Consider the following 122,616-nt stretch of genomic DNA (forward strand, 5'->3'; position numbering starts at 1 on the left):
GAATATAATTAACATAATTTAATTTCTGCGTACACTGATTTAAGGCATATGACCATAAAGTTTATAATGCTAATATTTTGTCAATACAATACGCTGTCCCGTGCCACGATGATATTATACATGTATACAAGAAACAGGATGCTACCTGACCAAAATGACACCAAATTTAAATTTGATAAATAAATTAATTAAATAAAGTTTAAATAAACTAATTTACTGAAACACCCAGTCATTTTGTCAAAATAAGTCATAATAAATATATTGTATTATTTTGGTTATTACTGTAATGCAACTACAGAGCTTATTTCACTTTTATTTTCGATTTTTTAAAAACATACATCAGTATTTTCAAAGGAAAATGCCACGAAAACTTTAAAAAGAAAAAAAAAATTTAAAAGAACATTTGTCAGACGGAACGCACCTAAAAATCATGCTAAACTCTGTTAAATAATTATATAATCATGTATTCCTACTCCGATACGGCTCTATCTTATCGTAAAACTTAGCACGTTTTTGTCAATATACAGAAAGCGCTGAAACTCTGTTTTTAAACTAATTTAGAAGCAAGAAAGAAATAACTTATTTTATAATAAAATATATGTCTAGAATGTGCATGGCGGGAACTTCCCAAATATATCAGGGATGGAAATTTAACTTTAATATTTCCATCAAAAATAATCAGTAAAAACAGGGTTATCGTGTAATTCTGCTAAATATATATAGGGAGTATATTGAATTTGAGAGACTTTTTTCAAACGAATTTAGAAGCAACCAAATATTGACTTATTTTGAAGAAAAATATACTATCGTAAAGGTACTGAATTGTTTTTTAAGGAAATATCAGGGATGGTATAATAGAATAAATAGAAATGTGTAATTTATGACATTTTCTATGGTAAATGTATCATTTTCCTATATAAATCAATGTAAGTTTAGGAATAGGATTTATCAGTTGCGCTGTCTGGTGGCTTATCAGAATATGTGCCGTAGATGCACTGATAAGATCGCCAAAGAGGAGAATAGTTCCACATGAAATATAAGAAAATAAATGTTGTTTTTTCCCCCCTAATGTCTATTTAATCACGTAACTATTTAGCTTCAGCTTTAAGAATAATATAAGATTCGTTCACTATTTATAGTGCAGGTGGGAATATCCGGCTTGGGGGTAACTGTTCAACCTCCGCGCAGGAATATTGTCGGCGCAGTAACACTGCGGTGGAGTTTGGTAAATATTTAGACGTTGACGAGGCTCTGCTGTGTTACCGCGTAAACAGTTACCCAGGAGTCTTCTATCTTTCACTTTACCTAACTTGTATAAAAAAAACTTAAGACTTTTAACAAGTAATATAAAGTACATAGAAAATTCTGATTATCTCTGATTTGAGTGCAATTATAAGGGTATATGGTCATGAATGTAACTTAATCCAGATATTTAGATTTACAAATCTTCCTGTATGTAATTAAGTTTACGACAGTTTAATTCTTTCATCTTTTTAGATTTAAACACTCAAAAAGGTAGGTCATGTATGAAACTTAATATTTTACTAGATTTACAAATTTACCAATATTTAATTAATTTACAAGAACTGTATAGTATTTTTGAAACGACATTTTAGGTATAGGTTAGTATTTATTAGTAAGCATAAATTTTGTTATCAAATTAAATTGGTCTGGCATGGCGCAGACTATAGTCAAAGTGTCAAGCACTATTTTACTAAACATGTATTATTATTTTACTGCTTTCTCTGTTTGTTAAACAAATAAAACTTGCACAAATTCTAAATGGCCATTTTTTGGGCCATGCTATTAAAACATAACTGACACTTTTACTCATATTTTTTCAAATAGATCTAAATGATGAGCACCCTTCTATGAGAAAACCAACATAGTGTGTTTGCGACCAGCTTGGATCCAGATCAGCAGTATGGTCAGAATCCATGCTGTTCGCTTTCAAAGCATATCGGAATTAAAAGAAACTGTTGCGCAGACTGGTCTGGATCTATGCTGGTCGCAAACGCAATATGTTGGTTTTCTCATGGCGCGGCTCAATTGTTAACAGTAGTAACATGTACCACAACTATTTGTTTGTCTGGGTTTAGTTATGCTTTATAGTTTCAAAACCTGAACTTTGTCAGTGTTCATGAATTATAAAGTTTATTTTTATAATTGCAAAAAAAGATATATGTTAGTAAATTTATTGAGAGTAGGAAACCATTTGCACCTAAGCTTTCATATTAATGGTTTTATCCAAAAAATACTTTTAAGTAACACATGTATGATAGAAAAAGAAGGGGAAAGATAACGAGATGATGGCATTAAACATCATGGTAGGAACGAATCAAAAATAAAAATAAAATTTAATTTAAATGATTATAAAGTCTGCATTACTTTAGTAGTATTTGTTTAATATATATCCATTAATGACAGTTTAGACAACTTTAAATTCTTTTCCTCACTTTTATTAACGTAATATTTAGATATTAAAAACATAAGAAACATGGAAAAATTAAAGTAGCAGTGACTTAAAACATTAGTTTGTACTCTATATTTTGACTTATGTGGTTAAAATATACCCGGGGAAAATTAACAAATGTTAAATTGAAAACCAAAGTACTTCATAAATAAATATAAGGTTTAATTTTTTTTGTATCTGTTTTCTTAAGCATATGTATGCATGTTAACACAGGTAAAAGAGTTTTATTGTTCTTTACACTTTTTAAACATTCGATCCCTACATGCAGTAGTCAACAAATATATAACCACTAAAATATACGTTCATCAGATCATAGTTTTTCTCTAAATCTGTTTAATTCTAAGGTCAGAAAGAGGTTGCACCCTGGTCATCGTTCTTTTAACGCTTTTAATACACGCACACTAAGCGAGAACAGTTGGCGATTTTTATTATTAAAGACAAAAATATCGACATATGTTTTGTTACACGAAACACAACTCGAAAATAAAATCAAGCATGGCAGTTAGAACAGGGTTCTGAAATACACTTTAGTGGGTACGTGGGGGGTGGAGGGGGGGGGGGGGAGGATTCCTTCTTCGATTGAGTTATAAGTACAACGGAAAAAGAAAAGGGGAGGGCGCTCACTTTAACCATTATCTACTTAGTAACACAGATTACAGTAAATAAATATTTATGGGCCACACAGAGACGAAACCTCTTCATTAAACTTTCTGATTATTTAAACAAAAACTTTATACTAAGAAGTGATTGGAACTTACCTTTAAATCAGGGGAAAACTCTAATGAATTTTGCAGACGAGTGTTAAAATCAATAATTGATGACACATGGAGAAATTTTAATTCAAACGAGAAAATATTTACATCTAAGCATTAAAATCAGAGAACAGTACTATTTTTTCATATCTAAATTATAACATTTTATTTATAGCATACAAAAAGAAATAAACTAGAGCTGCTTTTGAGAAAAGCGCGTGTCTCCCACAACTGCTTAATTTTAATCATCTGAATAGTTATGTATCCGAGTCAACCATGCAACAATGACTTAGAGTGCGGATACTGGCATCAACCATGTACCAATGACCTAGAGTGCGGATACTGGCATCAACCATGCACCAATGACTTAAAATGCGGATACTGGAATCTGTGTACAGAGCGATTTTCGGTAATTCAAGGGCCATAATTCTGAAGTGCCTGGGCCGATTTGGCTACTAGTCGAACTTGGCCGAGGATTTACTAGTAATGTCAAACACATCTTGTACAAGTTTGATGAAGATCGGATTAGAAATGCTCTACTTGAGTGCGGACAATGTTTGTCACCGACAGACAAACTCACGGACACACAGACAGGAGTAAATCAATATGTTTCCCACCAAAAATGGTCTGACATCAGGCCACTCAAATGTTAGAATTTTATTAAAGGTTTAGAAAGTAATGGGATGCGAAAGGATATTTAAAACCAATAACACCGTATATCAATACCGGAAGATAAACGATCCGAACATAGATCTACAAATATTGTTGAACAAATAAAAGAAACATAAGAAACGAGACATTCAAATACTGCATCAGCCAATGGAAAGCAGAAAATAAAAGAATACAAGAGCTGAAACGTACGGTATGAAATAAACAAATTAATGACATATTTTACAGAAAGTAAGGACGAAAATAATTTACAAGAATTAACCATAATTTAAACTCAGAGCAAATCTATGAAAGTCATATAAATGGAAACATCACAATATTTTTACGCCGGCGGAAATAGCCTGCCAGTCCTATGAAACAAGTTGTACGCTCTAATGTTGAGTATCGTGAGCTCTTCTTAGATGTACTTTTTTCTCATGTAGGTATTTGTAAGGGAGGTTGTGGTCAGGATAGGGCAACGAAGGAGGCAAGGCAGTGATACATTCAGACATCTCATTTATTCACATAAAAAGCATCATAACAAACATCGCCAATATAGTCATACATACAAGGGACTATAATTACATAATTTTTTTATCGCCCTTTAAGAGCAAAAAAGGTGTCTTAACCTTCTCTAATTATCAGCACACGGTACCTTTTAGCTTTAAGTGGGCGATATAAGTTATATCCAGAAACCACTCTAGTTATGGGAACTGCCTACTTCTTTAATGTAACTTGCATGTTTATATCTAGGATCTTTAACACTATTTATAGTGGACAACTGTTTCTGTAAGATATCCAGGTAGCGTCTCTGAAGTGGACAATAGAATTGACAAGATCCTAGAAAATCTGGGCTATTTATAAGAAAATGTCAACAAGAAACGTGAAAAAACAAGTCTATCCATATGACGTCACAACGTGTCCACCTAATCGAACCCACAGTCTCCCACACACGAAGCCGGCACTCTACCATTAGGCTACAGAGGCGGTTTATGAAAAATGGAAAACGCCTCGGAACAGATGGAACAAGAGTTGTCACAGGAGTGACTGACAATACCCCACAATATGGCCCTGTCACAGAACTAAGCCAATGTCGAAGCCAAACTTGCTTGAACTTTGACCTACTGACCTAAAAATCAATAGGGTCATTCTGCTGGTCATGATCAACTTCCCTATGAAGTTTCATGACCCTCGGCAAAGAGTTCTCAAGTTATTGTACGGAAAAAGTTTAAATGTTCAGGGTGACTTTGACCTTTTGAACTCGAAATCAATAGGGGCCATTTGTTGGTCATGAGCAACCTCCCTATTAAGTTTTGTGATCCTAGGCCCAAGTATCTGAAGTTAATGTTCCAGATCACTGTGACCTTGACTTCTGACCAACTGACCCCACATGCATGCATGTAGACTGTATGTATACAGTATTATGAAAAAAAAAACAAAGTCCCATAACTATGCAGAATATTTGTCTAAAAGATTATCTCAAACTTGGCCTGTATTTTATGATGTTACACCTGTGTACCAAAATTTATAATACTAGGCCTAAGCGTTCTCAAGTTATCATCCGGAAACCATTTAATTGTTCAGGGTCACTGTGATTTTGACCTTTAACCTAATGACCTCAAAGTCAGACCTGTATTTTCTGATGTTACACATGTGTACCAAAAATTATTAAAATCTGTCACGCCTTTCATGAATTATTGTCCGGAAACCATGAAAACCACCTGGCCGACAAGCTCACTCCTATATAACCCCCAAAAAACCTTCATTTTGTGGGGGTACAAAATATGTAGAATTGTATAAAATATTTTGTATTTAAGATGACCTTTTAAAAATCATTAAACCAATGTGTAAATATATGTAAACTTTGGAGAAAAATTGTACGAAATATTTTGTAACAAAATTAAAGATGATCCTTTAAAAATCATTAAATCAATGTGTAAATATATGTAAACTTTGGAGAAAATGTAATTTTACAAGAAAAATAAAATATGCAAAATATCATAACACTCATGGAATGCTTAATTGTGACAGCATATCAAAGTATCAATAATACATTCATTCACAAACTTGTTCCAAAGAAGTATAAAATACATTCATTTTCATAGCTCTTTGTTTCTTCTATTGTGGAGAAAAAAAATAAAACATGGACATAACAGTTTATACTTCAACGATGAGTTGTTTGTTAAACAATGGATTTATATCAGATTTTCTTTTTCAAAACTGAAAGGGGAGTTAAACGAGGATGCCCTCTATTGCCCTACATATTTATTTTAACGATTGAACTTTTGCCACAACAAATTCGACACAATGAAAATATCAAAGGGCAAAAACGATGTATGAACAAACTTTTGTCACGCAACAATACTTTAGATGGAAATGAACAGAATTTCAACAATACAATACACATTTTTGAAAATTTCAGAATGATGTCTGACCTTATATACTATAAATGAAGAAAAATGAACAGTTCTCAAAATTGGACCTCTAAGAAATTAACATGATCTTATTTATTCAAGGAAAACGGATATGAAATGGGACCCTGAACAAGCATATTCCATTCAAATCCAAAACCAGGGTTCCCACGAGCACAAAGCAGAGAAAATAAAATTCCCGGACTTTTCTCTGACCAAAGTCCAATCTTCCCTGACCAAAACGCTTCATGTTCACAGAAACTTAGCTGATCATACCTCAATAAATGTTGGCCTCAATCCTCCCTATCAGCTAAATTTTACCACCTTTCTTATTATAATGTTAACAAAGGTGTAAAGAAAGTTTGTTGCAGTTAAAGAAACTGCTGTATTGTTTTAGTGAGATGTAACAGACAATAAGAAAGGTCCATACTATGCACTGAAATACTATACCTATGATCATTTTTCGGTTTATTACTGGATAAGTTCAGACAAATGTATGGCATTCTGTGAAAATTTGCCCTCATTCATACATCATTAAACAAGAGGACCATGATGGTCCTGAATCGCTCACCTCTTCCCAAATGACCCAGTTTTGAGTATGACGTCGTTTTTTCTATTATTTGAAATAGTGACCTAGTTTCTGAGCTCATGTGACCCAGTTTTGAACTTGACCTAGATATTATCAAGATAAAAATTCTGACCACTTTTCATAAAGATCCATTGAAAAATATGGTCTCTAGAAATGTCACAAGGTTTTTCTATTATTTGACCTATTGACCTAGTTTTCGAAGGTACGTGACCCTGTTTTGAACTTTACCTAGATATCATCAAGGTGAACATTCTCACTAATTTTCATGAACATCTCATGAAAAATATGGCCTTTAGAGAAGTCACAAGGTGTTTCTATTTTTAGACCTACTGGCCTAGTTTTTGACCCAGTTTCGAAACAGACCTAGATATCATCAAGGTGAACATTCAGATCAATTTTCATGAAGATCCATTGAAAAATATGGCCTCTAGAGAGGGCAAAAGATTTTAATAATTTTAGACCTCATGACCTAGTTTTTGACCGCAGTTGACCCAGTTTCAAACTTGATCTAGATATCATCAAGATGAACATTCAGACCAACTTTCATACAGATCCCATGAAAAGTATGGCCTCTAAAGAGGTCACAAGGTTTTTTTATTATTTGACCTACTGTCCCAGTTTTTTAAGGCACGCGACCCAGTTTCAAACTTGACCTAGATATCATCAAGGTGAACATTCTGACCAATTTTTATGGAGATCCATTCTAAAGTATGGCCTCTAGAGAGGTCACAAGGTTTTTCTATTTTTAGACCTACTGACCTAGTTTTTGACTGCAGTTGACCCTGTTTCGAACTTGACCTAGATATCATCAAGATGAACATTCAGACCAATTTTCATACAGATCCCATGAAAAATATGGCCTTTAGAGAGGTCACAAGGTTTTTCTATTATTTGACTTACTGACCTAGTTTTTGATGGCACGTGACCCATTTTCGAACTTGATCTAGATATCATCAAGATGAACATTCAGACCAACTTTCATACAGATCCCATGAAAAATATGGCCTCTAGAGAGGTCACAAGGTTTTTCTATTATTTGACCTACTGACCTAGTTTCTGAAGGCACGTGACCCAGTTTCAAACTTGACCTAGATATCATCAAGGTGAACATTCTGACCAATTTCATGAAGATCTCATGAAATATATGGCCTCTAGAGAGGTCACAAGGTTTTTCTATTTTTAGACCTACTGACCTAGTTTTTGACCGCACGTGATCCAGTTTCGAACTTGACCTAGATATCATCAAGATGAACATTCAGACCAACTTTCATACAGATCCCATGAAAAATATGGCCTTTAGAGAGGTCACAAGGTTTTTCTATTATTTGACCTACTGACCTAGTTTTAGAGGCACGTGACCCAGTTTCAAACTTGACCTAGATATCATCAAGGTGAACGTTCTGACCAATTTTCATGAAGATCTTGTGAAATATATGGCCTCTAGAGAGGTCACAAGGTTTTTCTATTTTTAGACCTACTGACCTTGTTTTTGATGGCACGTAACCCAGTTTCGAACTTGACCTAGATATCATCAAGGTGAACATTCTGACCAATTTTCATGAAGATCTCATGAAATATATGGCCTCTAGAGAGGTCACAAGGTTTTTCTATTTTTAGACTTTCTGACCTAGTTTTTGATGGCACGTGACCCAGTTTCGAACTTGACCTAGATATCATCAAGATGAACATTCTGACCAACTTTCATAAAGATCCCATGAAAAATGTGACTTCTAGAGTGGTCACAAGCAAAGTTTAAATTTACGGATGCACGCACAGACGGACGGCGGACACCGCGCGATCACAAAAGCTCACCTTGTCACAGGTGAGCTAAAAATCATAGAAAATTTTTCACTAAACTGCAATATGTAAATATATCATTTAATATGATTAAAAACTAGACATGTCTTAGTTTTCCACTATTTCTAAGCAGACAGAACGATTATAAGCTTGCTTAAAGAATTATATTCTATAGTCTTAACTTTTCAGTTAAATTTCTACACAAGATAGGTAGACTATAATTTTCGATATGTAATACAGAATATATTATAGTGGTAACTGAAATATTTGTAAAATGCCAGATTTAGACCAAAATTTAAGAAACTGCCATAGCCTTTTATTACTGTGAAATCATTTAAATTCGCTGACATGAAATTTCGCGCAAACGTGAAAAAGGACTGTTTCGCGTGGGCATTAATTCGCGCATTTTCAATTTTAGTAATGAAAAATATAATTAAACAAGAGGACCATGATGGTCCTGAATCGCTCACCTCTTCCCGCATGATCCAGTTTTGAGTATGACGTCGTTTTTTTCTATTATTTGACATAGTGACCTAGTTTTTGAGCTCATGTGACCCAGTTTTGAACTTGACCTAGATATTATCAAGATAAAAATTCTGACCAATTTTCATGAAGATCCATTGAAAAATATGGTCTCTAGAGAGGTCACAAGGTTTTTCTATTATTTGACCTATTGACCTAGTTTTTTAAGCCACGTGACCCAGTTTCAAACTTGACCTAGATATCATCAAGATAAACATTCAGACCAACTTTCATACAGATCCCATGAAAAATATGGCCTTTAGAGAGGTCAAAACGTTTTTTCATTATTTGACCTACTGACCTACTTTTTGATGGCACGTGACCCACTTTCGAACTTGACCTAGATATCATCAAGATGAACATTCTGTCCAATTTTTATGGAGATCCATTGACAAGTATGGCCTCTAGAGAGGTCAAAAGGCTTTTCTATTTTTAGACCTACTGACCTAGTTTTTGACCGCACATGACCCTGTTTCGAACTTGATCTAGATATCATCAAGATGAACATTCAGACCAACTTTCATGAAGATCCATTGAAAAATATGGCCTTTAGAGAGGTCACAAGGTTTTTCTATTATTTGACCTACTGACCTAGTTTTTGAAGGCACGTGACCCACTTTCGAACTTGATCTAGATATCATCAAGATTAACATTCAGACCAACTTTCATACAGATCCCATGGAAAATATGGTCTCTAGAGAGGTCACAAGGTTTTTCTATTATTTGACCTACTGACCTAGTTTTTGACGGCACGTGACCCACTTTCGAACTTGACCTAGATATCATCAAGGTGAACATTCTGACCAATTTTCATGAAGATTTTATGAAATATATGGCCTCTAGAGAGGTCATAAGGTTTTTCTATTTCAAGACCTACTGACCTAGTTTTTGATGGCACGTGACCCAGTTTCGAATTTGTCCTAGATATCATCAAGATGAACATTCAGACCAACTTTCATACAGATCCCATGAAAAATATGGCCTTTAGAGAGGTCACAAGGTTTTTCTATTATTTGACCTACTGACCTAGTTTTTGACGGCACGTGACCCAGTTTTGAACTTGACCTAGATATCATCAAGGTGAACGTTCTGACCAATTTTCATGAAGATCTTGTGAAATATATGGCCTCTAGAAAGGTCACAAGGTTTTTCTATTTTTAGACCTACTGACCTAGTTTTTGACCGCACGTGACCTAGTTTCGAACTTGACCTAGATATCATCAAGATAAACATTCAGACCAACTTTCATACAGTTCCCATGAAAAATATGGCCTTTAGAGAGGTCACAAGGTTTTTCTATTATTTGACCTACTGACCTAGTTTTTGATGGCACGTGACCCAGTTTCGAACTTGACCTAGATATCATCAAGGTGAACGTTCTGACCAATTTTCATGAAGATCTTATAAATATATGGCCTCTAGAGAAGTCACAATGTTTTTCTATTTTTAGAACTACTGACCTAGTTTTTGAAGGCACGTGACCCAGTTTCGAACTTGACCTAGATATCATCAAGGTGAACATTCTGACCAATTTTCATGAAGATCCATTGAAAATTATGGCCTCTAGAGAGGTCACAAGGTTTTTCTATTTTTAGACCTACTGACCTAGTTTTTGATGGCACGTGACCCAGTTTCGAACTTGACTTAGAATTTACCAAGATGAACATTCTGACCCATTTTCATAAAGATCCCATGAAAAATGTGACCTCTAGAGATGTCACAATGAATAGTTTACGGATTGACGCACGGATGACGGATGCTGCGCGATCACAAAAGCTCACCTTGTCACTTCGTGACAGGTGAGCTAAAAAAAATAGTAATAGCGCGATCTTAAATTCGCGCATCGGTCCTAGCGTGAAATACGCGAAAATTCGTCCTAAGCGAATAAAAATGATTTCACATTCTTTATGCTTTTTACAAACTTATTCCTCAATCCTCGACCTCTAATTCCAAATTCCCTGACTTTTGTCAAATTTCCCTGACCAATTACAAAATTACCTGACTCTTCCCTGACCATGGGAACCCTGATTTAAACTAACAAACGATATCAATTATGAAAGTAAATTTAAAGACTAGTGGGAAAGTTAAACACAACATTAGTATTATTATTATTATTCTTTCGTATACATATTCTGATGGTACAAATTATACATACTGTAAGGTCAATATGGGATGGCTCCCCGACCCATACTGACCAGCTGACGGGGAGAATAAATGGGGTTACCCTATGTTTGCGGTCAGAAATGGAAAGGAAATTTATCTGATAGCACAGTCTATTTTTAACAAGTCATTGTTTTGATCATATAAAAGTACTTAAAGTAAGATACAAACGGCGAGTTAGCTGTTTTGTTCAAGATTTATAGATATAAGCAACACGGTCATGGCATTACATTAAAATCACTTCAAGTACAGTTGGAATATAATAGTCTGACAAATATGTTATGGCACAACACTTTTTTGTTTGGCACTTTGACAATAATGTGCATTAATGCACCTTTAAGTTGAGTTTAAAGTCACACCGACAGAATGCGGGGTCATATGGCGACTTTACCTGCTTTTCATGTTGGAGGAAGACCCTTGTGCTCCACCGGGTATTGTTTCAGACGTGGGTGGGCACCTGGGTAGAATTATCAATTCTAGACACAAAACAAATTCTGAACCCTCAGTGGTAAGGAGCAAGTGATCTGAAGTTAGTGACCTTAACCTTTATCATGCTGGACACAACTGATTCTTCTTTTGCGACCAGTATAGATCATGATCAGCAAGCACATCTGTGCAGTCTGATCATAATCTGCACTGTTCGCTATTCATCCAGTATCTTTTGGGTAATCACCCCTTTTAACAGTTAATGGTACTGTCCAAACTGGAAGATGAACAAGTTCATTATAGAAATTTAGCAGGTTAACCACTCCGCCACAGAGACCCCTGTGTATTAATGTAATTAAATCCTATCATTCCCTACTTAAAATATTTCAATTCATGGGAGTAATCTTTATCTATCCAGATTTTAGTTCATTGGCAATGTAAATTAATCGTTAATCCTTATCTAATCCTTCAGATTTCAATTGGTCGATTATTTTAGATGTCAGTTTATTTGTAATCATTATCTATTCAGATGTCAATTCACTGGTAATCATTATATATTCAGATGTCAATTCATGGTAATCATTATCTATTCAGATGTCAATTCATTGGTAATCATTATCTGCTGGAAAGTCAATCAGCACAGAACACTATTCAGGATATCAGCACGATCCTATAACATTTCATTCAGAGTTAATATGACTACTCTACCATATGTTAACATGCCTAAGGAAAATGTCCAAAATATTCATCTAAAAATATATTAGAAGTATAGAGGCACGGAAATGTAAGCTTCACCCAAAACTTCAAAAGGCCACAAAATGATTTTTTTACTCTACAAAATGTATAAGTGTATACTTCATTAACATATTATCAAGATAGAGGGTCGGGACCTCTGTGGCCGAGTATTATTATCATTATTATAATCATTATACCACATATATATAGCACTCTTTTCATGCACAGGTTCAAAAGTGCTGTGCTTTACATAATAAATTGCAAACAATACAAATAAATGGGCATTCAACACAAACAAAACATGCATTCCAAATTAACAAAAATCATGAAATTTAAACATATAGATAAAAGAAGACAAAAAAACACACATATTAAAAGTATTAGTGACCCTAGGATAAAATACTGTTCTACGTTGTTTCATGAAAAGAAAAAAATGTATCGGTCAGTTAACGAAATGTTGTACAAAGAAGTGGGTTTTTAGCAGGCTTTTGAAAGCAACTAGCGTGTGAACTTCCCTGATCTTGATGGGAAGCTAGCAATACCTTTCAACCCTAACTCCTTAGACATTTCGACCTCATTCTGTGATATACAAAGTAGGTTAAAAGATGTTAATTTAGTTAAAAAGTGGTGTATTTATTTATCCCTTCTGGAGATAATTATTCAAGATGTTTCATGAAGATCCACATAGAAATTCTTGAGAAGTCACTTAAATTTTTTTTCTTCTCAATTTTAGCACTAGCAACCCCTACTGAGGGCCTCATTTGAACAAAGATGGGAGGTGACCTTAATATAATCACTACAAGGACATTATGATGAAAAGCCCTAAGTCGTTCATGAAAAGAAGTTATTTAAAGAAATTTCTATCTTTGGACCTTACGGCCGTTATAAAGGGACCAAATTCCCCATTTTGAATACATATGGGAGAGGACCTTAGGGCTTTTCATATTTCTAGCTGCCTCTAAAAAGGGAATAGATGAGCCATAAAGTGAACTTGAGAAGGGACCTTGCCAGGATGCTATAGACCAAGTTTGGTGTAATCCTGACAAAAGACAATGGACGGTGGACGCTGAACCTTTCACAAATACTTATAGAGCACCCTGAACCTGCAGTTCATGTGAGCCAAAACAGATACAAATCTGACGATTTTAACAAGGAAAATTTCATAAACAGTCATACTCAACCCTTAAAGTGGAATTATATGCATTTTTCAAGTAAAAGTCAAGCTTAAATAGATGTGCACGTAAAAAGGATGGAGGAAATTATAGCTTTTAACCCAACATACCAAACTGTTACCAGTACAAAATAATAAGTTTCCAAATATGACTTTTCTTATTTTGACTGGGGCAGTCTTTTTAAAAATCGTCAAAATGCAAGCAGGAGTTGCTTCCCTTCTACTTCAGAAATTTCAATTTTCAGTTAAGGGAGATCATTGCGCAGAAGATTGAAAAAGATATCTATTATTTTATCCGTCCGATTTCTTTATTTTTAAAGCATCAACTTCAAATACTAATGCGGCATTATCGTTAATTTAACACATCTAAATGCACAGCAACCGAAAATTGCTTTTATAGAACACTCACCCAAAACACACTATATGCAGTATTAGATGCGCATAATGCCACTTTAAGGTAAATAACATTATTAAATCATTTTAACTGAATATAACAAGTATGTACAAAACATTTTTGATTTATGATTTGGGCTTTAGCCTGGACAAAGTGACAGACGAGTTAAAATCAATTCTATATCACAATTCTTACGACTTTTAGCTGTAACAAATCAAAGAGCATAGCATTTTTATAAGGAATCATACAAACTGCCTGTGGCGAGATTCGAACCCAGGTAGCTCAAGTGCTAGTCCAATGCTCAAACCACTGAGTCAGAGTAGACTCCCTGAAGCAATTGTTAGATTGGCTTTAAATGTACAGGCTATGCGTAAGCGAACATGATTTTATTATGATTCTGTCAACTTTTTTTAAAAACTGTTACTTTCAATATGCTTTCCATAAAAACAGCACTAATTTCTATATCAAACTGTTCCATCAACTTCTATATGTTTTAATTTTTTCATCAATTTTCTGTCCACAGACAAGACAAGTAACAGCATTTTCAGCACAATTTTCACATAATCTATGGTGTGTGCAGGGTAGAAACAGAATATTTGAATCATTTTCCTCACATTCCATACACTTCAACATTGCTTTAAGCTGGCGGTTTTCTTCTTCTTCGGGACCTTAAATAAAGATACTTATTTTTTTCACTTTGTCAAATGTGTATTTTCTATACTCAGATATATAATAACTTCATATCCAAAGATTTTACTGAAGTTACTGAAGAAAGAAATTTATATGCATCAGAAAAATAAATTCAATCCTTACAAATAGAAATACATGTAGAACTGTACATCAGTCGCTCATGGTATAATCAGACATGGGGGTATTCATGGTATATTCTAACACGATCCGATTCATTTTCCTATTAAACAAAGAAGGCTGGAGACAGTGATTTATTAAACAACAATTCACTGTTCTGACGTCACAACTATTACGTCATAGCGTCAAGCGGCGTAACGGCGCGCTGGAAAAGAACCCGATTGAAAACAGGCAAATATTTAATGCATGCCGACAAGGTGTACTTTAAAGTCCTTGATAACGTGTTAGAATCGAAATAATATATCTCATTTAGTGATTTGCTCTTGAATAAATCACTGTTTGTCGTTCAGATGCGTAGCATTATATCACTCGGGCTACGCCCTCGTGATATAATTCCTTCGCATCTGAACTCCAAACAGTGATTTATTCTGCGACAAATCACCGATGAGATATATTATTTCTTAAATCAGACATGGGGGTATTCATGGTATAATCAGACATGGGGGTATTATCGGACATGGGTGAATTATCGGACATGGGGGTATTACCGGACATGGGGGTATTATCGGACATGGGGGTATTATTGGACATGGGGGTATTACCGGACATGGGGGTATTATCGGACATGGGGGTATTATTGGACAAAAGAATAGCAATTATGATGTTTGGATTCTTCCTTTTTGATTGTCCTGTTACACTGGACCATCTAACACCTCACCTTGAGTCTTTGGTTCAGGTTAGCTTAAAGGTATTCAGCAAGATGAATTCCTTACACCATGTGTAACTAATGACATTCTTCATTTTTCTAAATTATTAGAAGTAGGGCAGTTTATATATCAGGACTGATGAACAAAACATGCATTCTAACACGATCCGATTCATTTTCCTATTAAACAAAGAAGGCTGGAGACAGTGATTTATTAAACAACAATTCACTGCTCTGACGTCACAACTATTACGTCATAGCGTCAAGCGGCGTAACGGCGCGCTGGAAAAGAACCCGATTGAAAACGGGCAAATATTTAATGCATGCCGACAAGGTGTACTTTAAAGTCCTTGATAACGTGTTAGAATCGAAATAATATATCTCATTTAGTGATTTGCTCTTGAATAAATCACTGTTTGTCGTTCAGATGCGTAGCATTATATCACTCGGGCTACGCCCTCGTGATATAATTCCTTCGCATCTGAACTCCAAGCAGTGATTTATTCAGCGACAAATCACCGATGAGATATATTATTTCTTAATTAGTCATCCATTCTTTAAGTGTAAAGCCAATGCTTTTAATCGATACTTGTGCATACTTCCAATTATTTATTTCAACTTAAAGAGGATTTTACACATGAATGAATAAAGATAAAAATCTCACTAGGACAGGCAGCTTGCGCAGAATTTGCTTCTTCTCTATCTGGAGCATATTGATGTCTTGCTGATCTGTGACTATAGCCAAACTTTTCAATTGCACCTGTGCAAGAGAAAATTGAACAAGGTAACTACCTTTCTTGACAGAGTGAAAGGGCATACTTTAGGGATAACGTATATTTTTTTCATGTTATAACATCTGCAAAATCTGGAAGGATTTGGTAGGGTCTGAACCAGTTACGGTAAGGGCACTTACGTATCTCAAGGGATTTTGTAGATGCTATTTACAGATACAAACATAACGAGATCGCTCGCTTGAGAAGAATTGTGACCATCTGACTTTAGATCAATTAAGCAATTCATTATAAGTTATTTAAACTTTAATTTCTAGCTTTTTTGTGCCTCACCCCCCTACCCCAAATATTTTCTTTTTTTCGGGGGGAGGGCACTTAAAAAGTTGCTCTTGTCCATCTGTCTGTCCATCTAAACTTGTGTCATCCATAGTTTAACAAGAGCTCTGCCAAGCGTGCCAATATAAGGGTTACCAGTATACCAGAGGAGAATCAAAGCAAAATGTAAAGAAAAAGCAAAATTTAGAGATCTTTTTTTGATGGGAAATGTGTGTGCAAAGGTGGTGACAGGATATTAAAGAGCAAGAAATTAAACTAGAATATGCTTTTGTAGGAAAGCGCAAATCTCCCCCAGTGCATAGTAGTAATAGGTAAGAAGTCAATAGGGGACAGGGGCAAAAGTCCAAGAGACACTGATGCTTTGTTACAATACGGATCATCTACTTGGCATGTCCAATCATCCAAAGAAGTTTCTACATTCTGGGCCTAGTGGTTCTCAAGTTATGGATTGGAAACGGTTTTCCATGTCCTGGCTCCTATGACCTTGACCTTTGATTGAGTGATCCCCAAATCAAAAGAGGTCATCTACTCTGCATGTCTTATCACCCTATGAAGTTTCGATATTCAGGGCCAAGTGGTTCTCAGGTTATTGATCGGAAAGTGTTTTCCATGTTCAGGACCCAATGACCTTGACCTTTGATGGATTGACCCCAAAACAATAGGCGTCATCTCCTCTGTAAGTCCTATCAACCTAATAACTAAGATTCTGGGTCAAATGATTCTCAAGTTATTGACCAGAAACAGTTTTCCAATTTCTGGCCCGTGACCTTGAACTTTGATCAAGTGACCCAAAATTCAATAGGATCATCTACTTTACATTTCCAATCATCCTATGAAGTTTCAAAATTTTGGGTCAATAGGTTGTCATGTTATTGATCAGTAACAGTTTTCCAGGTTCAGGCCCCTGTGACCTTGACCTTTGATGGAGTGACCTCGAAAACTATAGGGGTCATCTACTCTGTATGTCCTATGGGGTCTTTTACTCTGTATATCATCCTACTAAGTTTGAAGGTTCTGGGTCAGATGATTCTCAAGTTATTGATCAGAAATGAATTTCCATGTTCAGGTCCCTGTGACCTTGAACTTTAACAGAGTGGCCATGAAAAGCCAACAGAGTTCATTTACTGTGCAACTCCAATCATCCTATGAAGTTTCAACATTCTGGGTCGAGTGGTTCTCAAGTTATTGAACGGAAATGGTTTTCTATTTTTCCATGTTCAGGCTCCTATGACCTTGACCATTAACATAGTGACCCCTAAATCAATAGGGGTCATCTACTCTGCATGTCCAATCAAGTTCATCCTATGAAGTTTCAACATTCTAGGTAAAGTGGTTCTCAAGTTATTGATTGGAAATGGTTTTCAATTTTCAGGCCCCTGTGACCTTAATCTTTGATAGAGTGGCCCCAAAAACAATAGGGGTCGTCTACTCCATGAGCCCTTCCACCCTATGATGTTTGAAGGTTCTTGGTCAAATGATTCTCCGGTTATTGATTGGAAATGAAATGTGACAGACTGCCCAACAGGGCAAAAACGTGTTTCTCCCAGTGGGGAGTGGGAGACATAATGATTTTTTTTTGGTGTTGGGAGGAGGGGGGATGGGGGAATAATGTAGGATGTAGCAGTCTGCACACTTCCTGCCTATATCGAAAGTTTCAAGTCTATACCTTTAATATCTTTTAAGTTATGCTCTGGACACGAAATATGATGGGTAGATTCGACATTGACTTTTGACCTACCACCTTGGTTCATGCATTGTCTCTACCTACATCCCAATTTCGAAGTCATGACCTTGAATAGTTATGCTCCGGACAATAAATATGATGGACAGATTTCATCTTTGAGCTCAAATTGTGACCTGATCTTAAACCTACAGATCCAGTTCATGTTCTCTGCACATCATCTAATCACTACTGACCTACACACCAAGTTCAATTTTGTTGTTGGGTTTAACGTTGCACTGACACAACTGGTCATATGGCGACTTTCCAACTTAGATGGTGGAGGAAGACCTAAGGTGCCCCTCCGTGCATTATTTAATCAGGGGCGAGCACTTGAGTAGAACAACCGACATTCTGTAAGCCAGCTGGACTGCTTTCTCACATGAATAATTCAACGTCCCCAATACCGCTTGATCCCATATCAGTGAAGGGTACGTGAATGGTAGTCAGCGGCCACAGAGGCCCCCTTTGTTGGGGGTCATATAGAGATTTTCCAGCTTTGGGATCGTATCATCACCATCTACCTTCATGCCAAGTTTCAATTCAATACCTTTAATGTTATGATGGATGGATGTACAGACGCAAATGCCATCACATAATACGTCAGTATTTTTCAAAACAGGCATATAATAAGAGTGCCAGATTGTCACAAAATACGTTTGTCATCGAACTTGCCCTACTTCAAGGGCCAAAATCCAAGAGTGCTTAGGGCAATTTGGCTGGTAATCAAACTTGGCCGAGATAATATATGCCCACAAACATTATCTGCAAATTTGGGGAAGACTGGATGAAAACTGTTCGACTTAGAGAGCAGACAAGGCTAAATTCGGAGTTTTTTTTAAGTAATTCAAGGGCCATAATCCAAGAGGGCCTGGGGCGATTTGGCTGGTTATCGAACTTGGCCGAGATATTGTGCCCACAAACATTGTCACAAAGTTTGGTGAAGATTGGATGAAAACTATTTGACTTAGAAGGCGGACACGGCTAAATTTGCAGATTTCGAGTAATTCAATGGCCATAATCCAAGAGTGCCTGGGAGATGTTGCTGGTTATCGAACTTGGACAAGATATTATGCCTAAAAACACTGTCACCAAGTTTGGTAAAGATAAGATGAAGACTTAGAGAGCGGACATGCTTTTGGATGCTGACCGCCCACTGCCCGCCCACCCACCACGAGTGTTCACATAATACGCCCTGCTCTTTCAGAGACAAGGGTAAAATAAGCATTTGACTCAAGAATCATCAAACCTGACAGAAATGTTATTCACACCGGAAATGGTTAACAATGTTCAGGCCCCTGTGACCTTGACCTTTGAAGGAGAGACCCCAAAAACAATAGGGTCATCTACTCCGAAAGCCCAGACACCCTATGAAGTTTAACGGTTCTAGGTCAAATGGTTCTTGAGTTATTGATCGGAAATGAAGTGTGACGAACGGACAGAGCAGGGTGAAACATACTTATCCAATACTTGGTATAGACTGTGAATGTAAAGTCTGCATCCATGATTTTGTAAATATAGCAAAAACATTAACAGTAACAAAGGAAGTTAAATTTTTCAAAATTAATGCTGACTAACCACAGAGCCGAGAGTATCGGAGCCTGTTTGCTAGGCGCTTGGTACAGACAAACTGTTCCAATTCTTAATGCCTATGCCCCCATTCACGTTCAGTAGGTTAGAAAGCATGCAGACTAGTAATCGACAATTATCTAAAATTTTAACAAAACCCTACTATTAATCTTGTAAGAATCGTATACATTAACTTAAAGCACTCCTACGCTGCTAATGTAAAAGTATTCTAAACATCAGGACCACTAACTTGTGTAAAAGTCTTTAAGTGTGTTTGTATAACATAATGGTATAAGTATGGACGGACGACAGACGAAGGTGTGACAGGTGAGCTAAAAATGACAAACTAGACTTTTCTTACTATATTATAGGTAAACATGTTTACAATAAACAGGTATTTAATGATAATGGCTCTGGAAGAATATAATATCACCTTGCCAAGGCCATTATTACTCAAAGGCACCACTCTCCAATTTATTAACCTATACTTACATGCCTGGCAGTCAAGAGTAAAAATACCTCCTTCAGGTGGTGTGTCTGGTGGGAGGACCCGTCCTACATCTTGCCTCTGTGCTAAAATAAAATAAAATAAGATAACATGATTATTCAAAAGACGGCAAGATATAGTAGTTCTTACAACAGTCTTGTTTCACCTCTTGGTTAGGCGTAAAAAAAAAAATTGTTTGTTTCCGGTATCCCGAACTACCCTAAATTTTTGGCCCGACTCTAAATGTTTTTATGACCTTGGAGTATATTATTTTCAACTTTTTAACAAAAAGTTGAAAAACTGCACTTTTTATGCTTTAAACATGGCCAGTGTTGTTAGAAATCAACTTACTGATGCTCTGAAGGCATAACCCCCTTATTTGTATTCATTTTTTGACACAAAAATAATTTCCGAAAAGTCTCCCTTAATAAATAAACAATAAAAAAAAAATATTTTTTTTTTCCGACCTACCTACCCTAATTTTTTTGAGCATGTTACCGGAAACTAAATCAACCTATAGTATGAGCCGTTGTTTCTGTTTATCAATTTACAATAAAAAATATACAGTCGGCTTGCTAATGCTGGGGCCAAGTTGAAGAGAATAATTCCTACTGTAATAAGTCCTGGCAATGGCCTGAAGCCTAAACTACTTTGCGATTCAAAAATGATAAAGCCTTCAAATATGAACCAATGGTGCTTAAAAATAGCACAATAGCACAGCCAACAAGGGAAATAGTAACAAAACTAACACAAAAGCTGTCACAGGAGACAACACATCGACTATCGATGCTGGATAGTGAAACTGACTACATCTGAGGAAGCTGGAGCTGTCACTGGAGTGTTTAATGACTAAAATGCGGATAAAGACAATCGGTATAGAAGGAACATAATTCATGCAAAACTTTTGCAAAAGTAATGCACCATGTGTCACATCATGTGGCCAATAATTTGGAACAACCATTTTAAGTTTTAACCAAATCTATTTAGTAATACTGGAGATACAGCAAAAGTGCATCACAACTCAAATCAGAATTTCTATTAGTACAAGAGATCACAGAGTGATCTTGGCGCCCACCAATGTGCCATTTTTCAGTGTTCTAAATTTCTAGACTTACTGACTAGCTCAAGGTAAAATTTCATTTCCGTACACAACACTGTGCATGTGGTCCAAATTCGAAAGCTGTAGCTTGAGAAATGTGAAAGTAGGTCACTAGATCAATTTCAAGGACAATGTTCTTTGTACATAAAACTTTGCATGTGCATCAAGTTTGAAGGCTGTAGTCTGAGAAATTTGAAAGTAGGTCACTAGGTCAATCTTAAGGTCAAAGTTTATTTCGGTACACAAAACTATGCAAGTGGTCCAAAATTGAAGGCTGTAGCTTGAGAAATGTGAAAGTAGGTCACTAGGTCTAAATCAAGGTTAAATTACACTTCAGAACACAAATCTATGCATGTGGTCCAAATTTAAAGCCTGTACCTTCAAAAATGTGAAAGTAGGTCACTAGGTCAATGTCAAGGTCAAAGTTTGTTTCGGTACACAATCCTATGCATGTGGTCTAAATTTGAAGCCTGTAGCTACAGAAATGTGAAAGTAGGTCACTAGGTCAAACTTAAGGTCAAAGTTCATTTCGGTACACAAAACTATGCAAGTGGTCCAAATTTGAAGGCTGTAGCTCGAGAAATGTGAAAGTAGGTCACTAGGTCAATGTAAAGGTCAAAAATTGTTTCGGTACACAAAACTATGCAAGTGGTCCAAATTTGAAGGCTGTAGCTTGAGAAATGTGAAAGTAGGTCACTAGGTCAAAATCAAGGTCAAATTTCATTTCGGAACACGAAACTATGCATGTGGTCCAAATTTGAAGCCTGTACCTTCAAAAATGTGAAAGTAGGTCACTAGGTCAATGTCAAGGTCAAAGTTTTTTTTCAGTGCACAAAACTATGCATGTGGTCCAAATTTGAAGGCTGTAGCTACAGAAATGTGAAAGTAGGTCACTAGGTCAAAATCAAGGTCAACTCATGTCAAGGTTCATCTTGCCACTCAAAACCATACATGTGGTCCAAATTTGAATGTTGTAGGTTATTGACAAGAAGATTTTAAAAGCTTTTCCCTATATAAGTCTATATGAACCATGTGACCCCCAGGACGGGGCCATATTTGACCCTAGGGGGATATTTGAACAAACTTGGTAGAGAACCACTAGATGATGCTACATTACAAATGCCAAAGCCCTAGGCTTTGTGGTTTGGACAAGAAGATTTTAAAAGTTTTTCCCTATATAAGTCTATGTAAACCATGTGACCCCCGGGGCGGGGCCATATTTGACCCTAGGGGGATAATTTGAACAATCTTAGTAGAAGACCACTAGATGATGTCACATACAAAATATCAAAGCCCTATTTATTGATTTATTTATTTGGGTTTTACGGCGCACCAACACAGTATAGGTTATATGGCGCCAAACAGGACTACAAATTTTGGTTCAACATCTCATTTACATCGAAATAAAAACATGAGGTATGGAATCAAAATTTGCATACCTGCTGGAATCACAGAGTTACTGCAAAACCAAGTGTTAAGACCCTATCAGTCGCCTCTTACGATCATGCAAGGGTAAGGCAGTGGTTCCAATTCTTTTCATACAGAGATCGTCCCAGAACCACATGGGGCATCAAAGCCCTAGGCCCTGTGGTTTTGAATAAGAGGTTTTTCAAAGTTTTTCCCTATATAAGTCTATATAAACCATGTGACCCCCGGGACGGGGCCATATTAGACCCCAGGGAAAGAATTTGAATCATCTTGGTAGAGGACCACTAGATGATGCTTCATACCAAATATCAAAGCCCTAGGCTCTGTGGGTTTGGACAAGAAGATTTTCAAAGTTTTTCCCTATATAAATCTATGCAAATTATAGAAATAAACAAAGGGCCATAACTCACTAAACAATTGTTGAACCAGTCTGATTTTCAGGGGGATATAACTAGGGTACCAATACATCATTCTGACAAAGTTTGGTCAAAATCCCCCCAGTAGTTTCTGAGGAGATGCGATAACAAGAAATTGTTAATGGACGGACGGAATGACGGACGGACCACGGACGCAGAGTGATTTGAATAGCCCACCAACATAATGATGGTGGGCTAAAAATGAGGGCTTAACTCAAATTTTATTGGTGCCAGCATTATCAAACTTGCGTTGTCTGATGTGAGTGACGATGTGGAACAACAATTTTAAAGGCGCTCGCTACAGTTTTTCCGGACAGGTCGATATTTACCCCAACACCGTGCCAATTTGGTTGTGTTTCTAATCGATGTAGCTCACTACAGAGTTGGAGCGGTTTTCTGCGCATGCCCGGAAGTGATTATTTAATGTTGCGTACAGCAAAAATTCGCAAATTATAGTATGTTCGCATGCATTTAATGTAAAATATGTATAATATACTGACTAAATGTTAGGGTAAGTATCACTATGGTTACAAAATATATACATTTAAAGTACATTTAGTTCATATTGCTTCAATCCGACATATACTGGAGTCTGTAATTTATACCAGCGCTCAAACTCTGCATTGAGTCACAGCTGTTTCTAATCCCGTACCGTACCCATACCGTACATCCGTATTCGTAAACTATAGGTTTTGTTCGGAAAAAGGCGGAAACTTGCATCGTTCTATGACATCAAAATGCTTCAGAAACATCTTAAAATCCGCTTATTAAGAAATCTGTCGTTTGATACTAGTCATTTGATATATTTAATTCATTTGCTCAAACACTGAAAGCGTATTTCGTACCAACCTGCATTGTATATATGCCCGCCACACCCCACCTCGTTGTAATTTGATTTAAGCGAAATCTGATATGGTGACCTATCAATTTTCTTTTTGTTTTAGATTAGGTAGACATTACCAAAGGTATGTGCAGAGTTTGATTGAATTCTATTATGTGAAACTCAATAAAATAGCAAAAGTACCAACTTAAAACTGACAAAAATATGCAAAAATAGCCCTTGGGTCTGCTGAACAAGTATTCCTTTCTTTACAAAATCATTTTCTTTTGATTTCTCTGAGCATGTTTCAAATAGATAAATTGTTTTCCGTTATAAAAATGCTTAGATATCAAATTTATGCTGTTTATTGTACTTTACTGAAATATATTTTAGGATTATAGAAATTTTGAAAAATGTTAAAAATAGCACCATATCTAGTGGCAAATTAAATTGATACAAAGCTGGTGACCTAGTATTTTTATTTCATTTTTCAATACATCATAACATGATCTTTTAATACAAAACATTTCATCAAAATCTATTATTGAGAAAAAAAATTACGAAACTGTAGCGAGCATCTTTAAGTTGATTAAATCCATTAAGTAACAGTAGAGATATAAAAAACATTAAAATTAAACTAATTCTAAGTAAAAAGGGGATACAACACATAAAACATTTGTGCTAGAGTGACTGACCTTAAGCCATATGATAGGATGATGATCTGGAAAAACAAATTTAAGTTTTAATCAAATTTATTAAGTAATGACAAAGATATAGTGAAAGTGCACAAACATTAACCTGGAATTCTAAGTAAAAAGGGGAGTATAATTCATGAAATATTGGTGGAAGAGTTATAGCCCTTGTATAATATGATGTGGATGATGATGTGGTTCAACTAATCTAAATGGTAATAATTTGGTCCATTTGGTAATAACAGAGATAAAATGAAAGTGCATCAAAAGATAATAGGTAAGGGTAGATTTCTTGGAAGCACGGAGCACTAAAAACACAGCTTCAGAGCCATGCATTTGCAAAGTAGGCCCACAATAAAAAGAAGCTGTAACAGTAACGGAAAAATATCACAGACGGGTTGCTTCAAAAATCTACCAAGTACATATAAATTTATGCCAAATATAGAGGGGGAGGAAGTAGAAAAGGGGTGGGGGGTGTAAAACTTTAACCTGAAATTGTTAGTACAAAAGGGGGATAACTCATAAAACACAGGTGTCACAGTTATGGCCTTTGTGTCAAATGACGTAGTTGGTGATGATGAACAATTATTTTAAGTCTGAATCAAATCCCTTGTGAGATAAACGAGATACAGTAAAAATGCATCAAAATTAACATAAAATTCTATGTAAAAAGGGGGCATTATTCATGAAAATTGGTGCCAGAGTTATGGACCGTGTGTCATATGATGTGGGTGATGATGTGGAACAACTAGTTTAAGTTTGAATCAATTCCGTTTAGTAATAACTGAGATAAAGTGAAAGTGCACCAAAACTTTAACCTGAAATTCTAAGTAAAAAGGGGGAATAATTCATGAAATATTGGTGCAAGAGCCCTTGTGCCATATGATGTGGGTGATGGTGAGAAACAACTATTTTAAGTTTGAAGCAAATCCATCAAGTAATAACAAAGATAACGTGCATCAAAACTTTAACCAAAGTGCGGACGCGTAAGGACCCAATGCTCTAGCTGAAGACTGAGCACCAATAAAAAAGAAACACAATTATAACCCCGACAAAAGAAGCCAGCTGCAGGATGTCAAAAGACGTAATCCACAATAATGTGTACATGACATGTTTACATTTCAAAATGCTTTACTGGTAAATGTGTGCAGTACTAACACAAATATATGAATTATAAACTTTATCTTTTAGATCCTTTGGTTTTTAATAACATGCATTGACTAATTGTAATTGCAGGTCAGAGATTAGAAGAATGAAGCTCCCTCCAGTTACAGGTCATAATGTGATTTCCAGCTTCTGACTGAGTAGAAAGACCCGAAGTGCACTACTGCACATTATTTAAATCACCGGCGGTCACCTGAGTAGAACCATCAGCCTTCTGTAAGACAGCTGGTTTCCTTACATGAAGAATTCTACACTCAAAGTGAGGCTAAAACCAAAACTGGTGAGAGGCAAGTGAATTGATGTCAGTGACCTTAACCACTCGGCCGGTTAATGGAGTCATGTGTGCCGAATAGCAGTAAATCAAATGGTGAAATCTGCATGGAATAAGAGCAGGTAAGAAATCCTTCCAATATCGGAGCTACTTTATAATACAAATTGAACAAGGCAGTCTGAAAGACAGCTATATCCCCTACCGCTGTTATGAATAGTGAAAGGGTTGATGGTACCGGGTGGAAGCATTGACATTGTTAATACAATTCTATAGTCCATGTATGTCAACATCAATGAATTTGAAAATTCTTCAAGGGGTTAAGGGATAAAAAGCGGACACAAAATGGAAGGCTCAAACCTTTGACCTCGAGTGGTGACCTTGACCTTGAGCCGGCATAGCTGACTCATGAGTTCTGCACATTGTCTTGATGGGGTGATCATTTGACCTAAGTATCATGAAAATCCTTCAAGGGGTTTCGGAGATACTGAGTTAAAACCTTTGACCTTGAGTTGTGACCTTGACTTTGAGCCAACATGGCTGACTCGTGAGTTCTTCACATCGTCTTGATGTGGTGATCATTTGACCAAAGTATCATGAAAATCCTTCAAGGGGTTTAGGAGACACAGAGCGGACATTAAATGGAAGGCTCAAACCTTTGACCGTAAGTTGTGACCTTGACCTTGAGCCGACATGGCTGAACCCCGAGTTCTGCGCATTGTCTTGATAAGGTGATCATTTGACCCGAGTATAATGAAAATCCTTCATGGGGTTTAGAAGATATAGAGCGGACACAAAATGGAAGACTTAAATCTTTGACCTCAAGTTGTGACCTTGATCTTTAGCAGACATGGCTGACTCATGAGTTCTGTACATCGTCTTGATGAGGTGATCATTTGACCAAAGTTTCAATAATATCCTCCAAGAAGTTTAAGAGACACACATCAGACACAAAATGGAAGGCTCAAACTTTTGACTTTGAGTTGTGACCTTGACCTTGAGTACTGCACATCATCTTGATGAGGTGATCATTTGACCAGAGTATCATGAAAATCCTTCAAGGGGTTTAGGAGATACAGAGCGGACACAAAAAGTTACGGACAGACGGAAGGACGGATGGAGACCATTCCTGTAATTCCCCACCTCTCATGGGGAGGGATTAATGTAGTACCTACACAGAGCAAAGAGAATGGATAATACTACCACACAGTAATTGTCATTTGTCTTGAAAAGGGGCTGTTTCCTCAAACATTCATGAGGAACAGGTTGAAAAGTGTTTTTAGTGCATCGTTTCTTTAGAAAAGGATTTCTTACCTGTTTCTTGTTTCATGTTTGAGGTCAAGTTTAAAAGTATGCAACAACTAAATCCATAATAATTAAAACCTTCATCATAATTTTAATCTTGGAAACCTGTGTTTTCCCTTGTACCTTCAGCAAGTGTGTTCCTCGGAAACTGTCCTGGCTGAGGAATTGTACCCACAGGATTCTGTAACAAAAGAGTGGCAAACTGTCAAAATATACATCCATCAGAGCAAATTAATTCTGACTAAAAATATACTCTACTTGTAGAGCAGAAAAACTGTCTATTTCTCAATTTCACCTAATTCAAGGGTCATTAACTCCAAAGCGATATTTATTGAACTTGGCCTTGATAACATGCCTTTTAGCATTTTCACTAATTATGTGAACAATGGATTAGAACTGCTTAGTTTATCAAGTCGTCAGTTTTCGCAATTTTATTTGGTTTAAGGGCCATAACTCAAGAGTGACTGGGAGTCTCCAACTGGTTATATAATTTGTCCGAGATATTATGCCAATAAACTTTGTCATCAAGTTTAGTGAACAATCGGTAAGAGCTACTCAAGTTAAGAGTGCAGACACTGTCAACTAGCACAATTTTTTGTAATTCAAGGGATTTAACTCTAGAGCTACTGGGACATTCCTGCTCGTTATCAGACTTGGCTGAAATATGCCCACAGAATTGTGATCAAGTCTGGAACATTGGATAAGAACTGCTCAAGTTAGAGGGTGGACAGTTAATTTTTTTAACTTTTGCAATTTTGAGTAATTCAAGGGCGTAACTCCAGAGAGACTTAGAGGATCCAGTTTGTTATCAAACTTGGCTGAGATATCGTGTTCATAAACATTGTGACCAAGTTTGGTGATTATTGTATAAAAATTACTCTCAAGTTAGGGTGGATGCTGTAATTTTTTTTTACAATTTTTAGTAATTCCAAGGGCAATTACTCTTAAAGCTTCTGGGACAATTCATCTGTGTATCAAACTTGTCCGAGATATTATGGCCATTAACACTGTGACCACATTTGGTGGAAATTGTATAAGAACAGCTCGTTAGAGACAGGACAACATTAGTGGATGCTACCTGCCGTGGCATGTGATCACAGAATACTTCCCTTGCAAGACACGTATAATCTAAACTTGACCAAAATAAGTTTCTACAATCAAGAATAGTTTTAAACAGGCGTTAAAGCATTCTTAGAAGTAATAAAATATTCAGACTGACCTCTTCTTCCATAGCTTGTGCTGCAGCTTGTTGTACCATATTGATGTATTCCTGCCCCTTAACCTGCCTCACATACGTACAGTATGGGAACCTGCGTGCATGTTCTATCCATGGGTTGGCTTCTACATCCCATCGCTGCAGCCCTCCATCACAGGTGAAACAGCGACATAGGTCATTGAATCCTGCATGAGATTAAACGCATACTTGAAGATCAACTCTAACTAGCTCTACAAGAATGCAAATTTTAATTAAGTAGTGTATTAAAAGTCTCCATAGCATTTGAATCTTTTCGCTGGCTAAGTGAAGTAACACAACATACTGTGCGAGAAATTTTCATTTATGAAGAGCATGAAATTGTTAAACCAAGACAGTTTGAATAGACACTTGAAGGGACAGTCTGTAGATGTCTATTGGCTATGGTTGGTCACAGGTTCCAGCTCAGCCGGGATCAAAACTGATTTTTTTTACATTGCATTTTTACTCGATCTCTATTTTGAGCAACATGTTTACATGTAAAACTTAGCTAAAACATGTAAAACACATATATGCCCACCCCCATGATGGCCTGTCAGAAGCCAGTGGGTATGTAACTTTGTATGCTGTGACTTTAACTTTTAGCCAAAATGACCTCAAACAAATCAGGAGTCATTTACTGACTACAGGCAACTTTCCTACAAAGGTTGACAGTCAAAGTGGTTTGTAATTATTAAAAGGAAACTGTTTTCAGCCAAGAGGGTCACTGTGACTTTGACCTACTGATCCCCAAAACAATAGTGGTAATCTACTATCCAAAAGCCTATCAGGTTTGATGGTTCTAGAACAAATTGTTCTTTAGATATTGAACAGAAATCATTTTCAGTCTAGAGGTAATGGTGACATTGACTTTTGACCTACTGACCCCAAATTCAATACGGGCCAACTACTGACCACAGAGAATCATTCTATTAAGTTTGACCACTCTAAGAATAATCATTCCCTAGTTATTGACACAAAACCAACCGATTTACTTCCCAACTGACAATGAGCAGAACAATATACCCCTTTGTTCTTAGAAGGGAAGACAGAACATGCCATTACTGTGACAAAACAAGTGAATGAAGTAATGCCATGCAATACAAAGTCCCCTACTGGAAGGCACTTTCTCTATTGTTATTTATAGTAACAACAAATGGAAGTTAATCCTATAAAAAAAATCAAAAAAAATCTATATAATGTAAGTCCACATATAACTCTTAAACCAGGTAGAGATAAGTCAAAATACACTTAAAAATTGGATATAACATGCATGTTGTACCACAGAAAAGTGGCCTCGAATTTTCCCTACAGCCAGTAATAAAAAAACTTACAATATAAGCTATTTATAGAAAAACAAAGGGAAGTAATTCTAAAAACAAGGGTGCCTCATGATGGTGAACATTTGTACCAAGTTACATCAAAATCCCTCCATGCATGAAGAAGAAATGCTCCAGTCCTTCTTGTATCTGACCTTTGGCCTCTAAGTGTGACCTTGACCTTAGACCTAGGGACCTGGTTCTTGCGCAAGACGATTCCTCTCATGGTGATGAACATTTGTGCCAAGTTACATCAAAATCCCTCCACGCATGAAGAAGAAATGCTCCAGACAAAGTCATTCTTGTATCTGACCTTTGGCCTCTAAGTGTGACCTTGACCTTAGACCTAGGGACCTGGTTCTTGTGCATGACACTCCGTCTCATAGTGGTGAACATTTGTGCCAAGTAATATTAAAATCCCTTTAAGGATTGTTTAGTTACAGATAGGGCTGTCATCGATAGAAACGATATCGATGTATCAACGATATTTTTTGGTCGATTGATTAATGATTCCCATTTTCAAAAATTGATATTTTACAGAGAAAAAAAAGGTCTAGTTTAACTCTCAGACCATCTAAAACAACTTTTTCTGACTGCATAAATGTACCATAAGTATCGGAAGTTGTCAAAAAGGTCATGTCTAAACTTGTACCGTAGCAGTCTTTTCCCACTAGCCGGCACTACCTGTATGGGTAGAAGTAACAAGGGCTCAACTTCAGAATCTATTTGCAAAAAGTTTAGTTGTCCTGTTTGTCCTGTCTTGAAAGGTCGCTCCGTTGTTTGTGCATATAAAAACATATATATATAGTGTATATACTGTTTCTATGCCAATCTCGGCTTTTTACTTGTTCGCGTATAGCTGATCAAACTCAGTAAAAGGTACAGAATTTAGCTAGTGCCCGTAACAATAACAATCAAAGATGGCCGAAGAGGAAGCCGTCGCCGGCTAGAATAGTGGAAAAAGAGTCAGAAGACAGAAAGAAAAGCTTTGTTTGGCTTCCTAGAAACACAGAATGTTGTTTAAATATGCCCTTCAGTACAAATTTGAGGGCCCATCGAAAACTTGGGCAGTAGTTAAAAAAAACGCGGTGCCAGCACTGAATTTAAGTGCAGGGTAAAAATTAGACAGGGTATGAAACAAGCTAACAAATAAATAAAAACATGTAAATAGATAAATAAATTAATTTAATAAATAAATATATATCTGTGGAAGAGAAATGCAGAATGTTTGCTGTTTGAAACCCGACTCCAGTGCCTAGTATTATAAGTTCACAAAGCTGTAAGTAGAACAAATGCAAAAGAGGAGTGATGGCAAAATACAGATGAAAGATTTTATTAATTTTCATTTATTTCATAAATACAAATACAACACAATCAAACAGTAATATGAAAAGAAGACAATAAAACTAAACCGACAACATTAACAAGAAGGTATAAAGCATGCACATGAACAAATAGGTTGTTAATCTAACTTAATTATCGATATATCGATGTATCGTCGATATTTGTCTTCCGATATATCGGTATCGTTGATATGCATAAGACCCAATGAATGACAGCCCTAGTTACAGACTGGACAGGAAAAAAAGCCCTTTTGGCCTTTGTCTTACAAGTGTGACCTTGACCTTTCATGTATTGGCCCGCGTTTTGCGCATGACACATTATCTCATCCAGTGGAGTATTTGTGTCAACTGATATTTAAATCCTGTTTTGCATGACAAAGTTATAGACTGGACATGAAAAAATTCCAATTGACCTTTGTTCTCCAAGTGTGACCTTGACCTTTAAGCTAGGGTTCTGGGTGTTGCACATGACATGTCAACTCATTATGGGGAACATTTATGCCAAGTAATATTGTAATCCCTCGTTGGATGACCGCATCGGGAAAAAACCCTGTTGACCTTTGACCTCCAATTGTAACCTTGACCTTTGAGACAGGGGTCCGGGTTTTGTGCATGGCACGTCGTCTCATCATGGGGAATATTTGTGCTAAGTAATATCAAAATCCCTCCATGAATGACAGAGTTATGGACCGGACACGAAACAGACCCTGTTCATGCCATGTAAACATTTAACTGCCAAGTATGACCTTGACCTTTGTGCTAGGGGTCTGAAAGCTGTGCATGACACATTGTCTTATTATAAGGTATATTTGTGCCAAGTAATATTAAAATCCCTTCATGGATGGCAGAGTTATGGACCGGACAGGAAAAAAGCCCCATTTACATTTGACCTCCAATTGTGACCTTGACCTTTGAGCCAGGGGTCATCTCATCATGGGGAACATTTATGCCAAGTAATATTGAAATCCCTTCATGAATGACTGAGTCACGGATATGGACCGGACACGAAATTGCGGACGGACAGATGGACGGACGGAATGACAGAATGATGGACGAAAAAGTGCATTTCTATAGTCCCCGAAACTGGTTTTCAACCAGTAGGGGACTAATAAAAGCTAGAGTTATATAACTTGTGCTGTGATTCATCGCATGATGTGGATGACATGTGAAGGTTGGAAGTATTTGGCCCAGTATGTTAAAGAGAAGCTTGCTTACATGAAAGACGTTTGTGAGGCAGCAGCAAAAACCTCTGATACATAATGATTTATTTGAATAATATTCACCTGACGAGCAGAAAATCTAGATGCATGGAAAAGGTATTGGGACCGGCAGACAAGACAAACTGACCACAAACTCAGGGATGTGATTGCCCACTGACAAACACGAGGAAATAAGATAATACCTTTCAACAATATTACAATTTTTGCACTTGTCTTGCCAAATAACAACTTTTTTAAAAATGTTTTTGCTCAAAAAGGAGAAATCAGCTGAAAAGAGGAAAAATTGCATACCTGAAGCTATATTATAGTCACTGAAACTTGTTTATTCATGGTTAATTACAGAAAAGAATATGAAGAACCTGCTTGAGCAGGAAGCATGCAATATAAACACATGACGACCATGTAGGTCTTTTTACACACATACTGCGAATTACCTGTATAGAAAAGTCCAGCATCAACCAAAGCCTGAGGTCTCTGTAATGAGGATGCAGGCCATTTGTCAAAGGAACGTAATCTGGCTTCAGGCTCAGAGTACTCTGGGTTTCTTATTCTTCCAAATCTAGGACCCAGGTTTCCTAAATATATAAGATTTAAGCAAAAAAATATGTTAATCATTTCAAAGCTTCATTTTCAAAGATAGTACAAAATTTTTACATATTTGCAGTATTAGCTTCGTGCTCCAGTGAGCTAAATATATAGCAACAGATAATCTCTCTCTAGTGATAGTATGGGCATCCTCTAGAATGCAAATAAAATACTATCCCTACACATGTAATGAGTGCCTGCAGAGCACCTGATGAAATTAAATAGAATGGCTACAAGATCACATTCTCATTCATAAAAAGTTCTGTTCAGTTTCAAAAAAATGAACATGCATAACATTGTAATGAGGAGCAATTTCGAAGTTTTCTGTTCTAGATATCAAATTTAAGGAGGTAGGTTACCTTGTTACAAGGGTAAATTCAAATTAGTTGAACCGCAGCATTTTTTTGTATTTCATGCAATATGAAGTTTTAAAAGTTACAATCTCAATTTCGTTTGTCTCTGTCCCTTCAAGCTCAATTTTTATCCAGGTTTGAAGAACATGACCCTCCAAAGGTATTGAAGGAAAATATGGATATTTAACACTTTTCAGTGTATTTTAGTTTCATTGATATCTGTAGAAGTCTGCATAATTGATAATTTTACTTATATGCACGTTAGCTTTCCAATATAAGCTTAAAATGTATATGTTGCGGGGCTCTTGTTTCCATGGTAACGCATTTTCTCTCATTTTTAAACAACTATGTATAAAATAGTGGTTTTCGACTGCTTCAGTGCCATTCTGTTAATGACCAACATGAAATATTTGGGTGATATTATTAGCAAAATACCAAGCACTTTACAGGGTACCCTATTTTTCTTAAAGTTTAAAGTAACCATGGCAACAGAGATGTTTAAAATAGCTTATAACTTGCTTTTTGTCGTAATTTCTTATAAAAAGTATTGAATAAGATTATCTTTCTAGTTGATGTAGCCTTAAAACATATTATTTCTAATGTAAGTTATTTTTTCGTGTTATCTGCATTTATTCAAACAAATTTCACAGCTTAGAATACTTACAGCAGAACCCCTCGTCTAGAATTTTTTATGGAAAAATTGTTCAGCATTCTGCTATTATTCTCATGGATATTGTTGAAATGAAAATAAAAAGCCGAAGCTGTGTTTCTTAAATAGACCAGTGTCAACGCTTTTAAATTTTACATTTAGATACATAGGTCATGGGCTTCGTTTCCATGGTAACATCAATTCAATTCAAGAAACCACAATTTTCTACTGAAATCTGAACAATTTTAGATCTTAGTTTTAGTACATAAGTAACAAATTATCAACGGAACCTGAAAAATAGGTATTACAAATCAAACTGCTAGATTTTTTATTTGAATATGGCCGTAACAAGTAACCTTTCACCCAACTATATTCCAAATAACATTGCTTATCATCATCCATTTTCTTACATTCCGCATAACATTTCAATATAACTACATAAAAGAAGCAAAATACTGATTATTATTCAGAGCAAAAGACTCATAAACAAGAGGGCCATGAAGGCCCTGTATCGCTCACCTGACCTATTGACCTAAAGATCACCAAGATCAACATTCCGACCAAGTTTCATTAAGATATGGTCATAAATGTAGCCTCTAAAGTGTTAACTAGCTTTTCCTTTGATTTGACCCGGTGACCTACTTTTTGACCCCACCTGACCCAGATTTGAACATGACCTATAGATCATTAAGATTAACATTCTGACCAAGTTTCATTAAGATATGGTCATAAATGTGGCCACTATAGTGTTTACAAGCTTTTCCTTTGATTTGATCTGGTGACCTAGTTTTTGATCCCACCTGACCCAGATTTGAACTTGACCTATGGATCATCAAGAATAACATTCTGACCAAGTTTCATTAAGATAGGGTCAAAAATGTGGCCTCTAGAGTGTTAACTAGCTTTTCCTTTGATTTAACCTGGTGACCTAGTTTTTGACCCTACATGACCCAGATTCAAACTGGAACTTGAGATCATCAAGATTAACATTCTGACAAGTTTCATGAAGATATAGTCATAAATGTGACCTTTACAGTGTTAACAAGCTTTTCCTTTGATTTGACCTGGTGATGTACTTTTTGATCCCAGATGACCAAATATCGAACTTTTCCAAGATTTTATTGAGGGTAACATTCTGACCAAGTTTCATTAAAATCAGGCCAAAATTTTGACCTCTAGAGTGTTAACAAGCTTTTCCTTTGATCTGACCTGGTGACCTAGTTTTTGACCCTAGATGACCCAATATGGAAATAGTCCAAGATTTTATTGAGGGTAACATTCTGACCAAGTTTCATTAAGATTGGGCCAAAATTGTGACCTCTAGAGTGTTAACAAGCTTTTCCTTTGATTTGACCTGCTGACCTAGTTTTTGACCCCAGATGATCCAATATCGAACTCATCCAAGATTTTATTGAGGGTAACATTCCGACCAAGTTTCATTAAGATTAGGTCAAAATTGTGACCTCTAGTAGAGTGTTAGCAGTCAAATTGTTGACAACGGACGAAAGGACGACGGACACAGCTCACCTTGATGCTTCGTGCTCAGGTGAGCTTAAAATATTTCAGCAAATAATGGTTATTTGAAAATAGTTAAAACAAGCAAATTCGATGAATTGGTATCCCCCGCCGAAAGGGTTTGTGGTGAGGAATGGCAAAAAGATATATCCGGCAAAAAGTTAAGGATGTTAATAAGAAGCAAATAATTTCATTAGTCAAAATCAATTTAACAGAAAACAAATGTTTAATTAAAGAGTACACAATAAATGTATGATACTTTGATCCGGACTAAAGAATTTATTTTGAATGGGATATGCTTACTGTAATAAGCTTAGCTTTTAAAATTAAATGCAGTTAATTGAAATGTGAGCTTGAAGTTTAACTGGAATGAAATATTGTCTTTGAGTGGTTTGGCACCAGGTGTTGCTGTTTTACATGTACATTTGAACTTAAAAGATCAGATGTCCTTAAGAGAACACAGGTAAGATATCTTGAACATGGCTGAGGGCAAGGTTTGTGCAGTCACAACTTAACATGTTGAAGGTTTGAACATTTAAAAAAAAAAAAAAAAGGATGGAAATATATATATCTATATATAGATATATGTATATATTTATTTTTTTAGGGGGTGGGGGTGCAGGAGAACGGGAGAGGAAACAAAATTCACATGCTGATTATAAATATTGCTTGAAAATTAAAATGAAAAAAAAAAAAAAAGAAAAAAAAAAAAAAAATAACGGTAAAGGTAGAAGTGGAGGGAGGGGGGGGGGGGGTGGGGGGGGGGGGGGGGGAGGGGGATGGGGTGGGGGGGAGAGGTGGGGGTGGGGGGAGGGGGGGGGGGGGGGGGGCGGGCGAGGATGCATGATCAGTGGTGGGCATGACTGGGTGGAGAAGTGAGGTGGGGGAATAGTACAACTTGGAAGGTTTGAAAAAATCTAAAATAAATGAAAAAAAAATAAAAAAAATTTGGGGGGGGGGGGGGGGGGGGGGGGGGGGGGGGGCGTGGGGTTGGAGGGGGTGTGACCAAGGAAAGTGGTGACCAGGTGTGGGTGCGCAACTTCACATGTTTATAATAAAGTTCACAGAAAAGAATGAAAGAAATTTAATGAAATTCTGCCAAATGGTAAGTTTGTTATGTACAATTATGTGGATTTTAGACAATTAAAGGGCAATAACTCTGAGTTACAAAAAGAAATCCGTACAAAATTGTCTGTGCACAACCACATTATAGTGCTCTAAATTCTGTTTAAAGTTTCATAGTTCTAGGTCAAATATATCAAAGTTATGATGCAGAAATTGGCATATCTATAGATCTATAGTACCCTATATAGTTAACACTAGAAACTGTCTAAGGGCCATAACCCTGGTGTTACTTGGGCAATCTGTCTGAAACTTGACGGGCCCCATAATCTCATAGTGGGAACATGTATATGAAGTTTGTTTGAAAAAAATCTAAAATAAGGAATGAATTTTTTTTTTTTTTTGGGGGGTGGGGTGGGGGGTGTCGGGGGATAGGGGGGGAGGTGTGTGATCAAGGTAAGGGGGCGACCAGGTGTGGGTACACAACTTCACATGTTTACAATAAATGTTCATGGAAAAGAATGAAAGAAATTTAATGAAATTCTACAAAATGGTAAGTTTGTTATGTACAAATATGTGGATTTTTATACAATTAAAGGGCAATAACTCTTAATTTACAAATAAATCCAAATGAAATTGTGTGTACACAACCACATTACAGTGATCTTAATTCTGTTTAAGTTTCATAGTTCTAGGTCAAATATATCAAAAGTTATGATGCAGAAATTGCCATATTTATAGTACCCTATATAGTTAACACTAGAAACTTCTAAGGGCCATAACTCTGGTGTTACTTGGGCAATCTGACTGAAACTTGACGGGCCGCAAGAACTCATTGTGGTGAACATGTATATGAAGTTTTAAATAAATATTCCCAACCATTTCCTAGATATGGCTCCGGACGGACGGACGGAAAGACGGACGGAAGGACGGACAACGCCAAAACTATATCCCTCCGACTTTCGTCGGGGGATAATAAAAAAAATGCACAGAATTACGTACTTTCAAAAGCTATTAATTTTGCGCGGTAACTGACACGTAACGTCATGACATCAATGACGTCATTTTAAGGCAACATTGTTTTGAAGCATTTTTGCGGCAATTTATTCATTATTTCTGCAATATTACACCATAAAGCATTAGATCTAAGACAGGTTCATGATTTGTTTTCGGAAGAATGAATATACAAACACATTTAGTTTGTCGTAAACGTCGTCGTAAATCGTCACGTTAGCTTCCGGTTGGACATGCGCACATACAAATATGAAAGTAACCTACCTCCTTAAGCAGCATGCCTCCAGATTTGGCTAAAATATAATCTTTCTTTCAAACTGAAGTGACAAACGCTTTTCAATTTTCATCGTAAAAAGTAGTAACAAGAGGACTATGATGGTCCTGAATCCCTCACCTCTTCCCACATGATCCAGTTTTGAGTATGACGTCGTTTTTTCTATTATTTGACATAGTGACCTAGTTTTTGAGCTCATGTGACCCAGTTTTGAACTTGACCTAGATATTATCAAGATAAAAATTCTGACCAATTTTCATGAAGATCCATTGAAAAATATGGTCTCTAGAGAGGTCACAAGGTTTTTCTACTATTTGACCTATTGACCTAGTTTTTTAAGGCACGTGACCCAGTTTCAAACTTGACCTAGATATCATCAAGGTGAACATTCTGACCAATTTTCATGAAGATCCATTCAAGGGTATGGCCTCTAGAGAGGTCACAAGGTTTTTCTATTTCAAGACCTACTGACCTAGTTTTTGATCGCAGTTGACCCAGTTTCAAACTTGACCTAGATATCATCAAGATAAACATTCAGACCAACTTTCATACAGATCCCATGAAAAATATGGCCTCTAGAGAGGTCACAACGTTTTTTCATTATTTGACCTACTGATCTACTTTTTGATGGCACGTGACCCACTTTCGAACTTGACCTAGATATCATCAAGATAAACATTCAGACCAACTTTTATGGAGATCCATTCACAAGTATGGCCTCTAGAGAGGTCACAAGGTTTTTTCTATTTTTAGACCTACTGACCTAGTTTTTGACCGCACATGACCCTGTTTTGAACTTGACCTAGATATCATCAAGATGAACATTCAGACCAACTTTCATGAAGCCCGCCCGCTTAGCTCAGTAGGTAAGAGCGTTGGTCTACGGATCGCGGGGTCGCGAGTTCGATCCTCGGGCGGGGCGTATGTTCTCCGTGACTATTTGATAAACGACATTGTGTCTGAAATCATTAGTCCTCCACCTCTGATAATTCATGTGGGGAAGTTGGCAGTTACTTGCGGAGAACAGGTTTGTACTGGTACAGAACCCAGGAACACTGGTTAGGTTAACTGCACGCCGTTACATGACTGAAATACTGTTGAAAAACGGCGTTAAACCCAAAACAAACAAAAACTTTCATGAAGATCCATTGAAAAATATGGCCTTTAGAGAGGTCACAAGGTTTTTCTATTATTTGACCTACTGACCTAGTTTTTGACCGCACATGACCCACTTTCGAACTTGACTTAAATATCATCAAGGTGAACATTCTGACCAATTTTCATGAAGATTTCATGAAATATATGGCCTCTAGAGAGATCACAAGGTTTTTTTATTTTTAGACCTACTGACCTAGTTTTTGACCGCACGTGACCCAGTTTGAACTTGGCCTAGATATCATCAAGATGAACATTCAGACCAACTTTCATACAGATCCCATAAAAAATATGGCCTTTAGAGAGGTCACAAGGTTTTTCTATTATTTGACCTACTGACCTAGTTTTTGATGGCACGTGACCCAGTTTCGAACCTGACCTAGGTATCATCAAGGTGAACGTTCTGACCAATTTTCATGAAGATCTTGTGAAATATATGGCCTCTAGAAAGGTCACAAGGTTTTTCTATTTTTAGACCTACTGACCTAGTTTTTGAACGCACGTGACCCAGTTTCGAACTTGACCTAGATATCATCAAGGTGAACATTCTGACCAATTTTCATGAAGATCTTGTGAAATATATGGCCTCTAGAGAGGTCACAAGGTTTTTCTATTTTTAGACCTCCTGACCTAGTTTTTGACGGCACATGACCCAGTTTCGAACTTGACCTAGATATCATCAAGATGAACATTCTGACCAATTTTCATGAAGATTTCATTAAATATATGGCCTCTAGAGAGGTCACAAGGTTTTTCTATTATTTGACCTACTGACCTAGTTTTTGACCGCACGTGATCCAGTTTCGAACTTGACCTAGATATCATCAAGGTGAACATTCTGACCAATTTTCATGAAGATCCATTGAAAATTATGGCCTCTAGAGAGGTCACAAGGTTTTTCTATTTTTACACCTGACCTAGTTTTTGATGGCACGTGACCCAGTTTCGAACTTGACCTAGATATCATCAAGGTGAACATTCTGACCAACTTTCATAAAGATCCCATGAAAAATGTGACCTCTAGAGTGGTCACAAGCAAAAGTTTACAGACGCACGCACGCACGGACGGACGACGGACACCGCGCAATCACAAAAGCTCACCTTGTCACTTTGTGACAGGTGAGCTAAAAACAGCAAATTCTCAAGTGTTTCCGTAACATAAAGTTTGTCATTAAGTTTTAAAGCCTTCTTAAGAAATATAGCATTTATTTCAAGATATCTTCAAAAAAAATTATTTTTTTGTTGTCGAATGATCTAGAGGCATGCTGCTTTAACATTTCAAATTGAAACTCAACTTGTAGCAAAATTATTGCCCATTTTTTTTCTTCTTTATAGATTTTTATAATACCTGCAATTGCTGTAGCTGCATTGTGTGTGGTACAAGTCAGTCTGCTGGCTGTAAGACTTTGCTGAAATTTAAGAGAAGCATATTCAGTTTTTGCTGGTTTTTTTTGCCTCTTTGTTTGACAAATACCCCCTTAAAATACTTGATAGAACAATAAATAGTCCACATCAAGGTCAAAACTCCAGAATAAATAATGGGGACATGAATGTTGTAATAAATTGAGCATGTTCACTTCAAGTTGATGAAGTATACCATGTTCCATTTCAAATGGATGGAGACTGTAGGATGAGTTGAGTACACAATGTTCTCATTAAGGTGTAATATTTCAAAGTTAACAAGAGCTTTCACAGGAGACAGCGTGCTCGACTATTTCGATGCTGGATAGTGAAACTGGGCACATCTGAGGAAACTAGAGCTGTCACTGGAGTGTTTAATGACTCCAATTGTGGATGAAGATATTGCACAATATCCTGAGTCTATGTCAAAAATATCAACTTAAAGTAATAAGAGAGGTAAAGATAAAATGTATCAAAACACTATATAAGTATATCCTAAGCAAAAAGGGGCATAATTCATTAAATATTGGTGCAAGAGTTATGCAGCTTGTGTCATATAGTGTGGGTGATGATGTTGAACAACTATTTTAAGTTTGAATCAAATCCATTCAGTAATAACAGAGACAGAGTGAAAGTGCATCAAAACTTTAACCTAAAATTCTAAGTAAAAAGGGGGAATAATTAATGAAAAATTGGTGCCAGAGTTATGCACCTTGCATCATATGGTGTGGGTGATGATGTTGAACAACTATTTTAAGTCTGAATCAAATTCATTCAGTAATAACAGAGACAGAGTGAAAGTGCATCAAAACTTTAACCTAAAATTCTAAGTAAAAAGGGGAAAAAAATCATGAAAAAATGGTGCCAGAGTTATGCACCTTGTGTCATATGATGTGGGTGATGATGTTGAACAACTATTTTAAGTCTGAATCAAATTCATTCAGTAATAACAGAGATAGAGTGAAAGTGCATCAAAACTTTAACCTGAAAATCTAAATGAAAAGGGGGGATAATTCATGAAATATTGGTGCCAGAGTTATGGCCCTTATGTCAGATGATGTGGATGATGATGAGGAATAAGTATTTCAAGTTTGAATCAAATCCATCAAGTAATTACAGAGATAGGCTGAAAAAAGAGAAAGTGCACCAAAACTTTAACCAAGGTGGGGACGCGGAAAGACGCAGACGCCGACGCCGGGGCAAGTAGGATAGCTCTCCTTATACTTTGTATAGTCGAGCTAAAAATGGACCATAACTCCAGAACAAATGATAAGACACAAAAGTGTAATTAGCACTAAGATTCTCAAGAACAATGTCAAGTGTGCAGGGTCACATCATGATAAAGACTCAAGCATGGTTTCATGAATTTACATCAAATACTTTTTGAGCTGTGCACATAATTAGGTAAAAATGTGCATTTTTTACAATTTCAGGAGCCATAACTTCAAAAATAGGGGGTGGAGCCAGCCAAAAATATAAGAGATGTGCAAGTTTATTTCATGATAAAGCAAGTTTTCAACCATTTATATTAAATGCTTTTTGAGCTAGGTGTGACTCAAGGTGAAAATATGCATTTTTGACTATTTCAGGGGCCATAACTCTGAAAATAGGGGGCAGACACAAATGAAAAATATGAGGTGCACAAGTTTATATCATGATTAAGACCTATGCAAGGTTTCATGAATCTATATCAAATACTTTTTAAGCTAGGCCTGTCACAAGGTGAAAATGTGCATTTTTGGCTATTTCAGGGGCGATAACTGTGAAAATAGGGGGCAGGATTAGACGAAAAATAGGAAGTGCGCAAGTTCATATCATGATAAAGACTCATGCAAGGTTTTATCAATTTATATGACATACTTTTTGAGTTAGGCTCGTCCCAAGGTGAAAATGTGCCGGAAATTTGCCGGTTTGTCGGTTTTGGACCGATTTTTGACTTTTCAGACCGATTCATGAAGTGAAAAAACGAAAAAAATCGGTCCCGTAAAAATGGAGAAAAAGTATAAATTTCAGTCTGATATCTCAATACACAATCACCTGCCAAGCAGGAAATTGTTGGTCGCACCCTCATGCCTGGGCAATTTTATCCCTGCAAGTATTTTCTCGGAAAAACATCGAAATTTAAACAAAGTAACTATCACATATAACACTGAATGACTGTTTACACTGTATGGTAACGCATGGTGACCGGTAAATCATTTTTAATACATGACATACTTATTTCTTTACTCTTTCACGTTTTACAAATATGGTATATTGGTAATACAGTGGGTGGGGTAGCGCCGATGTCGTGATTTTCGTTTCGGACCGATTGAGTTCTCAAAATTTCCGGAGCCCTGGTGATCATTTGACCCAAGTTTTATAAAATTCCTTCAAGGGGTTTAGGAGATATAGAGCGGACACTAAATGGCAGGCTCAAACCTTTGACCTTGAGTTGTGACCTTGACCTTGAACCGACAAGGCTGACTCATGGGTTCTGCAAATTGTCTTGATGAGGTGATCATTTGACCCAAGTTTCATGAAAATCCTTAAAGGGGTTTAGGAGATATGGACCGGACACGATTTTGTTACTGACGGAAGGACGGACGCAGACCATTCCTATAGTCCCTCCCCCATGGCGGGGGATTAAAAATAGGAGGTGCGCAAGTTCACATCATGATTAGGACTCATGCATGGTTTCATGAATCTGTATCAAATACTTTTTGAGCTAGGGGTGTCACAAGGTGAAAATGTGCATTTTTGACTATTTCAGGGGCCGTAACTCTAAAAATTGGGGGCGGACCCAAACGAAAAATAGGAGGTGCGCAAGTTCACATCATGATTAAGACTCATGCAAGGTTTTATGAATCTATATCAAATACTTTTTGAGCTAGGCGTGTCACAAGGTGAAAATGTGCATTTTTGACTATTTCAGGGGCCATAACTCTAAAAATAGGGGGCGGAGCCAGATGAAAAATAATAGGTGCACAAGTTCACATCATGATTAAGATTCATGCAAGGTTTCATCAATTTATATCAAATACTTTTTGAGCTAGGCGCGTCACGAACTTCGGACGGACGCATGGACAAGACCAAATCTATATGCCCTCCACCACTCATGGGGGGCACAAAAAAGAATGGTCTGAACAATCTTGCAAGAGGACCATTTGTGTGAAATTATATTAAAACTGGGCCTGCAGTTTCATACAGTCAAGCAGATTTCAGTTTCCAGTATTTACATAAGGAAAGGTGACCACGCCCCATGGCAGTCATGCGTTTTGATGAAATGGGATCACTTGAGAGAGGGTTACATAAGGAACATTTGAGTGAAGTTATTTAAAAATCCAGCCACCGGTTTAGGAGATGTTGTTTGAAGATTTTTCTATTTTTGGCTCTGGCGGCCAAAATGTGCAACCAAGCAGAACTGTTTGAACAACTTTGGAAGATGATCACCAAAAGAAAATCCAGACCAAGTTTCATCAACTTCCACCAAATGGTTTCAGAGGATATGTTGTTTAAAGAAAAGTGTGAACAGACAGATGACGGACGGACTGACGCAACACATTGAGTGATCACAATAGTTCACCCAGAGCACTTCCTGTTCGGGTGAGCTAAAAAATAATAACCCAACACAAAAGTCCCAAAAATATGCACAGGTCCACTTCATGTTAGTGTGACAGACTGACAGCTCGAAGTGGAAAACAGGTCTTCAACACCAGAGACATAAAAACAAAGTGAGTGCCAAATTGTCACAAAATACACCCTAAACTAGAAAATGCTTTTGTAAAAAAGCGCATGTCTCCCCCAGTACAAAGTCCTATAGGCAAGAAGTCAATAAGGGTCAGGAGCGAAAGTCAAAGAGACACTGATGGTTGGCTGCAATAGGGATCATCTACTTGGCATGTCCAGTCATCCCGCTAAATTTCAACACTCTTGGCCTAGTGGTTCTCAAGTCACTGTTCAGGCTCCTGTGACCTTGACCTTTGATCAAGTGACCTCAAAATAAATAGGGGTCATCTACTCTGCATGTCCAATCATCCTATTAAGTTTCAACATTGTAGGTCAAGTGGTTCTCAAGTTATTTCCAAAAAATGATTTAACATGAACAGGCCACTGTGACCTTGACCTTTAATAGACTGACCCCAAAATCAATAGGGGTCATCTACTCTGCATGTTCAATCATCCTATGAAGTTTCAACATTCTGGGTCAAGTGGTTCTGAAGTTATTGATCGCAACTGGTTATCAATGTTCAGGCCCCTGTGACCTTGACCTTTAATGGAGTGACCCCAAAAACAATAGGGGTCATTTACTCTGCATGTACAATCATCCTATGAAGTTTCAACATTCTGGGTCGAGAGGTTCTCATGTTACTGATTGGAAATGGTTTTCCATGTTCAGGCCCCTGTGGCCTTGACCTTTAACAAAGTGACCCTAAAATCGTTAGGGGTCATCTACTCTGCATGACCAATCATCCTATGAAGTTTCATCATTCTGGGTCAAGTGGTTCTCAAGTTACTGACCGGAAATGGTTTTCAATGTTCAGGCTCCTGTGACTATGACCTTTCACAGAGTGACCCCAAAATCGTTAGGGGTCATCTACTCTGCATGAACAATCATCCTATTAAGTTTCAACATTCTGGGTCAAGTGGTTCTCAAGTTACTGACCGGAAATGGTTTTCAATGTTCAGGCCCCTGTGACCTTGACCTTTAATGGAGTGACCCCAAAATCGATAGGGGTCATCTACTTTGCATGTACAATCATCCTATGAAGTTTCAACATTCTGGGTCAAGTGGTTCTCTAGTTATTGATCGGAAATGGTTTTCCATGTTCAGGCCCCTATGACCTTGACCTTTGATGGAGTGACCCCAAAATCAATAGGGGTCATCTTCTCTTTATGACCAATCATCTTATGAAGTTTCAACATTCTGGGTCAAGTGGTTCTCTAGTTATTGATCGGAAATGGTTTTCAATGTTCAGGCCCCTGTGACCTTGACCTTTGACGGAGTGACCCCAAAAACAATAGGGGTCGTCTACTCCAGCAGCCCTACAACCCTATGAAGTTTGAAGGTTCTAGGTCAAATGGTTCTCCAGTTATTGCTCGGAAATGAAGTGTGACGTACGGACGGACAGGGCAAAAACAATATGTCTCCTGGGGGAGACATAATTACACCTTTACAGTAAAATTATCTTCAACTTTTAAGATACTCTACTCATTAAGCAGAGTACATGTACTTGTCAATTTCTGAATTTTGAATAATTCAAGGGCCATAACTCCAGACTGCAACTAAGACTATCTTGCTGGTTATTGAACTTGGCCAATAAACTTTCCAAGTCTGCTGAAATTTGATAAGAAGTGTTGAAGTCATTCATTAAAGACTGTTAATTTTTGCAACTTTTACTAATTCAAGGGCAACAACTCTACAAACTTTGTATAAGTTTAGTTTTAGTTCTGATACAAAATATTCTAGTTATTAACATGATTAAAGGTCCATTACTAAGGGAAAGTGAGTTGGCAATTTTTTTCATAGCCAGTGCATAGACTTCTGCAAGACACTAAATAATGAAGATTGGCAGGTCAAAATTTACAGAAGGTCTTTGGAACTCAAAGAAATGTATGTGCATTATGTTGAAATTTCAATGAATCGACAGAATGACCCCCCAGGTCATTTTAACTTTCTTCATACTTCACAGAAAAATAATTGTACATATACTGCGATTTATTTCGAATTTCTACATACCAACTTTCATTTTCCAATAAAATGAAATACTTTCTATGCTTTTTAAAAGAAATTACAATGTTCACTTTCCTTAGTATTGGACCTTTAAGCAGACATCATTTTTTCTGTCCGTCTGCCAGGCCATAACGGGCAAAAACGTATACATTCCAGTTTTCAAATGGGCATATAAAAACAACAAGATTGGTCTGGTAAATGGACGTCTTCAATAAAACCATGTTTTTTGATGAAACAGAACAGTTTTTATTATCTGTGTTAATAGTTACTCCAGGAAAAAATTAAAATTGGGCCAGCAAAATTTAATATGTAACATGCATGTTGCACTACAGAAAAGTGGTCTTGATTTTTCCCTACTTCCAGTAATAAAAAAGTTACAATATAAGTAAGCTATTCATAGTAAAAACAAATGGAAGTAATTCTAGGTTCTTGTGCATTACACTCCGTCTCATGATGGTGAACAATTGTGCCAAGTTACATCAAAATCCCTCTATGCATGAAAAAGAAATTATCCTGACAAAGTCATTCTTGTATCTGACCTTTAACCTCTAAGTGTGACCTTGACCTTAGACCTAGTTCTTGTGCATGACTATCTGTCTCATTGTGGTAAACATTTGTGCCAAGTTACATCAAAATCGCTCCATGCATGAAGAAGAAATGCTCCAGACAAAGTTGTCATTCTTGTATCTGTGACATTGACCTTAGACCTAGGGACCTGGGTCTTATGCATGACACTCTGTCTCATGATGCTGAACAACTGCGCCGAGTTACATCAAAATCCCTCCATGCATAAAGAAGGGATGCTCGAAACAGTCATTACTGAATTTGAACTTTGACCTCAAGTGTGACATTGGACTTTGAGATAGGGACCTGAGGTTTGCATAGGACAGTCTGTCTCGCTGAGGTTAACATTCATGCCAAATATAAACAAGATTGCTCCATGCATGTCAAAGTTATGGTCCGAAAAAACGAATCTGGATGCACGCACGCATGCACTGACACATGCACATACATCGAACAGCCATTTGGATGACAATGTCTTTGCTTCCACAAGCGGGCTTGACAAAAAAAACACTGCTAAAATATAAATACAAAATGTATAGGGAAAAATTACTAAGCACTCCTGCAGCCATGTTTTTTTGACAAATCAGAATAACTTTAACAATCTTCATACAGGGTCCCCTAAGGAACATCTGTGTAAAATTATTTTTCTAAATTTGGTCAGCTATTTTTTAAAGTTAGGAAGAGTGACGACACCCTCTAGTGGACATGGTTATTTTTTGACAAATTGAATTTGAACAATCTTGGTAGATGGTCACAAAAGGACCATTTGTGTGAAATTATTCTAAAATCGGGCCAACAGATTCATATAAGAATTTTTTTTAAAGTTTCAACTGTAGGGAAAAGTGACCATGCCCTCTGGTGGCCCGTATTTTGATGAACTGTAATAATTAGAAAAATCTTGGTAAAGGATCACAAAAGGACTATTTGTTTGAAATTATTTTAATGTCAGGCCTGCAGCTTCAAATAAATTTTTACAGCTTCCATTATATACATATAAGGAAAAGTGACCATGCCTCCCTGGCGGCATTGTTTTTTGACGAAACTGAATAATTTGTAAAATCTTGGGAGCATGTTACATATGGAACATTTGTGCGAAATTATTTCAAAATCAGTCTGAAATATTTCCTTTGCCAGAAAAGCAGAAGTTACCATATAATTCATTAATTTAAAACAAGCAAGATTAATATCCAGACATTCTTTAATTTCAAAGCTGAGGAAAGTGCTCAAAGTATCAACCTACAGGTAAATACCAAAACTTTTTTTCCTTCATACTTTTCTCTTTGTGCTTGGGGCCTCCGTGGCCAAGTGGTTTAGGTCGCTGACTTAGAATCACTTGCCCCTCATCGATGTGGGTTCGAGCCATCAAAGCTGGAAAGTCGTCATATGACCTATAATTGTGTCGGTGCAACGTTAAAACCAACAAAAATATCTCTTTGTGCTTACTATATATGCATCGAGTAAATCTTGTCCAAGAAGATCCTTCAGAAATTGACAATCTGGTGAGTGCTTTATATGTTCAAAGAGGGGCTCATCTGGAGCTGACCAGTTCTTCAAACCAATTCCACATTGGAAACATCTTACCAGGTCATGTCTCCCTAAAATATAAAATCATCATATACACCAACTTTTCTGTTATTAAAGCATGTTTAAGAATAATGATTGAAAGGAAGTATTTTTTAGTAGTTTTTATTTAATATATCAATTTAATTTTTACCTATTTTTGTAACTTAACATACTCATGGGGTCCCTTGATCCAAGTGGTAGAGATTTCTGACACAGCCGTTGTATACAGTGTACAGCTCCCATGTTTACAGATTTTTGTAAACATTTATACTACCTTTCAAACTCAAAACGATACCAATCATTATTTATGACAAACAGCAGACTTCTGGAAAGTCGTCGGTCTGTCGGACATGACCGCAAAATTTTGACGTGGTCTGCCATTTTTTTTTACCCAGATGCAGTCTAACTGACCCGCATTAATTGTGTCCAGAGAACCACAACATCTCAGACAAAAAGGCGTCTTTAAAAAAAATACTGCTGCAGAATCCAGAGTTTATTGAAAATACACGCCTGCCGCAAGTACAGAAAGCAAAAACAAGTACGAAATGAAATGATAAATGGCAAAGATTCATGCCTAGCTTGTAAAACTGCATGTTAAACTAGTAGTTTAAAGAGGTTTTTTTTTTTTTTGGTCAATTTTTGGTCTGGTGGATTGTTTTTCAGTCCGGCAGAGTTTTTGATATCGCCGAACATTCGGTCTAATGTCCGGCCATATTTCCCAACTTTCCAGAAGTCTGACAGTCTTTGATTTATACCAGAAAGTATTTACTTTACCAATTCTCCCAAAGAATCACCTTACTTTCAGTAAAATTATGAAATCAAGTGTGGGGATCATTCCTTGGGCCAATGGTATCTGGACATCTGTATGTCATATCCATACATGTGCATAGGGAAAAAAGGCTTCTCCCTCACTTCCCAGCACCCTCCACTCTCCCTCACCCCAAAAAAAACACATAATCCTTTTTGAAACATTAACATGTAACTTTAAACAGAACAATGTATGCAAACCTGTATAAAAGAATCCATAAGCTGCCATTCTAGATGGATCGTGCCCAGTTGTGGAAGGCCAGTTTGAGAAGGACCTCTGTCGTGAAGGTTGATCAGCATACTGTCCGTGTCTTGGTGGTGCCCGGGGTTGGTTGAATCTGCTCTCAAGTAACCCTCCACGATGTCTATTTAATAAACTCCTCTCTTCATCTGCAGTTGCCAGGTTTGTGGTTGGGATACAAGAATCTTGAGTAATGTTCTGAAATATTGAGCCTGCTGATGTCTGGATCTGTCCAGATACTAGGTCATTACTAATTTCGGGATCAGGCAGGTTCAAGACTTGGAAATTGTCATTCGATTCCTGTGTTGGAGGCAGCACTGCGGCAGGTTGTTGGGTTTCATCATCAGACTGATTTGAAATTTCTTCAGCATCCTCAATTCCAACATCTTGCCGATTATGAGATGCCCTACTTTCCCTTCCTCTTCCAGCAGGGTATACATGGACAATTACTTCGAAGTGCATTTCTGAGAGGGGTAGGTCAGTTAAATCTCTCAACTGCATGACAGTCTCTTGACTACATATTAAGGTCCTTTTTCTCAATGATTGCTTTAAGAACAAAAGTTCATCAAGGTAGTACCTTTGCTTGAGACCATCATCAGAATTGTATGACAATCCCTTTTTCTTGTACAGTTTTACAGCCTTTTGGTCATTCAGCCTTTTCTTTATATTTGCAACTTTTTTGTTACTTCTACTTGTAGACTTTTTCACATTTTTCTTACTCATTTTCTCTCTCTTCTTTAAACCTTTCCCTGGCGTTATTTTCTGTTTTACAACTTTTCTGGACAAATTACCTTTAGGTGTAGATTTTTCCTTTCTTTCTGCTTTCTTACTTGTATCTACAGGTAATTCACCCATTTGTAGAAATGTAATTTTTACAATTCTATATTTCTTTTGGTCTTTTAATAATTTTCTCTTTGTTATTCCTAAGCTCTCTTGAGATTGTGTAGAAAGATCTCTAAATTTAACCCCTAAATTGAAGCCAGTCTGCTCTTTCAGTTCAGGGTCAAGATCCAAACATGGTAATGTTGTAGCTTCATCTGTCTTCACATTTCTGCCAAAATATACCGGTACATTACAGACTTGTTCAACTTCTTGTTCTCCTAATTTTTTTTCTTTTGGTGCCTCCACTACCAATTTATATTGCTTTCTTGCAGGTTTACATCTCGAAGCATATCCATATTTGATTTTTTTGCCCATTGTTCCAAACAATCTGAGGGCTGGATCTTCTGAGATATTAAGCAGGCTTTTACTAGTTAACAAAGAAATTGTAAAAGGTTTGTGGCAATTCATGTTATCATTAATACATATTTTGTTTATTTCACATTTCAAACCATCCTTGGTATTTACATACTTGGTAACTTCAGACTTCAAGCAATTCGGGCTCAACTTAAGCAAATCTGTATACTCTATTCTTCTTCCTCTGCCTTCTGGGAACATTCTGAAAAATTCCCCTTTATTTTTACAAACCAATATATCTCTACCATCCTGTACTATGAAGTGTTCATATAATTCAGGATCACTGTTCAATTCTTTTCCTTCAAATAAATTGGAAGTTGAACTCTCTCCTAGAAACTTGAAGAAAGCTTTGTCATCTTTATAATGGACAAACATCTTTTCTCTTGTTTTCTTTGACAATCTCTTTATTCTCTGCAGTGATGTAAGTCTTGCAGTATTCTTTGGAATATCTACTGTAAACCACTGAACACCATCCTCCTGTTTATTTTGACTAATCATTTCAATATTCCTTTTGTGCAACAGCAAGCAATCACAATCTAAAATGAGAAAAGGAAAATGACAATCATATAACGTAAGCACGGGAACAAAGAGGACTTATTTCACAACAAGAGCACCACTGTGCAGAGCATAATAATCCTGTAGTAAAAAGCCTATAAGTTTGAGAATCATAGCCTATTAGGTCAGAGCATTCTGAATTTATTAGCTCAAACTAAATTATAAACAGATTCCTGAGATGGATGGATGACCATCACCATCACATGAAACGTCCATCTCATGAGTCATCACTTCGCATAACAAGAAACTTCATCATTGGTGAATGTTCTTTTTTAACTAATGGTCACTGTGATCTTAACTACATACCGCCTGACGAGAAAATCATTATTATTTAGGGGGAATTCACTCACCATAAGCATTATGCCCAACAAGTTTGAGGGTCCTAGGTCAAAATATAGAGCCAAGAACATTGTTGTACTTATAGCTACTTTGACCTTGACCTTAAAATCAATAGGATCATCTACTGCTGCTGTAACTTATATAAAGACCAAGATAATAAATTATAATGTTTCGCGCAGAGCCCAAGAAATGTTATTCTTGTTCTTGACTTAAAGACCAGTTGCACTTAATAATTGTATCAATATTTAAGGTAGTGGACCCGTGACAACATTCAGCTATTTCCATGCAATTATGTATCCTCTGTGTGTGATTTTGGCATCCTTTGACCATGGAAACTGTTCATAAACTTTGTAGTGCAACTTTATTATTGACTAAGGGTGTAACGATATATCGTTGGATGGTATGGTGTACGATACGATGCATGTCCCTGTATGGTACAACACGGTACAGCTTGGGGTATCAGGCCTTTTTCTGTCTATTTTGGGGAAAAGTACCTTGGAAAATTGGGTTTTTTCGCATCGTAAAATTGGCCGAATTTGGACAATTATTCATCCATAAATTCATCATTTTGGGAAATATTTCTCCTAGTGAAATTGAATTATTTACCTTTAAAAGTTGCCAATAAATGCATAATAGAATGTACACAATAATGTTCTGTTATAATTATTTATTGCTGCAAACCCAAATATGAATGATATTTCTAAACATGTACATAGTCATCATGGCATGAATTGCTAACCATTCTTTCAACAGAGTATCAATCTTACTCTAAGATCTGTTTTAATCATCACTAGTCTAGATCTACAATGAAAGTTTTCTAGCCTTGGAATCACGGAAAGTGTTACACATCCATTCTAAATCGGGAGATTCAGCATCGATTTGGTTTATTTCAGTAGACTTACTAGTATCTTTAGACCAAAGAACATTGAGTGTTTTCGAGCCTTTGGCATCAGTTTTCCGTATATTATTTCTATAATACTTCCAACTGTGAGACATTTTAATGCCTATAATGACTCTCTACGGTAGTAAATAAACGTTCTGAATTCCATTTCTGTTTCCAATGACCAAGCTAAAACCCGGCATGTGCCGTATCGAACCGGTTGCTGTGATACATGATTTTCATGACAGCTAGTTCAGCTGTCTACTGGGATTTTTTTTGGAAATTGGGGAAAAATACCCATATTTGGCATTGTGGGAATGGGTCCGAGATTATTATTATTATACCAGATTTATATAGCGCCCTTTTCATGATCAATTTCACGTTCAAAGGCGCTTTACATAGTTCAAATGCAGCCACACAGGGCGCATAATTCATCCTCTACTAGTACAGACACAGAGTGATCTGACCAGAGGGACAGAGTGAGACAAAGCCCCCACGACAGAGAGATCAGAAATCAGATACAGGCTTGTCCGGCTAACTTAGCCTAGCTCGTTGCGAATAGACAGCCTGGTTCTTTAATGTGCCCAGTGTGTAACACTGATACATGCAAGGATTGCCTGGGTTCCTGACCAGTACACCTCTAGTTGGGTGGGAAACACTGAAAAGCGTTTCTGAAAATTCCCGAGTAGCTGCCGGGGATCGAACCCCCAACCTCAGGATTGGAAGGCCAGTGTGCAAACCACTGTGCTATCCGTCCACCAGATTAGCAGAAGAAAGCCTGCATATTCCCATTCTCTGATTTAAGGGAAGTAAAAATCAACAATCATGGTATCAGCCGAATTAAAATCACCACCTGCGACACATAAATAAACAAGAGATCACAGAGTGATCTTGGCGCCCACCAATGTGCCATTTTTGAGTGTTCCAAATTTCAAGACTTATTGACTACCTCAAGGTCAAATTTCATTTCCGTACACAACACTGTGCATGTGGTCCAAATTCGAAAGCTGTAGCTTGAGAAATGTGAAAGTAGGTCACTAGGTCAATATCAAGGTCAAAGTTTGTTTCGGTACACAATCCTATGCATGTGGTCTAAATTTGAAGCCTGTAGCTACAGAAATGTGAAAGTAGGTCACTAGGTCAATCTTAAGGTCAAAGTTCATTTCGGTACACAAAACTATGCAAGTGGTCCAAATTTGAAGGCTGTAGCTTGAGAAATGTAAAAGTAGGTCACTAGGTCAAAATCAAGGTCAAATTCTATTTCGAAATACAAAACTATGCATGTGGTCCAAATTTGAAGCCTGTACCTTCAAAAATGTGAAAGAAGGTCACTAGGTCAATGTAAAGGTCAAAGTTCATTTCGGTACACAAAACTATGCATGTGGTCCAAATTTGAAGGCTATAGCTTGAGAAATGTAAAAGTAGGTCACTAGGTCAAAATAAAGGTCAAATTTTATTTCGGAATACAAAACTATGCATGTGGTCCAAATTTGAAGACTGTACCTGAAAAATGTGAAAGTAGGTCACTAGGTCAATGTAAAGGTCAAAGTTCATTTCGGTACACAAAACTATGCAAGTGGTCCAAATTTAAAGGCTGTAGCTTGAGAAATGTAAAAGTAGGTCACTAGGTCAAAATCATGATCAAATTTTATTTCGGAATACAAAACTATGCAAGTGGTCCAAATCTGAAGCCTGTACCTTAAAAATGTGGAAGTAGGTCACTAGGTCAATGTGAAGGTCAAAGTTTTTTTCGGTACACAAAACTATGCATGTGGTCCAAATTTGAAGGCTGTAGCTTGAGAAATGTGAAAGTAGGTCACTAGGTCAAAATCAATGTCAAATTCCATTTTGAAACACGGAACTATGCATATGGTCCAAATTTGACGCCTGTACCTTCAAAAATGTGGAAGTAGGTCACTAGGTCAAAATCAAGGTCAAAGTTTTTTCCAGTGCACAAAACTATGCATGTGGTCCAAATTTGAAGGCTGTAGCTACAGAAATGTGAAAGTAGGTCACTAGGTCAAAATCAAGGTCAACTCATGTCAAGGTTCATCTTGCCACTCAAATATATACATGTGGTCCAAATTTGAATGTTGTAGTTATTGACAAGAACATTTTAAAAGCTTTTCCCTATATAAGTCTATATGAACCATATGACCCCCGGGGCGGGGCCATTTTAGACCCTAGGGCGATAATTTGAACAAACTTGGTAGAGAACCACTAGATGATGCTACATTACAAGTATCAAAGCCTTAGGCTTTGTGGTTTGGACAAGAAGATTTTCAAAGTTTTTCCTTATGTAAGTCTATGTAAACCATATGACCCCAAGGGCGGGGCAATATTTGACCCTAGGGGTATAATATGAACAGTCTTAGTTGAAGACCACTAGATGATGTCACATACAAAATATCAAAGCCCTAGGCCCTGTGGTTTTGGACAAGGGGTTATTCAAAGTTTTTCCCTATATAAGTCATTATAAACTATGTGACCCCCAGGGCGGGGCCATATTTGACCCCAGAGAAATAATTTGAATCATCTTGGTAGAGGACCACTAGATGATGCTTCAAACCAAATATCAAAACCCTAGGCTCTGTGGTTTTGGATTAGAAGGTTTTCAAAATTTTTCCCTATATAAATCTATGTAAAATATAGAAACAAGAGCTGTCACTAATGGTGACAAATGCCCCCGCAGCACCTTGACCTTTGACCTGGTGACCCCAAAGTCAGTAGGGGTGGTGTACTCAATAAGTACTATCAGCATGTGAAGTTTGAAGGTCCTGGGTGAAGTGGTTCGCATGTAAAGTGCCTTCATGCAAAAAGTTAATGTTGGCCCCTGTGACCTTGACCTTTGACCTGGTGACCCCAACGTCAGTAGGAGTGGTGTACTCATAAAGTACTATCAGCAAGTAAAGTTTGAAGGTCCTGGGTGAAGTGGTTCGCGAGTAAAGTGCCTTCATGCAAAAAGTTAACGTTGGCCCCTGTGACCTTGACCTTTGACCTGGTGACCCCAAAGTCAGTAGGGGTGGTGTACTCAATAAGTACTATCAGCCTGTAAAGTTTGAAGGTCCTGGGTGCAGTGGTTCACAAGTAAAGTGCCTTCAGGCAAAAAGTTAACGTTGGCCCTTGTGACCTTGACCTTTGACCTGGTAACCCCAAAGTCAGTAGGGGTGGTGTATTCAATAGGTACTATTAGCACGTGAAATTTGAAGGTCCTGGGTGCAGTGGTTAGCGAGTAAAGTGCCTTCATGCAAAAAGTTAACGTTGGCCCCTGTGACCTTGACCTTTGACCTGGTGACCCCAAAGACAGTAGGGGTGGTGTACTCAATAAGTACTATCAGCATGTGAAGTTTGAAGGTCCTGGGTGCAGTGGTTCATAAGTAAAAGACCTTCAAGCAAAAAGTTAACGTTGGCCCCTGTGACCTTGACCTTTGACCTGGTGACCCCAAAGACAGTAGGGGTGGTGTACTCAATAAGTACTATCAGCATGTGAAGTTTGAAGGTCCTGGGTGCAGTGGTTCGCGAGTAAAGTGCCTTCATGCAAAAAGTTCACGCTGTGACGAACGAACGAACGGACGGACGGACAGTTGAAAACTAATATGCCTCCCTTCGGGGGCATAATAAACAAAGGGCCATTACTCACTCATAAATTGTTGAACCAGTCTGATTTTCAGGGGGACACAACTAGGGTACCAATACATCATTCTGACAAAGTTTGGTCAAAATCCCCCCAGTAGTTTCTGAGGAGATGTGATAACGAGAAATTGTTAACGGACGGACGGACTGACGAACGGACAGAACCACGGACGCAGAGTGATTTTAATAGCCCACCATCTGATGATGGTAGGCTAAAAATATGGTATCATTTTGGATTTAAGACTGTAGGAAAGGATGGCATTAAGACAACAGTTAAAAATTTAACAACCTGCCAACGTTGTTATGCTGAAAAATGCAAAACAGGGTTATGGAACCTGCACAGTGCTTATCAGCTCCTGACAGTGGACATGTGTGTGAAGTTTCAATCCATTCCCATTAGTGGGTACTAAGATACCAGCTTACATATAAGAATTTAACCAAAATCTGCTATGTTGAAAAAGGGGCATAATTTTGAAAAATGCAAAGCAGAGTTATTGAACCTGTTTAGTGCATGTCAGATCATGACAGTGAACAAGTGTGTGAAGTTTCAATCCATTCCCATTAGTGGTAACTGAGATACCAGCTAACATACAAAACCTTACGCTTTAGGAGTTTTTGTAATGATAAAGTTTATATTACTCTACAAAACAAGCGTCAGTATACTGATATAAATGTCGTAGTCCAAACTGGAATCTAGGCAGATCCGAAATCTGCCTAGACCAAACTAGAATTCCAGTTTGGTTTAGATTGATTCCAGATCTGCCTAGACCAAACTAGAATTCTAGTTTGGCTAGACCAATTCCAGATTTGCCTAGGCCAAACTTGAATCTTCTTGAAGATTATTATCCATAAGTTCACTGAATTTTTCTTTTTGTTTTGACATTTTGTAGCCAATAAGACTCTCAAACTTGTATTACATCATAAATTGAACATAAAATTTATGCAATATGTGAGCTTGAAAGTATACGTGGGCAATATATATGATTACATCTTTGTTTATTTTCAGCGCCTTAATTGGTAATTATTTATTTTACTTAACCAATTAAGGCATTTATATTTATCTTTTGTTCTTACCGGTATTCTTCAATGCTTTAATGCAAAAAATATAAACCACAAGAGTGCCAGAATCACTCTATGCATGAAGAAGAACAAAGTTTTCATTCTTGTATCCTTTGACCTCTAAGTGTGACCTTGACCTTAGACCTAGGGACCTGGTTCTTGCGCATGACACTCCGTCTCATGATGATGAACAATTGTGCCAATTTTCATCAAAATCCCTCCATGTAGGAAGAAGATATGCTTCGGACAAAGTCATTCTTGAATTTGACCTTTGACCTCTAACTGTGACCTTGACCTTAGACCTAGTTTTTGCGCATGACACTCCGTCTCATGATGGTGAACAACTGTGCCAAGTTTCATCAAAATCCCTCCATGCATGTAGAAGATATGCTCCGGACAAAGTCTGTGGACGCCGCCCGCCACCCGCCAGGGGCGTTCCCATAATACATCCCGTTTTTCAAACGGGCGTATAAAATGTTACAATATAAGCTATTCATAGTAACAACAAAGGGAAGTAATTCTAAAGAAGGGAACTGCGCATGACACTTCGTCTCATGATGGTGTATAATTGTGCCAAGTTACATCAAAATCCCTCCATGCATGACGAGGAAATGCTTCCGACAAAGTCATTCTTGTATCTGACCTCTTGCCTCAAAGTGTGACCTTGACCTTAGATATAGGGACCTGGTTCTTGCACATGACACTCCGCCTCGTGGTGGTGAACATTTGTGCCAAGTTATATCAAAGTCCCTCTATGCATGAAGAAGAAATGCTCCGGATAAGGTTTTCATTCTTGTATCCTTTGACCTCTAAGTGTGACCTTGATCTTAGACCTAGGGACCTAGTTCTTGCGCAGGACACTCCGCCTCGTGGTGGTGAACATTTGTGCCAAGTTATATCAAAATCCCTCCATGCGTGAAGAAGATATGCTCCGGACAAAGTTTTCTTTCTTGTATCCTTTGACCTCTAAGTGTGACCTTGACCTTAGATCTAGGGACCTGGTTCTTGCGCATGACACTCCATCTCATGATGATGAACAATTGTGCCAACTTTCATGAAAATCCCTCCATGCATGAAGAAGATATCCTGCGGACAGTCATTCTTGAATTTGACCTTTGACCTCCAAGTGTGACCTTGACCTTAGACCTAGGGACCTGGTTTTTGCGCAGGACACTCCGTCTCATGATGGTGAACAACTGTGCCAAGTTTCATCAAAATCCCTCCATGCATGTAGAAGGTATGCTCCGGACAAAGTCTGTGGACGCCGCCCGCCCGCCAGGGGCGTTCCCATAATACGTCCCGTTTTTCAAACAGGCGTATAAAAATATCGATTTTCATCTATTACAAATAATTTTTTTAAGTTCATAACAAATATCCCAGTTTGGCCTAGGCAGATCCGGAATCAGTCTAGACCAAACTGGAATTCTAGTTTGGCCTACACCAAACTAGAATTCTAGTTTGGTCTAGGCAGATTCCGGATCTGCCTAGATTCCAGTTTGGACTACGACATAAACATTGAATTACGGAAAAAGGACAGCCTAAAGGAGCCCCACTTCTGGACAGTAAAACGCCTTTAAAAACTCACCATTTTCAAAGAACTGTTACACATTTGCAATAGCATGCGAGTGTTGAAATTTCACATAACTAGGTGGAACACAGTTTTCAGCAATAGTTTCTTTTTTATTTCTTTACTAATGGCATTCATTTTCAAAGGGGGACAACTTTTTCAGAATATTTTAAGAACAGGACAGTATGGCAGAACATGTAATGGTCAGGTAAAATATTGGTAACGATGTTGTTTGTTTATAAAATATTTCTGTGTTTTGGTGATATACTCCTAAACCTTAACCAAAAATTTCTAAGTCGAAAAAGGGGCATAATTTTGTAAAAAAGCACAATAGAATTATGGAACCTGTGCAATGTAAGTCAGTGTTTATTACAGTGAATAAGTGTGTGAAGTTTCAGTCCATTCCTGTAAATAATAACTTGTGGTTACTGAGATACTAGCTTACACACAAAAACTTAACCAAATCAGGACGCCGACGCCTACGCACAAGCGAGTCCAATAGCCTTACTATTCTATTAATAGTTGAGCTGAAAAAGTAGAGTTATTGAACTTTTACATTGTAAGTCATATCAGGACAGTGAACAAGTGTGTAAAGATCAATCCTTTCCAATAAGTGGATACTGAGATACCAGCTTACATACAAAAACTTAACCAACAAGAGTGCCAGAATGTCACAATATAATGCCCGTCACAGCAAATTTCTTTACTCTAGCACCTGTATTTGCAAATGGAATTTTAATTTTGAGATTCTTTAGTAATCACTGTAAGTCTTTTGTTTTTCTAAGTCCACAAAAAAACTCCTTACCAGGTAGAGATACCTTAAAATACACCTAAAATTGGAAAGTAACATCTATGTTGTACTACATACCACAGAAAAGTGGTCTTGGATTTTCCCTATGGTCAATTATAAAAAAGTTACAATATAAGTTATTTATAGTAACAACTACGGGAAGTTAACCTTAAACAAGAGTGCCAGAATGTCAAAATATATGCCCGTCACAGCAAATTTCTTTACACTAGCACCTGTATTTGCAAATGAAATTTTAATTTTCTAGTTGTTTAAAATGTTGTTTGTTTTTTTTTAGAAATTATTGTAATTCTTTTATTTTTTTAAGTCCACAAAAAAAATCCTTACCAGGTAGAGATACCTTAAAATACACCCAAAATTTGAAAGTAACACCAATGTTGTACCACAGAAAAGTGGTCTTGGTTTTTCCCTACGGTCAATTATAAAATAGTTACAATGTAAGTTATTTATAGTAACAACTAAAGGTAGTTAACCTTTAAAGAAAGAAAAAAAAAAAAAAAAAAAAAAACAAATTACAAGTCCATACAAAAATCCTTACCAGGAGATAGCTCAAAATACACCTCAGAATTGGATGTAACATGCATGTTGTACTACAGAAAAGTGGTCTCGATTTTTCCCTACGACTTGTAATGAAAAAGTTAAAATATAAGCTATTTATAGTAGCAGCAAAGGGAAGTAATTCAAAAGAAGGGACCAGTGCATGACACTCCGTCTCATGATGGTGTACAATTGTGCATCAAAATCCCTCCATGCATGAAGAAGAAATGCTCCGGACAAAGTCATTCTTGTATCTGACCTTTGGCCTCTATGTGTGACCTTGACCTTAGACCTAGGGACCTGGTTTTTACACATGACACTCCGTCTCATGCTTGTGAACAGTTGTGCCAAGTTATATCAAAATCCCTCAACGCATGAAGAAGAAATGCTCCGGACAAAGTTTTCATTCTTGTATCCTTGACCTCTAAGTGTGACCCTGACCTTGCCCCTAGGGACCTGGTTCTTGCGCATGACACTCTGTCTCATGATGGTGAACAATTGTGCCAAGCTACATCAAAGTCCTTTCATGCATGAAGAAGATATGCTCCGGACAAAGTTTTCATTCTTGTATCCTTTGACCTCTACGTGTGACCTTGACCTTAGACCTAGGGACCTGGTTCTTGCGCATGACACTCCGTCTCATTATGGTGAACAACTGTGCCAAGCTACATCAAAATCCTTCCATGCATGAAGAAGATATGCTCCGGACAAAGTCATTCTTGAATTTTTCATTCTTGTATCCTTTGGCCTCTAAGTGTGACTTTGACCTTAGACCTAGGGACCTGGTTTTTGCGCACGGCACTCCGTCTCATGATGATGAATAATTGTGCCAACTTTCATCAAAATCCCTCCATGCATGAAGAAGATATGCTCCGGACAAAGTCATTCTTGAATTTGACCTTTGACCTCTAAGTGTGACCTTGACCTTAGACCTAGGGACCTGGTTCTTGCGCGTGATACTCTGTCTCATGATGGTGAACAACTGTGCCAAGTTTCATCAAAATCCCTCCATGCATGTAGAAGATATGCTCCGGACAAGGTCTGTGGACGCCGCCCGCCCGCCAGGGGCGTTCCCATAATACGTTCCGTTTTTCAAACGGGCATATAAAAACAAAAAATCCAAAATAAATTGTAAGTCCACACACAAATGTTTACAAGGTAGAGATTGGTCAAAATACACCTCAAAATTGGATGTAGCATGCATGTTGTACTACAGAAAGTGGTCTTGATTTTTCCCTACAACTAGTAATGGAAAAGTTACAATATAAGCTATTTATAGTAACAACAAAGGGAAGTAATTCTAAAGAAGGGAACTGCGCTGACACTTCTTCTCGTGATGGTGTATAATTGTGCCAAGTTACATTAAAATCCCTCTATGCATGAAGAAGAAATGCTTTGGACCAAGTCATTATTGTATCTGACCTCTTGCCTCGAAGTGTGACCTTGACCTTAGACCTTGGGCCCTGGTTCTTGCACATGACACTCCGTCTCATGGTGGTGAACATTGTGCCAAGTTATATCAAAATCCCTCTATGCATGAAGAAGAAATGCTCTGGACAAAGTTTTCATTCTTGTATCCTTTGACCTCTAAGTGTGACCTTGACCTTAGACCTAGGGACCTGGTTCTTGCGCATGACACTCCACCTCATGATGGTGAACATTTGTGCCAACTTTCAGCAAAATCCCTCCATGAATGAAGAAGATATGCTCCGGACAATGTCATTCTTGAATTTGACCTTTGACCTCCAAGTGTGACCTTGACCTTAGACCTAGGGACCTGGTCTTGCGCATGACACTCCGTCTCATGATGGTGAACAACTGTGCGAAGTTTCATGAAAATCCCTCCATGCATGTAGAAGATGTGCTCCGGACAAAGTCTGTGGACGCCGCCCGCCCACCAGCCCGCAAGGGGCGTTCCCATAATACGTCTCGTTTTTCAAACGGACATATAAAAACTGCTAAGTTTAAAAAGGGGCATAATTTTGAAAAAATGTAAAGTAGAGTTATGGGACCTGCACAGTGCATGTCAGATCATGACAGTGAACAAGTGTGTGAAGTTTCAATTCCCAGTAGTGAGTACTGAGATACAATATCAATTAGTCTAAATAATGAGACCTCGGGTAGACCGATTTTACATTCTGATATTTTATGTTGTCTACCTTTTTAACTGCCACAGTTTGAAAGTTTCTCAAGATATCTTGGTAATATATACATCATTGCATACATGTCAAGTTTCCCGGATTGTCCGGGAGTCTCATGGATTTTTTGTCCATTTCCCGGACATACGGAAATCAATCATTTCTCCCGGAAATCCAGAATTCCAAGCTAATGGTTTCCTGTATCAAACTTAATCCCTTATTACACACTGTGCCTGACGTAATTTATCACTCTACTGATATTATGGGCGCATTCGTCATACAAACCTGTGTAACTCTGACTAGATCACTCGAGTCCACCTGAGTGACACAAGTAACAATTGTAGTTTGAACGCTTTATCCTGTAACTGAACGTTACCTATATGCTAATAGTTTAAAGGTTTCTGAGCTGTAACAATAATAAAGAATGGTTGCTACTTTTGACACACAATGACTTCATTTTCCAAAATAAACAGCTAATAAGACGAGACAGTATCAATCGTATCAGAAATTATGTTGAATCAGTGGACAATAGGTTTTATGTTTGCGACATAGTGCTGTTAGTTGATTACATTGCCGCTGCGTGTATCTTACATTATGTTTGCATTTTCAATGACAATGAATTAAATGATTTTTGTGAAGAACCTAATATAGATACGTTTGATAACCATAATGAGGACAGACAGTCTGGTATCGTTGTTAGAAATGAAGTGGTACAACTTCTGTCAGAGTGAAAAATCAGACTGAATTATTATCAATCGACATTTCAGATTCTGGGATCAAGTAACATTTGGAAAAAAAATGTTCAGCCCATAATGTTATAGACTAGAAATTTCTATTTTATGTTAATTTATACTTTAAATTATTTCCGAAGCAAGAGCTACAACTTATATTAATCCTCTTATGTCTACACATGACTCTACTACCCCGAACCATTTCAAATTAAATGGGTGTTTGGTATAATTAGTTCTTTTTTTTTTCATTGTTGTGACTGAAATTCATTTAAGGAAACAGCGGAGACCCTGATCACATGATCTGTTTTGCGGTGTTCAATCTGCACTGTTTGCCAAGACCCATTTATAGGACACTGGGCATAATAATCACTCTGGATGGTAACCATTGCCACGCAGGTGTGAGAGAAACAATTTTCCATATTTGAGCTGAATGCCAGGGACAGCTGCTGATACATTTACCATTTTTCAACTACTTTTGTATATCTTGACAGGTGATCGAATCCACAAACTTTAGCCAGGGACGTTGATATCACTTAGCCATGTCCATTGAAGAAATGTTACGAAAATGAATAAGCTCAACTGTGCTGTCTCTATTCCCCCATGCTAATGAATTTCTTTCTTTTTTGAATGAAAATGTCAATTAGTTTAAAATGACATAACTGAATTCACCATGCTCACAAATAGCACATAACAAACAGTATGCTTTTTTTCAAACTTTGTATGTAGCACAGCCATGAAATGTGCCAAATGCTTGTTTGACTTTTAAAGACCAAGTACCATGCAGTTCTTGATGTTGTTCAATTGGGTTCAACACCATTTCCAACAATCTTATTGCCATATATGACTGACAGTCACTAATGGTAACAAATGTTCACTCTTCCTGGCAAGCTTAGCACCCTAAGTGGCTTACCAGTACACTTTCAAAAGGAACTGACAACTCTACATTCGTATGAACTGAGGTAGACTGCAAATGGCCATGGAAGGAATTTATTCGCTAACCGTATCAAACCCGTGACCTTTGGAACGGCAGTATAGTGCATCAACTACTGAGCTAACTAGAAAACAGTACCATATGTGTCTGTGGAAAGAAGGTTTGTCGGCAAGTGGGGAGGTTGAATGTCTTACTTATAACTTCAACATGTGTGGCTTCTTTTGTGGATTATTTGTCCTTATCACTCATTATGTGTCCTTGAGCCTAGATGTTTTTTCTCATAGTTGTCCCTTGTGAACCTAGAGAGAAAACTTACAAGCTTTAAGAATCAGATCGAGAACCTCCAAATATGCTTGACATGGATGTTGCTGTAAGAAGCAGATTTCTCAACCTTTGTGCTATTCAGCAGTATGTACAGATGGGGGCATGAATGCCAAAAAAGACATTTCGAAGTTACTCTACATTTAGAAGATGGTAAAAGGTTTTAAAACAAGAGGCCCATAAAGGCCCTGTATCGCTCACCTGACCTATTGAACTAAAGATTATCAAGATTAACATTCTGACCAAGTTTCATGAAGATACAGTCATTAATGTGGCCTCTAGAGTGTTAACAAGCTTTTCTTTTGATTTGACCTGGTGACCTAGTTTTTGACCCCACCTCAACCAGAATTAAACTTGACCTAAAGATCATCAACATTAACATTCTGACCAAGTTTCATTAAGATATGATCATAAATGTGGCTTATACAGTATTAACTAGCTTTAACTAGTGTTAACAACCTTTCCTTTGACTTGACCTAGTGTCCTACTTTTTGATCCCAGATGACCCAATATCGAACTCATCTAAGACTTTATTGAGGGTAACATTCTGACCAAGTTTCAATAAGATTGGACCAAAACTGTGACTTCTAGAGTGTTAACAAGCTTTTCCTTTGGTTTGACCTGGTGACCTTGTTTTTGACCCCGGATGACCTAATATCAAACTCGTCCAAGATTTTATTGAGGGTAACATTCTGACTAAGTTTCATTAAGATTGGGCCAAAATTGTGACCTCTAGCCTGTTAACAAGCTTTTCCTTTTATTTGACCTGGTGACCTAGTTTTTGACCCCAGATGACCCAATATCAAACATTTTGACCAAGTTGCATTAAGATTGGACTAAAAATGTGACCTCTAGAGTGTTAACAATCAAACTGCTGACGACGGACTGACAGACGGACCACGGACACAGGGCGATCACAAAAGCTCACCTTGAGCACTTCAAACAATAACAGCATGCTCCACTATTCAAAGGCAATTGTCAATATGAATGAATTTCGGTTCTTGAACTGCAATAATGATTCAAGGATTATTTGACTTGATTCTATGATCTCGCTTTAAAACACAATAGATATAAGAAGTTTTCAACCCAGTACCGCCCTTAGTTTTGACAAGAGCCACTTGATGGTAAAATTTTAACCGTCATTTTCTTACTACAAAAAGGGACATAACTTTGCCAAAATTAAAGTAAGTGAACTTGATGCTTTTACCTTGCTTTACAGGCATACAGACACTAAATAGCCTGAGCACCTATGAAAAAATGGTAGTCGCATAATGGCGGATTCAAATAGTTCTCAGTTCTTTTTGCTGTAAGAAGGATTTTTCCTTGAAATCATTGTTATATATTGGTTGAAATCATATTGCATGCCTATACTTGACATACTGGTAGCATTTGCATGTTGAAACAAGAGCCGGGCATATTATAACTGAAGGCTAAAGTTCCTGGCAAGTTAGTGTCTGAAAGTATTAATTTTGGGGAAAGCTTTGAAGAACCGTTTAGTTGTGGTTCGCATCAGGGGTTTTAAAGATGTGGAAGAAAGAATAAGTCAGTGGTGAGGTGGTTTACTGCTAAATTTTATTAATTTTCATGAACAGTACAGCTATGATGTTTTTCTATATGGCTACTGTAAAAAGAAGGAATGGAAAGCTAACAGGGAACAAGAGTGCCAGAATGTCACAATACACGTCCGTCACAGCAAATTTCTTTACTCTAGCCGCTGTATTTGCAAATGGAATATTAATCTTGTGGTTGTTTAGTAATCGGGTGAAACACAATATAGGGAGCATTTAGAATATCGCATTGTTATACATGGTTTTCAAAAATTTCCTAACCCTTTATTGCAATTTAACATTTACACTTCATAACACTAAATATGAAGAAGTTCCGTGCCAAATTTTATTGATCTAGCTCAAATAGTTTTCAAGCAGTGGCAAAAAACGCATCTAGAAAAAGTCATTTTTGAAGCGTTATGTTGTTGTACTTAGAAATTTCCATATTTTCCAAATAAAATATTGGTATGATATTATATATTTCCATGTAAGTGTGTGTTATCAGCATAAAGACAATTTTTTAAGGATTATTTTGGTGTTTGATTTATTATGATCGGATGAAAATTGTTGAAGCTGTCGAGAAAAATGTGAAATGGGTAAGATGTTATGCAGTTTTTCACCGAAATTCCTTCCTTTTGTTATAATGATTAATTGCAATGTTAACATTATTTTTTCTTTAATATTTTGGTCCAGAATCATTTCTCTGTTGTAATAGTACTTAAAGAAAAAAAATCAAAATCATGTATTTCTGAAATTTATTTGTATGAATTTTTAAAATTGAAAATCAGGTTTTTATGAAAAGATGTAGAGTCCGTAACCAATTGTATTTTATAGATTTGTAAGATATTATGAGAGTCTTTATTGATTTTTTCTTATCATATTTAACTGTTGACATTAAATTTTTATGCTATTTCCTTTATTGTTAACTACATTTTTGCTCTAGCACCACTAATATGGTTACGGACACTACAAAAACCCTGTAGTGTCCGTAACCTGTCTTTCAACGTTGTAAATAAACATTTTAAAATTTTTTATTTATAGCTGTTCTTATGAAAGTAATAACTGATTTCACAAGTTAATTAATCAACTTTATTTTTCATCAACTTGTTGATGTTGCAACCACATTGGAAAACCCTTATTGCGGCGTCTTTATATACAGCATCATTTTCTGTTGCTGCAGCATGAAATTGAAAGATGTCATAGCAAACATTGAAGCGATGAGAGATAAAGGGTCACTACTTTTTTCAATTTGGAAGGTTCACTGATGACAAATTTAATAAAGTCTATTAATAATTTCACTACAAAAGGTAAATTTTGTCTATTTAATAATGCTACTTGAAACTGTAGTGTCCGTAACCAGAGCTGAAAAAATTAAAACTTGCATCTTTTTACAGAAAAAAGAAAAATTATCATTTCAAATTTTATTAATATTGAGAAAAAACAAATATATGTATTTGTTGAGAAATATTTTAAGATATAAAAATATAGATACAGTTCAAAAGTGCTAAAAATCATGTTTATCATCTAAATCGCACAGATTTATATTAATAATGTAAAAGATGTGATAATGATAATTAACAGTTATTCACTTAGACAAATTCCTTCAGGAGCATCATTGTTAAGATAATTCAAATTCATGTAGCTTACAATAATGTTTCTTTTCAAAATGTTTCAGAGGGGCGGTGTTATCTGGTTACGGACACTACAGAAATTAAAACAATGTAAAAAAACATCCAGTATTACTGAAATTTTTGTTTGGATTATTATACATCTTACAGTTCAAGTGAATAAATCTTTACAGTATTTATGATTAAAAGTAATATCTAAAAACTTGCAAATGAAAGAAAAATCTCTTCAAGAAGTACTAAGTACAAACCATGTGATGACAGGTACATGTATATTCATTTAGACGAGATATTATATTTATGTGATGGGCATATAGTGTTGCTGCTCTATGTATGTACGTCCGTCAGTCCGTTCAAAATATTGTGTGTCCAACTCCTCCCACCATTAGATTGCTCTGCTTCAAACTTTCATAGATGAACAACCTTGATGTGTAGATAACCATAAAAGAAGGAATTTCTCAGTGACTATTTTAACCACAGTTATGATACTATATTTTTATATAGAAATATATCTAGAAAAATCTTTTGTGTCCAACTCCTCCCACACTATTAGCCTGATTCAAACTTTTCATAGATGAACAAGCTCAAGATGTGTATATTACATTAAAGCGATAAATTTTTTCTGTGACTATTTTACTACAGTTATGGCCCTTTGATAGTTTCTGTTTAATCATAAGGAATATAGAGAAACATTTTTATGTGTCCAACTCCTCCAACACTAGTAGCCTGATTTGTTTCAGATTTTCACGGATGAATAAGCTTGATGTTCAGATGACCGTAAAGGGAGAAATTCTTTCTGTGACTGTTTTTACTCCAGTTATGGCCCTTTTTTTTGCTATAGGAATATAGTATGATAGGGGAAAATCCTGTCAACGATTCCCAAACTTTTAGCCTGATTTGCTTCAGACTTTAACAGATGAACAAGCTTTATGTGCAGATGAAGGGAAGGAATCTTCTCTGTGTATATTTTTACTGGCAGCAGTTATGATCATTTTTGCTTTATAGAGAATGGGCAATGGCATGTGTACGTGTGCACATCTGTGTCGTATGGTTATAATATCTAAATTTATATTGCAATTCAATTGCTTTATAATAAAGTAAAAGTATGTCTGATTTCATTGTGCATTTTTGATTCAGATATAGTTTTGATCTGATGAGGCAGCTGCAGTGCTGAAACTTTAAAGGCACAAACATGCTGAATAGGTTAGAAGAGGTTAAATGGCAAGAAAGGCAGAAACTCAATCCAGACCAATGTGAAAATTAAAAGAAAAATGAGAGAGAAAGAAAGATTGTAGAAAGAGACAAGAAGTAGGGAAGAATAACTCAAAACTAGATTAGTTAAGAAAGCAGAACTAATATCAAAATCACATGACGAAGGAAAAAAGAGTAAAAAGAAATTTATGTGTCTGCACAAACAGGATCTGTCATAGGAGATAAGAGACAATATTGTTGCATTTATAGATGAATCTACTATGACTGATAATAGGGCTACATTTTCAACACCAAGACATCTGAAAATTTGAAACAAAAAGTTACAAAAAGATTATAGATATGTGTACTTTCGTTAGATAATTCATATTGTAGTGTCCGTAACCATGAACTTAATTTCTTTTTTCTGGTTACTGACATTCTTGAGTAAATAAGTGTAAGTGTTGTGTGATATGAATACAAAGTATTGATAGTAATGTATCACTTAGAGAACTTTATATTGCTTGTTAAGTTATAAGATTTCATGAAAAACAGGAAGTTTTCAGATTTTGTTGTTCTGTTTTCTTTTTCATTGACCTTAGACCTAGGGACCTAGTTCTTGCGCAGGACACTCCGCCTCGTGGTGGTGAACAAGCCAAGATATATCAAAATCCCTCCATGCATGAAGAAGATATGCTCCGGACAAATTTTTTTAAGAAAATATGATAAAGGGGAATAACTCAAAAAATAAGCAAGGTAGAGTTATTGTTCTTGCACACTGCACTTCCTCCCAATGTGTTCTATCAGTGTATGAAGTTTGAAGAAAATCCCTCCAGTACTTTTAGAGTTATGCTCCGGACAAATTTTTTTAAGAAAATAAGATAAAGGGGAATAACTCAAAAAAATAGGCAAGGTAGAGTTATTGTTCTTGCACAATGCACTTCCTCCCAATGTGTTCTATCAGTGTATGAAGTTTGAAGGAAATCCCTCCAGTACTTTTGGAGTTATGCTCCAGACAAAGATCGTTGCGGACGGATGGACGGAGAGCATTTCTAATATCCCCTTCGCCTTTGGCGGGGGGATAAAAAAGACTCCAAACTGATTTAACATGTGAAATTCATTCATACACCCCTACCCTAAATTGTGATTGTCATTTCAGTGTAAAAATTACGGTGTGTCCATTTGACCAGAAATATTTTTCTTGCATCAAACATGACCCCTACTTTTCTTTGGATATTTTTACAGTATAAATGTTGCTCTACAAGAAAATGTAAGTTAAAGAAATTTAAAATGGGTCTAGGTGTGTATTGCAGCATTGTGAAAACTTGTCATTTTATATAGAATATATAGTGCTGGCTATTTAGTGTGTTATAACCTACAACCCTGAAGACATGCGAGAAATTTTAACCCAATGTCCCCATTAGTATTGGAGATAGCAACTTGCATGCAAACACAACAATATCTATGCACAAGAAAGAGGGCATAACTTGTCCAAAATTAAGGTTATGGGAATTGATGCTTTGACCTTTCTTTACATCACTGGAGACATGTATGGAAGTTTCAATCCAATATCTGCATTAGTTTCCGAGATAATAACTTGCATGCAAAACTTTAACCAGCTTTTTCTAAGTTCAAACAGTGGGGCATAACTTGGCCAAAGTTAAAGTAAGAGTTATGGAAGTTGATGCCATGTCCTTTACAACATGGAAGACATGTATGAAGTTTCAACCCAGTATCTGCATTAGTTTAAAAAATTTGCATGCAAAACTTTAACTCTAGAAAGGGGACGTAAGAGTTATGAGGTTTGTGATATGTTGATATGACCTTATTTTACAGACCTGAAGAAATGTGTGAAGTTTTAACCAAAAATCTGCATTAGTTTGGATATACAGTGAAACACCGCTCGCTCGAGCATCAATGACTCGAGCACCCGGGCTCGCTCGAGCAATTCATGTGGTCCCGGCCGATTTCCTTCTATTTTCTACGTAAAATTACCATGGCTGGGTCAAGCATCGATAACTCGATCGCTCGAGCATGACACCTGGTCCCTGTGTATTAATTTGCTCTTTGTTGCTTATGGCAAACTCGAGCAGAGGTGTCAAAATTTTTCACACCTTCGGCGGTCAGAATGTATCGGTTAATTTAAAATTTTCGCACGTCGTGAGAATTGCATGGTCTATTCCCCGACTATCTTAAATGTTTTTTCTCGGTATATTTGATCTGATAATGAGCTTAATTATTGATGAAAGGTGGAAGAAAAATTTTACTGATCAAAATTGTTATTAATTATTACTTTTTTCTGCGGGATCGAGAAGATAATTTTGAGATCTTAATATTTTAATCAACAGTTGTTTGCATGCAAATAAAGGAAATAAGATAGCCTTGAAATCATAAAATTGAGACGATAAAATGAGATCTTAATTTGGAGAAGAAAATTGCGAATTCGATTACACAGTATTTCAAAAAAAAAATGTCTTAGCTGTTTCTTCACATGTGCCATTTACGATCTATCATAAATAACGTTAACTTTGTAATACCTTTTTTTGAAAATGTCACGAGTGTGTTATTATTACGCATCACCCTTTTCTCTGCAAATGGTCTCGATGACAACTGGTAAAACAAACTTCAACTTTCTTCGTATGTTGTTCAATGTTTGGGTCGCTCGAAACCATGGATAACTCGAGCATTTTGCTCATCCCCTTGCGACCTCGAGCGAGCGGTGTTTCACTGTACTAACTTGCATGTAAAATGTCCAAAAGGGGCATAATTTTGTCAAAATACATATTAGAGTAATGGGACTTGATCATCTGCGGTTAGATAATGACCTTAAAAAGTAAAAATAGGTTTCAAAGCAATAAGTTTATAAATGAGACCCATAATTTACATAAGATTCTATCAAGGAACTTAATTATTTTGGTAGGTCTGATGAGTGGAAAGACTTGTTTGAAGTTTCAATTCAATATCATCTGTGGTTTCTGAGATAAAGCCTTGATAGTAATTGCACCCCAAATTTTAACAGTCTACAAACGACGCCATATTTAAAGTGTTAATGCATTCGGATACGATCACCTGCCTTTCCCAGCTTCAGGAGGTGGGTAGAATTCGGGTGACACAACTACTATCGCCCGGGTTACACGAGTTATACTTGAGTAATACCCAGGGTGACTCGGGTTAGCTCGAGTATGTATGCCGAACGCGCCCATCGATAAGAGTTTAACAAGGTCACGCACTGATGACATTCTGCAAACAGGTGTGTACTGTGCTATTTTTAGATTGTGTTAATTGGCGAGTGGTGATACTGACATAATATGATGATACTGCCAATTTCAGAATAGCTCGTCGTTTCAGTGTTTGCATCATACACTTGTAGTCACTGACTGATATCGATTTTCTTATCGTGAGTGGCTAATTTTGTAACCTTCATTTACATAAACTCCGCCCAAGTCGCAGGTCAAGTTATGTGGGTTTTTCCCATTAATTTGTCTTAACAACACATAAATTGTCAGTCATACAATGTATTTATGGTTTTAAAACTTGATGATATTACAATTTAAGTCGTATCTCAGAATCAGTTTCAAATCAAACATTTTTTACAATCTGTGACTGATTACAATTATGTAAAACTGTCCCGATACGTGTCGCATTATCTAAAAGTACTTAATTTTTCTGTCACCGATGATAAAAATCATTAATCCATTATAGCCTCACTACAAAATGCAAATTAAGTCAGCGCATAAAGTTTATACATGTAAAATTACACGTGTTTTTATCACTTGGTCAGAGATCTAAGTTTACAATAGTAAATCATAGCCCGATTGGCATCACTTTTCATGTCAAAAAAGTAAAATATTTAATTTAAACATAAACTCCCTGTTTAGATACGTTACTCAAACTATATATAATTAAGTTTCTTAATTTCGTTTAGACAGTCGAACAGCGGCGCCCCTCTGCAGTGCCTTCCTGGCCGTCACGTGACTTTCTAGGGGTTTAGAGTTTTAAGACCTTTCAGCCCAGTTTATGTTTTACGTGCTAGCGCTCCGCATGAATTTTGATAGTAAAAAATTACACTACCTACCCTCTTTTAATTACCTTACCTGTAAGTTTTGTGCTGCTCTTAGACGATACTTTTTATTGATCATCACATGTATATTATATTTTATATCGGAGGGTAACATGTATTTTATAATTATTATTATTATTATACCAGACTTATATAGCGCCCTTTTCATGATAAACACGTTCAAAGGCGCTTTACAGCAACTGCAGCCACACAGGGCGCGAAATCATCCTCTACTAGTACAGACACAGAGCGATCTGACCAGAGGGACAGAGTGAGACAAAGCCCCCACAGAGAGATCAGAAATCAGATACAGGCTTGTCCGGCTAACTTAGCCTAGCTCGTTGCGAATAGACAGCCTGGTTCTTTAACGTGCCCAGTGTATAGCACTGATACACGCAAGGATTGCCTGGGTTCCTGACCAGTACACCTCTAGCTGGGTGGGAAACACTGAAGAGCGTTTCTGAAAATTCCCGAGTAGCTGCCGGGGATCGAACCCCGACCTCAGGATTGGAAGGCCAGTGTGCAAACCACTGAGCTATCCGTCCACCAAATGTTGTGTAAATTGAAGTAATTTGCTTTATATACTCTTCCCATGCTTGGTTATGTATTATTACTTAATTAATGATCACTGTCTTGTGCTTCATGCTTTTGGTTATGATATAATTATTTGTTTAATAATTATACATCTGTTTGCGCATTATTGTTTATGAATTCACATACATTGTATATGTATTTGGCACGCTGCGCATATTAGTTAGAGCTGTAGTTAGTTTTAGGTAATAATAAAGCTCTCAGTACCCCCTTCACTTTGTCGTTGTTTGTTTGTTTAAAAAGGTAATAAACAGTTCTGTGAGTTTGAGATTCTACCAAATATTGGCTTGAATTAACTGAAATATAGCCGTGGTACATGGGAAGAACCTCTGCAAGAAATGTCCAAATTTCTCAGATAAAGAGATATGATCGGTAGCAAGGCTGGAACCCATGCCCTCCCCACCCACCCAATTGACCAAATCAGAGGTTACGGTGATTTCAAGTTAGCGACTAACCACTTGACTACAGGGATAGTCACATGATGGATGGATACTACAATTCCTAGTTTAGAAATCACACGGGCACATTATTGCAATAAAGCAGAAGTCAGCATTGACTTAGGGTAACGAGTTAGACTAACAGCTTATTTTTACATCTATTTTTTCCGTTTGACTAAAATGTTCATGACATCACATACTACTTGGTTTCTGTATGCAGTAATAATTTGACGGATTTCTATGAAAAATGTATAATTTTTGATACAGAAGACTTTTCCAACGAAATTTCAATCGATGACAATCCTTTGTTTTAATATTTTACACATCACGCGTATATATATACAGAACTTATGTGTCTCAAAAGTGGACTCGTTTGAGAGAAAATATCGGTAAAAGTATTTTATCTTTTCATTTAAAACTGTGATAGTAGAATTTGAATTGTAAAAGGCGATCTTGCATAGACTTTATTCACCGTTAGATTGCCTGTCACAAATACTAGAATTTAACGACCGTACCATTTGACAATAGGCCTGGTGCACAGTAAAGTGCCCAATTCAGCAAAAAATCATGTACATAGCCCCATCTTTCAAACAGTACATGATAGAACTATGAAATAAAGTTTATAAGTAAGGTATGATACAGATGTAGATGTGGAGGTGAACATTTATCATGAAAATTTAGAAATAAAGTAGTGCGACAAGTTTAATTAGGCAAAAATTAGCCATTTTTGCATGTAACGGGTTAGCATCTAAAATTTCATCATTTTTGTAAGCTGTCTCACAGAAATTCTGTTCTTTTTTACATCTTCACTATTAAATTTTGTGAAAGAAAAATATCTTTGCTTTCATTTGATATATAACATCATGTTCTTCTGTATTTCTTGTTCTGAGAATCATGGTTTGAACCAAAGTTGTATGGATGTAACGCCCTAGAAATCTGAAAATGCTATACTTAAAAAAGTGAAGAAAAAAGTAGTATCTTTTGGTGCTAGAACAGGTGGGATGGCCTTGAAAAGTTTGAAAAATATGTAAGTTGAAATAGTCAAAGTATCATTTCTGTACATCAAGTCTATAAATAAATATAGCCGAATATCTCATCAAAAGTTAGTTTGTGACAAAAAATCCGTAATGTCCGTCCCCCTACCATAAACTTCATTAAGTGTTATAAAACTAGAAATTTGCAGCACATTTTTATTACATATGATGACATGAGTAACATTTCCAAAAATTGTTGAAATCTATCAAGCAGTTTTTTAGATATTGACAAAAGTGTAAAAGTTATATGTAATGTCCGTCCCCGTAATGTCCGTCCCCACTTATCATTGATTTTAAATGTTGTATATATATTGTTATTTTCTATCAAATTCAATTCCTTTTATTTCTGATTTACCAATAAGAACTGAAATTTTTAAAAAAATGCATTTAAAATCAGTAAAATACATTATTTTGTGACATTTTTTCTTAAAAACACAGTGTGTGTAAAAAAATGTCAAAATTTGTTGAAATCTTCAGCAAAATGAATCAGTTTCATACATGAATTTTACTTTCATATAAAGAACTCATGAAAAAACATGAAAAAAGACTAATGGGTATATATATAAAGTAAAACTTTGCCAAACATTATCTATAAGCACATTTAAAGTGTTGGGGGACGGACATTACATTTTTGTACTAAAACTACATGTTGAAAAAAGTAAGTAGAGTTTTAGTCTTCTGTCTTCTTGAAATTTGTAGTGTTGTAATTTATAGGTTTTAACATCATATCCAGAAAACTATGCCCCCCTTTTGTCCCTTAGTAATTACAAAAACGTTTTGAAATGCTACCATACTGTTTAAACACTTGATCCCCCTCTCCTAGTGCCCTACTGTATATTTCTTATCTTTTATATTTTCTCTTATATTTTCATCAACACAATAAAGGGTCATAAGATGCATCAAAAACAACATAATTAATTAGTGACCTATTGAGATGGCAACAACATGCCATAAAACACAGGTGGCCATAGAAGATCACAAAATCACACTTTCTCAACAGGGTGCCAATATACAAGGGACCATAAAACCCCTAAACTTGATCTTAATTGATCATTATGGAATCTTTACCTAAAACAACACTCTTTGATGTAAGTGTGATAATCCAGTGTATTGTATAAAATTAAAACCCCTAGTAAGGATATATTTTGCCTTTTTTGCCAAGGACTTCCCCCTTTAAAAAAAAGTATTATATTAAATTAAACCGTGAAAAATAAAATACTGGTACAAGTATACAAACAAGTATACAAAAAAAAAAACTATGTGTTGAAGTGTTATATTTTTTCAATCATAGACAGAACATTATTATGTTATCATTATTTCTTTTTGTACCATTAACACAGCAGTGACAGCACTGATAGAAAGCTAAACTGATACAGTAATGTTATGGTCATCTACATTTAATATGTTTGTATTCTACTGGAAGGTTGTTAGATATGGATTATTTTTATGGGAATGCGTGTACTGCATGTATGTTTTTTTCTTTGAAACAGAACAGTACTTGCATATATATGATAATATGCAGTAAAGAATTGATTGTAAAGCTGATTTTGACAAATACTGCTTAATACTAGCAGAATACTTTTTTAAAATTAGTAAAAATGAAATTCTTCAATCTTGCTCGCTTTTTAACTGCTATTTGAATGAATGTCTGAAATGAATTTCCTTTATCATTTAGTAAAACCATTTATTATATTTATAGACATATTACCTATTGAAATGACACAAATGTTTCCTTAGTTAAGAAATTTGAATTGCAGAGTAATTTATGTTCCAAAGTAGTTATAAAAGCTGAACCAGTCATTTTATGTAATGTCCGTCCCCCGTTTCCGGCACTATTTATTTATGATATTTTCTGCTTAAATGTAATATAAATAAGAGTATTTATGTTTCTACTTCGTTGTTTGTATTAATTAATTGCTTTAAAGGTGTTTTCCTGCTGTAAATGTTCCATTTTCCAAATTTTATATTAAAGTGAATTTTACAATTAACAGAAAATAATCGTAATTTCAAAGAAATTAGCTATTTTTTTTTAAAAAAATGGAAAAGCAAAGAGTTAAGGCTTATATTTTCTTTATCTGTGACCTCAAACTATTAGAAAATACACATAAAAGAAGTGGTTTTGCATAAAACATTTACAGTAGGAATCTAATTTGAATGACAGTGTAATGTCCGTCCCCAACCCGACATGGCAACTTAAATCCACTTTTTTGAAAAAAATTCCCAAAAAGTTATCTATTTGGGTACTGATCCTTGTGCACAACATGTTGAAGTGTAGAAAAAAGGTATTTTTCAAGGCAAAGTAAAAACTTTATTTTATGACTTAGATGCTAACCCAATTGGGCACTTTACTGTGCACCAGGCCAATACGCAGTTAATCAGAATCACATGTGCTTTTGAAAGTTTAAAATCATAACTATAGTTTTCCTATCACATCTTGTCCAACTTCGATAATTCTGGGCGTCAAACTTTGAAATAGCATTTAGACACTAGACCCAGATAGACGTATAATTATACTAGTAGTGACCGCATCATATTGTACTAGTATTTTACCGACAATCGGATTACACCTCATCTTATTACATACTCGTTTCTATTCCCTGCGTATTTTTTAAAGTGCTATTACTAAAACATAATTGAGCCGCACGATGCGTTTGCGACCGGCATGAATCCAGATCAACCTGCGCATCGGTGCACTCTGCTCATGATTCTTACTGTTCGCTAATAGTTTCTCTGATTGCAATTGGCGTTGAAAGCGAACAACATAGATCCTGACCAGACTACAGACGCACTATGTTGGTTTTCTCATGTCGCGGCTCATATTTTTTTTTGTATAAGTAAATGTTTCCGTTGTCATTTAAACAATGAGATTTAATAATGATAGGTTCTTCATGACATTTAATTTGACAGATTGTATATATTTCAATATAAATTAACGGATATCTAAGCTTGTGAAATGTAAATATTTATTACTACGTCGTGTGTTTCTGGAAGTGACTGATGAGCCCCGTTAGGCTAGGTTTCGTAATTGTATATTCAAACAGCCTTTTGATTTGCTGGGCCTTTTTTGCGTTTTCATCGTTCTCAACAACATGTATTAAAGAAAGAACATAATATATTTTTCCAAAATACCTTGCACAAATATGAACTTCCGCTTTAACATGACACTTATCTTACGTTCAAATTAATTAGATATTGAAAATTTATCATCTAAACTAACATTATGAGGCCTTGAGAAACACTCAAGGGTCCCCAGGACCTCCCTCAACAGTCACGCACTCTTGAGAGTTGGCTCGACTGTCACTCACCTTTATGAATACAAATGGAATGTGACCGTTAGGCAATTTATTTGAGTGTACTCAATGAGTGGCGTTGGAGTATTGTATGTATCCTTGATAAGCCCAGGGGTGTTGAAAGATATCCGTCATAAAATTACCTTGGGGCTATATTGCAACCTGTATTTGAAAGTAAACGGTGTCGATTGTAAAGAGGTCAATTGCTACATTATTAAAGTTTATTAATAGTCATTAAATTTACAAATGATTGAAGTGATCGTTTACAAGAACTAGGAAAACAAATGATGAATTGTTTATGTTGGACTATATAAGGAGAGTTGTCATTCTACAATTTCGATACTTGAACTGTGCTTATGTAATACATCTGGAATGAACATTGAAAATGTTGACACATGATTAGATTGAAAGACACATAGATCTAGTTTTTAACAGACTGAAAACTTTTTACACAAAACTTTGTTTTTTAACGATATAGTGACACTGCTATAGGTATATTTGTAAAGAAATAGTGTTATGGTATAATACACAATACGAGACTGTACCTATTCAAAACATTACCGTGTTTTGTTGTTACTTCTCCGAATGATTTGGTTTGAAAGAATCGAACTAACAAATAATAAGTTTTGTTGTATTTCGTTTAGAGTACATCAGTGTCAATCCTCAGACAGTTCAAATCTTTAATCTAAATAATTTTATGTGTATATGCTGCGGACGTGTCATGCACATGTATGTACGCATTATGCAGGATTATCTTGAAATAAATTCCCGCAATATTTTACTTTTGTACCTAACCCTTTACATCGTTTTTTGTACATTTTAAACCACTGCGATCGATAGAAATACACTTTTGGGTGGAGCAAACTACACGCGTGATCCTCTCACTGATAACTAGAGTGACAGCTACATCATTTACTACATGCGTTTGATGTAAACGCCCATTCAGCGAGCTTTTCTGAAATTGGCAGTAAGACAGGAACTTGTTTATTGAGTGAAAAGATATATTTAGGGATACATTTGAATAGATAAAGAGCCAGCCTTTATTGGAGTGATGGCAATCATTACCACTGATGGCATAATTGAGAAAACAACTAGAGATAAGTTTTAACATTCTTTTAACACTGCTATGATTTTGTATTTCATTTTGATGAGTAAAAAGCATTTTTCAGTGTAGATTTAAAACAGTGAAATAGATTTATTTCCAATCTATGTTACTTTCTGCTCATTTGCAAAAAAATCTAAGAATGTAAAAAAAAAAATAAATAAATAAAACCTGCAGATTATTCACATAAAAGAAACTTGCAGTATAAAATTTCATCCAAATTCCTATTCCTCTGCTCAAAGAATACTGTAATAACTAAATAAAGTTATTATAAACCTTCGTTTTTTTTGGTTGGTTTTTTTTGTTTACATTGCAGAATTTCTAAAATTTTCATTTTGGACAGTACCGGTATCTGTTAAAAGGGGTGCTTACAAAAAAGATACTGACTGATAAATGGCAAACAGTGCAGATCATGATCAGACTGCATGGACAATTTACACTGGTTGCAAAGGCAGAATCAATTGTATTCAACATGATAAAGGTTAAAATGCTTTATAAAGCAACTTAAGCACCTAAAAACCTTGCCAAAATTGGACCTAATCTGTTACATAGTATTATATTCGACCAAAAATTTCCTAAGAAATGTTCGTTGAGAAAAATCTCCTGGATTTTCATCAAATATCCTGGAAAATTGTCCATGGAACTTGACATGTATGTCATTGGAAAGGAAAAAAATACAGGCTTCCTATGTATGTATTTCTTTTTTTGATCTGTCGCTTTATTCTAACATAATTCCCACCCAACGGATTCCATTCAATTTGGGTATTACATACACAAAGAAGATGACATTGCCAACAAATTTTTTACCTTTTCTAGTTTGTACTTGGAGGCGGATATCGACAAGTCAAAACAAGAAGCTTAGTTCAATAATGCGTAAATACTCAATTAAAATTTGCAAAATACCCAATAGATTTATTTTTAATAAGTATCAAAACTCAAACAAAAACCCAAAATACCCAATGCTCATCCAGATGTGTGTGTATCTTTGAAATACTAAATGATTCGTCCACATATGTCTACTGTTCGAATAATTGTACTTTTGTCAGCTGTATCAGTCTAGGGCACTCGATAACAACAGTGCAGTCTCTGTTAGCAAAATGGCGTTAAGTAAAACAGAGCTGGAAAAAAATCCAGAGGAATTAAAGCAGTCTAGTGTGATAACCAATTTTTTCCTGTCTGAATCAGATAGGGAGAAGTATGTTATACGTATATTAAATGATAATATTTGTAGTTGTTCAAGTTACTCACCTGTAAATGAAATAGTGGGTGATCTACTGGACCAACTACTGTGTTAAGCGCAGTAAACAATAATTCTTATAAAAATTTACACATTCTGGCAATCGTATAAAAAACAAGAGATCACAGAGTGATCTTGGCGCCCACCAATGTGCCATTTTTGAGTGTTCCAAATTTCAAGACTTACTGACTAGCTCAAGGTCAAATTTCATTTCCGTACACAACACTGTGCATGTGGTCCAAATTCGAAAGCTGTAGCTTGAGAAATGTGAAAGTAGGTCACTAGATTAATTTCAAGGACAAAGTTCTTAGTACACAAAACTATGCATGTGCATCAAGTTTGAGAAATTTGAAAGTAGGACACTAGGTCAATCTTAAGGTCAAAGTTTATTTCGGTACACAAAACTATGCAAGAGGTCCAAATTTGAAGGCTGTAGCTTGAGAAATGTGAAAGTAGGTCACTAGGTCAAAATCAAGGTCAAATTTCATTTCAGAACACAAATCTATGTATGTGGTCCAAATCTGAAGCCTGTACCTTCAAAAATGTGAAAGTAGGTCAATAGGTCAATGTCAAGGTCAAAGTTTGTTTCGGTACACAAAACTATGCAAGTGGTCTAAATTTGAAGCCTGTAGCTACAGAAACGTGAAAGTAGGTCACTAGGTCAAAATCAAGGTCAAATTTTATTTCAGAATACAAAACTATGCATGTACCTTCAAAAATGTGAAAGTAGGTCACTAGGTTGAAGGCTGTAGCTTGAGAAATGTGAAAGTAGGTCACTAGGTCAAAATCAAGGTCAAATTTCACTTCAGAACACAAATCTATGCATGTGGCCAAATTTGAAGCCTGTACCTTCAAAAATGTGAAAGTAGGTCACTAGGTCAATGTCAATGTCAAAGTTTGTTTCAGTGCACAAAACTATGCATGTGGTCCAAATTTGAAGGTTGTAGTTACAGAAATGTGAAAGTAGGTCACCAGGTCAAAATCAAGGTCAACTCATGTCAAGGTTCATCTTGCCACTCAAAACCATACATGTGGTCCAAATTTGAATGTTGTAGGTTATTGACAAGAAGCTTTTCCCTATGTAAGTCTATATGAACCATGTGACCCCCAGGGCGGGGCCATATTTGACCCTAGGGGGATAATTTTAACAAACTTGGTAGAGAACCACAAGATGATGCTACATTACAAATATCAAAGCCCTAGGCTTTTTGGTTTGGACAAGAAGATTTTCAAAGTTTTTCCCTATATAAGTCTATGAGCAATCTTAGTAGAAGACCACTAGATGATGTCACATACAAAATATCAAAGCCCTAGGACCTGTGGTTTTGGACAAGAGGCTTTTCAAAGTTTTTTCCTATATAAGTCTATATAAACCATGTGACCCCTGGGGCGGGGCCATATTAGACCCCAAGGAAACAAGTGAATGAAGTATTGCCATGCAATACAAAGTCCCCTACTGGAAGGCACCTAATTTTCTCTACTGCAGTATAACATAATGAACTGATATCTGTCAATGGTGTATAAACAATATTGTACTATATATACAATATAATATAACAAAGCACTTGGATTAAAATTTGCATATATAAAAACGTACAGTTGTTTTCATTTGGAATTTTTTAGCCGGTCATACAAATGTTATCATAAAAGTTATTTATAGTAACAACAAAGTGAAATTAACCCTAAAAAAAAATCAAAAAAAAAATCTGTAAAATATAAGTCCACAAGAAACTCTTTACCAGGTAGAGATAGATCAAAATACACCTAAAATTTGGATGTACCGTGCATGCTGTACCACAGAAAAGTGGTCTCAATTTTTCCCTACGGCCAGTAATAAAAAAGTTACAATATAATCTATTTATAGTAAAACAAAGGGACATAATTCTAAAAAAAAGTGTGCCTCGAACAAACTTGGTAGAGAACCACTAGATGATGCTACATTGCAAATGCCAAAGCCCTAGTCTTTGTGGTTTGGACCAGAAGATTTTCAAAGTTTTTCCCTATATAAGTCTATGTAAACCATGTGACCCCCGGGGCGGGGCCATATTTGACCCTAGGGGGACAATTTGAACAATCTTAGAAGAAGACCACTAGATGATGTCACATACAAAATATCAAAGCCCTAGGCCCTGTGGTTTTGAACAAGAGGTTTTTCAAAGTTTTTTCCTATATAAGTCTATATAAACCATGCGACCCCCGGGGCGGGGCCATATTAGACCCCAAGGGAAATAATTTGAATCATCTTGGTAGAGGACCACTAGTTGATGCTTCATACCAAATATCAAAGCCCTAGGCTCTGTGGTTTTGGACAAGAAGATTTTCAAAGTTTTTCCCTACATAAATCTATGTAAATTATAGAAATAAACAAAGGGCCATAACTCATTCAAAAATTGTTAAACCAGTCTGATTTTCAGAAGGACATAACTAGGGTACCAATACATCATTCTGACAAAGTTTGGTCAAAATCCCCCTGGTAGTTTCTGAGGAGATGCGATAAAGAGAAATTGTTAACGGAAGGATGGAAGGATGGACGGAAGGACGACGGACCACGGACACAGAGTGATTTGAGTAGCCCACCATCTGATGATGGTTGGCTAAAAATGGCGTCCCATAAAGCAAACGCTGACGATATCGTACAGAAATGCCTTTTTTTTTTTCTTCAAGTATATTAAAGTGTGTGACAAGAGATGACTTGGACAATGCCTGTCAATCCCTAAGTCTGTGATCTATGACATATTATGAGTAACTGTTGAAACAGCAGAGAAAAAGTGGAAGCACCATGTGGGTGTTTCTGATAAAAAAGAAGCATCACTTGCAGTCAAAATATCACTGGCTGTTGATAGATCACAGTGGTCAGTAACTGAAATTAAGATGTTGTGTAAGATGTAGTGTATGCAGTAAACAAAATGTTAAAACTATCCGAATGAAAGCTCAAAAAATATTCAGGAAAACAGCACTGATCGACAAAGGCACTTCAGCAGAGCACATGAATTCCGGAAAATTATCCAAACAAACAGTTATTATTATTACCCTTTAAACGATTTCGAGGACTGAAATACCATTTAGAAATTCTAAAAAACCCATTTGAAAAAAAATCTAGGGGGTAAAATACCCTTTAACCTAAAATCTTATCTGGAGCTCTGAAGTTTTATTTGAATTTTAATTTGGTATTGGTATCGTTAAAAACACCGTATCATTTCGTATCGTTGGTATCGGTATCGGACCGCTTCGTCCTTAACGATATCCGACCCTATACTTTTATGGAAATACCGAAATCGGAACCTGTTCTTTTACGAAACGGTATTATACCAGTACTTTTCAAAGTGATTATTCGGTATTGTACCGATACCGGGAACTAGTATCCAACCATAACTGTACTGAATACAAACCGCGAGATGACCATGTGTCAATCGGCGCGTGGCATGATCAACATCTGTTAGCAGCTAATTAACATTATGACGCTCCGCCTACTGCCATACTTTTGCTTATGACAGCGAACAATATTGAAATTGACTGGGATTTTGATTTACAAGGGGCAGAACTTCCAAACTCAAGACGTATCAAAGAAAGTTTCCACGAGTCAACCCGACGCACGGGGCTTATTTTGTGCGGGTCAAATACGAGGTTTTCTTGATTTTCACGGGTCAAAAACCAGGGACATAGGGTCAACTGAATGCCCTAAGATAAAAGAAATGGCTGAGTATTCCCATTCAACTGAATGCCCTGTTTCAAGGGGGAATTTCTTTCTGTGGAGGGGGAAAAAAGGATACTATTTTGGCGGGGTAAGCAGCCGATATTCGGCAGTAAAAACTGCCGATCGAGGGCCCTGACCCCAATCCAGAAAAGCCAAGGAAAATCCCTGCAGCGATGAAAATTTCATCGAAAATTGCTTCAACTATTTTGGTCTTTCAAGTGTTTGACGCGAGTGGGGATACTGTCCATATGAAAAAATATCTCAATATTTCCTACAATCGCGTCAAATTAGTTGGAATAGTCCAATTTTTACTGTCTGAAAACTGCTCAGTTTAGAGACGCTTTCTTACTTTGTCCACGCATTGGTCGAGATGCTTTAGATGCTTTCCTACTGAGGCGAAGGCCTCGGGTTTGATTCCTGAATACTCCCATTGCGGTGTGCCCTTGGGCAAGGCATCAGGATTGCCTCAGTCGGCCAGACTGTAAATGGGTACCAGCAAATTGCTGTGGGTAAGGTATAATTGGTTTTAATCATCTTTAAAAATAGGGCCGCTCAAAAAATATAAATTAAGCTCTACTAAGACTACAGGGCTTTCGTTTCACAAAGCAATGGTGTGGACGCAGTGGTCGAGAGGGCTAAGACGCTTTCCTACAGCGGTGAAGGCCCCTGATTCGAATCCTGGCTACTCCCATTGCGCATTGGGCAAGGCACTTTATCACTGGCGCCCCTTTATCACATTGCCTCTGTCGACCTTGTTCTATAAATAAACGTCGGACTTCAATATTTTATGACTTTGACATTTCATATAGTCCGACACAAGGACATGTTGAACATCCAAATATTAAGGCGCCCTGTGCAAGTTTAGTGTTATTGTTCAGGGCTCCAGATAAAATGCGTATTAGCGTAAATTATGCTTTGAAATAATGCATATACGCATGTCTGCTAATTTTTTAGCGTATAAAAACGTACATAAAATTACAGAATTGCATGCAATGACTTTTTACAAGCGTAAACAAAATCTGAATCGTCTGGATGCTTTACATAACAGTGCACGACTGGCATTCATTGTGCCACATTGAACGTACACAGGCACTGAATGGTACTCTATAAACCTTGGTTAAACTATATTATACACTCAATGGGTGTGTAAATCAAATTGTTGGGAATTAATATTGATGGTAAGGTAGTGTATTTTAAACTATATTATACACTCAATGCGTGTGTAAATCAAATTGTTGGGAATTAATATTGATGGTAAGGTAGTGTATTTTAAAGCGGTGTCGATTTAAAATATCAAATTCCGGTGTGGAGTAAACAACAACATGTCTCTTTCTAAGAATGTATGAAGTGAACAGACGTGCTAAGCATTCTTTTAACCAACAAAAAATGATACCCAAAACATCGTTAAAGGTATATTGAATAATCTACTGGATTTGGCAGTGAGTGTGAAGCCAAAGCAAGCCAATGGAGAAAAAGAAGCAAAAACTTGAATGCTGAATTGAAACTGAACTGCAAACAAATTCATGCAGGGTTTTTTTTCAGCTGTTTTTATCGCCGTTATTCGGCTATATTCCCAATGCCAAGAAGTATGTATTTTTCCCAAAATTAGTGCAAAAATTCCCAATCTACATTCTGAAAAAAATTTCATCAAAATTGCACAAACATTGACCAAATTATGGACAATTTTGTAATGGCAGTATGTTAAAGAGGTTGTACAATGTGAAACAAGTGTATGAGAAAGTGCATAAACACATCTTTACTATATCCTATGGGACTAAACATTTCCCAATTTGGAACATTTACGCATCAAAATTCCCAATTTTAGGGGTATAGGCTATGTTCCCAAATTAGCTAGAAAAAACCCTGTCATGGGTGTTACACCCAATAAATATGTTATAAAACTGATTTCTATTTTTTTTCTCATTTACAAATATTCAGGAGTAAAATTACCCCTAGTCAATTTCAGATTTTACCATTTTACTCATTCACAAGAATTATGATGAGTAAATACTCACTGGCCAAAAAAATTATCTGGAGCCCTGATTGTTATTACTACAGTCGACCAAAGAGCTATAAAACAGGGTTTCCTCTGGGTCTTACTGACTTTGCGCCAACAAATTCGCCAATCAGAAAAAGTTTGCGCCAGTGGCTCCAAAGTTGGAGCCAATAGTCTATGAGAGGTGACATACTATTTTTGTCAAGATATAATAACAATTTAAGGCAGTCAGTAACAAACACATACATATTTTTAAAAATTTATTTCAATAACTTAAGTATCAGTTAATTAAAACAATTTATGAACTATTTCTTAACTAGCATTTAATATAAACAAGCACATATGTTCTTCAAAGAAAAAAACAACTTCACAAATATCAGGTCATATGTATGCACAGAAATGTGTCTGTAAATATCATACCTTGAACATTCTTTCTCTTTAGCTTAGTGTTACTTTGGCTAATGGATAGCTGTACAGCACATAACATAAAGTACAATATATTTTGTTTTGAAAAAACAAACAAAACAGAGTATGAAATCAGATTTATGAACTATTTCTGAACTAGCACATAATATAAACAAGCACATGTTCTGAAAAAGAAAAACCTTCACAAATATCAAGTCATATGTATGCACAAAAATGTGTCTGTAAACATCATATCTTAACATTAAGTACATTATGTTTTGTTTTGAAACAAAAGAGTTTGAAATCAGATACACAACCAAGTGAACTAATCTTAGACTGAAAACATCTTATCTTGAACATCAATGAGTAAAATCATTTACAAGTAAAAAATGCATGTTTCTTATCTTTTGCTTAGTATCACTTAAGCTAACTGATAGCTGGACTCTACTTTAAAATTCTCCTGTCCTTTGAAGCCCACTTCTTGAATGCCTTATCAAAAGGAAACTGACTAATTTCTGGACCTTCTACAGATATTCTGATTAACCTGTCCAAACACATAGCAGACATTCTACTTCTCAGACATGTTTTAATTAGGTTCTGTTTACTAAAGCCCCTCTCGCAATCAACAGTAGAGACTGGAGCAAGAAGAAATCTCTCTGCAGCTTCTGCAGCTGAAGGATAGACATCTTTCTTCCTGATTGCCAAGTTTGCTACATCCCTGGGCGACTTTACAGACTTATTGCCTTCTTTGATGAGAGAATGAGCAAATCTGAAGAACATGTCTACATCATCTATACTACACTCAAGACCAGCCTCACCTAGGTACTCTACAATAACCTCTGTATCATCTACTTTACTTTCCCTTTCTAAAACTGGATTAAAAAAGTTGCTCAATGCTGACAACACTGTACTGTCCTCATTATCACAAAACCTATCATTCATAGATCTAATCATACCTGCGACAAACTTATCACAAACACTGACTGCATCCTGTTTTTCTCCATCCCTAATGGTATGACCCTGGTACTCGAAAGTTGTGAGACCATCCTCACCTACCTGTGGCTCGTCTGGCACCTGTGATATAAATCCACTCAGGTAGGTGCCATCTTTCTTGGATCCAAGATGTTCTACTCGGTCAATTGTCGAGTGTAGCATGGGCATAACTTCCGAAAAGTCCAAGTCGGATTTCTGGAAGGTTTTAGACAAGGCAGCTAGTGGTTTCAGGAGATCACACAAGAAGTGAACTACATATAGGAATTTATAAGAAGTGATGGGCTTGTACAGACTTAATGCCTTACCACTACTTTCCTCTAGAAATACTGACACTAAATCACTATAGTTTCTCACCATGGCTTCTACAGAACCCTCAAAACTCAGCCATCATGTATGGAATACCTCTTTGAACTTTAGACATTTGCCTTGTGAATGTTGCTGGATAGATTCTAGCATGGCCATATGCTTTGGTGACAGGTGAAAATACTTGTACACACTGTTTAAAATTTCCTGCACCTTAACTAAGTATGGTATTGTGTCTGCTCCACTACAACAGCTAAGAGCTAATCTATGTGCTATACAATGTGTAGCTAAAACACCTGGCACTACTGCCTTAAGTCTAGTTACAACACCTGACTTGTTTCCTACCATCACAGATGCACCATCTGTGCTAACCCCACAGAGCCCGGACAACTGAATTCCTTTCTGGCTAAGAGTACCTAATACTTTTGCATAAATAAGACTCAGCATTAGCACGTTCAATACTGTCAATTGAAAAAAAAAAGTATTTGGATTCACAACACCAAGGCAGTCAGTTTCCAAAACACGTATATACATGATTAGATTCTGATGAACTGAAATGTCTGTACTTTCATCGAACATTAAACTGTATTTGCCACTCGATTTAACTTTCTCTAAAATCTCATCCTCAATCACAGCTGCAATGCTGTCTTGAAACTCATTCGTAGAATCTGAGTGTTCGTAAGTAGTGTGTTGGTCAACCTTAAGATTTGCCAACTGGGATACACCCTGCAATTGTAAAAGAAATGCTCCTAGACAAATTCAGTTAATTCAGATGTTTAAGCTCGAATTGGAATTTTTTTTTCAAAATATATCCAAAATTTTTTAAGTTAAAGCACTTACTGTCGGCATAAAATAACTAATTTTTACTTTATATTTAAACATTCATAAAAAGATTTAAAGTTCTCTACTGTCGGCATAAAATAACTAATTTTTACTTTATATTAAAACATTCATCAAAACATTTATATCAAATGGGCATAATAATTTTCCTGTATGTATAACATCATAACTTTCCAGCACACTTCTTTACTGCCTTAGTTTTATAAAATTTAATTGCATACTTAGTTATTGCATTTTATTTTAAATACCTGGTATAACATGTGACTGTTAACTGTAGCCAACATGGAGCTGGGGAGATCTTGTTTCGCTAAGAAATATACGTTAGCCATGGCAGTTCTAACAGCTGTTTCACTCCAGTGATTTTTTTACTTTTTTTGGCAACAGCCCATGCCTTTTCAATTGGGAATTTTTAGCGCGATAAACTTCAAAATTGGGAAAAAATAACAAACCTTAATAAAGGAATCATTTTAAAAAGTTTTATTTTAAGGTAAATTTATTTCATTCAAATATGCACTGAGGTTGAACACACAGGACAGACAGGTTATTTTCTGATGTCTGGGTCATTTTGTGGGGACTCGGATTTCTTGGACAGATCACTTTGCTTTTCTGACGTTTGATTTGAATTCAATTTCTCTTTAACTTTACCAAAAGATGTTCGAATGTCCGGAGTACCGTTGGCGTGTTTAAGTTTTATTTTAATTCTTATTATAATATTTGGAATTATGCGACATTTTTTCGATAATTGTGGTAAGTTTCTAACAATTTTTTTTCCGACTCATTTGACACATGAAAAAGCGTTTAGCGACCGTGATGAAAGTCATACTAAATGCCATACTATGCCGTGACACGTTTTAATTAAACAACGCGCTTCGAGTTGGCAACAAAATTCTGCGAATAAACCATAATTAGAGTCGGAATTTTTATGATTATTTGCATCGTTTTAGTTCAGCTTTCACAAGAAATCAATCTAATTGGGAAAAATCATCTCGTTTTTGGGAATTTTTAAGTATTTTTTGGGAATTTTGACCATTTTTGTCAATTGGGAAGACGCCGAATTTCGGAGTCAAATCGGCGCAAAAAAAATCACTGCACTCTTACTGACAAATGCGACTCGAGCAGTTTCCATCTGAGCACGCAGCTTTCCAGCATCCACTGCATTCTGGTGATCTACAGATAAAAATAAATAAAATCATTACCTTGTTTTCTCCATGTACATCCATATAATCCACAGTAAATTTTCAAATTTAATCAAACCGTTAACACATCCACAATGCAGTTTTAATTTAGAAATTATTTCAAAGTTATCGAACTATTATACCTTTAGTTTTCATGTGTTTTGTGATGGATTCTTTCTTCATTACATTACATCCAGAAGTGAAAGTATTGTCATATTGACATTGCACACACAATTTACAGAACATTTCTTTTTTGTTTCCATCATAACTCAAAAATGGAAATTGTGTCAACCAAGATTCTTGAAAGTGCCTAACAACTGGAGAATTTGCAGTTTTAGAAATTTTAGAAGGAGGTGTTCCAACGGAACCCTCATGTTTACGTTTCATAGATTTACTAGGTGTCGACATTTTGTGACATTTGATGGCTGTATACGAAAATTATTTCCATTATATAGCGGAGTTGAAATACCCAATTAACTGAATTATCAGTATTTCATAACCATTTTAATTGATGTCCATTCAATTAATTCAAACTGTAAATCACAAATCACTTACCATGCTTTTAATCTTTCGTACATGAACAGTAACATCGGCGACATCACAAGCGTTAATTTGCTACAAACGTCAGCAAACGTATGCATAATTATCTAATCAGCTGGATGATTAAAGTTATCTCGTCTGCTAATCCAATTAGATAATTAAACTGACCCCTTGCATGTCAACAGCTTCTCAAAACAATCATACAGGTGATATAAACAAACACATCCTGTAATCGATCACGCGCGACCTTTACCTTGGATCGATTTTCCAGTGTATGGGATAAGAATTTCACGACTGAGAAAAAATTTCATCGTCGATTTTTTGTTGCTTTTTTTTTGTTGGCGCCACTAAAATTCGTTAATTGAAGAATTTTAGCGCCAGAATTAATTTTCTGTCGCATTTGGCGCCATTGGCGATCGACAGTGGGAACCCTGTAAAAATAAATACAGTGTTCGCGTTTTCTGAAAATTTCACTGAGTCCCTGGGACTCAGTACTCCCAAAAATGTTGAGTCCCAGCCAAATATGGTTGAGTCCCAGGTTTTGCAGCTACAATACTGACAAATGTCCATGTTTTACAATAAATAACACCTCTTCTTTAACTTCATAAATGCCTTGCAGTTCTGATAAGCATAACAGAGGTATAAAAATATTAGAATCTACAAAGTTACTTCAAATATAATGGGTTTGACCTTCTAATAGTTACTTTAACAGGTTTAAGCACAAGATTAAGATTTTACGGAAAAAGTCACTTCTTTGTTTAAATCTATTAAATTTTGTTCAAGTCTATCAAATTATAAAACAAAACAACTGAAAAGGTCAGTGAATCTGCTTTCTTATCCTTGTTAATCTTGTGAATTTATATAATGTGATTGTAATACTAAGTATTTTTTAAAGTTAATTTCCTTATCACTGCCAAAACCAAACACCTTTTAGTTAGATCTATGAATACAATTTCAAAACAGTTTGATCATTTCATATTCTAAAATTAGCCCAGCAAAAATAAATCAAGCTCCTAGTGCAATGTTTAGTCAAAACACTAAAATCTATAAAAGCAATATTGTACTAGAACTGACTGTGTGAGTTAAATACATGCCATCATGACATCAGCAGCAGTGACATCACACAAAGAGTAACACGTCCTTTTGATCCCCTAATGTGGGCACACATCAAAAGAAAAAGTTGTCAATCATATTTAACCCAGTTTCTGCAGCAGTTGTCAGAAATTTGTGTAATTTTCAGTAAATTATTTTCGTCACAGAAAGTGTCAGTGATATGTTTCTAAGTTCGGAGTAAAATGATTCAAATTACGTGGAATTAAGGAAATTATTCAAGGTAAGATATTTTTTTGGAAACGTCAAAGGAGAATGTACAAGTTAATGTAATATAGAGCGCTCTAAATCCCTACTGTTTAGTTTATCAAATCAAAGGTGTCAGCGACCATTATAATTGCTTTCAAACTTCTCTGTATCAGGAGACAGGCGAAATTATGCCATGTGTATTCGAGTAAAGTGTCAACAGGCTGTACCACAATAGGCTGTTAGTGGATGAATAACAAAAATTGGGCAACTTGAATTTCACTCATGTCGACCCCTAGCTAAAGCCCTGCTTTGAAAAATAAAACCAGTGTTTGCGTTCGCCGGAGACTCCATCTTACTTTCGGTTTGCAATGCAAGAAGTAATTGGACTGTTTCCATATACTTTACATCGATAAGTAGAGATTTTGATCAATACGCTAAACCAGTCTAAATACGTCACTGAATGACTACAGGATACGTCACTCTGTGTTATTTTTAGAAAATAATGCTGCTGAAAATGAAATTGGGATTCCGACAGCGTGATTAGTATTTGTTGTCTTTAAATTAAAACATCCAGTTCCGTTTTTACTTTGCGTCCCATGTACGCAATGGTCTTGAAAAATCTGCGTACCAACCAAATTCGTTGCGTATTTAGATACTTTTACGCCGTAAACGCGAACACTGAAATAGATAGGCAACTTGAAAGGCATATAGAGCAAATCTTGCCAACATCCCGTGATAACTGAATGAGATCTCGTTTAACGGAAGTGACACTTTCTCCACTAGTCGAACTAATCCGACGTATACAGTTTGTTTTATATTGTGACGGTCAAACTGTAACGTCGGACCAAAATATGCCAAAAACCGAGTGGAAATTGAGTTTTATGAAGTTTGCATTTAACACCAAATTTTCACATTTTTCTGCACTCTACTTGTTATACATAATAAATACAGACGAATACCTGATAATCTTGCTTGTTTCTATAAGTAAATCGGTAAAAAATATGTTAGTTTCAAAACGAAACGCGTTAGCTGAAATCCTATGTAAACAACCGCCTAACTGTGGTGAAATATGTACCGCGTCAAATCGCCCTACCGGTGAACCGGTCAATTTCGTCTCCCGTTTTTTTTTTTCGTAATGCACCTCTTACATGTTTTGAATTTGTTGAACGTTAGTGAGTATTGTAAAATCATTTTTTCTCCATGTTTTTTTTTGTATGTTACAATGAAATTAATAGAAATCTTCTAAATTCACAAATGTATTATCGTTCCAAACAACAAAATGTAAAAAAAAAGTCAAAGGATCCATGCATTAAATTTGACATTATGTTTAGCTTTGTTTTGTTTTTCTTTAATAAATGTTTTATTTGCAGGGTTTATGACTGAATTTAACCACATACAAACGTATAATAAAATAATTGATTTTTGAAACGAAAATAAAGTATGTTCGCGCAAAATGGTCTTATGCGAAATTGAAATTCGGTGAGCGCCAGGAAATTTCCATAACAGTAATGCAGCCGTTTTTTTTAAGTAAGTGGTATTTTTGTTGGCTTTATGACAAAATTCATTCGTATATAACATGAATATTTGAAATAAAAACGAAAAATGAAATATATGCATACAAAACGTTTTTTATAACACATTGAAAATCGGCGAGCCTAAGGAAAATATGAACTCAAATTACCTAAACTTCTCTTATATAAACAACTGTTTTAATTATTTTTTTGGAAGATCTATAACCCTGTTCAATCAGAAAAAAATAACTGAGAGAAGTTTATTAAAAGTTATTTCTGTATACGAGATTTACGGAAATAGTGTTCGCGACATAAGAGTAGATATCTCCAAGAAATAAATGTTTATTTCTGATCATCATCTTGACTACTTGGGTTTACTTTGAAAGATTTTTTAATACCCGTCACATGCTTTTTTAGTTAAATAATGTATTGATACCGGTTACAAGACCGATTCCAAATCGGCAAATTCTTTGGAAAGTTCGAAGCATAGATTTTTTTTATTTATTCTAAATAATTTTTATTACGTTTTGAATATTAGATAATTGTAATTAATCGTCTGTCACAATCAAATAGATTACCAATAATAATTATTGCAACAGGGGTGCAAATTGATATAGTAAGTCTTTTTAAGCTGAATTTGTTTGCAAATTAACTGACATCTCGTTTGCAATAAGTTTTACTTCAGTAAATGCCCTTAGATTCTTCGGACAACAAAATAATTATTTTTTTAATTAATAATGAAAAAACGACTTCTAACAACGCATTGTTGGCGAAATATTGAATGTCGCAAGTTTTCTTTAAATATAGTCACTATGCCGATTTACAAAAGATACGCATATTACGCGAAATATATAATTTGTAAGTCATTATATTTATAAGAAATATAACCAGGCATAGTTATTTGATTTTGTTATCTGAAGAAAAAAACTAAAATATGCATAAGTATTACTGTGCCCATGTACAACAGAAAGGAGCTCGTTTGTTAAGGTCCGTCATACATTATACAGTCAACAATATAAAATGAAGTTGATTAGAGGCATACACTGATAACACTTTCAAGTTATCAAAGGAAATACGGTAGATCTAATGAAATTTCCCGCGCGCTTGCCGAATTTCAATCTCGTATAAAATATCATTTTTTGTGCTAACGTTTTTTTTTTATATTCTTCTCGAAAGTAAATTATTTATGAAAGTATTTTATTGAATTCTCTCAAAAATTCAAAACTAACTTAGTTAAAAAATAAAGGTGTAATACGGTGAAACGTGTGATCCCTTCTCAAGTCTGAAACCATGTTACTTCTTCCCAGGACGACACCTACGCACATGTCATCCCTACTTAACTGGTCTTAATATTTGCTTACGCAAGAAATTTAGTAAAATATTTTACTGACATGAAAACAATCACGGGATCTGAAAACTGTTTGAGAGGGCCGTTCTGGAAAAAATATGTACAGTAACTTTACACACCGTGGACAAAGTAGACAAAGTGACTTTTTTATATTCTCTAGGCTGTTTTTATGTATATATATTTTTTCTGTATGTTGTTCATACGCTTTAAATAATAAACAACACAGTATACATCATATTTCGTGTTCATTTCTTTTAAATTCATAATGACGTAAAAAACAAGAATTCAGCGTACAGGTTTCCAGATTCTCCAATACTTGAAATGTAAATGCTGTAAGGTGCGCGTTTTCTGATTGGTCGATAAGGATCAAAACAACGCATCATAAAATATCATGGCTGAAAAACAAGGTCAATATTGCGGGATAGCTGTGGATTTATGGCCGGTATAAAGTAACGCTGTGTATTTCAAGAATATCATTGGTGCAGATCGTGAGAAAAAGGGTCTTTCTTTGTGGACATGGTATATATTTCATAGTGTTTAACAATTTCCATTCATGTATTTGAGATGCGAGCAAATATTGCTCGCAGCAGATCCCAGGTTTCTGACATACTTTGGCTTGTCGCGGTGGCTGCAAAAGTCAGAAATTAAAAAGCAGCCACTCAGCGACAGTAAGCTTGTCTATTTCTCCACGTGCCAGCATTTTGTATGCGAAAGCAATTATTCATCGGTAAATTATCACCACATGACCACGCTTCTTTAATTTGATGGCAGGAAACATGTACTTTGTATCTTGAGACTATTTCACATTAAACTAATGTTGTTTTAGAAGCTAACATGTATTTTAAATGCAGCGTTAATGGTACAAATTGTAACTCCATGCTCGCCGATGTTTGTTTTACTAAGATAACGCTGATTCACGCTCTGACACGAGTTCACGCAAGATTACAGCCAGTGGCAGTTGCCATTCTGTGTATTTCATACTTCTTTGAGTCGACCCAGCTGTAAATGGGTACCAGCAAATTGCTGGGGATAAGGTATAATTGGTTTTAACTGTTCTTAAAATAGGGTTGCTCAAACGCTCTACAGAGCTTATGTTAATTGTTTCCAAAAGCGACGGTAAATAAAATTACGGCTTTAATAGTGTAAAGATTTACCTTTATCATTAATGTGCGTCTGGCGGATAATTTTGACTCCACAGTTATCGCTATTTTTACACCTATTTCCCGCTGTCAACCTGGATTGTCGTTTTAGTTAGTAAGTATAGATTGTACTTGATTTATTTCAATCACTGTTGTCTTTCAATTTAGACTATTTATCATGGAAATCAAGATCAAACTCCCTGCCCTCCCAAATACTTATGCGGTTCCGTGACGTCACATAATCATGCTGTACGGAAGATACGGCTTGCTTGATTTTAAACAAACATCGCGGCACAGGAGCTCGAGGTCGGGAACGCAGATTTTTCTGCCTTATCCGGCCTTTATATAATGACACAGCTTACGGCCTTTACGAATAATTATATGATCCAAATTTTCCATAATCTCAACTTCTTAAAATTACTCACAAATAATAAAAATCTAAAGGAGTGACATCCGCCGTTCGGTTAGAGTAGCGGCTTGATTTTTATTATATTTTGGTTCCCGATTTTATTGCCCGGAGTATTATTAAACCGGAAACAAGAGTATTACACGGTGCAGCGCCAAATTCAAATAGCATTAGTAAACAAACGTCGATTTTTTTTAACCACCATGGAAACTAAAGTAAATTTGGTCAAATGTTAAGAAAAGTCAAGGAGAAGGGATTGGGGAGTTTATTGATCAGTTTGTACTGTTTTATGCATTAGATTATAACCTCATCTTAATGTCCACGCATAGAAAACATTCTAAATCATCATGATAAAGTTTACAAAAATTCACAATTTGGGTCCATACAGTACAGCAGTTTATTTGGTATATTACATTACAGATGAGAATAATATGAACTAAGGCAAAGCCTCTAAGCGAGCTCAAAGAAATCGGATTTATCTAAAAATATTATGCATCATTTATTTGTCACAAAGAAACTATTCACTAGTCACAAGAATTCAGGAGAACCTATTCACTTGAAAAAGACTACATTTTAACAGTGTCACCATGCCTAAACAGTAAATATCATAGGTTATAACACACTAAATAGTTGTTGTTCTTTATTCTATATAAAACTGACCTATTTCCAATGACCGCAGCACACATCAGGACCCATTTTAAATTTCTGTAACTTACATTTTCTTGAAGAATATTGTCAGTGCTAACTAAAAATCAAAAGAAAAGTGGGGGTCATGTTTGATGCAAGAAAAATAATTTCAGTCAAACACACAAACTGCAAAATCAGCTAAAAAATGAGACCCCAAATTGTACTGGTGGTGTATGATCTAAGTTTCCATGAAAAATTTTGTCATGTTAGTTTAAACATATTTATTCCCAAAATAGAGTACATTATATTTATACGTATCACATACTGTAGTGAAGACAAAACAGGAAACGATAAGAATGGAAGACAAGTCTTATAGAATTCTTCTCCTTTGCGGACAAAATATAACTGTATGGGCATATCGAGCTTCAATCTGTAATGGGGCTAGGAATATAGTCTTAAGATATGAAAAAATAAATATATGAAAAAAAAATTTTTGAGAAAAAAAAAAATAATAATAATAATAAATCGCTGTGAATGTAAAAAATGGAAAGGGGACAATGTATATGGAAGAAGGAAAGTATTCACATAAATGTAGAGATTAGAACAAGTCAAAGGTAGAATAGAAGAGAGAAAGTGGGAAGAAATGGGAATGTCTTAGGGTTGCTAACCAAATCTCTTACTTTCGGAAATGTATGCCTGTACATGAGTAAATATAGTCATGTTATCCTGATCAGATAGGTCTGGGTTTCCAAACAGAATAGTATCCAAGTCAATTTGAAATTCCGCAGATTATTAAGAAGATCGTTGCGACAAAGATCGAAATTTCTGCATTCAAAAAAGAAATGGAAATTAGTTTCCATCTGTCCACACTGGCATAATGGTGTAGGAGAAATACTTTTTAGGTAAAGATGTTGATTCAATGCACTGCACTTAGTTCGTAGTCGTGTATGGAGCACCTGGAGTTTTCTAATTCCGGTGTAGTAATAGGCTGGAGTACGCTTCTTGTTTTTATTTAGATTACTTTTAAATGATGAAAGTGTTTCCAAATTACGGATATCTGGTCTCAATAAATTCCAATCACGTACAACGGAAGGCAAAAAAGAATTGAATATAAAGATGTTCTTGCAGGTACACCATGGATATTTTCAGAGTTTCTTAGGTTGTAGCGAGTATCACCTGAGTCAGGAACTAGAGAGGATAGATATGCTGGAGTCAGATTAGATTTCATTTTAAAGAACATAAGAAGTCGATGTTTGTAACGTCTATCGGAAAGTGGCTCCCAGGGTACTTCTCTCTTTAGGTTTTCCAAAGAAACAAGTTTGGTAGCTCCGGAGACTATTCGAGCACATTCATTTTGAATTTTGTCAAGTTGATCCATTTCATACTTTGTACAGTTACCCCACACCACGTCTGCATATTCGAGTATTGGCCTTATGAAAGAAATATATATAGTTTCAAGGGAGCGACGGTCAAGTGAGAATTTCAATTTACGCATTATATTAACCCTCTTCCAAGCTTTTGCTACAATGTAGTTGATATGAGAATGCCAGCAACAATCATTTGACAGGAATACACCAAGATGTTTATGTTCGAGTACCTCTGGAATAATCTGGTTAAACATTCGAAGAGGAGGGTGTAGTTGAAAATTTCGTTTTCTTGAAATTAAGAGTGCTTCTGATTTGGAGGGATTAAATTTAACAAGCCATTTTTCTGCCCAAGATGAAATTGTTTGGATATCAGACTGGAGAAGATTTGCCGCAATGTCCGGTTGCTGAACTATAATGTAAAGACTTGTGTCATCAGCAAACAAGTTGATGCATGATCTAATTTCATCAACGATGTCATTGATAAAGATAAGGAAAAGAAGAGGCCCGAGAATTGAACCCTGTGGAACTCCAGCTTTGAGAAAAGCCCAGTTCGATTTGACACCTGGCAGTACAACACGTTGACGTCTATGTAAGAGATAATCCTGAAACCACATATGAAGAGTACCTGAGATTCCTGCGTATTTTAATTTACATAGTAATCCTTTGTGCCAGACTTTGTCAAAGGCCTTACTTATATCGAAAAATACCGCACGAACCTCTAGACCGTTATCTAGAGCTTTACAGAGAGTATCGTATATGAAAACAATTTGATTAACTGTGGAGTCGCCCGGAATGAAACCAGACTGTACAGGAGTTAGAAAGCGAGAATCATGAAGATGGTTATAAACATGCTTGAAAATAAGACGTTCAAGAACTTTTTCAATAGTGTTTAAGAGTGATATTGGACGATAGTTATTAGGAAGAGTGGCATCATCTTTCTTAAAGATTGCGCTAACATGGGCTTCTTTCCATGTGACTGGAACAGTAGAAGATTGAAGTGAAGCATTGAATAGGTCACAAAGAGGAAAAGATAGTTCATGAGAAGCCTCAAGTAGAATTCTGTTACTTATACCATCAGGACCTGCGGCCTTGTGAACTGGTAGAGACTTCAAGACATCTTCAGTTTCTGCCGGAGAAAGATGAATTTCATTTAAAATAGTGGTAGAATTCGTTAGACCAGGATTAGGTATCTCTATATTTTCGTCATCAATGTATGTCTGCTCTTGGAAGTAATCATTTAAAAGGTTAGCTTTTTCATAATCAGAAGACGTAGTTTGTTGAGTGTTGGAGTTATATAGTGGAGGAATAACATTGTTGTTCGTCTAGAGATGAAGGATTTTAAGGTGGTCCACCAATCTTTTGAAGAGAATGATCCGTTTTTAAGTTTGTCTGAAAGTTTGATGAAGTATTGTGATTTGGCTTCACGAATGAGCAAAACAGTTTCATTTCGGACTTGTCGAAATTTTTGCCAGTGATGAGGTGAGTTTGTTCTCTTAGCTTTTCTGTAGATACGCTTACGCTTTCGTATGTTCTTCCTTATATTATTGTTCATCCAAGGGACGTCTGAGGGTCTAATTGTGACATTTTTATTAGGAATGTTATGTTTTGAAATGACTGTGATTTGATTGGTTATATTGGAGGCGTATATATTGATATCTGGATTGATACAGCTATTCCAATTGAAGTTGTCGATTTCTGCTCTTAGGCTATCGTAGTCGCCCCGATCATATTCCCATATCAGTCTGTCAAAGCATTTTTGTTTCAGTTTATTAAATTTGAGAAGCCCGAAGATTGGAACGTGGTACCGTTGGTCTTGTTCAAGAAAGTGTTCCCCAACACCTGAAAGAAGAATGTTATTTCTGTTTGTCACGAAAATAAGGTCTAGAATGGATGTCGAGTGTTCAGTGAAATGGGTTGGTTCTTCAATAAGCTGTTCTAGATTAAATTGTTGCGTGATGGAAAGAATGTTTCTGTGTGGAGTTGGACATAGAGCATTGTAGTTGAAATCTCCAGTGATTATTATATCCGAGATGTTTGTGTCAACTGCAAGACCAATAGAATCTTCAATCAGGTTATTGTATATGGTGTCAGAACTAGGAGGTCGGTAGAAGACTCCAAATAGTATATGTTTATTATTACAAAGAACTATTTCCACCCATAGACATTCGAGACGATTGATCTCAAGGTCTGATCTACGCAGGTAATGTATATTCTCTCTAACATACAAAATAACTCCTCCATGAGAATCACCATCACGATCTTTTCGTTCAGGTTTATGATATGAGTGCAGCACTAAGTCTTCAGAAGTAATTGAGCGATTTAACCATGTCTCAGAAAAGGCTAAGATATCAAATTCAGAAAGTTCTGCGTATAAGATATCGAGTTTGTGTTGTATACTCTGAACGTTTAAATGTATGAAAGAAAGATGGTTTGATATCGCTTGTGCATACGGTGATGTATTTGACTGAGATGATACAGAAGAAGTTGATTCTGGACCTGGATTCCTGTGGACATCTCCAGCGGTAAGTAGGAGGCATACAAGCCATAATGTGAATGTGATAAAAAATAAGGAACTCAAAGTATGCACAATGAACAGGCGATTATCATGTAGTCGGTTCATGTTCGGCTGTATGGTTCTTCGAGGATATTTTATATCGTTGCAGATAAGAGCATTCGCTAACAAAGAGTTGTGCAGTGACAGGACGTACTCCGGACAACTATAAATACTTACGAATAGAAGGAAGTGGGATAAAACAGGTAGGAAACCGTGGTATCGATACGTGTACGTGACGGCATGTTTTGGCAATAATTTAGTGGTCATGTGATTGAAAGGGTGGATAGTATGAATTCAAGAAAAGCCGTCATAGGAATGTGGATGAAATCAGGATAACTTTTATAGTTTACAACCCCGAATGAGACATAAAGGATAAGAAAGCATGGGACAGGAGTTATGTACCTGAGGCAAGTAAGAAAAAGTGTACAGAAAAATAGAAGCATATTTAGAAAGAAGTAGTAGATGAGATGTTATCAGTGAGGAAAAGTCTAGTATTGAAAGCAGGCCTCCTTGAAAACGTCATTTGTCTTTTTAGCAAAATGGTAAGGACAATTTTGTTCAGACTTATTATCTGGTCGCAATGTTATTGTTAAAGTGAATGCTGTTTCGGCATACGTTTAGATTGAGAAGAATTCTATGGACAAATTATGAAATAACATATATAACGTACAAATAAAGTTTCACACAAATCATAAAAGTGAACATATTTACATCCACATACAATCTTGAAAACATTCTTATTCGTGTGAGGAAAGACGGTAACTAACAATCAACATTTACATTTGCTATCATATAAGCTAGTTAAAGGAAACATATATTTTAAAATTTGTCAATATTCCTAATGGTAACAAATTAGTGTGTAGCATAGTTTAGATACAAACTTGTACGCAATGTTAGTTTTTAGGTTTTTCGTTTATAATTTAATATAGATTGTTTTGGAGTGTTTAAAAGTTCAGTTATAATTTTAATATAATGACTTCATTTAAAAGCAGAACTTATGAAAACAGGAACAGAACTACATACATTACTTGTCAAGACTGAATGTGGAAGAGACAGAAAAACAAAGTCATTACATGCAATATCTAGGTAGTTTAACAAAAAGGAGGTCTAAAGTAAACCAGGCAGTCTTATAAATGTGCATTACATAAATAATTTGAACTGTGAAGCGACACTAGAATTTTGCTGGATTTTCGTCACTTCTGATCGTAGAAATAGTCGCATTGACTGTGCAATGTATAGGAAAAATAACTGGGTATCACTAAATCGTGCATATGCAGTTTAGTAAATCAAATTCTATTACACGCAAAAGTGAAGTACTACTTAAGAGAAAATGAAACCAAACAACTAAATCCTTATGAAAATATGAAACAATTGTTCAGTTTAGTGTAAATACGATACGCCTACTAATCTGACCTCTGGGTATTTCCAGTTTGGTTTTCACGTTCTAAAAATAGCACCGATTATCAACAGTTTTACGCATAGTACATATTTCAAACGTGTAGTTCTATTTAGTAAAGAAATCATAATTCGAAAAGATATAAGGATTATGAGTAAAATACTACTTAGAGAAAAAAGAGAAAAAGTCACACAGCACAAATACCAAATAGATCAGATATAAGGATTTTGATAATTGTTTACTTGTTTACCTGGCGAGTGTAAACTTTGACCGCCTGTTATTTCAGTTAGGCTTGATGTGCTAAAAATAGTTCATTAATCCATAGCCAATCAATAAGCATGATTCAGCAAACGCTTGAACAACGTTTTAGACAAAAATACAGAACAATATTCGACGTGTTTAACAATGAGCAATTACGAAATTACATTCCAGAAAAGTTTAACAATGAGCAAGTACGAAGTTATATTCTATATCTTACAGGTAAGATTAATCAGTTTTAGTAAGATAAATGCTAGAATAAACATTTATTTGAGAAAAAGAAAACCCGTGAGTTGCATAGTAAAAAATCAAACAAACATATCTATATATGTGTTTAGCCTTTGTAATATCCTGCATACGTAAGATTTATTAGTTTATTTAAGTTACAAGAGAATATAAGCTCTAGTACATATACAGTTTTAAAACCGAAATCATATAGGTGTATGCTACTTGAGTAATGAGGATTTTTACAAAAGCCGACACGCAGAAAAAACAACAACAGAGAATCAAAACATACAAACATTTAGTATAGTATGGTGCTTGGTAATACGCAATATCAGTAAGTAAATTTTACTAGAATAGGCTAATTACGATTTTACAAACTGAATCGACAATGACATCGTTTCAAACGTCTGCTACACCGTATAAGCTTACACAAGTACATATACATATATACATTTATTAATTATCAAAGTTTCAAGTTTGAAACTTTGAAACTTTATTAATTATCAATAAGAAATAAGTACGGTGCATGTACATATTAAAAATTGTTTCAAGTGTCAGTTCAACATATGCACTTTACTGTCGATGATGAAACTATACATTATTTCCATACACGCTTCTATAAAAAAGTGAGGTGATTACCTGGATAAAGTTATTTTGTGTTTGTATTTATTATATTAAGAAAATGAAATATAGTCTTTTATATAATTTAGTATTTAAATGAGGAAGCTCCGTGTTAAAAAAAAAAAAAAAGAAATCTAACACTCTGGGAAAAAATAGCAATATATAATTTAGTATTTAAATGAGCAAGCTCCGTGTTAAAAAAAAAAAATGAAATCTAACACTCCGGGAAAAAATAGCAATTTAATACAATGTAATGATTGCACGGATGAACCATGCTCCAGGTCGCCAGTGGAAAGCGTGAACCTGTTTGACAGGTTGCACGTGAAAAACAAAATAACAGTAGATCGTTAATTTTTGTGTCTCCAGTCACAATACAGGTCTATACCGCGTGAGCAAACTTGTCAATATAATATGTGGGTCACTATGTCAGATTCTTTTAACGAAGTTTGTTTATATTTCAGACGGTGTAACAAGACGCACATGGAACACAGAAGGCATGAACAATACGAAGTCAGTCAACACCAGAGGTGGCATTAGACTCATCAGCACTATACGAAATAAAGGGTCCAAGGTCACGTTTACAAAAAATTCTATGGACGCTGGTTTTCCTGTTTTTACAGGCTTTTATAAGCACAACTCCATCTGACGACCAGGCACCGATAATTTTCTTGGATTTAACCATTTGTCTGGCTTCGAAAAGAAGTTGTGACCTGTATTTAGTCAGATCTTCATTGATGAAGGTACCTTTGAAGCCGTTAGATTTTAGCGATACCCTCTTTTGATAGAATGCATTTCGTGATCGACGGGACACAAATTTCACTAGTATATCCCGTGGCTTGCCAGAAGCTTTTGGTTTACCGACTCGGTGCGACACAGCTATATCCTTGAGCGTTAACTGAACACCAACAGCGGAACTGATGTTAAGAACATGCTGATCAGTGTCTTCTTTGTCAGACTCGGCAATGTTGTTATTTCATTATGAAAATGCTACCTACATGTCAAGCATAGATCTGTCATGTGATTTTAGCAAAAAAAATGCAAAGAAAATAAGGAAAATAGCTCTACAGAGCAAAAAAACTAAGGACTATTTGTGTCCGCCATTATGCGACTACCATTTTTTTTCGCGCCATTTTTCTATTTAGTGTCTGTATGCCTCATACGTTGCAAAATTTATGGGAAGCCGGTGTCACGGTGACGTCATTACCGCGTTCCCGTTTTCTGGCCGATGCTTGATCTTTTAAATGCATATAATATTTTTTTCAAACAACTGGAAATCATTATTTCATTATTGTTGAGTGATGAATAATTTTTAGCAATTGAATGAAGTTCTGTATTCACTCCGGAAAGAAGTACTTCCTGTTAGCACCAGTCCGCTAGGGTGCGCTTTTTTAAAACTTCCGACGAAACTTTTCAAATCCATCACCAAGTGTGAAAGTATACTTGCGTTACCGTAAAGCTCGATTTTCCAGCAGGCCCTTTGGGCCTGCTCTTCGAGCTCACTATTATGTCTTTTTCTTGACTTTTTCTTACCATTTGACCAAATTTACTTTAGTTTTCATGGTGGTTAAAAAATCGACGTTTGTTTACTAATGCTATTTGAATTTGGCGCGGCACCGAGTAATACTCTTGTTTCCGGTTTATTAATATGCCTAGCGATAAAATCGGGAACCAAAATATAATAAAAATCAAGCCGCACTGAAGGGACGCTACTCTAACCGAACGTTGCGGATAATAGCAGCGTCCTTTGGAAAGGAGGAAAGGTACTTACTACAGCCAACTAAAACTGTTGCGTTGAAGTTAAATTGTTCTAAACGAAAAATAAAAGACTCTCTGAATGAACAATGTTTCTCTATGAATGACGGTAACTTAGCAAATGTCGATTCGGCTGTGCACCTGGGTATAACTAGAACTACATCTGTACGAGAAACCGCCGAAAATAATACGATGGGTAATATTGTCAAAGCAAGACGCGCCATGTATAGCCTTATGGGTGCGGGTTTGCATGAACACAATGGACTGGATCATGAAACGTCAGTTACTTTGTATAGGGTATATGTTCTACCAGTGTTAACTTATGGCATTGAACTTTTTACTCCTAGCCAAAAACAGATTGAAGTATTGGAACGTTTCCACAAAAAGTCGTTAAAACAGATTCTATCTCTTCCCATGAATACCGCTGACCCAAGTGTCTATATTTTATCTGGTTTATTGCCAATGGAAGCTTTATACCATCTGAAAGTGTTGATTTTTTTCAATAATATATGCAATCAGAAATCTGACAGTACAGAAAGGGAAATCTTTGAAAGGCAGATCATGGTGAAATCTAACAAGTCAAATTCATGGGCATGTATAATTAAACCAATTCTTAGCAAGTACGAACTGTCTGAGGTCGAAACTTATTTGAATTCACCAATGACTAAGAATCAATGGAAAAGTACTGTTAATGTCAAGATCGTTCAGTGGTGGAAGAAAAATATCGAGTCACGAACCGTTACATACTCATCTTTAAAGTTTATGAATCCAGTATATACTCCTGGCAAGTTCCATCCAGTGTTACGTGTTGGCTGTTCATCCGTACTAGAGGCTACACGCATTCCAGCAAGACTACGACTTCTTACTGGTAATTACATGCTGCAGTCCAATCGCCATAAATTCAATCAGAATGAGGTTTCACCAGTGTGTCGTCTTTGTGTATCCTGTGCAGAAACTGTTGAACACTTTTTGTTATTGTGTCCGTCTTTAGAGAGTGTTAGATTGCCTGGCATGAATGAAATAATCAGCATCCTAGAGGAGACAAGTTATACTCATCTGTTCCAGACTTACGACCAACAAATCCAGTTATTGCTAGACTATTCTTGTGTATTGCCAGAGAAGGTATGGAGTGACGAGTTTTTCACAAGATTGGAGTTATGTTAGAAGACTTATCTTTCACTTGCATACCATGAGATATAGACTGTATAGTAACTTACACTTATGGCCCTCTTGGCTGACCACCTGTTATGTAATGTGTGGTTCCTAGAACATTTCAGTGAATAGACAGTGTTTATTAGTGTATATAAATTCTCGTTTGTGGTGTTGGATATTTTTTATCGTCGACAACTCAGTCATTACCCGGTTTGCAACTGGGGTTCGCCATTGCTGGCGGGAATAGAAGATACAGTTACAGACAGATATGGCGGATGTCACTCCTTTAGGTTACATTCTACCAATTCAGTTCCTTATTTATGTCATGATTTGAAATAAGGCAAAGCCTCAAAGCGAGCTCAAAGAAATCGGATTTAGCTAAAAATATTATGTATCATTTATTTATCACAAAGAAACTATTCCCTACTCACAAGAAATCGGGAGAATCTATTCACTTGAAAAAGTCTACATTTAGTGTCGCCATACCTATAATAGTGAATATCATACGTTGCAAAAATTATGGGAAGCCGGTGTCACGTTGCCGTCATTACCGCGTTCCCGTTTCTGCTTATTAATGACATTTTTTCCATTTTCTGGCCGATGCTTGATCTTTTAAATGAAAATAATATTTTTCAAACAACTGGAAAGCATTCTTTCATTATTGTTGAGTGATGAATAATTTTTAGCAATTGAATGAAGCTCTGTATTCACTCCGGAAAGAAGTATTTCCTGTGAGCACCTGTCCGTTAGGGTGCGCTTTTAAAGAACTTCCGACGAAACTTTTCAAATACATCACCAAGTGTGAAGGCTGAACACCACTAAATCCAGCTGTTCTTTATTTCATATAAAATCCACTCACTTCATAACGGTGTTTCGACATTTTCTAGCATATCAGATTTTCAGAGACTTATATTCCCATAAAGAACTAGATCGCTACTTTAGAAAAACAAAAAGAAAAGGGGGTGTTAACTTTTATATAAGAAAACTACAGTTCGTTAAATACAACCCGCTGAAATTACTACTTTTCGCTTCTTTCAATTTCTCTTTTCGAGACATTAAATTCTTACGCCGCCATTTTTATCTAGCATGCGATAGGAACATGCCGATTTCATTAGAATGCAAAGTGATACATACTGAAACGCGGTAGGGTAAAAGTAAGCACGTTGCTGCCGAGAAAATGCACTAGGAAAGGAAAAAAGATTAGTACTATTTATATTTGGACTACTTGTGACTAGACCTGCGGAGGCTTACATTCTATTTGGTAGTGATCAGCCTATAAGAGAAATATTTTGTTTGATTTTTCCATGAATTTGCATTCATTCTCAAGGTACGCCTATTTCACAATGATTCTGCTTTGTTTTGGTGCAAAATATTGAGAAAATATAGAGAAATGACAATTCATTACAGGTCACCCCCATCCCCAAAAATATGCAAAATTTAGCCCTGTGCAAGCAATATTTCAATTAATTTTACCTTATTCGTGGAATTTACATTTAACATCCATTTAATCGTTACGATGTTTGTCATTTTCATTCAGAAACATGCTAATTTCAATATTATTTAGACAACTGAAGTGCTAAAATGCGAGAGAAGACATTTACTAGGTCCTAAAACGAACCAAAATAGTGCCACCTGGTCGAAAATTCGATCTAAATTCCAAAAACACAAGAAATTGAAGCGTTTTCAGCCATTTGTTACCGTTTTACATCATAAAGAATAGATTAATGGCATTTCCATTCATTTTCGAGGGGTTTCAGAAAATAACATGTATTGCCCCTTATAGGCTGAACACCACTAAATCCAGCTGTTCTTTATTTCATATAAAATCCACTCACTTCATAACGGTTTTTCGACATTTTCTAGCATATCAGATTTTCAGAGACTTATATTCCCATAAAGAACTAGATCGCTACTTTAGAAAAACAAAAAGAAAAGGGGGTGTTAACTTTTATATAAGAAAACTACAGTTCGTTAAATACAACCCGCTGAAATTACTACTTTTCGCTTCTTTCAATTTCTCTTTTCGTGACATTAAATTCTTACGCCGCCATTTTTATCTAGCATGCGATAGGAACATGCCGATTTCATTAGAATGCAAAGTGATACATACTGAAACGCGGTAGGGTAAAAGTAAGCACGTTGCTGCCGAGAAAATGCACTAGGAAAGGAAAAAAGATTAGTACTATTTATATTTGGACTACTTGTGACTAGACCTGCGGAGGCTTACATTCTATTTGGTAGTGATCAGCCTGAAAGTATACTTGCGTTACCGTAAAGCTCGATTCTCGAGCAGGCCCTTTGGGCCAGCTCTTCGAGCTCGCTATTAATAACAACACATTCAGACCTCATTTTCAGCACTTTAGAGCATTTCAATGATATGAAAACCATACATGGTCATTTAGTACAGGAAGGTCTAGTACGGGGAGTAGAAACTCCGTATAAATCAATACATTTATCTGTATTATGCTGTCGTCCATACTTGTAAATATCGACCAGTTGTTAGCGATCGATACTTTGTTTTCGCCACTATCGATTAGCGCGTAATTAGCATATTACCTCATGTTAATCATGGAGCTATAACACTTATTGTTCAAAGGGTTTACCAGTCACATGTTAAGTGGCGATAATTGGATGATCAGAGATTGATCTAAAGGGATTCTGAAGCAAAAACAGCATGCGACTGCATGTGGTGATATGCTTAATTATTATGAATTAACTCGAGCTCACTTCCCTGAAGAAATATTTTACCACGTAACTTCAAACCTTTATCAAAGGGCCGATTTTTGTTGGATTTGAATTTTAAAAAAATGGAAAATAACAAAAAGCTTACACTTTTCTTAATCTTGTAGAGCCATAATTATAATTATTGTTTATAATGTCAGATTTCTACATACAGAAACAAACATTCTTCTTGAACGTAGGGAATGTTTCAAACGAAATTGTTGTTTAAACTCCAAAAATTAGTTAAATAAATTTAATCTTAAAACTGATGTGTGAAAAATACAATGTATTTAAATTAAAATAACAATATTTTTTTTTTTAAATAAAGGCCAATAACGAAGTTACATTTAGTATTCAGAACTTTTAGATAAAACTGCAGAAAATCATCTATGTTTAACACGCATTTAAATGGTGAAGAACAGAGCAATATCATAAACAAATATTTTCAGGCAACAGTTTACAGTTTTGACTTGCTATTTTCATTAAAATATGTCCTATTTTTTTGTTCTAAATACTCTGAATCAACAAGGCAAATATCATGTAAAAAACGATATCTTTCTCTCTGGGTAAGACAAGTCTAGATTTAGCCATTTTCACAGGGCGAAAAGTAACATTAATGTAGATATTTTCCATTTAAAAACAGATGCAGGCAATAATTTCATGGCAGAACTTTTGTTTTCAACAAAAAATTCAACAAATGCTTTCACAGATTTTCACTGAAAGGACGAGTTAAACTGTAAGGCGTAAGTGTTTGAGTAATAGCAGAATAACCTACGGCATACGCTTCGATTGGACGACAGCATAAGATAAGATAAATGCCGGTTTCCAGTCCCCTTATCAGTTCCAGTTTAGTATAACATGTCTTCTTATCAAAAATATAAAAAATATTGACATGTTATGTTGTATATAAGAAAAATAATCTGTTCTGAGAAACATCACCCTCTAAAAATGCCCCCATGAAAACAGCCTACACCAGATTTCATCCATAGCATGGAACTACATTTTGGACTACTTCACATGTAACACTGAGTAGTCACTTCCGGTTTGATGTAATCCGTCCTTTAGATTTTTTAGTATACCCGTGTTTGTGAGTAATTTTAAGAAGTTGAGATTATGGAAAATTTGGATCATACTCGTAAAGGCTAAATACCAATAAAAGAAATTGTTCTTTGTTTCATATAAAATTCAGCTACTTCGGAACAATTTTGTTACAGTTTCTAGATTTTCACTCCGTCGTAGACCTATTTTCCACAAGATATCCATACATTTGCTTCAAGAAAACGATAAGAAAAAGGGGTGTTGAATAGTATGCAGTGAAATGCAGGTCAACTAAAGTCACCCAAACAAAAAAAAAAGGCCCAATAAACACTGTCAATAAACGCCATTAAAACCATGATCCGCAAGCGAGTTGTTAATCCAATAAACATCATCAAAACCGTGTTCCAATTTCACATGCAAATGAGCTAATGGATCGCTAATTAACATAAATGTGTCATTTAACAACACACTAATGGAGCGCACAATAGATCGCTCAATGGAACGCATAATAGATCGTATAATGGAACGCATAATAGATCGTATAATGGATCGCTTAATGGATCGCATAATGGATCGCTTAACGGAACGCATATATAATAGATCGCTTAATAGATCACTCAATGGAATGCGTTTCATCAAACTGATACATTCCTAATCACAGGCTGTATTTAATTGAAACCTGATGCATTCAGTTTTGGCAAATTGTCTATGTGACTGGGTATAGCCTGGATTTGCAGAGATATGCAGTAACTGTTGAAAAGGTCTTTCTGTTAAAATTATTGAAATATTAATTTGTTAAATAATGTATATATATATGATACAAATTTAGCAATCATTCAACATTTTCATGATCATTTGGATGCAGTTTTATACAAATCATTTGATAAATCATGCAGCTAACAGAAATTCCATCTTAAATTTTGTGAAATATGGATAGACAAAGAGAAACATTCATTTATTAACTAGTTTCCATATAAGAAAGTATACAAGTCATTTGAATCAGCATTTCAAAAACTATTGTGTTATGCATTTGATAAATCTTTGAATTCTAACATACACTTATTTTATTGAAATCTATAAAGAATCACAATGTAAACATGCATTTATTTATACTGAATTGTAAGTACATGAAAATACCTTTAGTTGTAAATCATAGAAATTAAATGAAATAACAACCACCATTTTCTCTTCAGTGAATCTATATCATATCCAACCTCTACACTTATTACTTACAAAATGCACTAATTTCTGTCCCTCTATATTATACCTTAGATAAGATTACATAACATAACCTAGCAACTAGAAGATCTGCTGTTACAGTACATTGGATGGATTAAAACCATATGTTTCCTGATAAAAGAGGAGAAAGCCTTCTGAATGGCTCTGTAAAATTAATAACTCGCTTCAAAATCGCGATCCATTTAATGGAACACGTTCCATTAGCGATCCATTGCAACCATTTCTTGATTGTTTCAATGGATCACTAATGGAACGCACTAACAAACACCAAAAAAGCGATTCTGATAGTGTTTATCAGGTGTTTTTATAGTGTTTATTAGAATTTTTTGTTTGTTTGGGCAGGTACCCTCATATTGCCGCATTTCAGAAAGCGGTCCGCAGAATGAAATTTTATGTAAAATTCATTCCACGAGTGAAATAATGCCCATTTGGCCCCGATTTACGCGCAAATGCGCGAAAAATGGAAAAATTAGGATCTATTTATTAGGGACTTCTTTCTTTATTTAGGGACTTCTTTCGACTACACCACGGAAGCACATTTTTGACCGAATTACTGCATTATGACCTAAAGGCCGTAAGCTCTGTCACAAGTTTAGCTTTTAAAGGGAATTCCTATAGTTTTTTATGCGCATCTTTCTGCGCAGCCGACACTTTCTATGGAAAACTGAACTGAAGTCAACATTTGTTGAAACATGTTACAAACAATCTTAAATATGATGAATCTTGAATGAAATAACATTTTTGATAAGTTTTATCAGTAATCAAATGTTGATACTGGTTTATGTTGTATTGACAAGTATCATGCCTGACAGGTATCTTGCTGTTTTTGTGGTCGTGTTTTCACATCGCATTTTAGTACAAAGACAGTGTTGTTCATATAATGTAAGATAATTGACTTAGTACTGATAAGACAATATCACCTTTCAGATTATTTAGTATTCAATTATAGAAAGAATTAAGAATTTTTAAAACTTTTTTTTAACTTTTAGCAGACATACATATAATCAATTTGGCCAGGTTCGCGCCATTTCCGTCCGAACTGGTGTTGTATTCTAGCGGCCTTAACATAAAATTTAGCCTGGTGACCCATACATTTTTAGCCATTTTTATGCTCAAAATACAATTATCTATACACAAGGAAAACAAGAAAAAATTCTATGAAAGAGTTTTTTTCAAAATTTAAAATAATGTTCTTCACTATGGGTATTTTTCATTGAAAAAAGTTCACAAAAGTAAATATGAAACAATTTTTTTTTTCATTTGTACCCACTATTGTAAGGATAGAGTATTACAAATATGACTATGATATCAAATAAGTATATAATAAAACCTGTAAAAAGAAAAAAACCGTATTGTGCTGTCTTGATGTATATTTTGGTTGGTATTTATAAAAAAGCAGAAAATTATGAAAATGTTGAAAAATTGCTGGCAGTTTCAGAAACAGTGGGTGTGTTCAAAACAATTTTTCACAAAAACAAGCCTGGTGACCTATTGTTTTTATTTGCTCATTGTTTTCAGCACAAATTTTCCTATCATATATGTGATTTTAAAAAAATTCTATGAAAGGAAAAAAACTATAGGAATTCTCTTTAAAAAAGCTAGAAAGTGGCTCGCTTAGCTCTTGTTCTAACAGGGCAGTTATGAAGCACAGTGATATACCAGTGAAAATTATAGGGTCTGTGATGCCTGGATAGGTCAGTGGTAGAACGTTTATTGTGGGTACACAGGTTATGTGTTCAATGCCTGAACGTGAGGATTTTACCAGAAATTCCCTTGCTTTTTGCTTAGCATAAAAAGAAAACCAACTTCCTCTCTCTTGTACATTCATGGCGATGGATATCATATAGCGTAATATAAGTTACAGCTATGGCGATGAGAAATTATGTCTTGCACATCTACAGGCTTTCAGTTTTAACCGACCATGCTTGTGTTGATTACTGAATGTTTGCTATTTTCATATGAGAAAGTATTCAGGATCAAAACGTCGTGAGTGCAAATCCTTTGATAGGCGAGATTCTTTCACTTCTCCAATCCCTAAATAGGCGGGCGTATGGAAGCGGTCATCAAGCGTGATTAATATAAGTTGTAAGAACTTGTTTGACAATCAATGTAAAATAAGTATGGTTAAACATTACTTATATAAAGGAAGAAAGAAGGAAAGGCATGGATATTTTTCAAACTTTATTTAACAGAATTTAAAGTTGGTATCACAATAACTTTTGTACTGGCCAGTTAGCCTTTTTGGCATATCACAATAACTTTTGTACTGGTCAGTTAGCCTTTTTGGCATATCACAATAATTTTTGTACTGGTCAGTTAGCCTTTTTGGCATATTACAATAACTTTTGTACTGGTCAGTTAGCCTTTTTGGCATATCACAATAACTTTTGTATTGGTCAGTTAGCCTTCTGGGCATGAATGTAGGTAAGTAAAAACAGGAAAATATAATAGCACATATGGAATTTGGTTTCATGCAAAAACTGAAATCTGTGACAACTGAAAAAACTAACATGTCTGAAGTTTAAACATTAGTTACAACAAAGAAAGCAATCATGGTAGTTGACACATACCCTTGAACATGTTATCATGACAATTGTAAAGTCTTAAAAGGGACCATAATTTTGACGAAAAATGGTTTAGAATTATGGAACTTGTACTTAGTATTATGCTGATGATGAAAAATAAAAGCTTGGAAGTTTCAAATCTATATCTGTCATAGATTAAGATGGAATCTAGGGTATTTCTTAATATGAAAGTGAGTAATTTCGATGAAGTTGCATGTGCATGGAAGATTGTATTTTTCTGAAACAATTTGTGCGACTTTTAGTACTTGCAGCACATAAGAACATTGCTAAGGTTTGTGAGTGAATGTGTGAATGTGTGAAGTATTAAATATTAAAAGTAAGTTTTTTGTAAACATTGAACACTGACAGATATGGTGAATACTAGATTCTGACCATCAGAGACATTAGGTGTTTAAACATTTACATACAAGGAGCATGTCATATAAACAAAGATAAACAATAATAAAAAATGCAAAACTGAAGCGATTCCAGCATTCATATGGAAGTAAAAAAAGTATACAAAGCAAGCATTAAAGTAGAAAACATATTTTCGTATTTCAGACATGTCAGTTAGCCTTTTTGGCATGATAACATAAACAGGAAAATACAAAAACCCATGTAAATATCAAATAAGAAATTTGGTTTCATACCCAATTATGAATTTTTAAATCTGTGACAACTACAGAACTGACCTGTCTGAAGATTACACATCAGTTACAACACAAGCAGTCATACATGTACCCTTTAACATATGGATTGACTTTAGCATGTGAAGTCTAGCAAGGACCATTGGTATATAACTTGTACTTAATATTATGGTGATGATGAGAAATGGAAGCTTGGAAGATTCAAATATATATACCTTTGATAGTTTACATGTAAAGCAGAATGTGTTCTTAATATGAAAGTGGACAGATATGATGAATACTTAATTCTAACCTCGCGAGGCAATAAGCTTTTAAACATTTACACAAAAAAAGCATGTCGTATAAACAACATGAACAAGAAGCAAACAAATCAGCAAATACAGAAAAAATTCCAGATCCACACGGAAATATAAAAGCATACAAAGCTAGAATTAAAGTATAAAACATATTTACATCTTTCAGACATATCAGTTTGCCTTTTTAGCATAAATGCACGCAAGTAAACGCAGAAAAATACAGAAACACGTATAGATATGTAACTCGTAAATTTGGTTTCATAAGCAAATTTGAAACCTGTGACAAGTGCAAAACTGATATGTCTGAAGTTTATACATTAAAAAGAGATAACATTTGCAGCTAAAAGAGATAACATTTGCAGCTTAAAGAAAACATTGTATTCAGACATATACTGTGAATACTTAATGTTGACCTTTAAGAGGCATTAAGTGTTAAACATTTAAATAAAAGAAACAGGTCAAATAAACAAACATGAACAAGAAGAAAACAAATCTACAAAAATGGAGGAAATTCCAGCTTTTTGCAGTCTCTTAAAGAGAGAGCGTTACTAGATGTCTGATGAAAACAGAGCAAGTGGGATAGAGATGGGAGTGAAATCTACAGCAATAAGAAATCCCAGTCAATTACCATGCTTCCTCCATTTTGGTTTCTTAATGCTGAGGATTTGACTTCATAGCTTCTTTCCTTATTTAAACTTTGATTGTCTATGACATTAGTTTGATTGTCTCATGATATTTATTGATTGCCTCAAGGGTCTTCAGTTTGTCACCATCAGGAACGTAGGATATTTTGATTGGCAATTTCTCCTTAAGTTTATTACTAAGGTCATCACAATCTGCCAAATCCAAAGACTTAAGAAGTGAATTCATAGCTTGAGTGAAGAAAGTGTACATTTGGAATTGGCCATCCCGTTCTACCAGGATGTTGGCAACATAGCCCTTTCCAGCACTTGTGTCACTGTACTGTACTGCGCAAATTGAGCATTTGTTGTCTGTAGTGAGTTTCTTCAAAAGGCATCTAGAGTTGATGCATGCTCTGAAATGAAAATGAAAGAGATTGTTTTATTTTGTTGGCAAAACACATGCTACCTGTTATAACCATGCTTTACTATAGTATCAAAGCAATTAAAAAGTTTATTAGTTACAGCCATTTTTAAGCCAGAACATGTTTACAAATGGAATTATCTGTACGAGTATCTGCATTTCTGGTCTTCCGATTAAACTGAATGTGTTTCCTGTGATATGTGCACTGACTGACTATAGGACCAAATGGTCCTTGGTCCCTCTCCTAAGGAGATACTGTTTCACTCTAATACTGTACATGATTTGGCTTCAATCAGGTGCTACAGTGCACATAAACTTGAAGAAAAGCATACTTCAGAGTACTCTGGAATGTCAGTGGAATTTCTTTTAGAGTTAAATAAAGGACAAAAGGACATGGTAAAAACAATAAGTGTAGCACATTTAGACAGCATGAGATTCGGAGCAGGCTAGACAGGGAAGAAAAAGCTAGAAGGAAGTACTTACTTGTAAGTTAAGAAGTGTTGTATTCCAACAAGAGAACCAGTTGTTTTGGATGTGAAATCATCTTCAAAGTCACTGCAGTCTGATGATAAGTCATCATTCTTAACAGGAACAGGAACAAACTGTAAGGAATGAAACTTGTTAGTGACATGCTGTGCATTTAAGACTAGTACTAGTTATCTGGTAGTGTACAGCAGAAGACATTGGAAAATGAATGAAACTTCAATTTGTCTGCCTACATGCAGGAATTGAAATGGCTACTGTAGGATTAGATGTTCTGTATTTACATATAGGCACAATATTGCAGTTGATTAGCAATTTATGGCAGTAATGCATCTGACACCAAGAACAGAACAGTATGTGTGCGTGTTTCTTTAATATGCCTGTACTTAATTATAATGCGCATGACCTGTTTCACAGTTTGTGCACTGTCTCAAACCAACAGAAGGCACTTGTGAATTTTCAAATGCCACAACATCAGTATACTGTATAATGTTCGAGCGGAAACCGTTTTCAATGTTCATGTTCCAATAACCATTGACAACAAAAATAACAAGGATCATCTACACATCAAGGCCAGCAACACTGTGGAGTTTCAAGGTCCTAGGTGAAATAGTTCTACAGATATTGATCAGAAATGAAGTGTGACAATGGACGGACTGACATGGCAAAACAATATGTTATTATTTGCATTTTCTTCTATTCCCTACCTGTCTTAAACAGCCACTAATTGTCATTCCCTTGGTCGGCTGCCTAACACAGGTTTGACTTTATAGAAAATCTCATTTCTGAAAGCTCGTGACAATCAGTTATTTTAATGTTTTTGAGACAATGATTAATACATTGAGCCAGGCATTCCAAGTTTGAAAACTGGCAAAAAGGACTGTTACCTTGACAGACGAGTTTTTTCTTTGATTCGCTAAAACCGGTAGCTGCGTTTTCTTTTCATTATGGAATCTTGATGTTACATAGAAATTCTGTAACTGTACATAATCTCCTGGTTTGACATTTGTACTGCCCATGTCTCGCCATAAACCAACCTCTACAGTCCCAGATTCATCCTTCAATTTAAGTTTTTTTAACGTAACCTCTCCTTCTACAGATGCCAACCGTTTTCTACATGCGGGGGAGGCCTGAAATATTGATAATGAAATGTAAGTTATGAACAGCTGTTAGAATTTTTGAGAGACTCGTGTTTACATGTACTTTGAGCTAACACTGAAAGGCAGATAATACCCAGCTGCCATTACACTATATCGTATACCAACTATAAATACCTTTATACCTCGACTTGAAATATAGATGTACTTGTATTAAGTTTTAAAGCAGCGTCTCAAATGCATTGTATTTATTGACAAAATTTCATGTCACTGAGCACGTGGATTTTGAGCGAGGGAAAGTAAATGTTCAAAGCACTTGCTTAATGGGACAAATTCATCTTACATTTTGTGTAGAGGCAAATAATCATCCATGCAGAGAGGTCATTAGTTTTGTTAAATTAAAAAAGGCAAAAAGTTTTACAGAAGTTCAGTGTTTAGAAAATGACAGATAAGGCAAATCATGCAAATTATAAGTGTCTGAGTAAGACAACGGTTTCTAGCTGTTGATTTAATTTAAATGTACAACATACACAGCGACTTTATGAATAGTTGCTATGAATTAGTATGTACCTTCACTACTTTTCCTTTCACTGTGACAACTGATTTCTTTGGTGACAATGAAGCATCTAGTATGCTGATGGTTTTGCCTTTTGTGGCTTGCTTTCTGATACCATCTGGTATCACTACCATTCCTGGTGAAGTAGTAAATACTTCTGTTTTTGAGGTTATTATGACTGTCCTGAAAAATGACATAAGAAATAATACATGTAAGACTGGAAATGTAACTGATGACAAGCACTAAACAAATTCAGTGCTGGTACAGTTGTAAGTAACATTTGTAAGTGCACATCATGTCCCATGAGTATGGAATTGAGTTCACAGAAACTGCTTTTACAGACCATAACAGACCATACATGCGTAACATGTATGCTAGTTATGTTGCTATGATATTCCATGAACTGTGTGCATTGCTTACCAGTAAGCACTGCTTAAATAAGCATACTCTATTCTTCCTTCTCTTCAAGATTTGAATCAGAAAACCAAACGACCATGAAGAAGATGGGCTATATGTCTGCACTTAACATTTGTGAGGTGCATGTACATAAATTCCTTGACACTGGAAGTTTCAATGCAAATTGTGTGTAAATCTTGTTCTATTGTTCTGTCTTGTTATGCACTTGATAAGCTTGATCAGTTAACGGTACATTTAATTCAACTGTGCCTAGAGGACTCCCTTACATTGCAAAGTAACCAGAACAGGATGCAACACAACACACTAGGCGAGACAACATTTCTGTGACTGTCATTTTTTTAAAATTTGTTCCTGACTGACTCCCAATTGGTCTGAGAGTATTAGTGGAAATAATGTTTGGAAAACACTAAACAATAAATTGACATGATGAAATCAGGTGTTCATGTTAAAAGATATAAATGCATCACTGGAAATAGCAAACAAGGATGTGCAAAATTATTTGAATTACATGTATTTAAAGTATTGAAATTAATCCAGGCAAACAGTTTACAGCATAGGCATTAGGCAACCTCAATTTTAATCGGACAGAAGAATCAAGAAGATATACTTGACTATACTTTAACTTACCCATCACTTTTTTGATAGCATTCGTTATGATTAATGTTTTTTCTGCCTTGATAGCTGGAAATTTTCTTTCGTCATATGCGATAGCTTTTGTGAAGAAAGTTGCGTCTGCTATTATGAACTCTTTCATTGTTGCATCTCCCGACTTATTTTTGTACTTGACAACTTCTAGAGTGGCCAAAACCTTAACTTTCAGAAGTTTAACATTAGCCTCACCCTTGTCAGATAAGGCTTCCACAAGAGTGACAGACTCTGAAATAAAAAGACATGAGCATGAATGACAGTACTTAATCAAGATGTACACATAGTAAGTTATCGCAGTGAATATCTGAAAATGCTTAAAACATACATGCATCACATGTTGAATAATGAATACGGTACTGCACACGGACAAGTTACAATTATAGCAAAACTGGACATGAGCGTCTGAAATTTAAAGCTGATTTCAAATTTATCTCTTGGCCTTTGCATTTAGGATTTATGTATCTCATATATTTCATAGCATGTTTAGCATTTATTTCTTCGTTATCTGACTTGCTTGTAAAATACTGTGATATATACAGTCTAAACTTGATAACTTGAAGTCGGCGGGACCACCAAAAATGATTTGACAATGAATCACTTGGCTATACAGATTCTCTTAGTCTCTCAACTCAGTTCCTTATTCATGCATAATAAAATCTGGATGTAACAAGAACATTTTAAAGGTCTCCAGCAGTTCACTATAACCAGAGTTTACCGTAATTGTAATAGTTCTATTTAGGCAAACAACTAAATGTACTCAATGAGAGATGCTGATTTAAACATTCCATAACGTCAGCATATGCATGCTAATAGCACAAACATACCTTGAATCAAATTGATTGCTACTGTATTCATCTTGCAATAAATTCAAAAGTAAGAAGTTCAGGTCCTTGAAGTTGCTGAATGTGATGAAGCATTATATACAAGTTGCATGTCACAACAGAAATTGCAGAACACAAATGTGATGGCAAATGCCAGACGAGAGTAAGTTCAGGTGATTGCCAATGGAAAGCAAGGAAGAGATGTAGCATGAAAACAAGTAGTGATATTAATGCAAGACCAAATATCAACCTTTACTACTTGTTTTACATGATTGAATGCCAAGTTGAAGGCTAGTTCAAATCATAATATTCTGGAAAGAATTTCTAGTTACATGGAACTGCTATGCACAACAAAAATGTACAGTCTCACATGTATAAAAGATTCTGCATGTTACAAATACACACAGGAACATGTAGTGATTGTGTATTAATGAGTATGTCTAAAATACAAAGCAGAACAGGAGCAATATTTACAGACCTTCAATACGTATATGGCCAGAAATTATTGATTCTTTTAAAGCCAAAAACTAGATAACTGAGGACGACAGAAGACAGTATATTATGATCAGTGAGTAATAAAAATAATGCAAACTGACTAGGTGTCATTCATAAGCAAGAAATGAAAATAGACAGCTGCTATAAAAAGCCCTGATGTGTCATTCTTATGTATTTGACCTAGTAATTGTATTCGAGACATTTTTTAGAATAATGGTGAAGTATTTGCTTTTTTATGTTACAAGTAATAGGTAGGCTATAAACCAACTCATATCATACAAAATGTCATCAAAATTTCTGAGCTCAAGACTTGAATGACGAAACTTTTTTGTAAATTTCAGACCAACACAATGACAAGGAACAAGGATTTTAGTTTTTTGTTTAATATATCTGCAATATAAAGGAATAATTAAATCAACCGCAAGAAATGTTTTTGAAATCTCAATAATTTTTGGCCATACTATCAATGTATCATGGACACGTGTATAAAGACGAAACAAAGTGTTTTCATATCATTGAAAAGTAGAACGAAGATGACGATAGTGTTCAACAACTGTTGGATCAGCAGTGATTTTATGTATGTTTAAGGCCAACAGATGAAGCTGATCCAGACTTGTAACTCTACTCAATGCAACGTACGCTTGCCCATGCTGGAATATAGCTTCATCAATGCACACTGCTGCAGTAGGCAGTGTAAGACCTTGTACTTTGTGAACAGTTGCTGCCCAACATGGTACCAAAGGAAACATTTCACGAATTATATATCTCCCATTAAATAAGAACTCCTGCCTGTAAACAGAAACAGACACTGTATTGTCATCTCTACAAACTCCTACAGGAATTTCATCTTTATGGTCAAGGAGAACATGTATCTGTTCCAATTTGTTTGTAATTGAATTTATATGAAAGTCAGTAATATAGCCTTGTGCACCATTGATTAATTCATACCTGACACATAGATTCCTGAGTAGCATAACTCTTGTACCAGCAGAGAAAGTAATAAAAGAAGGCAAGCCGCCAGCATCTCTATCGTCTGGTGGGATAAGTGATGTATTCAACACAGGTTGGTTAGGTTGTAAGTCATGTTCAGAGAAAAAATGATCAGCATAGTAAGTGATAGAGGGTGTGTTAAGTGTTGATTGGATGTTAGTGTTGTGATCACGTACACTGTCACGTGTTGGGAAAATATGCAAAATTTCCTGCTCAACACTGTGTATACTAGTCAAGCGAGACTTCAGTAAAGCAATATCAGCTTGATCTATAAATCAAATGCGCAGCCTGCCTAGAAGGTCTGAAAACTGTAAATCACCACTTTGACGAACGTTTGTATTTCAAAAAAAGGGACGGAACAATAGCCACAGTGTGTTATGACTGAACGCAAACTGGCCACGGACAGGCCTAAGTTGGAAGAAGTCACCCACAAAATAACATTTAAGCCGCCAAAGGGTAAATCGCTGTTTTTAATTGCCTGCAAGCGCAAGTGGATGTGTTCAAGCATTAAGGCACTAACCATGCTAATCTCATCTATAAGTATTGTGTGAATGCTTTGAAACTCAGAGCGAACTTGCTTAAGGGACTTTGCAGATAGTTCAGAATAACTTGTGGCATAAGCATGTTGCACTGGAAGCCGCAGCACTGAATGTATTGTTTGTCCTTTAATATTGAAGGCAGCTACACCGGTTGGAGCCATAACACAAATTCTACTAAAACTTTAATTAAAAAGCTCTTTCCTACTCCACCTGGACCAGTAATGAAGATGTGCAGAATTTGCTTACCAAATGTATTTTGGACATACTGAAGGACCCGCTGCTGGTCAGCTGTTAGTTTTGTACAATGTTCATAGTATAATGACATATTAATGCCTGTACTGAAGGAATGCCACTGCTGTTCAATGAATTGTACTTCATCCGCAGATTGTGCATTGCTGTTATTCATTTCATTAGCAGCAAGACAAGAATTTCGTGTTACAAGCTCATTGTTTTCAATCGACACTGGTTCATTACTGTTTTCTACAGTATTTGGTGCAGCCAAAGCATCTGCCTCAACGTTACGTAAATGCAATGAAGTAATAATTGAATCTATCTCCTCCATACGAAAGCCAATGTTCACAGCAGAGCTGTCAAAGTGTTCATGCTTAGCTAGGAATGCGTCCTTTGGGGTTGTAAATGGTTGCAGGAGCTGTTCAGGAGAAACATGAGAGACAATTCCTATAATTCAGATGGTCAAAATGCATGTCAGAGTTATTGGACTTGATGCTGTCATCTAGTTTTATAACCCAGACGACACATGTGAAGATTCAATTCAATATCTGCATTAGTTTTGGAGAGTAACTTTTATGTAAGTCTTTAACCAGGATTTTCTAAGTCAAAAGGGCGCTTAATTTGGCCAAAATACATGTCAGAGTTATAAGACTTGACCTAGTGAGGTTGGTAATTGACCTAGAAAAAGGAAAAATAAGTTTCAAAGAT

General features: G+C 36.0%; 2 protein-coding genes across 2 annotated transcripts; both read right to left on the minus strand.

Moving 5' to 3' along the window:
* Positions 1 to 4,372: 4,372 nt before the first annotated feature.
* Positions 4,373 to 95,951, minus strand: LOC123538257 (uncharacterized). The gene is made up of 10 exons (XM_053530224.1): positions 95,740 to 95,951; positions 49,596 to 51,407; positions 48,468 to 48,619; positions 40,695 to 40,755; positions 33,174 to 33,314; positions 28,846 to 29,027; positions 27,750 to 27,807; positions 20,440 to 20,520; positions 16,256 to 16,351; positions 4,373 to 14,746 (listed from the first exon to the last, which is right to left on the minus strand). The coding sequence occupies exons 2-10, from the start codon at positions 51,367 to 51,369 to the stop codon at positions 14,556 to 14,558; spliced, it is 2,736 nt and encodes a 911-aa protein (XP_053386199.1). The 5' UTR covers positions 51,370 to 51,407; positions 95,740 to 95,951; the 3' UTR covers positions 4,373 to 14,555.
* On the minus strand, positions 86,419 to 89,064 carry LOC128550685 (uncharacterized). Its single transcript, XM_053530225.1, has 2 exons — positions 88,961 to 89,064; positions 86,419 to 88,598 (listed from the first exon to the last, which is right to left on the minus strand). Exon 2 carries the CDS (start codon positions 87,924 to 87,926, stop codon positions 87,021 to 87,023), a length of 906 nt encoding a protein of 301 aa, XP_053386200.1. The 5' UTR covers positions 87,927 to 88,598; positions 88,961 to 89,064; the 3' UTR covers positions 86,419 to 87,020.
* Positions 95,952 to 122,616: the final 26,665 nt, after the last annotated feature.

Source organism: Mercenaria mercenaria, chromosome 18, assembly GCF_021730395.1.
Source record: "Mercenaria mercenaria strain notata chromosome 18, MADL_Memer_1, whole genome shotgun sequence".
NCBI classification, from domain to species: domain Eukaryota; kingdom Metazoa; phylum Mollusca; class Bivalvia; order Venerida; family Veneridae; genus Mercenaria; species Mercenaria mercenaria.

Coding starts and splice junctions, on each gene's coding strand:
- LOC123538257 (XM_053530224.1), bottom strand. CDS start 51,369: ATGATTAGTCAAAATAAACAGGAGGATGGTGTTCAGTGGTTTACAGTA. Junction 48,620..49,595: donor TTATGGATTCTTTTATACAG/GTTTGCATACAT, acceptor TTTATATTTTAG/GGAGACATGACCTGGTAAGA. Junction 29,028..33,173: donor TGCTGGACTTTTCTATACAG/GTAATTCGCAGT, acceptor AATCTCATGCAG/GATTCAATGACCTATGTCGC.
- LOC128550685 (XM_053530225.1), bottom strand. CDS start 87,926: ATGGTGAGAAACTATAGTGATTTAGTGTCAGTATTTCTAGAGGAAAGT.